The following is a 142,536-nucleotide window of genomic DNA, read 5'->3' as shown; positions in this document are numbered from 1 at the left end:
AATGGGGGGGAGGGGCTGGGCCAGTTCCTTTGCTATTCTGTGCCATGTTCTCCCAGCCCTTCCAGGGTTGGAGGGGTGAGAGGCGAGAGGTTCTGCTTTAACTTGGGGTTGATTTCTTCTAGATGGGGCAGATACCCAAATGCTAATTCTTTCTCTGGCTGAGAGCTTCTGGGGTTCCCTCAGCAACTGCGTACAGGGAACCTCTGGCTGCAGCCTCCTTACACTGGCAAACCTTCCTTAGTTAGCTGTGAAAGACCCTTCCTCTGCTCCTGATCTGAAAGTTCACTTTGCAAACACCCTGTTGGGTCTTGGCAACTCAAGGCCAGCCACCTCCCAGAGATCCAGGAGCCATGGGAAGCTCACCCATCTTGCTCGGCCACACTATAAATACAAGCCATTCCCAACATGTTGTTTTAGTTAAAGTGACTTTAAAATAAGATTTAACATCTGGTAGGTCAATTCCCCCTAACCATTTTATTTTAATAATTTCCTTGTATACTTTCTCTTTGCTAAAAACTTTTAAATCCTTTGTCGAGCTCCCGATCTTTCATCCCATCTCCTTCCCCCCATTCCTCCAAAGCCAAAATACATTAAGTTTATACTTTAACTTGGGGAAAATTATGTTTTTATGGTATTACATTTTCCCATCCAAGAATTTAAATTTTCTCTATTTGTTAAACATTTGAGACTTTCTATTCAATTTCATAGGTTTTTCTCACATAGGTTCTGGATTTTTCGTTTAAAAATTATTTCTCAGATTTTATAGTTATTGTGAATGCATTCCTCTTGTTTTTACGTCTAGCTGTTTTTGAGAAATTTCGAATTTATTCCGTCTTTATCGTATTTACAGCTGCCTTAAATCCTCTTATCAATCCTGGTAGTCTGTTTCCAAAAATGCCTTGGCTTCTCCGGATGTACAGTAATTTTATTTGCAGATAAAGATAATTCTGTCTTTTTTCCTAAATGTAATTATATTAAATGCCTTGTTACATTTATTGATACAGCCACATGATTTTTTCCCTTTATGTAACAGGTCTCTGATATTGAATAACTTTCCATTTTTGAAATAAGCCCTATTTTGTCACTATGTGTGTGTGTGTTTATATAAAATTATATATATAGATATATATAAATTGGTTTCAAATTTCTATCAACTTGCCGTAAACTAATTATAATCATAAAAATTAAGTAAAAAGAAAGTGGAAGTATAAATTTAATTCTCTTTATATACCATTGCCTTTGGGAGGCTATCCAGTGTAGTGGTTAGGAAGCAGATTCAGGAACCAGCCTCACTGAATTTAAATACCAGCTCCACTACCTAATGTGCCCAGATGAGAAGCTACATTTCCCGGCCACACCTGCAGATGGAGGTGGCCAATGAATTGTAGGTGGAAGTCTGTGTGGGCCTTTGAGAAAGCCTGCCCTTTCATAGTTCTGTTCCTTACCTTTCCTCCCCCTTCTTTCTATCTAGACACTGGGTGTAATGACTGGAGTCCCAGCAGCCATCTTGTGACCTTGAGGGTGAATGCTACATGCTGAGAATGGTGGAACAGGAAGGTGGAAGGAAGCTGGTCCTGGTGACACCATGGAGCCACCACCGCAACCGTGGGCTCCATAGGCCCAGACTGCTTGTACATGAGACAGAAATGTACTTCTGCCTTGTTTAAGCCACTGTCATTTCTTTTCTCAGCTGAGAGAAGTAACAAAGCAGCCAGCACACCTTACTGCAAGAATAGAAGAGGGCTTGTGGAACCTGAGAAGCATTAAGCCACCACACCCAACCCCTCCTGCCTGCTGCAGGCCAACCCTGAGGAAAGCAGGGTGGGGGGGAGGAGGGCTGTAGAGGAGTCCTGGGCCTGTGCTAACCAGCGATGTAGACCACATGAGAATGAATGAAGCATCACCCTGCTCTTCTGGGAGCCCCCAGCTGCCCAAGACACTTACTCATCTTTACACCATACACCCTGAACCTAGCCTTCTTGGGACGAAAAAGCCACGGATGTCTTCAAATCCATCAAGACCCAACTCTCTTGTGCTCATATCCCTGTTTTCTAGCCCCTCAGTCAAGACCAGGGGGCAACCTGCAAAGTTGGGCCTCATTTCAAAGAGGTTGTTATCTCCACCAGGGGCACAGTTACGCAGAGTGGGAGGTCCTGCCCTGAGGACACTTGGCTATCTGCAGTCAGAGCTGCTGAGCTCAGGAAGCTCAGCACATGTCAGAACAGGGACAGCTTCACGTGTGCCCTTCAAATTTCCAATGTCTAGTGTTTGGTGTTCAGAACCACTGGGCAGACACTTTTTCCCTAACGTCTGAGAGTCTGGGGGCTTCTATGTCCTTTTCCAACCCCAGATGCCTCACAGACACTTGACTGGGAGTTTGTCCCAATCTACACTCGCAGAGTGTACACTCTCACCAAAAAGGTGGCTTCTCCTCTGCCTGGTATTTTCCAGAAGCATGGGCCCTGCCCTCCACATCTAGAAAGAGCTTCTCGTCCATCCAGCTTCCTGCACACCCCACTTACCACCATGGCTCACATTTGCCTCCAGGTTGGGAGGGCAGGATTCTCTCAGGAAACCTTGGAATGCACATGGCATAAAATCATGTCAAACTGACTTAAATAGCAAAGGTGATGTAGTGGATCATGTACCTGTGAAGCCCCGGGGTGGACCTCAGGTGAGGCTAGTGGATCGTGTACCCATAAACCCATGAGTGGATCTCAGGTGAGGCTTGCTCTTGCCTTGCAGACATTATCATCAAGAACCCAACTCTTGGGGCACCTAGGTGGCTCAGCTGCTGGGTGTCTTCCCTTGGCTCATGTCATGATCCCAGACCTGAAGGATCTGCTCAGCAGAGAGCCTGCTTCTGCTGCTCCCCCTGCTTGTGCTCTCTCTCTGTCAAATGAATGGGTAAAATCTTTAAAAAAAAAAATAATAAAAGAACCCAAGTCTTTTATCTCTGCTCTTCCTTCCATGGTGATAGCATCCTCCAGTTGACCCCAGTTCCTCCAGACTCTCTCACATTAACAACACAGGGATGCCAGTTCTACACTCCTATCCTTGCCCCACTGATGTCTCTTCCAGAGTTCGCACAATAAAGAGAGGAAGGGTTGCACTCCAAGAAATCTCAGCAAACAGCTCACATTGCAATTGCCCTGGTAACTTGATGAAATAGTCTTGATAGCACCTTCCTTGGGGTGAAAGTCGTCCTGGCTTTCCTTCGCTGACCTTGCCAACAGAGAAGAGCAAGTGATCTGGGCACCGAGGTGCCCACTCCTGCTCTCTGGCCTCAGGCTGCAAAGGTGGGAAGGCCTTGGGGACTTGCAGCCCCATAGCATGGGTGGGTAGGACTGACACTGGAGGGGTGCAGTTCCCACTCATAAGCCTCATAAGCCTCTCCTGAAGGCTCCAACCTGTGGCCAAATTGGCCCAAAGGAGCCCTGGGCCAGGAGAGGAGGCTGCAGAAGGTGCTGTGAGGGGAGGACTTGTGGGCCCGATGGTCATGGACACGGAGGACATTCCAGAGGAGGCCTTGAAGGAGGGGTGAGGGATAGAGTTCCACACAGAGGGCATGTCCCAAAAAGGAGGGATGCAGGGACAGAGAAAAGCAGCAGAGACAAGGCTGCTGGGCCATCCAAGGGCCACATATGAAAGAAAAGATAGTGTCGCAGGGGAGGTGTGCACAGGGAAGGCCTCAGGGCACGGCCCCAGCGCCAGTGGACACATCTGGATCTTTCTCTGTGTCGGGAGGCAGTGTGCTGCACACGTGGCCCTTCCGGCATTATTTTCCTCCTTCCCAAGTGGTCTGTCTCCCCCACCCCACCCCCACCTTTGCCAGCCATAGTAGCTCCCACCGCCCTGCTTGGTCCTGCTGCTCAGCTGTGCACCAGGAAAGTCTGGAAGTCATTAGCGGAGAGCAGGGCCCTCTTGCTGTCTGCACCCAGCTGGGAAAGCAAACAGAGTTGGGGGCGGGAAGCATGAAAGGGTCCCCAGTCCCGGGCCAGGGTAGAGCAGGAGGGGGATACAGGATGACGTGCAGATTTGGGGGATGTGGCCATCCTTGTCTAAGAGAGAGACCTGAGCCAGTCTCTGCAAGGGTGGGCGGTAGGGCAGGCACTGACAAGGACACCCACAGGTCACGTGGCCACAGCTATGTGCAGTAGGCACTGCCACCCTCCTCTCACAGGGCAGGGCAAAGACTCAGACAGGTCAGGGGGCATCCCAGGGGGACCTGGGAACGGATGCAGCAGGCTCTGCTGGCCTTCCTGAAACCCTCCTCTGGCCATTTTGATGCCGAGGCACTAGGGGACGTGACCCACTGAGAGGATGCAGTAGAGAGGTCAGCAGGGGTGGGATGCAGAGGGCCAGGCCAGGAAGGGGCCTGGGGAGGGATGCTGAGGGCAGGTCCACAGGGGTGGGGGCAGGGGTACATCTCGGACCCTCTTCCCGCCCTGAGAAATAGCACTCCTTGAACTTTCTTTCTGCACAAGAAACGCAAATGTTCTGGTTGCCAAACAGAGCTCGTGTTTAAGAGAATACGCAGGGATGGGGCAGGAGGGAGGCTCTGACCTCGCTGCTAGAGGGCCAGCCTGGGCAGGTGCCCTGTACTCAGGACCTACTGAATTGTCAGCACCAGGTGGTGTACTGTTAGCCCATTTTTCAGACAGGAAATTGTGACTAGGAAACCAGGTCACCTGTGCAAGGTCACAATTTGGGGACTCCAGCGGCAGACCCCTGGGCCTCTGGCTCCCCAGTCCTGGCAATGAAGACAGGGGGAGCAGTGCAGGTGTGTTCCCACAGAGCCTCCCCTGAGAACCTGGCAGTGAGGACCCCAGCCTGCAGGGCCTCAGGTTGGACGTGTTTATCCCAGCATAGGAAGCCCCACTCCCTCCCACCTCCCGCCCCCCCCCCCCCCAGGTGCTGGCCAATTTCTCCAGCACATTCTTGGCAGCGTGTTATTCTAGTCCCCTAGAGGCAGACCTTTCCCAGTGCCTTCCTGTTCAAGTTCACGGGCACGGGATGCAAACTCACAGTTGAAAGGAGCAGGTGGGCGAACTTGGCTGAACAAAGTTCTTTTCTTCCTCTACAAGAAGAGTGAAGGTCGGACCTTGGGCTCCTCACCAGTGCAGGGAGGGGTTTGGCCCAGCCAAATTCTCAACAGGAAAAAAAAAAAAAAGAGCCCCTGCATTCCCAGAGGCTGGCCTCCATCTCAGGGACATGGAGTTCCAAGTTTCAAACTCTTCTCTGTGTTCATCTTAGAATTTTTGGCAAGGACTGGTGTCAGGTTTCCAGGACAGGAGGCCTCACACGTGTCACCAAGATGGCTCCAGGGTTCTCTGAGCTACTACCCTCGCTTGCAGAGATGGCCCTGAGGACAGAAACACAGGAAGCAGAAACACAGGCGTTCCTCTAAAAAAGAGCTTTTTAATGTACTTGGTGAATTTCTTCTTTATTGTATTGCTTTCCTTGATTGCAGTGAATCATGCTTTCATAAACATAAATGCAAAACAGTTATTTTAAAAGATAAGTCCCTGATTGGGTTATTTGGAGACTTGCCTAAGACGGAATATGGAGAAACAGTTTGGAAATATCTTCATGTCTAAACAGATTCTGCCCTTTTTTCCATTGTGAGAAAAATGAAAGAAGCAAGAGTCAATCCTTGAGAATTCTTCTGTCTACTGACAGAGAACCTATTCTAGACAGACACAGGGACAGGAGCCGTTAGACTTGGCAGCCGACCAGATTCTGAAGGGCCTGGGTTTGGGTTTCCACCCTTATCCAGGGGGGTTGGTCCTGGGAGCCACTGTCCTCACTCCATCCTCCAGCTCAACCCCACACGCTGCTCAGTCAACGTATTTATTGAGCAGCTGCTACACGTCAGACACTGTTCTAGAATCCGGGGTTGTGATACAGGAGACAAAACGGACAAAAATCCCCCTCCCCATGGAGCTGACATTCTCATGAGGGAGACGGACAAGGACCACATACTCAGGATGCTACCTGCCGACAAGAGCTCTGCTCTGAAGACAGCTTGAGCTGGGAAGAAGGGAGGGAGACCACGTCGGGACCTGAGCGGGGGCACGGCATCATTAAGCAGATGTTCAGGAGCAAGTTCATTGAGAAAGTGACAGGAAAGTAAAGATCTGAAGAAGTGAGAGAGGAGACCGCAGGATTCTGAGGGAGGAGGGCGCCAGGCAGAGAGAACAGAATGTTCCAGAAACATTCAGGGAAGTGGCGATTCTGTGTGGGGGCAGTGAAGTGATGGGGGTGGGGAATGGCAGGAAGTGGGGGGAGGGGGCTGAGAGCAGAGGAGGTGTAGGACCCACCTGGAACGGGTTCCCCTCCCAAAAAGGTATGTCCACGTCCCAGGACCTGTGCACGTGACCTTATTTGGAAGAAGAGCCTTTGCTGACGTGATGAACTGAGGATCTCAAGATGACATCATCCTGGATAGCCAGGTGGGCCCTCCATCCAATTGCAAGTGTCCTTATAACAGACACACTGAAGGGAGGTGTGAACACAGAGGCAGAGATGGGAGAAACCCAGCCACCAGCCAAGGTCATCAGAGCCACCAGGTGCTGGAAGAGGCGAGGAAGCATCCCACCCAAAGGCCTTCAGCAGAGAGCGTCGCCCTGCCAACTCTTTGATTCCGGCCCAGTGAAACTGACTGGAGACTTCTGACCTCCAGAACCCTGTGCTGTCACCCGTTCTGTGGTGATTCGTTATGGCAACTGCAGGAAACGCATGCAGCACTGCAGGGAGCCAGCATGGTAATGGGGAGACCAGTGTGGGGGGCAGTCCAAGACATAGCCACCCCCTGACTCCCAGGTCCATCAGGCCTGCCTATACCCAGAGTTTGCCGTGCTTACACACCACCTGGGTGTTCTTTCAATGTCTCTCCTTGTTTTAGTGTTGGTAAACTCATTTAAAAATGCAATATTAGATCACTAAATTAAACATAAAACTAAATCCGTAACCTGGATTGCCCACATCTGGACAGGCAAGGCCCTTGCTGGGGTGGGGGGTGGGGAGAATCATGGGGAGGAACACAGGAACCAGCCTGGGACCTGGGCCTGACCACAGAGGGGACCCCTGGGAATGAATGGTCTGAACTGATATGAGCTTCTCCCTTGGACAAGGGACAGGCCAGGATTGATCCCAGTTTGATTGGGTTTTTTAGCTGTCCAGGTATAGAGTGAGGTGCACCAATATTTAGTTACAGATTGATTTTGCTTGGCATGGTTTTTAAATCATGTGCACACATGAATCTGACTTGAATTTTTTAAGACACGGGGAGTACACAAAGGAATGGCCCCATGGGTACACTTGTCTCCCCAAGTTACCGGCGGCCTCTCCCGCTGGGGTGGGGTTGGTCTCTGCCTCTGACCCGGTGGTGGGGGAAAGGGTTTCAGTAATGGAATGGGGGGGCAGGGCAGCGAGTCCCTGGGGAGGTTGTAGGTTCAGAAAGTTGCCAGGTGCCAGTTGTAGGAGACCAGAATCTCCAGCCGTGAACTCAGAAGTGCAGGAATGAATACCAGTGACTTCAGTTTACCCCGAAGAGCTCCTCCGCGCCCTGTTTTATGCCCCAGGTGCCTAACCTGTAGGGTAAATCATAGACCACCAGGCCTTCCCCAGAGAGGAGCTCAAGATATTTCTTCCCAGGGTCCCCTCCCTGCAGGGTCATCTAGGGCTGGCTGTGTTCCTTTCCCCGAGGTCAGGCTCGTTCCTGATTCCTGGTTGGTGGCCCCTCCACAGAGCCCCTTCCTTCCCAGGTGTCTGATAATGGCCCTGCCGCTGCCACCAAAAGGCGGAGGGTGGTGGTAGCACCGGCTCTCCCGAGCTGGGGCACTGTACCGTCCCTCAAGGTTTTCCTACCCCCTTGCCACACCTCCACAGCGCTCCTTTATTAATGTGCTTCAGGAACCCTGTCCTCGGAGTGGTCTCTGGGATCCTCTTGTTCAGCTATGTGAGGAACACACAGATCACCCCCTCCTGGCCAGGAGAAAAGGGGACAGGGGATATCTGGCATGCAGGGGCGTCATGATTCCTCAAAGAGGAGCCAGTGGTGGTGTGTCCTAAGCACAGATGGAGGGCAAGGCATGGGAGCATCAAGTGGCTGTGACACCCAGTTGCTATAGCAACCACAACTCAGGGAACAGTACGGACCCTAGAGCATCATATGTCAATGTGGCCGGGTCCACGGACTGGTGCCATCCACGGACTGCTTGTTGCTGGTCAGAGATGAGAAAAGTTCAGGAATTTGGAAACCTTTGCAGCATTTTGGTCCAACTATGACATCCAAGTACATGCAAGTGTATGAGCGGTGTTCTTACTGCATGGGGCAGAAGGACCCGTCAGGGGCATTGTCAGAGTCACGCAGCGACATCCGTGCTGCGAGCACATCCTTGGCATGTCCAGCAGGACCGTGTCACCAGGTATGGGGTGTTACGATTATAGTCTTTGCTGTAACCTGAGAGTGTTTAAAATGTGGAATCCACTCCTTTCTTTGAAAGATAAGTTAAGTTCTGGGACGCCTGGGTGGCGCAGTCGTTAAGCGTCTGCCTTTGGCTCAGGGCGTGATCCCCGCGTTCCGGGATCGAGTCCCACATCGGGCTCCTCCGCTGGGAGCCTGCTTCTTCCTCTCCCACTCCCCTGCTGTGTTCCCTCTCTCACTGGCTGTCTCTCTGTCACATAAATAAAAATAAAATCTTAAAAAAAAAGAAAGATAAGTTAAGTTCTATAACCTATAGAATTAATTGTTGGGGCTACGACTAATGAGGAATTGGAGATACATTTTTAAAATTTTTTATTTAAATTCAATTTAGTTCACATGTAGTGTATTATTGGTTTCAGAGGCAGAGTTTGGTGGTCCATCAGTTGCAGATAACACCCAGTGCTCATCGCATCACGTGCCCTCCTTCATGTTCATCATCTAGTTACCCCATCCCCCACCCACATCCCTTCCAGCAGCCCTGTTTGTTTCCTGGAGTTAAGAGTCTCTTATGGTTTGTCTCCCTCTCTGGTTTCATCTTGTTTCATTTTCACTTCCCTTCCCCGAGGTTCTTCTGTTTTGTTTCTTTTTTTTTTTTTTTTAAGATTTTATTTATTTAATTGACACAGAGAGAGAGACAGCCAGCGAGAGAGGGAACACAAGCAGGGGGAGTGGGAGAGGAAGAAGCAGGCTCCTAGCTGAAGAGCCTGATGTGGGGCTCGATTCCATAACGCCGGGATCACGCCCTGAGCTGAAGGCAGACGCTTAACCGCTGTGCCACCCAGGCGCCCCTGTTTTGTTTCTTTAAAACCATCACTTGTTCCACTTTAGACAAGAGCTTAAAATGAATATCTTGAGACTCACTTTGAAATTTCTACACTTGTTTCTGTCAACATACCTCTGCATGAGACTAGTTTCTCTGCCATTAAAATTACTAAATTTAATAGCCCTGGTCAATTCAATTTATCTAACAAATTAACAAGCAAGAAGCCAGTCCATTAAAACTTCAAAAATGGGACTCATCCTTGGGCTTCTTTTTGTTTATTTACAGTTGCAGAATGATGAAAGGTTATTAATGTAATTATGATATTTTTAAGATTTTATTTATTCATGTGAGAGAGAGACAGAGACAGAGAGAGCACAAGCGGGGGCGGAGGGGGTGGCAGAGGAGAAACAGACTCCCTGCTGAGCTGAGAGCCTGATGTGGGGCTCGATCCCAGGACCTGGAGATCATGACCTGAGCCAAAGGCAGACGCTTAACCATATAAAGAATATAAAGTGATTCTTTATATTAATCATCTATATATACTTTCAGTGAAATACACAGTTTTTGTCATTGTAATGGTTTTTTTCCCATGCTGTTTGTTCTAATTATATTTACTGACAAGTAATTTTATGTGATTGAATCTAATACTTTGTATGTCTTGTTCTTTCAATTTCTTTTTTAAAGTAAATCATTTTTATTGTATTTTATGTAACTATCAGTGGATTGAAAACATTTTCGAATGACCTTTCCCCACAGACATTTTGAGAAGCACCATTTGAGAAAGCATCCCCAGGGCCAGGGAGAAGTTTTGAGCGAAGAATGGCCATCTGGGAATGCAGGGGGAGGTTCTGGAGGTCTTGGAGGTCTCTTCATCTCCCTAGAAGCAAGGCGGATGTGGCGGAAAGCCATACCCAGGGCATGACTATGTGGGTCCCAGAATTGCAGTGACAAAGACTTGGCCCTGCTGGGTTCAGTGACACACCATGAGGGCTTGGGGAGAGGGATCCCCTGACACATAAAACAGGGTCATCGGACAGACACAAATGGGACGGAACTCTGAATCCCCAAATGCCCCAAACTTCCCTTGATACCACAGGCAGCCCAACTTGGGAAGTAGACCCCTCTGCACAAAATCCTCTCTTTTTTCCTGGGCACACCTGTCTCCTTCAGGCCCTGTAGCCCTCAGGACCACAGGGCCTTTTGGGAGTCACAGCCCACCACAAATATTTAGAGAGGTGCAGGGTCCGAGGTTGGAGGAGAGAGCCGTACTGAGACACGTTACTGCCAGACGGTAGGAAACTCCATGACCCCCACATCAGCAAAGTTTCTAAGGGTCCAAAGTAGAGATAAGTTGCTACGCCTTACACCACCTGCCAGGACAAAGAGAAGCAAAACCGTTGGATTTTGGAGCCAATGTATAGCACCTCTGAGCTCCTATTCTGACCCGCTTCCTGAGTCGCCTTTGCTGTGAGCAGGGCCTGGAGTGGGAAGGAGTCTTCCCCAGCACACATGCCAGGGTCCTGGAGGAAAGCCATATGCTCTTCTGCCAACACAATTCTCCACTTGAAAACAAGTTCCTAACTTACAGCTGGGCCCTGGGAGAGCATGCCCACCTTGACCCTGGGGTTGCAAGTTGTACTGCATGACCCAAAAGGTCCATCAGGAACTGGGTGTTTTCTGCAAAAACAAATCACAAAATTGGATGTGCAGAACAGCCTTCCATCTTAAAATGGAAATGGTAAGCAAGCAGGTCTGGAAGGCACAGAGCGTAGGATGAAGCTAGGGTTCCTGCTACACCTGTCCCCACTGCCTCACTACATCTGCCCCAACCACTGTGGGCTCCTGGGAGATCTGTCTCGTGATTGGGTAACAGAGTTCAAGGCCCTGCTCCATGCGTGGGGTCCACAGTAAGCCAGCACCAGTACCAGAAGTGACTGGTAGCCTCCCCTCCCCCAGCTGACAGAGAAAGAACATGCTGAAGGAAAATCTTCCCCATGGGCAGACCTTCAGGGGACTCACCTGGTTATCTGCTCTCTGTGGAAGGAAGTACGGCAGAGGCACAAACACTCAGACTCCTGGGCAGCGAGCGGCTAACAGGTTGGCTGGCTGGAAAGAGCCCCAAAAGGAGGAGATTGGAAATTTGGGGGCCCAGTGGTCTGGGTCACTTGAGATGGACACAGTGTGATGACATCTGTGTCCTGTGTGAACACCTACCCAAGGGCATCCACAGTAGAGGCCGCGCTCAGTAATCCAATGGACAAGTTAACCCACCTGCAACTGTCAGCCAGCTTCTCTCCCACCACCCACATGTTTCTTCAAAGAGCTATGTGATGTGGCCATGGTGACAGGGATGGAGGCGGTGCATGGGCTCAACAGCACAGACTTTGCTGCTCCAAGGCCGATCCGGCTACTGCCACTCCTGAGTGGCCAACCTGCCAACAGCAGGAGCTGGTTCCAAGGCCCCAGGATGGCACTGTTCCTTGGGGGGATTGGCTGGCCATTTCTTGGCCAGTTCATTACGTTGGACCCCTGCCATTATGGAAGAATCGCTCTATCCTCTCTGGCATGATGCACACTCCAAATGCATCCTTGCCTTCCCTGCCTGTAGAGCTTCTAGCAACACCACCATTGATAGACTCAGAGACCACCTTATCTACTGCATGGTATCCCACACAACACAGCCTCCAACCAATGGATGCATTTAACACCGAAGGTGTGCCAGTGGGATCCCCCATGCCCCATCACCAAGAAGCAGCTAGCTTGTGGGAGAGGTGGAAGAGCCTGCCCAAAGGCTCCATTGGGACACCATCTGGGGGCCAATACCTTTTGAGGCTGGAGTGCTGGCCTACAAAGTGTGTATATGCATCAAACTGATGACCGAAGATCGTGTCATCTCCCCCTTGTGCAGAATTCACACGTCTGAGAACCAGCAGCAGAAATGGGAGTGTTGCCCTTTAACCATTTCACTGACATCGTCCGACAGAAATCTTGCATTCCCTCCCAGTTATCTAACACTCTGTGCAAGCTTACGGGTGCTGGCATTCAGGGAGGGATACATTTATGGTTTCTACTACTGGAAGCTGAGAGTGCCCCCTGCCACGTGGGCTCTCCATTCACTGAACCAACAGGCGGATAGAAGGGGTCATGGTACTGGGCAGGGGATGGACCCTGAAAGACAGAAAGAAATTGGGTTGTTGTGGGCAGTGGGAGCAAGAAGGACTCCGTGTGAACCCAGGGCATTCCCTAGAGTGCCTCCTTGTACCCCTGGCCTAATAGTACTAGTCAATGGAAAGCATACAACCAATAAAGTTGGGCTCACTACGAAAGGACTCAGATGCTGCAGGAGTAAAGATTTGGAAAAGAATCACCAGATAAAGAATGCTACCTGGTCGGGGCGCCTGGGTGGCACAGCGGTTAAGCGTCTGCCTTTGGCTCGGGGCGTGATCCCGGCATTCTGGGATCAAGCCCCACGTCAGGCTCCTCTGCTGGGAGCCTGCTTCTTCCTCTCCCACTCTCCCTGCTTGTGTTCCCTCTCTCACTGGCTGTCTTTCTCTGTCAAATAAATAAATAAAAAAAAAATCTTTAAAAAAAAAATGCTACCTGGTCAAGGTACTGGCAGAAGGTAAGGGGAATGCAGAACAAGCAGTGGAAAAACGAGCCCCGATGGTCAACACAGGTCTCCTGACCTGCACAAAGCAAGGCAGTCAGCTTTTTCTCCACTGTCCCAGCGCACACTTTTTTTCCTGTTATCACACATGAAAAACACTGGTGGTAGTAAGCATTTTAGGTTTCTGGTAGGACCAACCAAGGAACCAAATTCACCCCATAATAATGCTATAGCTGAGGGGTTGGCAAACTATGGCTCATGAACCAAATCCATAATGCCACCTGTTTTTGTAAATAACGTTCTGTTGGGGCACAGCCACACTCACTGTTTACGTATCGTCTATGGCTATTGCATCAAAGTCAAATACAATAAGAACAAGACGGCTCACGAAGCTTAAATATTCATTATCTGATTCTTTATTGAAAAAGTTGGGTTGGCAAGGAGGGGGAGAAAAAGGAACCCTCGTGCACTATTGGTGAGAATGTAAATTGGTGCAGCCAATTTGCAATTGGTGCAACATTATTGAAAACACTATGGAGGTTCCTCAAAACATTAAAAATAGAACTACTGTATGATCCAGCAATTCCACTTCTGGGTAATTATCCAAAGGAAATGAAAAACACTGACTCAAAAAGATGTGTACACCCCCATGTTCACTGCAGCATTGTTTGCAATAGACAAGATACAGAAGCAGCCTACGTGTCCATCAGTGGGTGAATGGATAACAATTTGGTCTATATACACGGAATATTATTCAGCTCTAAAGAAGAAGGATATCTTTCCATTTGCAACAATATGGATGGACATTGAGGGTGTTATGCTAAGTGAAATAAGTCAGAGAGAGAAAGACAAATATAGCATGAAGTCACCATATGTGGAATCTAAAAACAAAAATAAAAACAAAAAACCAAACTCATAGACACAGAGCACAGGTGGATGATTGCCAGAGGTGGGGGTGAGGTGGGAGAAATAGGTAAAGGAGGTCAAAAGGTAGAAACTTCCAGTTATAAAATAAATAAGTTCTGGGAATACAATGTACAGCATGGTGACTATAGTTAATAATACTCTATTGTACATTTGACAGTTGCTAAGAGAGTAGATCTTCAAAGTTTTCATCACGAGAAAAAAATCTGTAGCTACACATGGTGACTAGATTTATTGTGATGATTATTTCACAATATCGATATGCATTGAATATCATTATTTTGTACACCTGAAAATTATATAAAGTTATATGTCAATTATATCTCAGTTAAGAAAAGAAAGAAAAAGTTGGCCAATCCCTGCTATTACTACTGGGAATTTCTGGGCCCCCTGTGGAAACATAAAGTTTTCCTAGAATGAATAGATGCTGAGGCCAAAAAGGGTGGGATGTTTGAGATAGCCTCCATGTGCTCCTGCAGACCCACTCTCTGCTCACCTCCATCCCTATCCCGTATCTGTTCGGGCCAACTCAAGAGTTCCCTATTCCTCTGACTTCCAGCTGTGGGAGACATTCAGCAGGAGATTAGAGGCAGAGAGGAAAGTGAGATCCTTCCTGCAAGGTCAGCCTCCCACAGCCAAAGGTCACAGCTCCTCTTGGACGACCTTCTCCACATGGGCCTTCCAGTCTCAGAGTTCTAGAAGCTTCTCCCTCCCCTTAACCCTGCCAGGCCCAGGCACAGTAATGGGTCCCTGCTGTAATTAGCACCAGAGTCCTGCCGGCTGCTCCCCTCCACCCTGCCCATACCGCCACAAAGGATCCTTTTACAAAAATCTTCTCAAACTACCCAATTTGAAGATATCCTCTTATCCTGCAGGTACCCTGACTGTTACAAAACATAATTTGGCTTATTTTTTTCTCTAACTAAACTGAATTTAAATCCACCAGGTTTGGGTTCAATTTTAGTAGATTTCTGGTAACGTTCTCCATTAATTTAAGCTTTCACACTCACCTGCATCACAGACTCCCACCCCTGCTTTCCCTGGGGTTGTGTGGAAATAGAGTGACCCTATGATTGACTTGTAGGGCAGATAGTCCCGAGTCGACACCTGTTGTCTCAGCATCATTATTAATAGTGCCCCCTTCACTCCCAGAGTCCTGGTTTAGACAGTAAATGCTGTGATGACTCTGTATAAAAGGTGCTGGGTCTGCCTAGGGCACAATCTTATTCTTTGTCCAGACTCTTCAGCTGGCATCAGCCATACTCTGCCTTCTCCAGAGTGGCCCTGAGATTTCAATCCTTGCAGTTTCCAGTGGCATCCTCTTCCTCCCTCCTGACAGCAGAGCCTTCCCTGTTCTCTTTCTCTCCTCTTCTTCTGCCTCCTATTCTAGGCACTTGGGACTTATCAGTGAACAAAACAGGAAGGGAGACAAAAAGGCTCTGCTTGCAAGGATTTTTCTTCTTTCTCATATTCTAAACAATGATTTCAAGGCTATGAACTTTCCTCTGAATACCACTTTGTATGCACGCCCCAGGTTTTTGTGTGGATGTTCTTAAACAGCTTCCTAGTCTTCTGCTCTAGGGTTATATAGAAGGGTTTTGCTTTTTATTTTCAAGATTTTTTATTTTTTTTTACTATGCTTCTGTAGTACTGGTATTCCATGGGTGTTCCTGACACCTTCTCTTATTTAGTCCTTACAACAGCTCATCTAGCTAGGGTACCATTCCCATTTCACATATGTGAAAACAGAAGTCCGGAAAGGGCCAGCAGTTAAGGTCCGTAGGGGTAGAGTAGGGATTCAACCCTACCTCAACAGGCTGGAAGCAGCACCGTCTCCCCCACCCTGAGAAGAACCGGCTCTCCTCAGAAAGACACTGCTGGGCAGCTGTTCTCAGCCCTGTCCTGAGCTTTGCATCTTCTCAGTGGGTGACAGCAGAGGGACGAGGCTGTCCAGTTGGGGATGTGCAGTCTCTCACTCTCAGGCTGAGATCCACCCCTCAGATCCCAATAGCAGCCCAGGGCCTGCTAGACCCTCCCTCTGGTGCAGAAGAGGGACAAAGATGACAGCAGGGAGACTCTCTATGGCCTTGGTCAGTCTGCCCTGTTGTCCCAAAGGCAAGGTAGGGTGACCAAAGCCAGGGAGGACTGGGCAAGTAGCCACGGCCATTAGGTGGCCACTCTCAATATGGGCAGTGGGGAGAGGCGCTTTTCTGAGGGGTGACGTGAGCCAGTACTCTGTGGCAATTTGGGCCTGTGGGGAGGCTTCCAGGCTGAGGGAACAGCAAGGGCCTGGAAGAGGGGACAAGGGACTTCTTGTGCTCACTAGAGAACGGAGTCATACCCCTGAGCATGGCCCCCGAAGTCTTTCACACTATCTCCTGGCCTCCTACTTGCTGTTTGTTGACATAAATGTGCACACACACACACACACACACACACACACACACACACACACAATTGCCCAGAAAATGCTGGGCCCTTCAGATAACATCCTGAACCAACATGGGCCATGTGTAGTTTTGGGGGTTAATGGAGCATGAGCCAACCCTGGGAGGTCGCCCCACCTGAAGGTCCAGTATCAGCACCAGCTGGTGGTTGCTTGGGCAGCCCAGCCCCACCGGATGGTTGCATGATGCACTGGGCCTCTCTGGCCCCTCTCCCCATCTGTTCAATGGGCGGATTGGCCCAGAAGGCCCCAGAGTCCCCATAGCCCGCCGCAGTCTGACTCACTCTGCAAACAAGTAACACACAGCTCATTTTCTTCGTCTGCTGATGACAAGACGATCTCGAAAAATTCTGTTATGCTGGGAGGGGTGACAGAAAGGCCATCTGGGCAACACCCGTCCCTAAGGCCAGTGATCATTCACTTCCCAGCTGTGTTTTTAGGAGAAAATAATTAAGGTCTGAATGCTGCCAACAGGGTGTCTCTGCGGCTGTCCTTGGCGGTGACCCCATGGAAGAGTCCCCCACTGATGAACCCCTCTTGCCCCGGCTGGAGCCCCACCTGTCGGTCCCTGCCACAGCCACTTCACCTCAGCTAATGGGGCCCCAGCAGTCCCTCTCCGTGGATGGTCCCTGCCCCTCCCTGGGCTATGGTTCTCAGACCCTCTGTGGCCCCCCCTGCCTCCCCCACCTCCACTGTCCTCTGAGCACCTAGCCTGAGCTTTGCGGTTTGCAGAGGGCATCCGCTTCTGTTCTCAGAATTGCCTGGGAGCTAGGCTTTCTCAGCCCCATTTCACAGATGAGGCTCTGGGAGGCGAAAGGGCTTGAGGAGTCACAGGCCAGCAACAGGGGGCATGAAGACCGGGATTCCTCAGTATTTCCATTCCCCCTGCACCTCTTCAGACCCAGGTCCTCAGCTCTAAACCCTGCATCCAGCGCAGTCCCTCCCTGAGCTCCAGACTCACAACTGCTGTGGTGGGGGGGACATGTGAAGAGTCCACAGGCAGCTCAGATCCAACAGGGCCCAATCAGTCGTCCCCAACCCCCCAGCCTGCTGCCATCTTGTGTTCCAAAGACCAGCAAATGACTCTCCTGCTGTCCCCCGAGCTGGCTACTGAGGGCCGTGCCGTGGCTCCCTTCCTCCCCACTGCCCTTTCCTCACAGGTCCGGAATTCTGCCTATGGAACCACCCAGAGCTCTCTGCTGTTGCCAGGCCTGCATCCATGCCTACCCACCCAGCCTCCTCCTGCCTCAGAGATCTTTCTCGAGTGAAAAGCCCACCAGGTCACCTCTGCTTAAGGACAACCACTGTGCCTCCAACCACAGAACTTGGGTTCTAGCTGGGTGGGCTCCCCACATGCTTCTCTTCTGCCTGGTCCCTGTCCTACCCATGTGTGAGAGACAAAGGGTTTTACAGCCTATTAGCCATGCCTTTAGTCTGGCAACAGCAGCTCAGACTTTCCTGGGGGATCTCACCCCCACCCTCACAGTGGGTGTGGAACCCAGACTTTTGGTAACAGCTCAGGGATGCAAGATTCCTTGGACAATCTGAGGAAACCCCAGGACTTCTGCTGGAAATCTCTGGGGAAGGAACCCCCAGTGGAGCTGCTGAGTCAGTAAGATAGAAGCCTGGGGCCGCCAGGGGCCAGCAGGATAGGGAAGCAGACCTGAAGCCAAAGCAGAGCTGAGAGACGGAACGCAGGGTCTGAGCACCTGGACTCAGCTGCCCCCGGTACCTACCCCCGCAATCTGGAGTCATGGGAACCAGTAAAGTCCCTTTTTGACTTGCACCAGTTTAAAATTTTTTTCTCCCAGTTACACAGCATCCAGATCAGTTCTAGGAAGAGTGGGTGGCTGCCTCCACTTGTTCCCTTTAATCTGTTGTTCTCTGCAGCGCGGTGAGGAGTCACATCTGCTTCCCTGCCTCACCGTGAGCTGTCAACGGCATGGATGGAGCCTGACTCATCCCCGGCCCTCGGTGCCAGCGCCCGGTGGGTGCATGGCTGGCCCAGCAAGTGCCCGAGCGGTAAAGGAATGCTATCCCCCTGGTTGGAGAGGGGGGCATACAGGAGGTTTCCTGAGCGGATCCCCATCCTTGCCTTTGGTGTGGCAGCATTCCTTCTCGAACCTCTCAGGAAGGAGACAAGATTGCTCCCCTCTTGGGAAAGAGAAGAAAAGAGAAAGGAAGGTTCTCACTGCTTCTGCAGCCTCTCTCAGTCTGAGCCCACCCATGACACTCAGGCACTCAGTGAGTGTGATGGATGGATGGAGTCTTGGACCACCCGGCATCTTCTCTTTTTCCCATCTGAGGACCCGCCCTTCACCTCTCACTCCAGTGGTTCCAGGGTGAACCCCTGTCCTCAGCTTCCAGGACCGGTCCCCGTGACTAGGGAAGTGAGCTCACTTCTCTACCCTCCCTGGGGTGGTTCATTGTATAGACATGGCCACCAGACAGGGTGCCTGTCTAAGCCCCAAGACTACCGGGAGGTGGGGTGAGTGGGGGACAGCACGATGAGGATGCTGTTTGAGCCCCTGGATCTACTTTTGGGAACAGAACGTTTCCTTTCTTTTCTCGCTTAAGTTGATGTCTTAGCCCAGGCACCATAACAAAACAACCAGGTGAATCAAACAAGAGACATGTATTTCTCACACCTCTGGAGGCTTCGGTTCTTTGGGTTCTCGGTGAGGGTCCCCTTCCTGGCATATAGACCTTCTCGCTGTGTCTTCACATGGCCTTCCCTCGGCCTGCGTGTGCAGAGAGAGAAATCTCTCTTCCTCTTCTCCTAAGGACACAAATCCCAACAACAGCGTCCCACCCTCATGACCTCATCTAAATGTTATCACCTCCCAAAGGCCTCACCTCCAAATACAATGACACTGGGAGTTAGGGTTTTGACCCATGAATTTTGAGGGGATGCAAACATCAGTCAAACAGCCAGTTTGAAGTGTGTTCCTGTCCCGTGAACCGAGCAGCGGCCTGAGCCCAGAACCCTGTGGCCCTCCAGGGGACAGAAGGCAGACAGTGGGCCCTGCCAGAGTCCTGAGCCCAGTGGAGACCTTGGAAGTCCCATCACAGTGGGGCCATTGAGGCCCCCCGTCACAGGATTTCAGGGATATCTTTGACGGCCAATGAGAGAGCACAGCAATCCATCCGGGCTGATCTTCATTGTGCCGGCTGTGAGAGGTACCTGGCATACACAGAGTGGTCAGCATCCCTGAAACGGGCAGTCCCCATGACTTGCCTGTGTGTTTAGGGTTGGCGGGCGTCAAGACAGGGTTAGCATATCCCTTCCAGGAAAGGTTCTGTGTTTGGGAGTTATCAGTATCCCTGCCACGACCCCATCCATGCACATGGACACGCCAGGCTGGAGGGCTGAGAGTTTGGATGTTGGCCTATTTTCGGTTAGTTTTGCTCTCCGACATCTGCAGACCCGCGAGAATATCGAAAGTATTTCACTCCATAGACTGAGATTGCTCAGCTTCGTGACGTGGGACAATTTGCATCCCTAGAGGACACAGACTGCCTTGTTCTCCCTGCCCTGGCTTCTTGGCCAAGGAGCAGGCCAGCCAGGCAGGCTGTGCCAAGAGGCCAGCCCTGCATGTGCCCCCACAGCCCTTAGCCTCACGGGGCTGGCCGGGACCTGAGTCCCAGGCCTGCCACCAGTCACTTTGCACGCAGGACAGGAGGTCCTCCTTGCTCTCCCTGGGCGGGGGTGGGCCCCTCTGCTTCTCAGGATCATGAATGCCTTTTGGACAAGAAACCTTCCCTGCCAGGCTTGGAGGCTCTTGATTTCTATTTTTATGGGAAGTTGATGATCGAACTGGGATGCCTGGGTGGCTCAGTCAGTTAAACGTCTGCCTTTGGCTCAGGTCATGATCGCAGGGTCCTGGGATCGAGGCCTGCATCGGGATCCTTGCTCAGCAGGGAGTCTGCTTGTCCCTCTGCCCGCCTCCTGCTTGCGTTCTCTCTCTCTCTCTGATAAATAAACAAATAAATCATGAAAGAAAGAAGAAAGAAAGAAAGAAAGAAAGAAAGAAAGAAAGAAAGAAAGAAAGAAAGAAAGAAAGAAAATATCCTCGAACTGATTGTGGTGATAGCCTTACAACTCTGAGAATAGACTTAAAGCCGTTGACTTGTGCGCTGTAAATGGCTGAATTATATGGTATGTGGATTCTATCTCAACAAAGCTGTTGCATATAAAACCAAATGCAATGAGTAGACGCCACACGGCACCTTGGGAGCCCCTTTTTCCTACCAAATAACACAGCCTCTCACACCCTGTGCCTCCCCCAAGTCTCTGAGTGGCACGGAATTTTCTGGTGCGAATGTTTCGCGCTTCACGAAACCAGGCCCCTGTTGATACGTAACGCCACATTTGTCTCTGGAAGGTTGAACTCATTGATGCTTTCCCAGACACTAAATGATTGCCTGCTCTCCTCCTTTTTCTGGAAGAGGGGAGTGCGTTGCTCAAGGCCATATACCCCAAGGCTGCAGAAAGTCAGAGTGCAAACCCGACCAGCCCAGCCCTGGGCCAGAGGCCTGCTCTCAGGTCTCCACCCCTCCCGCCTGCTCCGGGCCCTGGGGCTGCTGCTTTACCAGCAGCACGTGGTCCGTACACAGCCTCCTGCCTGCACAGAGCCTTGCAGGGTGTAAAAACACTTGCTAATATCAGACCATCGCATGTGGAGGAGGGAGGTTGCCTATGTTTTGACGGATTCTAAATTTAAAAGTCTTAGAGACATACCAGCCAAAGGCAATGGGTAAACGCTGCCGGTATCCTGATTTAAACCCACAAGCCAAAAAATAAAAATAAAAAATAAACCGACGAGCTATAAAAAGACATTTTTGAGACAATCAAGGCATATTGAATATACTCCTGTGTAGATCAATAATTAAAGATGAGGTGAGTGTTAGAGAACATTAATATATTACTATTAATTTTGTTTGGTGTGATACGAGTATTACAGTCTTAAGAGCCTTACACATCATGCATTATTAAGGAATCGAATCATCTCAGGATTTATTCCAACAAAACAAAAGCTGGAGAGAGAGTTGAGACAAAATCAGTTACACGTGAATAATTGTTGACTCTGCGTAATGAGTACGTGGGGGTTTGTTTGACTATTTTTTGAAATTTTTCAAAACAAAACAAAAAGTGTGTGTGTGTGTGTGTGTGTGTTTACATACTTGCCAAGATCACAAAGATTTTCTAAAGATAATATTTCTAAGGAAGTTGAAAACTACACACTCTGGTTGCCATTGACAAGAAAAGAAAGATGGCTTTTGTGGACAGATCCAATTATTCCAGAAGATATGTAAGACCTTCACATGTCCCGCAGAATGGGGAAGCCCCGTCAGCTGTGGCTGTGAGACCTCCTACCTCCCCACACTCCCCCGGAAAGTCCAAGTTAGGGCAATGATCTGCTCTCAGGTCACAGACGTGGTGCTGCCTGCCTCCCAGGAGAAGTCACAGAGACCAGTGCTTGGAGGACCCTGTCCCAGGAAGGACCCACCTCCACAGGGCACTACACAGGAAGGTCATGACCTCCAGCTCAGGGACTGGGCAGGCCTCTTGGAAGTCCTCAACCACAGCCAAGATCAGAGAGGTGGGGGGGGGCGGGGGGGGCAAACAGTGCATCAGTCCCTGAGGGCAAGGGTCAACCTCACCAGGTAAGCCAGGGCCTCCACCCCAGCAAGGACAGAATGCGGAGAAGCTCAGGCCAGCATGCTTCAGGCAGGGCCGGAGCCAACGTGGATCTGCTTTCCTCTGGTTTATCTACACTCTTGAATTCTCCCCACTGCGGTCAAGCTGGCGCAAGCAACACCCCAGTCCTATATCCTAATTCCTAAGTGACTTCACTGGACAGAAAACTCCTTTTTTCCGATGGGTCCTGCAATCCTCCTCCAGGATGACACTCACTGGTTTCCATCGGTCCGATTTAGGTCCTTGGCCAGCACAGACCCAGCCCCTGTGTTCTAAGGATGGTGCCCTCATGGACTAGGCCTGGGCCAGGCGCCCGCCACAGCAGCCTGGAGAGAAGCCAGCCGCCCGGGACCCAGTAGGCTGAGAGGAGAGAAGAAGTGGTTCCACAGAGGAATTCAGGGTGTTGTCCCCAGAGGGGGACGAAAACAGGCCCAAATGTCCCCTCTGCCCATTGGTCACCCCAGAAGTCGTGGCCACCTGTGTGCCTAGTGAAGACCCAGGCAGGCCCTCCCAAAGCCTCCTTCCTGCCCCAGCAGGGTCCAGAAGGTTCTCAGGTCCCCACCGCCTCAACCAACATGAAAACCAGGCTGCACAGGAGGCAAGAATGGCTTCAGGTTTGCTCTCAGGACCAGACCCCTTGCTCTGGGACGGACCCTTGCATGGGATGCCCTCCACTGCCCTGTCTGCATGGGCCACCCAGAAGCACCCCTTCTGTCTGATGGAGGGGGACACCGGAAGAGTCCTGGACCCCAAACCTTCCTCCTCTGTTCCTGCCCTAGGCTCCAAGAATCATAGTCAAATGCCACTGCTAACCCGGACAACTTGGAGGGGACATGGGCCACCACACTCAGAAAGCCCCTCCTCCACCCAGCCCCAGAGCCTGTGGGACATCAGCGGTGGTGCAGTCGACTTAGCTGCCCACGGGGCCGGGCCAGCACGCAAGGCCACACCCAGCCTAGGAGGGAGGACAGGGAGGATGTGGAGGGCAAGCCCCCTCTGAGGACACAGCCACGCTCAGCCCCGGGCAATCAGAATTGTCAGAACTGCCGGCTCTTCTCATTGGTCAGAGCAGCTGGGGGCCCAGGACACAGACGGGGCCGTCTTAATCTCGTCTCAGCAGACAAGAGAGTGAGAAAGCAAGAACGCAGTAGCACAGTCTGCACCGAAGTCAGGGGCAGCCAGAGTGAGCAGCTGCCCCAGTTTGCCCAGGACCGAGGGGTTCCCAGGGATGTGGGAAGCTCAATCCTAAACCCGGGACAGGCCCAGTAAAAGTCAGACGGCTAGTCACCTTGGGTTACACCCTCAGACGGCATGACAGACAATTTCCTGAAGGGAGCGTGCAGGGGGGTTACGGCAACCAGCGGGGCCGGGCCAGCTGCAGGGGTGCTCAGCTGCAGCATGACCGCTCAGAGACCCAGACAGGGCAGGGTGGGAGAGGCCACCAGACCGAACCTGAGGCCCCAGGGAGGAGAGTTCTCTTCTGACCGCACCCCTTCCCTCCCCAGACCTCCTACCGGCCAGGGCCAACCAGAAGCCAGCGGGCCTGGGACCCCCCTGAAGGCCAGTCTCCCAGGGCACAGAGCCAGGGGAGGGGTAAAGAGGTGGTCTGGTGCCTTTCTGTCCCAGAGGAGACGCTTGCCTGAAATATTGGAGCCTGAAATAATACACTGCTTACCACCACCAGCACCTGCGTCTTGGCCAGAGAGCCCCCAGGATACCCCACTGCTCTCCACTCACCCATGTCCAACAGCCAATGCATGCAATCCCCAATTTCTGCTCACCCACACAGACCCCCACCCTCTCCTGGCTGGGCAGGGCCCAGCTGTTCCTGGGTGCCATGGCCCCAGAGGGGGACTGGCAGCCCTGGCATTCCTGGGCCAGATCTGGGCTTCACAGCACCATTTGAAATTCTTTCTTTCTTTCTTTCTTTCAAGATGTATTTATTGGGGCGCCTGGGTGGTGCAGTGGTTGGGCGTCTGCCTTCGGCTCAGGGCGTGATCCCAGCGTTCTGGGATCAAGCCCCACATCAGGCTCCTCCGCTAGGAGCCTGCTTCTTCCTCTCCCACTCCCCCTGCTTGTGTTCCCTCTCTCGCTGGCTGTCTCTATCTCTGTTGAATAAATAAATAAAATCTTTAAAAATAAAATAAAAAAGATGTATTTATTTATTTGAAAGAGAGAGCCAGCAAGAGAGCACAAGAAGGGGGAGGGGCAGAGGGAGAAGCAGGCTCCCGGGCTGGATCCCAGGACCCCGGAATCGTGACCTGAGCCAAATGAAGACGCTTAACCAACTGAGCCACCCAGGCACCCCGATTTGAAATTCTTTCTAATCAGAAATCAAACTTTGGCTAAAAAGCAGTATTTGTGGTACAACCACATTATTGTTTAAATAATGACCACCAGGGGCGCCTGGTGGCTCGGTCAGTTGAGCATCAGACTCTTGGTTCCAGCTCAGGTCATGATCCCAGGAGTCGTGGGATTGAGCCCCGAGTCAGGCACCATGCTCAGTGGAGAGTCTGCTTGAGATTCTCTCTCTTCCTCTCCCTCTGCCCCTCCCACTCATGCTTTCTCTCTAAAATAAGTAAATAAATACTTTTTTAAAAGAAAATAATGACTACCATTGCAAAGAATAATGTTTTGGGGTTTGTAAAAAGCTGACATGATTAACCCTTAAAAATGTTTTAATTATTTATTTCCTAAAATGAATATGTATCTCTTCCAGAAAAAAAAAGTTATAAAGATTTATAATTCGCCCTAGTTTTTTTTTTTTTTTATTAACTTACAGTCATGAAGAATACAAGAGTTGAGGCTTGTGGCAAACTCTTCCTTGGTCCCTGCAGGAGAGAGAAAGAAGGTACAACACATCCGTGGCTCCAAGGAACTCCTCAGGAAGGTCAGAGGGGATGGCGGGGGTGGGGGGCTCTCTTGCCCCAGTGCTGGGGTTGGGGGGTGGGAGTGGGGTGCAGCCATCTGGCAGCCAAAACTTTGCTGCACAACCCTCCCCCTCTCCCATGCCCCAGCCAAGCTCCTGAGGCCTTAATCCCTCCAGACCTTCACTCTGGGAGAATTCCTGCCTCAGTTTCCCATCCAGCTCTCCATTTCTGGCCGTTTTTGAACCCTGGTCCGAGGCCAGTCTCTCAGACCCTCCCAAGCCCTGTGCCTTTTGCAGACAACCCCACCTTCATCCCCAACCCCATAGAGGGGAGGAGGGAAGAGTGAGGGGAGGTGGCTTCCTGCCCCAAGCCCAGGTCTGGCCTGGTGCCTCATATGCTGCTTTGTGCTCCCACCACAGGTCTCAGCTGAGGACCAGCTACCCTGGGGCAAGGATCTCCACCCAGGTTGCCATACACAGGGGTTTCTGACCTGAGTTCCCTGAACCCTGTCTGCTGCCATGGGCACCACTCAAGTCCCCTTAGAATCTTGTGCTCCCCCCACGCCCCTGTTTGGAGTGATCCAACTTAGAACTCCAGCTGTAGGCTTCAGCCCCCTGCACCCCCAGCTCCCTGGACCCTCCACTGAAGCCTGGGAAACCATGCACGTCACAGCTCTGGGCTGGGCTGGGTCTCTCTGGGCTTGAGGAGCTGACACCGAGGTCTGCTGGCATTTCTGGAACAAGGAGGAACAAGAAGACCAGGAGGAACAGGTGACTACAGGTCACCCGGCGGCCACAGCCCAGCTGGGGTAAGTGGAGACTGGTGGTGAGGACCCTGATGACAACACGAGAGCTGTTGAAAGCCCAGCAGAGGCTGGAGTTCCCATGGGAGTTAGAGGGCAGCCCTCATCATACCATGCATCCCACAAGCCTCCCCAGGCCCCACTGGAAATGTTACAGAAAAAAGCCACTGAACAGGGCCAGTGGCCAAAGGATAGCAGGCACATTCCACGTCTACCAGGCCAGTCATGCGGTTTTAGTGGACTGCGTGGGAGGAGGAAGCAGATCTCCAGGGTGTTTGGGAGAAACCAGTCAATGAACAAATCCCCAACGATGTAAGTTGACTTAAGGTTTGAAAACACAGTGCAGGTGAAGGAGCCATGTCCGTGGCAGCTCTTTGCCATCCTAGCACGTGATCCTACTCCGTGGGCCAGAGGGGTTAAGGTCGCTCCTGGAAAGTGGGGCCAGGTCCATGCACGGGGATCAGCCAGGCCCTGTGGGCTTCGGCCCCAGCCACTCAGGCTCAGTGTCCCGGGAGCACAGGGACAGGACGAGGCGGGGGGAGGAGTCTCTGCCTGGTATCCCATCCTCCTTCCTCTGATGGGGGCTGAGTCTGGACCTCCTGTTCAGACCAGCCCCCTACTTCCGAGCTGGGTGACTTTGGGCAGATTGCTTAATCTTACCAAATCCCAGGGCCCTCCTGGGTTGCACCAGGCCAGGTCCCTGATAAGGCCCCGGGCTGGAAGGGGCTCTAACCAGCAGCTGGGGTCACCATGAACCTCAGATCACATTTCTCACAGGTGGAAGGATTCAGGAATTTATTCCGTTGCCAATGTCAGAAGTCACTTCAGAGTGCCTCAAGGGAAGATGGGAACTTACGAGCCTTGATACTGAGAATTCCAGGGATAAATCTGCCTTCAGCCCCAGCTGAATCCAGGGGCTCCAAAAAACGTGCATCCTTCTCCGTCCTAGAGATCTGTTTTGCTCTGGATTGCCTCACTCTCAGACATCCCTTCCCCACCCCACCCCAAAGTGGACAAGAGGGTCCCCAGCATCACCAGTCTACCCTCCAGCCAGCTGTGCCACCAGGCAGGGAAGAAGCTCCTATTTTCTGATGTCCCCCTGTCCCTGAACAGGTTGTCAAGAGCGCAGCATGGGCCACATGCTGATCCCTGCACCAATGCCAGGGTCAGGGGGATCTAATGGCTAGGTGGCTAGGCCCAGGCCACATCACTGGTCTCCAAAGCAGGGGGTATCATGTTAACCCAGATGCTGATACCTCCACAGGGGTCCTAGGATCCATGCCACTCCCCACTGGGGAGCTGTGAATGCCCAAGGAGGCTGGGAGGCAGATCTGGACCCTGGTAGGACCCCAGGGCTCCTGGGGTCTTGGTGCTGGGAGAGGGCCTGATGACACACTGCTCTTCTCACCTCAGTTACACAGGGCGGAGGTTGGTCTGGGGTAGAACTCTGGTCCTCAGCAGTGGGACCCTCGCACACGCCTGAACCTCCCTTCTCAAGTCTGCTAACTTCCTCTGGCCACCTGCCCTGGCTCTACACTGACCTGTACCAACTCCAGCCCCAGCCCAGGCCCAGGCAGAGCCTGGCATGCTCCCCATCAACCCACCCCACCCACCTTATGGTATCCAAACCCCATATGGAATTTTCTCGCTTTCTGTGTGACAGTGGACTACTGTCTGCCTCCCACCACTCCGTAAGGGCCACCTAAGGGCCCGGCGGGATTATGGGATTATTCTCACTGATCCTGAAGTCCCTTAAGTGTCAGGACAGGTGTGAACAGCTGCTTAGGAATGAGGGAGGGAGGAAGGAAGGGAGGGAGGGAGGGAGGGAGGGAGGGAGGAAGGAAGGAAGGAAGGAAGGAAGGAAGGAAGGAAGGAAGGAAGGAAGGAAGGAAGGAAGGAAGGACATGAAAGCAATCCTGCCCAGTGAAGGGTGAGAGGCAGATACAGCGGCTCCAGAACCGGCTGCACTCTTTCCCAGCAGGATGACTCAACCAAACCCCTTCCTTATTGTCTCTGAGCCTCAGTATCCTGAACGGGCAAATGGGTAAAGCAAACACCCCCTCCCCGTAAGACCTGCAGAGCCGCGGTGAAGCTAGAGATTACATCAGGGAAAATGCCCCAGACAAGACGCAAAAAGCTGCGTTTTGTTCTCTAACACGACTGGGAAGGATCTGTTTAGAATTTGAAGATTTTTTTTTCTAAGTAAAATAAAAAACACCAGATGGCTTCAAAGTACGCAAATGTTGGGCCAGTTCTCGTGACCTTCCTCGGGAGACCGAGGCCCGGAGCGCAGTGGGAGGGGAGGAGACAGCCAGGAACCAGGGCGGAGGAACGCGGGTCCCAGTGACTCACGGCGGGGCCGGATTCGGGCTCCGGGCCGGCGGGCGGGCGGGCGGAGAAGCCCCTGGCTGGAGCGGGCCAGGACGCTGAGGACAGGCGGGCCAGCGAGGCTCAGTGCGGGGGCCACTCCCCGGGTCGCCCCAGCTCCGCTCACGACCTGGGGAATCCCCGCCTTCGAGTCCCAGCTCTCCAATAAATCCTGGGTTCGAACTCTGCCACTGCCAGAGTTTGCCAGCTCTGGCCGCCGCGTTTGGGCAAAGCCCCTTTCCACCTCGGAGGGGCCCCAGTTTTGTCATTTATCCGTGAGGCTCTAGAGTTCCGTCCTCACAGGGAGGGGAGCAGGCTTGAAGGCCTCCCGTGCGCCCTTGGAGGATCCTGGCACACAGAGGGGCACGGGGGGGGGGGGAACGCGTGCACCGTGCCCGACGTTGTGCCCTGGGCCTCACGCTGTCTTAATCCTCACCCCCGGCCCGGGTAGGGAGCTTCCACTGTCATCCCATTTCACAGACGGGGGAACTGAAGCACCGAGCCACTCAGTGCCCCGCCCAAGGGCCCACGCCTTGACAGCGTTGAGTCTGGATCTGACCTCAGAAGGTCTACCGCCCCCAGGCCATCTCCTGGACTTGACGCCCGCGCGCCAGGGGAGCGGGGAGCCGCCCCTCACCCAGATCCCTGGCTCCTGGGGGCCCAGTCCCCGCCGTTGTCACGACAACCGGGGACCAATGGGGAGCGGGCAGGCGGGAGGAGGCCCCGCCCCGGCCCCGCCTCTGGCGGAGGGCTCCGAGCTAAAAGGGCCGGAGGCCGGGCGGCGGGAGCCGGGGCCCGCGGAGCGCCAGGCGCGCACGGAATTCCGAGTGTCCAGAGCGTGCAGAGTCCCTGAGCCGCGAAGGGCGAAAGCAGCAGCCACGATGTGCGGTGAGTGTGGTGGGCGCGCGTTCCGGGCCCCCAGCCTCTCGGCGCCTGGGCCCGAGAACGGGGCGCCGGGGACCCGGAGGTGGCGCGGGATGGGGCACCGATCTGCCCCCGTCCTAGAACTAGGGGCTTTCACCCGCCGGGCCTGCCTCATCGTGCCCCCCGTGCCCGAGGGGCTGTTCCAGGGAGGTGTGGGAGAGGAGGGTGCCCAACCCCGGTCTCGGACTTGGTGAGGGCGACCCACCCGGCCCCCCAACAGAGGAGACAGAATTGGTCCTGTCCCGGGCCTGGACCTTCACAATGCAGAAGTATCCGCACCCCCCCCCCCATGTCCAGTACAGAAAGCGCCCCCAAGTCGCCCACAAAGGCGGCCACGCGCAAGCTCACGCATCTCGGGTGCGGGGTGCCCAGCCCAGCTCTCAGCCCACCGCGCCCACCGCGGAGAGGCGACCCCACATGCACCCTCCCGGCAGCCCGCCGGGCTCGCCCCGGTGGCGTCGGGAGCAGCCCTCGTGCGCTCGGGAAGGGCCTGTGCGATCTCCTCGCGTTCCAAAATGAACCTCTTGTCCCTGGAAGGGTTGATTCTGTGTTGCCGCCTCTTTGCTGAAAGAGCTCTCGGCGACGCTTGGGGAAGAGGCAGCATCGACCGCCGAGCCTCGAGCCGAAGCTGGGAGAAGGAATCCGGGATGGGGAGCAGGGCTGGGCTCGGGCGTCCTGAATACCGCGGCGACTCGGTGCTGTCCGGGGAGGCTGCTGGGCCGTGGGGAGGGCGGCCGCGGCCCTGCGCGCACATCTGCAATTCCTTACTCTCCTGGCTGGGCTGCCTCCGCTGGCTGGGGAGAGGGCCGGGAACTTCTGCTGGGACAAAAGGTCACTGTGCCTTTTTTTTTCCTTGAGTAGGATTCAGTTACCCATTCCAGCCTCCTGTGGCTGGAGGACCTGGTGGAACTTTTGAAGCCATGAAAGGCCTCTGTCTGACTTCGCCGAGGGCTGTAGGGTGGGATGTGCCAGCGGCCAGCCCTGGGCCAAGATCTGTACAGGCCTTGTTTCTGAGGCCAGCCGCTCCTGAAAGTGAAAAAGAACGTCTGACCAAAGAGCCGCAGCCTGCTTTGGGATGCAGCCTCCCCCAGCCCAAGCAGGCATCAATTTAAATTCCTGAATCTTCAGCAAAAATCTCAGGGCCGCGAAGCATCATGAACAGTGTATAGGGCTGCCTGTGGGTATTTCTGGGCAGAGAGACGAGGCCAAGGTGGCAGTTTTGCCAGAAGCTCTTTGGGTTCTAAACCCCTCAGTGTGACATTCAAGGCCCTTGATGGGAGGCCTTAGAGCCAGACTAGTGGACGGACCAAGACCCTTGCTCTGGAAGGATCTGCCCCTCTGGCACTGGCAGCCTCCCTCCTTCCTCCTCTCAGGTGCCCCCACCCCGACACCCTAGCCTTCCTAACTGCTTCCTACCTGCATCCAGCTTTCTCTCTGGTGCCTGGAGCCTAGACTAAGCTCAGACTCTCCCAATGTGGGGTTTTGTTCTGCTGTCTTAAGGGGCCCCACGTGTTTTGTCCCCTAAAGAAAGGATGAGCTTTGGGCTGTAACTACCTATGTCCTCACATCAAGGCTCCCCACTGGTGGGTCCCACCCTGCAGGCCTCAGTGAAGGCAGGGAGCCGTGTGGAATTCCCACATGGGAAAGTTATTTCCTTTTCAAGTAGCCAGGAGAAAGTCTCAGCTGGGTGCTAATGTGTTTTTTACAGCTCTCCTATACTTGCCAGGCACCCCTTGCACAGAGGAAGCTGTCCCAAGCCCAAACCTCACAGCAGCAGCTGGCTAGAATTAAACACGTTGTTCTGGGGGGGGGGGGGGGTTCTGGATGATGGCCTGTATATGTATGGCAAGTGATACTGGTTTTCCTTTTATGGTTGTGTCCTTTTGTAGTGGGTTTATTTCGGCTTTCAAAAACTTAGTCAACTTTATAGAAAAATGTTAAGGAAATGATTGCATACTTGGTATAACGATACGTCAAAAATTGCAGAGATGTTCCTGGAATAAGCCACTTAGCCTCATCGCATTCCCTGTGGGGACACTGAGGCCCAAAGAGGTCTGTGCACCCCTGTGTCTAGGAGTTGTCTAAAACGACTATGGCCCCACTGCGATCTGCCACTTGGAAGCCTCCTCAGAGGTCATATCTCCAGGGCTGAGTTCCTATAGGGGTCAGCGGTTGCTAATAATGACCAGGTTCAGATTGGCTCTTGCTCCCCCTCGTCTTCGCTTTCCTCCTCTCCTTCCTTCTTCACTCACTAGTGATTGACTGCTCCTGGAGAGGGCCTGTGTTTTCCATGCCCTGGGGCCAGTAGTTAGAGAGGGGCACAGAAGTGGTCACCAGGCAGGGGTGAGATAACTCATTAGGTAAACGCTCCAGACGGGGTGGACCTTGGGACCTGTGCCAGGCCAGTGGGCACCTGTCTTTCTGTTCAGGGCTCAAACTATTTCTTACACCCACCAAATGACACAATTGGGAGATTTCCCATTAGTAAGGATTTTCGACTTCTCTTGAAAAAAATCGGAAGATGAGCAACCCCGAGTGTATCTATCTGAACAGTGCACCGTGGCCCCTAGGATGATCCCGTCCAGGGACCTCACTCACTAATATTACCCAATGGCCTACATGTAGTCTGAATCTGAGACCCCAGCGTAGCGGAGGTGGGGAGCCCTGACTTTGCCAGGAAGAGTGCCACAGGAGCCTGGCCTCAAGTAGGAGCCCCACAGAGAGAAGGGAGGGGACAGGTGCGCCAAGCTGAAGACACAGGATGTACAAGAGCATGGTAACAGGGACCACGCATGCGTGGGCACTGGGCAAAAAGGATTGCACTTCCGGTCCGTGAATTCTTAAAAGCTTCCCTATCCTTTACTACTGCATTTAGTAATTTATTGGGGTGGGGGAGATTGGCTATGGAGAATTATCGAATTCTTAGTTTTTGCTAGAAGCAAAAGCCCTCACTTTGAATTCATTATCTTTTGTCTTAGTTGGTGTATTAGTGTCTGTCGGCCCCTATAACAAATTGCGACAGACTTGCTGCCGTAATACAACACGAATTTATTTTCTCGAAGTTTTGGAGACCAGAAGTCCAAAAGTCAGTTCTACTGGGCCAAAATCAAGGTGTCAGAAGGGCCCCACTTTCTCTGGATGCTCTAGGGAGAATCTGTTCCTTCCCGTGGCTTGTGTCTCCTTACTCCAGTCTGTGCCTCTGTGGGCACATCACCTTCCCCTCTTCCATGTCAAATCTCCCTCTGCCTCCCTTTTATTACACTTGTGATGGCATCCAGGGCCCACCTGGATAATCCAGGAGAATCTCCCATCTCCAGATTTTTCATTTAATTGCATCTATAAAGACCTTTTTCCATATGAAGATTTTTACAGATTCTAGGGATTAGGACCTGATATCTTTGAGGGCTGTTATCTATCCTACTGCAGTTGGGTTCTTGCTTTTAGGCGCCTTCCCCAAGAACAGCCCAGTGTTGCTAATCCCGGATGTCCAAGACATGGCCATAAGGATATTGACCAGAAGGCTACCAGTATCCGCTCTATGCCCAACACACACACCCAAGTCCCCTGGTCCCAGAACTTGCAGACTGGACCCACCATAGTCAAGAAGGCGAATGTAGGCCTCAGTTAAAGACTTCATCCTTCACCGGCATGGTGTCACATACCCAGTTGGACCAAATAGTTTTCACAGTTTTTCTAAAAGTCAGGTCTTGCGTCATATAAATATGGCGCTCATTCCATTTGCTCTCCATGCGTATACATACCCTTCCTGCTCATCTCTTCCCTGCAAGAAGCAGGCAAGGTTTTATTCCCCCAGAATCAAAAGGGACCACCCCCACCCACACACACACAGTATATTTGCTTGCTTGGTGGTCTTCACGAGAGCTTGTTACGTGCTTAGGGGCTTGTCTGTCATTTCAGCTGAGTAAACAGCCATCCAGGAAGATTATATGACATGGAGGAGAACTCACCGTTTTGTCCCAGACTTCTTCCAGCTCTGGGAACCCCATCCTATCTGATACCCCTTTCCTCCCTGTTCAGTTCATTAATGGATGCCTCAGAAGGGGCTAAGCTGGAGTTGATGGGGCACAGACTCTGGGGTCAGGTCACTTGCCTTGCTACCTCTCCGAGCCACAGGATCCTTGCAAAACAGAGCCCCTGCTTGGGGATGTGCAGATAAGTGTTTGACAAGTGGCTCACCGTGGCTAATATGAGGTCATCCCTGTGAGGTCCCTGCGTGTGGAATTGAGAAGAGAGGCGTGTGGTTGGCTCTTGGGAGCCAGTCCTAGCAGTTCCCACACGCTGCTCACATCCTGCCTGCAGGACTCCCATGGGCACTCTCAGACAGAGGGCTTCGCGGAGACCAGCTGGAGAGGGGCTCAGCGCTGGAAGTGATCTCCCCTCTTCCCCCTCCTCCTCCCCATCATCACACCATTCCTCCCTCAGTCAGTCTTATTCATCGGGGCTTTCCCAAGTTCACAGGAATCTTCCGGAAATTTTGTGATGTGGCATTAGTAGACAGTGCTTTTAAGTTGAAGGATTATTTTTATATTTAGTGAAATCTGCTTATAAAGGAAGATGGACTTGAGGTAACAACACCCTAAGGAGAAAGTTCTGGAGATTAATTTGATGCAAAAATAAGCAATTTCCTCTGATCATCTGCCTCTTTCACTTTCAAAGGGAACCTTTCCCTGAAAAAAGTTTGACTTTTTTTTATAGCCAAATTTTAGCTATAAGACTTACACTTTCTTAAAAGTATGTTTTAGTGCAATTTAGAGTATGTTTGCTTCTCTCTTTGCTCTTCGTGCAATCCTAAAACGACAGGGACACGAAGAACTTTTTTATTAAAAATAGAAATGCCTTGCCCACGTTTACTGCAGGAGGCAGAGTCTTCTGTTATCGCAGAGATTCCAGTGGTGTGGTAACTTTAACCCATGGAGTCCCAGTGAGGCCAGAGCCAGGGAGAGGCTGTCCCGACCCCGAGCCAGGCCCTCGGTCCCTGTGTCTTGCCGTGGGATCTCTGCCTTTGCTCTCACTTCTGCGAGGAGGTGACAGTAATTGTCCCCACTTTATCTGTACCGTGTTGCCCAGAGAGGCCACAACCTCCTCTGTAGTCCTCCCTGTTGGCCCAGTGTCCTCCCCGACCTGGGGGCCTCATCCAGGAGAGTAGACCTGCCCCACCTTTCCTAGCACACCACATACACACACCCAACCCTCAAACCCACACTCACGCCCATACACACTCACACACACTCACACATACCCAACACTCAAACACAAACTCACACACATCCCATGCTCAAACACACATTCGCACTCATACACATTCACGCGCACCCCTGACGTTCAGACACTCACACACATACACACTCTCGCACACACACATACTCAGGAATTTTCTGAGGCGGAAGTCCAACTGGCATGCATGTTTTCTGTCTGGGTGGGGAGTGACCCAACTTGAGAAGTGGACTAGTATCTAATCTGTCCTAGGCTCGTGGACTAAGAAGGTCAACCCCTTCAATGCTGAGAAGCAGGGGATGGTGGTGGAAGGAGCGCCCTCCGTCTGGGGGAGGGGTGGTCCCAGCCTGGCTGGGTGGTGATGTGGACCCACAGAGCGAGCCCCTACCCTGGTGGGGCACAGGCTGGATCTCTACCCGGGACTATCCACCCCCACTCACACGGAGGGCAGGGCTTTCGTTGTGAAGCTGACGCTCGGAGAGAGGGAGAGAGTTTCCAAAACTCCAGCCACAGACAGATTCAGAATACAGATCCCAGCCTGCCCACAGTGAATTTGACCTCTTCCCTTGTCCTCTAGGCCTCAGACAGCCCCTGCTCCCCTCCACTGCTCCAGGCACCCCAAGGGTTATAAAGATTCCAAGATCTCAGTGCTCCTAGTTCTGGCTGTGTGTCCAGCGAATGCTGCCTCTCGAGCTGGTCATTGTCATTATCTGTCGCTTGGAGGTTGAGTGTCCCCTGCATGTGTGGAAGGACCTTGTCCTGGTAGCCTTTGGTCCTGAGTCACCCGTATGAGCTCTCAAGCCATTTGCAGAGGGAGTGCTAGAACCCCCAGACCCCCAAGATGAGCCAAGCAGAGGGGCCGCAGTCCCCTTTCAAAGGGCTAGTCTCCATCCTGCATCATGTCTAGAGCCTTTTCTGGGGTTTATCTCAGCTTTTCTCCCTCTAGAACATTTTCTCGCTCACTTTCCCTGTCAGATTTAAGAGTAGGGCCCTGAAAAGCTGTTTGGAAGCTCTGGATGCCAGGGTGGGGTGTGGGCACGGGGCATGTGCTGAGCTGGGGTGGTTAGGCCACAGCCGACTCTGTCCCAGGGCCAGACATTTCTCGAAGCCACCTTGGGAGGGTTTCACCATCCTGCCTGTGCAAGGCAGGGAGGGATAAGGGGGACCCAGAGTTGGCTGTCATTGCCACGGCCTGCAGTCAGAAGCCGCATAGTCTGGTGGGGGCCAAGAGGAGTCTCCTGATGTCGACACGGCCCTGGACCCCACCAGGGGAGCTCGGAGATCTTCCCACCAGGGGTGAGGTGGGCATCTGTCCATAGACGTGAGCTATCCCTCTCTATGTGAACTACTTCTCACCCCTCGGGGTAGGATTGTAAGATAGGGCTTATGCTGATTTTGGGGGGCAACAGGGAGACACCCTGCAATCACTCAGATAGACCTGGCTGTGACTTACTCAGGTCTTTGGCCTTGGAACCAGAAGTGCCCTTCTGTTCACTGCCTTGGCCCAGGACCTGGGGAGAATCCGACGAGATAAGTTTCTGAAAGGATTGGCTTCCTGGGTGCCCCACACATCTGCTGCTTGACATCTCACACTCCCCAGGGGCGGGAAGACCCTTGGGGGATACTGGGCCCGTCCTTTTAGTCACTGGAAGGTGTGCTCAGACAGAGCTTTCTCCTTGTGGCCCTTGTTCTTCTGGGTGAGTGGGACGGGGGAGCCATGGAAGAGTCAGTGAAGGCAGATTGTGCTGGCTGACAATCCCATGCCTACCAATATGGAATCCTACAGAAGCACATGGTAAGATGGTAAATGGGCACGTGGCGAAATAGTGTGACCGTACAAAGGGCACACGTGCAGTAGGAAGGGAGTTTCTGCCCTATATCCAATACCCTCCTCCGAGGCAACCACTGCATCCCCACCACTCCTGGGTCGTGGGTGCCCTTCCAGAAACACCGTATGTGTCTCCCCCAGCCCTCCCTGCATAATTTCATCACGTTCTGCGAGCTGCTTTTTCCCTTGACACATCTTGGAGATGTAGCTTGTTTTCCAAGAGGACACAGAGCCTCACCTTGTTCTCTGTGGAAGGCCACCTGCCCGTGGTCCCACGGTGGCCCCGCCACGTGGCTGCACTGCTGTCACTTACCTGGTCCCTGCCAAGCATCAGGCTGTCCCCCACCTTCAACAACCGATGTCTGCGGACAGCGCCGAGCGACCATCCTAGTGCGTGCACGGACGCCCCTCTGCAGATATCTGCTGGATCCGTGCCTAGCAACCGCTCTGGTCAACAGATGTGTACATTTTTAATTTTGAAAGATTGCCAAACTGCCTTCCAGAAAGGGTGCGCAAATTTACCCTCTCTCTTGATCGTCAAACTGCTTGATCTTCGCTGATCTCATAGGTAAAAAATGGAGTCTCCTGTGGCTTTTGTTATGTGGTGGGGATTCCAGAGGGAGTTCTGACCGTGAATGGCAAGAGAAATGCCTGGGAGAGCAGCTTTATTCCCTTTCTTTATTTTTCTAAAATAGTAAGAGCCTGGTGTCAATGCTGGGTGCTTTTTTTTTTTTTTTCACTTCATCTCGAGAGAGAGTGCGGGGAGAAGGCTGCCAAGAGAGCTGCAAGAGGAGAGGGATGGCGCTTAGTTAATGAAAGAGTTTACTGAGTAGATGTCCACATGCGGGAGATTGCATGTTGAAATTAGATTTATGCTTTCTTGCGCAAAGACCTTGGAAACCACTCCTTGGCAGCCCCCTCACCACAGGGTTCTCCCAAACTGTGCATGAGCGGCTGGGAGCCTCCTGGCTGGGTGTGGACACAGCTGGTGGTCCTGAGGACAAGGACGCTTTAAGCAGCTCTGCCGCCCCTCCTGGGGCTCTGACAGCAGCACCCCCACCTCCCCACCAAGGAGGCTATTCCGGAACTGAGAGCCAGAGGCACCTCCAAGAACGGACGTGCCTGTCAGAAGGACTTCAGAAGTGCGCTTGGGCCCAGAGGAAGGGGAATCTCACGGGAGAATCGGAGAGCAGAGCCCTAGAGCCCCCTCAGAAAGGCATTTCAGATTCCAAACCTTTCCAGAGTTGGTGTATGGGCCTTTGAGTCATCTGCAGAGTGTCCGCTCCCCTTCGTGAGGTGCAGCTGTAATTCTAGAAGGATTCCCCGGATGCCAGGGAAGACTCCAGAAATGATCTGCGAGTGGCTCCCCCCCTTCACATAATTGTCTGCCATGCCTACGTGGTCTTCACAGTGCCTGGACTTTGCCCACGTCCCCCCAGGGAACTGTCTGATACTTTGCGGAATAATGAACATTAGGAAAATTTCACCCCAACGTTAGATTGTAGTGGTGGCCGATCGACTCTGTGAACATAGAGTTGACCCTTGAACAATGGGGGTGTTAGGGGCGCCAGCACCCCACGCAGTTGAAAATCTGTGTGTAAGTCTGACTCCCCCCAAAACTTAGCTACCGTTGGCCGGAAGCCTCACCCAGAAGCATTAACACATATACTGTATGTTATATGGAGCACATACTGTATTCTCATATTAAGTAAGCTAGAGAAAAGCTAATGGTATTAAGAAAATCATAAGGAAGAGGGGCGCCTGGGTGGTTCAGTCAGTTAAACGTCTGCCTTCTGCTCAGGTGTCCTGGGATCGAGCCCCACATCAGGCCCCCTGCTCAGTGGGGAGCCTGCTTCTCCCTCTCCCTCTGTCTGCTGCTCCCCCTGCTTGTGCTCTCTCTCTGTCTGTCAAATAAAAAAAAAAAAAAACTTAAAAAAAATCCTAAGGAAGAGAAAATATATTTACAGTACAGTACTATAGTTATAAAAAAAAAAAAAGAAAGAAAAAAAAGTGGAATTGGGCAGTTCAATCCCGTGTTGTTCAAGGGGCAACTATTCTGAAAACCACTGAATTATACACTTTAAATGGGAGCATATTATGGTATGGGACTTATATCCCAATAGAGCTGCTCACAATTTTTTAATGTTTCCATTAGAAGGTAACTATTGGTTTTTGGGTTTTTTCTGTTTGTTTTGTTTTTTTAATGAGTAAGGGGACAAAAATACATCCTTTGCCCAGACGTGCTGAGGTTTGAAGGGCAGGGGACGGTGTGAGCTCCTGTGACCCACTCAGCGTCTTCGCCCAGGGGATACCTAAACTGCACGTGGGGCCTTAGCCTCAGCGTCTCTCACCTGACCTCGAGTCAGCCAGGAACGCAAAAATAGCTGACCGCCAAAATTACCCTCAGCCACGTTAAAAAGAAAGTGTCTGTCCCAGCTCAGAAAGCACGGGGTGTGTGTTTCTATATAGAAATTCTGTACTTTAATACTTGTGTGCAAATATATCCTGTGTACAGTAACATACAGGACCTAAGAATGCAAAATATCATTTTTAGCGCTGTTTAATTTTATCGCCTCGCTTTCGACTACAACTAGAATGAATTTTAGCAAGTTCAGTGTTCGTCTGCTGTGATCATATTCCCATCCCTTTAAGGCACGTCAGATCACTCATTCAGAGATACTATTTTGACTTGAATCTAATCTTTTTAATGACTGGAGATATTACAGGAGGTTTTGTGCTCAGCCCTCAGTTTCCCTTCGGAAGGTTGGCCTCTCTGAGTATCATCTCCGGCATGTTCCCCTAATGGACGTATAACATCGTATACGTTTTGGGTGTACTAAATGATTTGGTCTGTGTATATATCGTGAAATAATCACCACAATAAGATTACTGACCATCTAGGGGCGCCTGGGTGGCTCAGTTGTTAAGCGTCTGCCTTCGGCTCAGGGCGTGATCCCGGCGTTATGGGATCGAGCCCCACATCAGGCTCCTCTGCTGGGAGCCTGCTTCTTCCTCTCCCACTCCCCCTGCTTGTGTTCCCTCTCTCGCTGGCTGTCTCTCTCTCTGTGGAATAAAATAAAATAAAATCTTTAAAAAAAAAAGATTAGTGACCATCTAACCCTTCAGATAATTAACATTTTTCCCTGTGATGAGAACTTTTTAAAGTTCTAAGCTACTCTCCTAGTAACTTTCAGATATACAATAGAGTATTATTAGCTGTAGTTATCACGCTGTGCATTACATCCCCAGGACTTACTTATCCTATAACTGGAAGTTTGGTACCTTTTGACCGTCTTTACCTGGTTCCCCCATCTCCTCCTCCCCCACCTCTGCCAACAACCAATCTGATCTCTGTATCTATGAGTTTGGGGTTTTTTGGATTCCACATATGAGATCATACAGTCTTTGTCTTCCTCTGTCTGGCTTATTTGACTTAGCATAACGCCCTCACGTTCCATCCGTGTTGCTGCAAATGGCAGGCTTTCCTTCTTTTTTATGGCCGAGTAATACTCCATTGTAAATATATGCAGTAATCTTTTGATCCGTTCGTCTGTGGACGGAACACTTAGCTCGTTTCTGTGTCTTGGCTATTGTAAATACTGCTGCAGTGCAGGGGATGCGGGTATCTGGCAAATTTTTAATCCCGGCCAGACCTTTCTGTTATCCCAGGAAAACAAAAATTTAATTAGGAAAATTAAAAATTAAAATTAAATCATTAAAATCAGGGAAATAAACCTTTCAATCCCATTCATCCCTGCGGCAGCACTGCCCAGGGGTTAGGACCATTTTAAGTCCTGAGGTCAAGTCTCCTTGCTTCCCGGTCACAGCCTCCCAGAAAGTAAAGAGAGGTCACGACAGATCAAGCCTCTAAGGCTGATGGGAGCTCCGATTGACACCTGCGTGGGGACGCTTGGCCCAGTGCCTGGCACATAGCGGGTTCTCAGTAAGATGAGTTACTACAAGTATTCCTGAAGGCCAATATTGTTCACACTCCACACTCTTGCTTCCCTGAATAAAGTGGATTTACAGTCACTCTACTCCACGTACATTTACTGAATAAGGACGGTGTGCCAAGACATAGTGAGAAATATAAAGATAGAAGTGCCAGCCTGTGTCCTTATCAGGGATGTAGGTGTTCCAAGATGCACGAGCGCTGGGGTGGCCCAGAGCAGGGGAGCACATCTGGCAGGGGGCCTGGGAGGGGCAAGCCAGCCCTGGGACGTGGGGGGAGCTGAGCTTTGAGGAGGGCAGGTGTCCCCCAGATGGGGCAGGGAGGACAAAAGGACAGAGGGACGTCAGGATGGGGAACTCACAGGGCAGGACAGAGACAGACCAGGGGTCCATCGTCTCGAGCAGGGAGGGGGCAAAGGAGTTTAGGGAGAACCAACAGGACGACTGTTACTTCCTATTTGGGAAAATATTATTCTTTTTTTTTTTTTTTTTTTTTTTTTTAAAGATTTTATTTATTTATGTGACAGAGAGACAGCCAGCGAGAGAGGGAACACAGCAGGGGGAGTGGGAGAGGAAGAAGCAGGCTCATAGCGGAAGAGCCTGATGTGGGACTCGATCCCAGATCGCCAGGATCACGCCCTGAGCCGAAAATATTATTCTGAAATACCAATGCAGAAAATAGAGCCAAATAAAATCTTCTGGGCGTGCAGATCTCCCTTGAAGATAGGGATTCTCCGAGGGCCAAGAGATGGTTTTATTTTTGCCGTTGTAAAAGCAGCGTTTGATGATAAAGCTCCAGACAATAGGGCCAGGCAGAAAGGAGTCAAGGCCTTGGTCCCTGGGAGGACTCTTCCCAGGCCTGTTGCATGCAGATCAAGGAGGCCAAGTAGGTGAGGACTTCCCGATGTCCCTTAGTGGCCTGGTGGTTTTGCTGATCTTTGCTATTATAAATTATTTTTAAGATTTTATTTATTTATTTATTTGTCAGAGAGGGAGAGAGTGCACACAAGCAGGGGGAGTGGCAGGCAGAGGGAGAAGCAGACTCTCCGCTGAGCAGGGAGCCCAATGCGGAACTCGATCCCAGGACCCTGGGATCATGACCTGAGCCAAAGGCAGACGCTTGACCAACTGAGCCACCCAGGGCCCCCTGATCTTTGCTATTATAAGTCGCCTCAATGAAAGCCATACAGAAATTCTCTACAGTGTAATTGCCAAGTCAACCGGAGACTTTTTGTCATGGGCTGGGCTGTGGGTGACGTGGGTCCTGAAGCAGGAGGGGAGCACGGCTCTCGGTTATGCCAGGGGAAGTCCGCGCATGCGGCCCAGACACCGTCTGGCGATGCCACCCGCGCTGGCGTCCCCAGAGCTGGTTTCTTGCAAACACCGACCAAGTGATTGATGGACATGTGGTCCCCCCTCTTTTCCCAGGAATCTTCGCGTACATGAACTACAGAGTCCCCCGGACGAGGAAGGAGATTTTCGAGACCCTCATTAAGGGCCTTCAGAGGCTGGAGTACAGAGGCTATGACTCGGCAGGTGGGTCCTGCGGGGGGCCACAGCGTGCACGGAACCCTTGTCCATTTAACTCAAAAACTAGAGAACAGTAGAAAGAAGAAATAAGGGCAACAACAAAAAAATCTCCACCCAAAGCACTCCCATCCATCTCTTTGTGTCCCTGCTCTGGTCACTGCTGTGCCTGTGTTGGGGTGGTCTGGGGGGGCGGGGGGAGTTGTGCATAGGTATTTTTTATTTTTAACCTGATCGTCATTATAGAATTGCAATTTTATGTCCTGTTCTCATCTCTCTCTCTCGCATTTTCCGTTACCCCAGTCTCTTCCTGACCATCTTTCTCGGTGGCTGCACATTCCTCTGATGGATACTTAGATCGTGTCCCGTTTTCAATTAAGCAGCCTGGGGAGGAAGGGGGAGCTGGACAATTTTAGAGGCCTGTTAATTCATACCGGAGAGCAAGTCGGATGAAGGATTGCAGGATCGCTGATGCAGTGGGGATACCAGCAACAGCGGCAGAGTGCAGAGCACAGGGAGATGAAGGCCTTCCAGCGAGCCCACTGCCCTCCGCAGTGGGCCTGGAGGTGCCCCCCCGGCAGGCAGCCTTCCAGGGCTGCACCCTGGTTAGACGCCAGGCCGGCGGCCACAGCCCAGGTCCCAGGCGCGCGTGCATTCCCTGCTGGCTGTCAGACCTCTTCTTTCCGAGTCGGTGTCCTGAACACGGTCTAGCTCTCTTCCAGGCCACCAGCCTGGCAAACAAGAACGGGTAAACCCACAGTGCTGTGCAGCCCTCCCCCGGGGCCGAGCTCCGTAACAGAGTCTGGGAGACAAAACGTCTAATGCCAGTATGAAAAAAAAATCATGTGTCTACCACAGGTGTGGCCATCGATGGACATAATAATGAAGTCAAAGAGCGGCATATCCAGCTGGTCAAGAAGAGAGGGAATGTCAAGGCTCTTGACGAGGAACTTTACAGTGAGTGCAACACACACCCATTCAGGGCAGTATAGGCAGCGCGGCTCAGTTTAAAATCTTTATTCCAGCAGCACCTGAGACTGACACTGCGAATGGATGGAGTCACACGGTGGATGAATAGGAGGGTTCAGCCCACATTGTAAAACTGTGTTTCTCAGGGTGTGGGACGGGTTTTTTTAGGAGGTGGTGCACAAGCATTTTTTAAAAAATATTTAGTGCTTAAGTATTTATTTTAATTTTTCTGGCAAATGATACCGCTTCTTCATGTATAGTAGGGATCCATATATATACATACATATATATATATATATGTATATATATATATATTTTTTAAGTAAGCTCATTTCGGTTAGCGAGTGAGGTTACTGGGAAATACTGAGCAAACCACAGCAGGGATCTGGCAGACATCCCCAGGGTGGGGCCCTTGCGGTGGAAGGTGGGACGTGCTTTTGACGTAGCCGGGTGCGTCCGTGTAACGATGTCACCTCACCGTAACGGTACTGTGTCAATGCTTCTTTCTCTTTGATCTAGAACAAGACAGCATGGACTTAAAGGTGGAGTTTGAGACCCACTTTGGCATTGCCCACACGCGCTGGGCCACCCATGGGGTCCCCAATGCTGTCAACAGCCATCCTCAGCGCTCAGACAAAGGCAACGGTATGTCATAGGGGCTTGCCCCCACCCCCCGCGCCCGCCCCGCCCCCATCCTGAAGCTTCTGCCTGGCCCTGACCTGCGCCAGCATTGGTCCACACCCACCACCACTGGCTTGCTTCTCTCCCAGCCCTGTCTTCCGTGAGGATCCACACGGGGTGGCACCGGGCCCTAGACGGGAGGCACACTCAGCCTGGCTCCTGGTCGATGCCGACCCTCCAGGCCTCCCCAGGAAAACAGTGGCGCTTCCCATGACTGCCGCTGGCTCTTGAGACCCAGCCTGAGTGGGACTTGGCAGTGGGAGGGGTGGAAGAGTCTGGGCGCTGCTCTTCAACAAGGGACTGCAGTGTTCTTTTTTTTTTTTTTTCACTTTTGAGGCTATCTTATTTATTTATTTATTTTTTTAATGATTTTATTATATTACGTTAGTCACCATACAGTACATCCCCGGTTTCCGATGTAAGGCTCGATGATTCATTAGTTGCGTATAACACCCAGTGCACCATGCAATACGTGCCCTCCTTACTACCCATCACCGGTCTATCCCATTCCCCCACCCCCTCCCCTCTGAGGCCCTCAGTTTGTTTCTCATAGTCCATAGTCTCTCATGTTTCATTCCCCCTTCTGATTACCCCCCCTTTCTTTATCCCTTTCTTCCCCTACTGATCATCCTAGTTCTTATGTTCCATAGATGAGAGAAATCATATGATAGTTGTCTTTCTCAGGGACTGCAGTGTTCTGGAGAGCTGGGCGCCTCAGGGAGGGATGGGTTTCCTTCCACCGAGGAGAGTGGTCTTGAGGCAAGGAGGGTGGCAGTGCTGATTTTGGTTCATGTCTGAGGTGCCGGCTCCCATCCTGGGCCCTGCAGAGATGCCTCGGCTGCCAAAGCCTTGAGATCTGGAGAAGCAGAGGCTGCAAGGGGCAGCCCAGGGGCTCCCTCCAAGCACCAGAGCCCTCCACTTGGCTCGCTGCAAGTTTTTTAAACCTGAGAATGATCATACCTAGAAGTCTAGACTTCTGGCGTCCCTTGAAAAACTGAAAGGTATGGTAACTGCTCTCACGGTATCTTGGAGTTGCACTGACAAGCAGCAGTCCAGGGTCACAGAGTGGGGACGTGGAAACTGCTCAGGACAGTCACAGGGATACCAGGCCCTCTTTGGTGAGCTGCAGGCTCCCCAGTTCTCCCAGTCACCCCTTTGGGCCAGCCCCAGCTCACGGGTCCACATCCTACGCCTGGGCCCCCAGGAAAGTTCTCCATGCTATAGTTCTTAACGCCCCCTGGCCCTTCTCATGGAGGAGGCCTGGCGGGTCTGGAGATCTCAGTGGGTCTCCATTCTAGGTTAGACCTGGTCGTAACCCACACCTGGGCATCATGGGGGAGTGTATCCGCCGGAGAGAATGATGTCTGGCGTCAGCTGGGACCCCCACCCCAAGACGTCCCCTGGCATAGTGCAAGTTCTTACCAAGCCCCATATTAGCGTGAAAAGCAGATACATCAGAGTCTCTGAGGAGCGCTTATTGGCAGGCACTTAGCTATACACTTGGCAAGCCTCACTGCCATTAATCGTCATGGAAGTTGGGCCGCAGGAGAGACTGGCGCCTCCCTGCTCAGTGTCCTTTACCCCTGTGAACAGCGGCTCACCCTGCCCAATTTGGAAGGATGAGCCCCATGCCCCCTGCTTGGTCCTAAGGACCTAGAATGTGCATCCTGCCAAACCCCAAGCTGGATACAGAGGCTGATCCCTGGAGCAAACACTGTCCCCAAACTATGTACCCTGAGAGGTTGCCATCCCAGGTGATAAGGTGAACCCCCACTTCAGTGTGGACGAGGACTCTGAGTAGATCCCCCCCACACACCCAAATGCCTGCCCTGACTCAGGATAAATAATTGAAAACAACATGAGAAGTCAGCAAAGATTCGTAGAATTTCTTTAGCAACTCATCAGGGATAACCGAGGAGCATATTTTGAAGGAAGACTTACACCCAGCAACCGCATTACACAAGAAAATTACACAGAGTTCTCACAAAGAAAACACAGATTCTGGGAAACAAACTACCGATGAAAAGTTAAGACAATTGACTGAAATGAAAAAATGGGACAAGGTTAAGAAAATAATCTGAAGACACCATGTCAGAGTTGATATGAAAAATAAGAGGGGGATGGGTACGGAGATCCATCAGGTGAATTACGTCCCCAAGAAGAGAACGGAACAAATAAAACAGTAAAAAAACAAACAAGCAAAAAACCCCAAAACAACAAAAACAAAAACAAACACGTAAAGCTGTAATAGAGTTCCGTTGTGCCTAGCACATTTGCCAAAAAGGCTTTTCTATTCAAGCCCTCCCAGTTTTTGGGTTACCTCCCCAAAGTAAACAATAGGCTGTAAAAAAAAATGGTAGAGAGGAAATGATGATAAAAATAATGAAAAAGAGTAAAGAACTATCCTGTACTGAAAAAAAACTTGAATTGGAGAACCAAAGTTTCACTGAACAATAGTATCTAGACACATCCTGGTAGAATTACTGAATCCCAAGGCCGATTAAGGGTCTTTCTATCATCTGGGCTCAGAAAAAAAAACCCTCAAGCTGGTTTCAAACCTTCAAGTTATTCATCATCCATTGATTGAGAAAATGCAGGGGTGACTAAGCAGACCAGGGTTGGCCAGGGGTTCCCCCGCGCAGGGAGTAGTAGTGCAGTGAGACAGAGAAGCTGCAGCCCGCAGACCCTGCAGAGAGAAGTGCTCATGGCTACACAGGAATGTGGGGGAGCCCGGGGATGCCAGAATTCCTGGGGATTTTTCCTCCCCTGAAAAAATCAGGATTTTTTAATTAACTAATTTTATTTTATTTATTTAATTTATTTTTAATTTATTTTTTTATTTTAAGATTTTATTTATTTATCTGAGAGAGAAAGAGTGAGTGAGAGAGAGATTGAGCATGAGCAGGGGAGGAGTAGAGGGAAAGGGAAAAGCAGACTCCCCTCTGAGCAGGGAGCCCAACGTGGGGCTCGATCCCAGGACCCTGAGATCATGACCTGAGCTGAAGGCAGATGCTTAACCTACTGAGCCACCCAGGTGCCCCTAGAAAAATCAGGATTTTTAAGTGAAAATTCAAAATTTTTAAACTGAAATCTTTTCACAGTGCAGTGTGGGTCCACGCATGTGGACTGCTAGCTTGTGGCCTCATTGAGCCTAAAGCTGGTTCGGAATGCCTGGGCAAGTTTCTGGATGATGAAGGGTTCATCCTGCCCCATTTGACATGAATACCAAAGCATGTTTGACGATGCTGTGGGCCCCAAGTCAAAGCTCTGTGCACGGTCAGACTGGCTTTTTACCCGAAGAGAACTGTGTATTTCCTCGGGTGTAAGCTGTAGCCATAGTAGACGGTAGACGTCAGCTCTCATCAGCGTAAGTGATGTTTGCTAAACAGCAGACTCTGTGGGAGTACAGCGTGCAGAGCTCCAAGCTGTCAGATCACTGTCTTTCATTTCTGACTTGAACTTCACCTTCTCATAGCTTCTCTGTCTTCACCAAACTTCTGTTCCAGAATTCGTGGTCATCCATAACGGGATCATCACAAATTACAAAGACCTGAGGAAGTTTCTGGTAAGATCCTTCCCCTGGGTTGGCATGTAAGTCAAGTGGTTTTCCCCGGAAACTTTCCAACCAGCTGGTTTCCCGTGGGAGACAGAGGCGGGAGCTGAGTGAGACCCGCTCTCAGTCCCAACTCCGCATTGGATAAACGTCGCCCTGGCTCGGCCGAGCTCCCCACGTCTTGCTGGAGAAGACACCGGGGCATTGGCATGTACTGCAGTAGATTGACATAATCAAGAGAACACGACCTTCCTTTTATGAAGGTGTCTGCACTTTAATAAAGTGTTTACATAACACATCAACTCCTACACCAAATGGAATGTGTGGTGGGAAGGCAGACGGCGAGGGTCTAACGTAGGAAGCGGTTGCGGTGTTGGTTGGGATGTGGGTGGATTTGACTCAACATATTTGATCATGTTGACTGCTGTTATGTTGCAATGTCCAGATTAACGGCAAGGACAGGCTTCTGAGGCGGGATGATCTCAGGGACTACTGGAATGACTCAGCTATGTTGGGCGCTGGGCTTCTGGGAGACATTTCTGATCCCCGTTTTCCTTGTTCTTATCTTAAGTCGCTGCGAGGGCGGGTCATAAGGGAGGAGAAGGAGCTGGCCAGGCGACCGGCGTTGCGCAATGCCAGTTATCTGACACTCTGTCCCACGAAATATTCCAGGAAAGCAAAGGCTACGAGTTTGAGTCAGAAACAGATACCGAGACCATTGCCAAGCTGATTAAGTATGTGTTTGACAACAGAGAAACTGAGGACATTACGTTTTCAACATTGGTCGAAAGAGTCATCCAGCAGCTGGTGAGTTACCGGTCCCACCTGTGTAAATACATCAACCCTGCATTCCCTCACTCCTCGGGGCTCTGCCTGAAGCCTCTTCATTTTGGGGAGTTGGAGAGGCCCTTAGAGGCCTGGGGACGCTGACTCTGGGTCCTTCTGGCTATGTGACTGAGTTGGCAGACTGGCCAATGCACACTGGCCACACGGGGCCTTGGGTCTGCCCAGGATTCCAAAACATGGGGGATTTCACATGGAAATCCCGATGTGTAGCTGGTCATACCTAACCCAAGTCTACCAGGGTACAAGGAGGGACAGAATGTAGGAGACAATTTTGCACCAAGGATTTAAATAGAGCATCGGGAGTCTTGAGTTAGGAGAACTAGATCTGTGCTGGTTTGCACGACGTAGGAAACTAAAGCGCAGACGGCAAAGGACAGTCCTCGCTACAGAAATAATAAAATTAATAATAACCCACGCCTCTATCGAGTTTTCTGTATGGCAGCCACGGTTCTAAGCACTTCAAGTGCATGAACTCACAGCAGCCAAACAAGGTAGGACAATTCCCATCTCCGTTCACAGCCGGGCACAAATTGGGCAGTTGCTCAATGAAGGGGCGGAGCCAGGGTTTGAACCCAGGTGCTAGTGCGAGTCATGAATTTTCATTCTCAGAGTTGCTCCCTGAGTAGATGCCATCCCAGAGGCCCAGGGCAGGCCCTGGCTCCTGTTCTCATTTCCTGAGGCTCTAACTGCATCCGCCCGCCCAGATGGTCACGGAGCTGGGATTCTCTGCTTGTGGGCCTGGCTGGGGGGGAAGGGGGGGGGCGTCTGTTGAGCACCATGAAATGCACAAGTTCCGGGCTTTGGTTCTTCAGCGCGGTACTGGCTGTTTTCACTTTCTCCTCCTGCCATCACCCTGCACGAGCTGTCCTGCACTCGGCCCCCTGAGGGAGTGACCCCAGGACCCATCCCCTGGGAGGAGTGGCCCCTGTCTGGGGCAGTGGGCGAAGCTGGCCGGGCCAGAGCACGGCGTTCCTCACGCGTGTTTGCTGTGTTTGTAGGAAGGCGCGTTTGCGTTGGTTTTCAAGAGCATCCACTACCCGGGAGAAGCCGTTGCCACCAGGTGAGGCTCAACACATTGACATTTCAAGAATAAATCAATAAAATGCAGTCACTTAGCTTGCAGCCCAGGGGAGAAGTGGGGCGTCCGACAATCTGGAAGGTAGTCTCTAAGGGACAGCGGTGGCTGGGGTACCCCACCAGCTCTGTAACCACAGCTTCTGATTTTTAAAAGAGGAACCAGAAAGTTGGATTTTTAGTTGAAATCTCCATATTTTCAGACATTGACAACAAATTCAAATTAAAAATAGAATTGTATAGTGAGGGGCAGATACAGGTTGCAGGTCAGTTTCGGAGGTTCTCTTTAGGAAAAGCATGCAAAATTATGAGCATGAAACTGGGAACACTGATTTGAATCCAGTAGAGAAGAGGCCTTGCAGGCCCCGAGCTCAAGCTTCATCACCTTCACAGAACAGGTGTTCTAGGAATCAGCTGAGAGGGCCTGGGTCAGCCCACATGTCCCTCTGTTAGAGCCCCATGGCTCCCAGCGCTGTGTGGACTCATTCACGCGGGGCTGTGAGTGCCCTCCTGTTCTTTTACATTCAGATGACTTGACTGTCCCTCTCTTCATCCATCCATCTGTCCATCCACCATCAGTCTGACCATCCATGCACACATCTATTTGTCCCTCTGCCCATCCCTCCCTCCATTCATCCCACCAAAATTTTTGAGCACTTACTCCATACTGGGCCCTGGGGACCTAGTAACGCCCCACCCGGTCCTGCCCTTAGGGACTGGACATTTGTGCAGGAGGACAGAGTGGGGCAGAAGGTCTTGATACTCTCTGTTGGGGATTGGGGGGACAATGCCCTGGGGGCAGGTGTCAGCCTAGGGGAGTCAGGCAGAAGGACCAGTGTGAGCAAAAGCAAGGGGCCCGGAGTGAGCTCAGCCGTGCAGGGATCGGCAGGCAGGCCAGGAAGTTGGGAGGGGGGTGCTGGTGGGACTTCCTGCTCTTCCGGTGGGTACTCACTGACACCTGCTGTGTGCCAGGCGCGGGAGACCGCCCTGAGCCAGGTCGTGAGCACACTGCCCTGTGAACTTCAAGGCTGGTGGGGAGTGAGGATGTGGGCGGAGGCCCAGCTCTGCACGGCCCCAGGTGCACTGTGGGCTGCAGTCTTCGCTCGAAGGTTCTGAGAAGCCACTGAGAAGGCACCCGTGGCCCTCGGAGACGCACAGAGACGACGAGGCCGTCCCGCACAGACTGCCATAGCCTCTAGGCAGGAAATGATGTGAACATATCATGATTCAATTTTTTCTAGGCTAGGCACTAATGGGCTCTTCAACAGTTAACTCCTTCAATCGTAGAGTTGTAAAAGACCACTGGGTCCCTAACAAATTTAGAAACCCCTTTTAAAATCCGGTATTATCATGGTATTACATTTTAAATGAACAGAGAAGGCGGCACTGCGAAGAAGCAATAAAGCCTTATTTTATTAAGTTGTCTATAACTAGTGGCTCTGTAACCTTCAGAGCCATCTAGGGGACGCCTTGAGAGCGTTATTGGTGACAAGGTTGAGAACAACCACGGAGCTCAATCTGAAATTTAGGGGAGACATTTACCAAGAAAATTAGATAACCACAATATTTTCTCATTGTCAATATTATAAAGACTGTTTAAGCTGGATCCTTATTGGACCCAGACCCATGTCTCCTCTTTGCTTTAGATTTATTTACCTATTTTAAAGAGAGAGAGCGCACACATGTGGAAATGGGGGAAGGGGCAGAGAGAGAGAGAGAGAATCTCAAACAGACTCTGTGCTGAGTGCCGAGTCTGATGTGGGGCTCAATCTCATGACCCTGAGATCATGACCTGAGCCGAAAGCAAGAGTCAGAGGCTTAACCAACTGCTCCACCCTGGGGCCCCACCTCTTTGCTTTAGATACGATCAAAGATGGTCCAAAATATTCAAGGTGCTCACAGCACCTTCTTCGAAGCCACAGACTTTCCCCCTCACTAGGAGAAGCCGGAAGGGGGGCTGGGAAAGGAAACTCGAGTTCGAGGCGCTCACTCGGGGCAGCTGCAGGAATTCCCCGAGGCACTGTCCCCTTTGCAATGGAGTCCAGCTTGTGCAGGTCAGAGATTTGAAACTTCACCCCGTGAGGTGTCACTCGGGCCGACCAAACCACCCTTGAAAGCACATTAAGTGCCCCAGTAAGTTAAGCAGATCCAAAGCCAGTCATTATAATGCCCCCCAAAGCCGGAGAACAACTGAGCTAGGCAAAAGCATGGGGGGTCGGGGTGGGGAGAGAATCTTTGGGCAGATCCTGGGCCTCGAGGGATCCTGCTTTAGAGATGGCAGCAAACAGAGGCCAGCTGGAGGTGCCGAATATTCCTGCACGCTGTCAGGGCCTACTAATGTCTCAGCCTCTGTGACCTAACCCGGTGTGGATTCCCTGGGCACATGGGTGGCACCGTGGAAACAAGCTGGCATTCTCCTGCTAGCCTGTTGGTCCCCGCTCCAAGCCCTGGAGCATCTTCCAGGGGCCAAGGACTCTGTCCAGTGGCATCTCAACATGACACTTTCCCTTGGGGGGAGGGCTGGATGCACGGCCCCCTCCTCAGTGCTCAGAGGCCATCCAGCCCTTCCCCAGGCTGCTGAGGCAATGAGTAACTCTCCTCCCTCTTGTCTCTACAGGAGAGGCAGCCCCCTGCTCATTGGAGTGCGGAGCAAATACAAACTGTCCACAGAACAGATCCCCATCTTGTATAGGACGCGTAAGTGTTTCGAGAAGGACTTGGACAGGGCGATGGGGCTCTCTGGGGCAGGCCGACCCCCTCGGAGACAGGCTGTCTTCACTCTGCTGGGGCCAGCCTGCCCACAGCTCCAGGTCGGAGAGGTTTTCCTGCAGCTGAGACTTGGCTCCATTTTTTTGCAAAAGCTTTTTATTATGGATATTTTCAAATACACACACAAGTCCAGGGAACGGCACGCAGCCCCATTATGTAAAGGCGTCCGTGCTCGGGGATGAGTGTTGATTTGGTTCGGTTTTGTTTGCCGCTATTTAAATGCTCTTGCAGTGGTATGGTGCTATTTGGGGATCATTTGCACGATTTGGCTGACGCAGCCAAAGCTAAAAATTGCAAATTTCTCCCACACATATTCAAAGGGGAAGCTGGAGCCTCGCTTCATGTCATTCAAACAAAATAGTTTAATGGGACTTGCGTTCTTTTCCTTCACTCGCCAGGCAATTTTGAGAATGTGAAGAATATTTGCAAAACGAGGATGAAGAGGCTGGACAGCTCGACCTGCCTTCATGCTGTTGGCGATAAAGCCGTGGAATTCTTCTTTGCTTCAGATGCAAGGTAACAACCTTGTTTCTTTTCTTTCCTAGGATTATGTAACCAAACATGACTGGCTCAACATCACCGTTTCTAATACATCCCTCGTTTCAGCTGTTTTGTCATGGCAAGGGGGCAGGGGTGATGGCACATTTCAGATCTCTGCGACCCTTCCCTGAGAATTCTTCTGCAGAGCGCCTCGTGACCAAAGGCCAGCACAGAATACCTGAATTATTTGCCAACATTTTAAAAGTGGGCAATTTCACATAAATGTCTGGATTTCTAGCTTCTCTGGGAAATCAGCAGGTCTGAGCACGCTGGGCTGTGCTCCCTCTGGCCCAGCCTGTCTGGGGCCACTCAAAGGCTGCTCCCTTCAGGTGGGGCAGGTGTCCCCAGCCCTTCGGTCCTTCCCGTGCCCCACCTGCCTTTGCCTGCATCTGACCGCTCATAAAAAAGCCGAGACTTAAGGGTTTGGTGCAATTGATTTCAAAGTCCGTGTTCTCATGAGCAGACAAAGCAAATAGTTCTGAAATTTGAGCAAGTCAGCTTCGTACTCATCTTAGGACAAAAAGTTGATACACACACATGCACATATCCTCAGAAAAGACTGAGATACTTTCCTGGTCGTTGAAGTAGAAAAGTACCGTAAGTACCACCACTCCTTCCTCCATCCAAACCCTTCTCATGCCTCCCTCCCACCAGGAAGGAGTCTTCCCACACCGGGGAGAAAAGCACGGAGGACACCAGATAAAATCTCCTGGACACATGGAGTCATAGGAACCTAGAGCCCTTGGCTGTAAAGTCTGGTTCTGCCCACAGCCAGCATTGCACTCAATGCTGATAGGAAAGGGCAGCTGTTTCCCAAACTGTGTTCCTCAGAGCACCATTTCAATGACAAGCTAATACTATTTCGGTGATCCCGAGGCACACAATTATCTTACAGATTTTAGCATCTGTCCGTGGCATCTTGCAATTATAATTTGTTACAGTTTCTATGTCTTAAAAGTGTATCACACAATTGTGATCCCTAAGATCAGTGTTACCTTATATTCCATGAAATATAGTAAATGTTTCTTTAAAAAAAAAAGAAGGAAGAAAGAAAAAAGACATGAATATCTGCACGGAAATGAAATAATTACTTGTAGGCAATAGGATCCTATGCTTTTAAAATCCAACTGGAACCTGTTAGAACAAATCCTAGAGGCTGGTCAGAGAATGAAGGTGTGGAAATCTGACCTCCCAGCGGTAAGCCATCCGCTGGCCCAGGCGGTGGGACCACATCCACCCCGTTTCCTCCTGTGCCTGCTACTGTGACTGGCACAGTCGACTCTCAGCAGACCTTTCCTGAACAACAACAAAAAGGAATCTGTTTACCAGACCTGGAAAAGCCTTTTTAATCCCTTAAGATGAATTTTTTTTGGAAGCTTTTATTTATTTGACAGAGAGAAAGAAAGAGAGCACAAGCAGGGGGAACAGCAGGCAGAGGGAGAAGTAGGCTCCCCGCTGAGCAGGGAGCCTGATGCGGGACTCGATGCCAGGACCCTGAAATCATGACCTGAGCCGAAGGCAGATGCTTAATGACTGAGCCACCCAGCAACGCCCTCCCCCCCGTAAAATGAATTTTAACAAACAGAATCTGTTTGGAGAAGACTACAAACATTCACTATGAGAAACAAGAACAGATTTGAATAAAGGGAAGGAGTCCACCCTCCTTGGTAGGAAGCCTGAATATTATTTCTAAAAATTAATTGGCTTAACATTATTTTAATAACAAGAAATTATTTTGTAAAGATACTGACTTTCCTTAAATTAATCTGTAAATCTGATGGTATAATTAAAATCCTCAGGATTCCTTTGCTTTGTTTAGGTTTGGGGAACTCGAAGAGGTGTTTCTACAGTGCGTGGTGTGTAGACCAGAAAGCCAACATGTGTTGCAAAGTGAGGATGACAGGGGTGACCTTCCCAGATAGGAAGGCATCCTGTGGAGCCTTCGGGACAACAGTAGTCAGTGTGGGGGGCTTCGTCAGGGTGATCTCATTTAATAAACACAGCAAGCCTCTGGCGAAGGCACAGGGATCATCTCCCATTCTACAGATGAGGAATTTGATACCGGGGCTCAGAGGGGTCAGATCTGTGTTGCCCGAGGGCATAATGCCGGGAAGAGACAGAAATGAGGATTCCATGTCAGGTCTGTCTAGCTCCTGGGTCAATAGTCTTCTTTTCTTTTCTTAAATTTAATTATATATTTAAGTAGAATTTAATCCCAATTACAGAAGATTTGGGCTATGCAATATACCATATATGCGAGATTGTTCTCCAGGAAAAAAACTAGAAAAATAAACCAAAGGTGTATTAACATTATTGTTACGTGATAAAAAAATGTCATTATTCTAATTAAGGTCAGTAGTAACTTAGGATGATGATTTAGAATTTCATCCCATCGCATGTAATAACAACAACAAAAATACAGATGAAGTGGAGGCCAGCGTATTAATATAAAATATCATAAATAACATATTGTGGAAGAACACCCAAAACATAAAGGAAAACAGAAATATTAGACTTTTTAAAATACAAGAACTCTTTATATATTAAATAATACACATTTAAACAACATATAATTTCCCCAGACGCTAATATTTATAATACTAAAAAATGTGTGAAAATGTCCTAAATATCCACATTGGTAAAGACGTTAAATATATCACCGTATACCCACTTAGGAATGAGACCATTAAGGATTATGATTACACTAAAGTTAATTACATGGAAAATGTTGGTGAAAATACAGAATACCAAGACATCTATGCTCTGTGATCCGAGCTCTATAAAAATATGCATTAACAAACCAGATAATTATGTTAATCAACATTTTTACCCTTTGGCAAATATATCCATTTATTTTCTAATTTTTGCATTTTATTTAATGTATTTTCTATAATATATATTCTTTAATAGTACGAAAATCGGTAAAGAGAAATATAAAGATCTTTTTGGTCTCCCAGTTTGTCCTGGGCCAATAGTCTTAGGGAGGGATTATACTACCATGCATTTCAGAAATAAAAACAAGTATATTTCAACATATGGATGTCCGTGCACGCATAGATCCAAGCACGCCTCTATTAAGCACTGTGTGAAGGACAGTGCCATGTAACTGGTGTTTATCCCTTGGAGATGGGGTCAGGCCATTTTCTCCCTCTCATTATTCTGTGTTTTCTACTTTCCACACAATGAGTATATACCGTGTAAAGTATTTTTCTCCAGGGCAGTGGCTTTCCATCCTGCCTCGTCTTCCTTCCCGAGCATCTGTCTGGAGACACCTCTCTCGGGGCCATAGAACGTGATCGTTTCTCTCTTTTATTTTGCATCAGGAGATGTGAAGTGGCACTGGGTAGGATGCGGGTTTTTTCTTCTCATGGTCCTATAAGCACCACCTTTGTGGACTTTTTACCACTTGTACTGTTGATTACTTTTCTTTTTCACTTACCAACTTTTCTAACTTGGTTTATTTTCTTTAAAGATTTTATTTATTTGACAGAGAGACAGAGAGAGAACAGGGGGAGCAGCAAAGGGAGAGGGAGAAGCAGGCCCTCTGCTGAGCAGGGAGCCCGATGCAGGGTTCGATCCCAGGACCCTGGGATCATGACCTGAGCCTAAGGCAGACCCTTCACCAACTGAGCCACCGAGGCGCCCCTAACTCAATTTGTTTTTAAAAGAAACTTTGTGTTGCCCTTTTGCCATACAAAAATCATCATTACTTGCCATGCAGAGAAAGTTTTTATAAGAGAAAACACAGTGGCACCACATTTCATTGGTGGACATATTTGATACTTTGCTCCTAAACCACCCTTTTTTCCTTAAAGGGTGTGTGTGTGTGTGTGTGTGTGTGTGTGTGTGTGTGCATGTGTGCACACATGTGTGCCTATGTTATGAAATGGAGTCATTTGTCCTGATGAGTTTCCCCATGGGGATTTTGCTGAGTGAAGCCCCCATGGTGTCATTTCACACGTTCCCCTGCCCATCGTACTTTCTGTGCCCTGGCGTTCACAGGTATCTAGAAACTCGATCTCCTTTGGGTTTGAATTTTTTTGGTAAAACTGCTTCATCGGTGGTGGTGTGTCCTTCCATCTGGAGGCATACATGTATCATCGTCTGTCTTTTTGTGCTGTTAAGATTGATTGAGGGGTTCCAATGTCAGACAGCCTCACCCATCCATTATAAAGCTGCTCTCTGCTTTTCACCCCTCGGTTTCAGCTGCCATTGGCGGTCCTTGCTTAGAACTATTAATAATGAGAGTTCGGGGTCCTGGGTGGCTCAGTCGGTGAAGCGTCTGCCTTCGGCTCAGGTCATTATCTCAGGGTCCTGGGATTGAGTCCCATGTCGGGCTCCCTGCTCAGCGGTGAGTCTGCTTCTCCCTCTCCCTCTGCTGCTCCCCCTGCTCATGCTCTCTCTCTCTTTCTCAAATAATAAATAAAATCTTTACAAAAATAAAAATAAAATAATTAGGAGTTCACAAATTGACTATTCTAATGCCGTCATTCCTTATTAGCTATATTCCTTTTATAAAGAGAAACTTGCCTTCATGAACTATGTGCTTATTCTGAAAGCCAGATCATTTTGAAAGGCAAGATAGATGTTTCATTCTTTCCTGTTCTGATTCAGAATAATGTATTGGTTCCCGAGCGTTCTCCAAAGGTGACAATGTCTGGATCTTGATTTGAAAACAGCAATCATAAGAGGACATCTATGAGATTACTGGGGAAATTTGAACAGACTGGATATTTGATGAGATGAAGGAATAACTTATTAATTTTAGATGTGATCATGGTATCAGAGGTTAAAAAATGATCCTTCCCTTTTAAAGATATAAAGTAAAATGTTTACAGATGAAATGATAGGCTGTCTGGGGCTGGCTTCACAATGATTCTGGGGGGAGGGAAGGAGGTGTGAATTGATATTTATAGTGTGATGTCCCTGTCCCTCCTGAAATGCCATCCGACACTACTGATGTGAACCCAGACTTGGGAGGCAGGGACTGCCACCTTGTAACTGTCGAACGTGACGCCGGTGTTTCCCTTGCTCCAGTGCCATCATAGAACACACCAACCGCGTCATCTTCCTTGAGGATGACGACATCGCTGCAGTGGCTGATGGGAAACTCTCCATTCATCGGGTCAAGCGTTCTGCTAGTGACGACCCATCTCGAGCCATCCAGACCTTGCAGATGGAACTACAGCAAATCATGAAAGGCAGGTGTCCTCTGAGGGTCCGTGTGCAGTGGCCTTGGGTGGGGGGGGGCAGCAGGTGCTCTATGGGGGCGGTCCTGAGACTCCCTGTCCTACCTTGAATGGCAGCCCTCCTGCCTGCCGTGGCCATCGGGGAGCTCCTGACCAAAGCCAAGCACCAGGTCTCCCTGTTTGATTTGACCAGTGTATCCACTGTCTCCCTTTACTGACTCTCTGGGACACACTCTGACACCCAGACATCATTTCTTCTCTGCGTCAGAGGCCCACAATAACAGGGGTCTGTGGACTACTTCCTCCTCTCAAGGAGAGCTTGTCTCCCTACACCCCCTTCTCCACAGGGCAAACTGGGTAAACATTTAGGAATGTGAATCAGACACTCTTACACGGCTGCTTAAAGCCCTCTCTGATGGCTTCCCACTCTTCTTAGAATAAAGTCCATACTTCCTGCCACAGCCCACAATGCCTCACGCCCAGGCTGGCCCCACCTCTCACTACACTTTTCCCGCTATGCCCTGCCCGCCTCTCCGGCCACCTCTCGATGACTGAGGCTGGCCAAGTGCTTGCTCACCTGGAGGTCATTGCACTTGACTGGCTCCTTGTGATCACCGACCCCCAAACGTCAGCCCCTCAGAGAGCTCTTCCCTGACCCTCCTCACTTGTCTTCTTTGCTTCACTGTCCCCTTTGTGCAAGCCCTCAGCTGAAGGGGGCACACAGGACACACTGCCGTGTTTGGCATCACACGTGTGTGTCTCCCAGAGAACATTCCCACCCAGTCTGTGGACACCTCCAAAGCTTCAGGCACACACCTGTCAGGGGCCTTACTTAACCCGCTGTGGCCAGATCATCCCTTTGACGTCATCCAGTTTCATTCAGATCAGAGGCCTAGAAATGCATGTGTGGCAGAAAACGTTTCCTTAGGAGAGAGAGAGTGAGAGCACAAGCAGGGGGGAGCAGCAGGCAGAGGGAGAGGCAGACTCCCTGCTGAGCAGGGAGCCCAACAAAGGGCTCGATCCCGGGACTCCGGGATCATGAGCTGAGCCCAAGGCAGAGGCTCAACGGACTGAGCCACCCAGGCGCCCCCGAAAAGGTTTTTCTTTAATACAGAAGCTACAAGGGTATTTGTTCAAAAGATAATTGCCTCTTTCTCTGGGCTTAACTTCATTGGTACCTCCCTAAGTAGGTTGGTTTTTGGAAGTAAAGCGTTTTCCTTTCCTCTGGCCTTGCTAAGAGGAAAGCCACACATTTGCTGCTTATAGCCCTCGCTCCTTCAAGCTGCAGGGTCCGATATGTCAGCTAGAGGTAGTAATCTTATCTGACCTGCTTCCCTCTCACTTGTCACCGTGAGCATCAGGGGGGACAGTCCCCGGGGGCCCCCTGGGAATCTGCAGTGGCCTCCACATGTGTCTCTGTGACTAACCGCTTAATGGCTTTGCACCCTGAGTGCAGGTTAAGCAGTGGTAACGCAACTAGATTAAAATTGACCTGTTTTGTTGGTGTTTACTTGACCAGGTAACTTCAGTGCGTTTATGCAGAAGGAGATCTTCGAACAGCCAGAGTCCGTTTTCAACACCATGAGAGGTCGGGTGAATTTTGAGACCAACACAGGTAAGCCCTCGACTGTGCCCTGGGCCGACCGACGCACATCCCTGGGTGGGGTCAGCATTAACGCCCTGTGTGTGCCCCGCAGTGCTCCTGGGCGGCCTGAAAGACCACTTGAAGGAGATCCGGCGGTGCCGCCGGCTCATCGTGATTGGCTGTGGAACCAGCTACCACGCCGCCGTGGCCGTGAGTGCAACGCTCTGGGTCCTTGATGGCGCTGGGGAGGGAGCGGGGGCCAAGGACAAGATGCGTCTTAAACGCTAGGATGTGTCGGACCCAAATCTGGTGGCCGTGAGCCAACATGAGAGCTGGCCCTGAAGCCTTTCTCCCGCGGTGGGGCCCAGGCATGCCTGAACTTCCCTTACCACCTGGACCTGGAGCTGCCACTTCATAACCATCCCCAGAAGCCACCTGTGTCTCTGTAGCATCTGTGACTGACTTTGGTCCCCATTCCTGTTGGCTTCAGACACGGCAGGTTTTGGAGGAGCTGACGGAGCTCCCTGTGATGGTTGAACTTGCGAGCGATTTTCTGGACAGGAACACACCGGTGTTCAGGGATGACGTTTGCTTTTTCATCAGCCAGTCAGGTAAGGAAGACGGGTTTGCGTTAGTTCATCTAAGAGCTCTGTCCTCTTGGCAATGCGCCCTGTGTCTCCCGCCCTCCTTCAGGCCGTGAAGCTCTCTGCACACGGAGCTTGTGCCCAACTCTCCTGTGCCTACGGTCACTTAACCTCAGAGCCATCAGTTCCTGTCCCATGTTATGGGGAGGGGGCCGTGCAGCCAGGGCTTCTCCATCCTCCAGTCATTCCAAGTCCAGGACTTAAGGGACCACTCACCAAAGGGTATTCGTGGGTGCTGGGTGTATTTAGAGAGGAGAAAGTTCTTCCAAAATTCTGCAGGCTGAGAGTCACTTCAAGGACTATGCGCAGGCTTTGCAGTACCGCTGCTGCCCAGAAGGGGGACACCTAGAGAGCCAGCGCTCAGGTGTAGGGCTCACCACACCTTCAGGAAACACTAAGCTTGGGCATTTGTTCCAGTCGGGCTGGGCAGAGAGTCAGGGAGGTGATTCATAGCCATATGCTTGGACTCTCTATGACCTTTAGAAGGATTTTCAAAAACATTTTAATTATGGAAAATTCCAAATCTCTGTAATAGTTAGAGATTCACGTAAGGAGTTGCCTATCCTCAGCAACGATTAGCTCAACAGAGCTTGTGTCATCCAGAGACGCATTAACCTGTCCCCTCCACGGGGTTATTTTGAAGTCAATCCCAGACATTGTGTCGCTTCATAAATATCTCACAGTGTATCTCTAAATGGTAAAAGAAAAAAAAAAACATAACCATGATGTCATTATCACAATGAACACGCTAACAGCAGTGCCCTAATACGCATTGGGACTTTGAATCCTGCTTCCCAGTTAAATTTTTAAGACCATTTCCATTTCAATGACAAACTCAGAAAAACGAATATGGACACACCCACCGACTGGCTGCCTACCTGGAGCCACGCGCTGCCCTGTGACTTAAGATGCCAGTGTCACCTTTGGGATTGCGATCCCATCAGAGCCTCAGAATGTTTCATGAATTGGGTGGGAGCCATGAACCAAAGGAAAGAGGCGGATTTTATGTAAAAGTAATGAGTGGCAGCTTCTGGGCGTCTACACAGAAAGGATCTAGTTTCGTTTTGTCCAGCCCTTCTCATTCAGTTTTTTAAAAAAGCAACTGCGTCAAACACTGGGGAGTGGGGTTGATGAAGATAGAGCCATCCAGCTCCCTGCCTCCGAGCCCTGAGCCCCGTTGGCGCAGAGGAAGGGCTGTGCCCTAGACACATATCTGAAGAGAAAAAGGAGCTGGGGACACACTCGTACTGCAGAAAAGCCATGGCCACATGGACATCGATGGGTTTAACTTTATGATCGGATCATATTTCATTTAGTTGGAGGTTTCAGGACTTACAAAGACAGGGCTCTTGGGCACCTGGGTGGCTCAGACATGCCTCAGTGAAGCATCTGCCTTCAGCTCAGGTCATGATCCCAGAGTCCTGGGATTGAGTCCCACATCGAGCTCCCTGCTCCTTGGGGTGCCTGCTTCTCCTCTCCTTCTGCTGCTCCCCCTGCTTGTGCTCTCTCACTCTCTCTGTCAAATAAATAGGTAAAAGTCTTAAAAAAAAAATACAGGGCTCCTGGGCTGGCTTATTCATGAACCTATTTAACTAGCTTTATCATAAAAAATAATTTTGACTTGGCACTGGCAGGCTGTGAGAAGTGTTCTGCTTTGAAACAAGATCTATTTGCAAAATGGCCATTCAGGGGCATTCTTGCTTTTTAAACGTTAAATCTCAGCACGTTCTGAATAAGGCAGCTTGAAGTCCTAGCAAGGACGCTGGGAGCAAGGCATACCTGGGTTGGCTCCAGTCTGTCCCCCACAGTCGCGTGGCCCCGAGGAAGCAAGGCACCGGTTCCCTCTGTCTCTGAGGACCTCATCCGCAAGGGGAGAGGGGATGGTGGCCCCTGTGGGGCTGCCGTGAGAGTTCAGTGAAACAGTGATTGATGAGAATGTGCTTGCCGCGTAAAGAGTAGCCAAATCTTGAATCCAAGAATCAACTGGAAAAATTGTCCAGTAAGGATTTTCCTTTCTGAGAACATGCCAGCTGTGTCTGGGTCCTGATTGCTGTGTAAGAGTGAGAGTACGTGAGTTGGGGCGGGGGGGGGGGGGAGGCTCGTGCTGACAGAGCCATGCTCCTGTGACCACGTGGCTGAAAGGGGGGACCCATGTGGCAGGTGAGACCGCAGACACCCTGCTGGCGTTGCGCTACTGTAAGGACCGCCGGGCCCTGACTGTGGGTGTCACCAACACCGTGGGCAGCTCCATCTCCCGAGAGACCGACTGCGGTGTCCACATCAATGCGGGGCCGGAGATCGGCGTGGCCAGTACCAAGGTAGGCATCTCCCACCTGTGCCCCGGGGAGGGCCTCAGCTGGACGGGAGGACAGGGGCCCGTGGGGTGGGGGGCCCGGAGATGTGCCTATTCCTGCGTGGTCCACTAGGACACGCTCACCCCTGCTCTGCCAGAGTCACCATTTTATCCACAGGCTTACACCAGTCAGTTCATCTCCCTGGTGATGTTTGGTTTGATGATGTCCGAAGACCGAATTTCACTGCAAAACAGAAGGCGAGAGATCATCTGCGGTTTACAGTCTTTACCCGGTATGTTCCAGAACTAACGTTTCCTTATGGCTGTCTCCCATAAACAGTGCTTTTAATCACTTCCTCCTCCTCAAAATTTTTTGGTCACCACTAAATGCCTCCCGAAGCCCGCCCCCCCCCCCCCGCCCCGGCCAAGATTAAATTCCGCACTCCTCACCAGGCCTTAGAACCCTGCACACTGGGCCCCTGCTACCTCTGACCTCATCCCACTCCCTCCCTGTGCCAAGCTCTTTCCGCCACAGGGCCTTTGCACTGGCCCTTTCCTCTACATAAATCCTCTTCCTCCAGCTCTCCACACAGCTGATAGCTTCTCATCATTCGAGTCTGAGTTCAAATGTCACCTCCTGGGACCCTTCTTGGCCAGCCTAACTCATCCCCTGCCCCAGCTACGAAATGTTAGCCCACCTCTTTTCTTTATAGCCCATGCCATGATCTGAAGTTACCTGTTCTCCCGTGTACTGGCTTGTCTCCCAACTAACGTGTCAGCCCAACGAGCATACAACCCTATCTATCAGAATCATGGCTGGATGCCTGGTGTCCAGGCAGGGCAGGCATACAGTAGGTGCTCAGCAAATGTCTGAGAAGGAACACATGGCCTTGAGCCTTTACCTGTCGCAGACTGCTCCTTCAGTCTCACCAAACTCCTCACTTTCGCTGGGTCCCTTCTGTTGAGACGTCAGTGAGATGCCGTGTCTATGACACGAAATCACAAGCTCTTTGGGCGGACCATGGTTTCAGTCATTTGCCACACAGGGATCAGGCCCCAGTGGTGTTTCCTGCCCCATGTGCCATCCTGAGAGAGCCTTTCCTTCGGACACTTGCACTCCAGGGAAGCAGAGAGACCTACCTTGTTTTCTTTGCGTAGCTCTGAGAGCATGAAATGAAACAGACAGGGAGAACGTGCTGGGGCAGGATGGTCACTAGGCTGGGGGGCAGCCCCTCCCAGAGACAGGGAAGGACTGGGTCCTCCCTGGGAGCCAGGGGCAAACCCCAGACAGGGCAGTGAGGGAAAGTCAGCATCTAACCACACAAAGCCTAGAAAGCTGAATCCGGCCAACACAAGATGCCGAAAATGTATGGATGAGAAAACTATTCTTCACTTTAAGCCAGATACTAACGGTGCAAAAACTGTGCTCGACCCTGATGTCTAAGTCAGCCGTTCTCAAGATGTGGTCTGCAGGTCCTAGTACTGTCCTCACAGTAAACACGTTGTTTGTAATAAATGTCTTTGCCTTTTTCGCTGTGTGGACATTTGCAAAGGTGGTGGTCAGGCCGCCGCTGATGCCACCACACACCTAGCTTCGCTCAAAGACGCCCTTCACGATGCAGGAAAGTGCATTAATCTCCGTGAATTGCAAGATCTTTTATGTTCTGTTTGGCAAAATGGGAAGTGTGGGTAAAGCACGTGGAAGAGTGTGATGGTTGTTTCCAAGAAAAGCACCCTGGGATTGTTGGAGTAGCAAGCTGACTTGAGTACGCGATAGACATTTTCTCAAAAAAGTACAAAGTTAGCCTGACACTTCAAGAAGCAAAACCGACAGTATCTCTTGCCAGTGACAAACTTCAGGCTTTCATGTAAGATTTAGGATTCGGGAAAACTTGGAGCTGTGAGCGTGAGCTTGACCACTTCCCACCACTGAAAGACATCTCTGATCAGGCCACGGTGCTTTGAACACCTGTCATTTCTAAAAAAAAAACATTTTATGATGAAATGTGTCCATTTTTAGATTTGCAAAATTCAGTGAACCTGTATTTTCCAAAAGGCCAGTGCGTGATGTTACAAAATTACACGTGTAAAACCTCCATTTAAATAAATACAAGATAGACCGATAAATTTTAATGTAACAAGGTAGGAAAAGTTTATTGATATGATTTCAGAGTCTACATTTGCAACTACTCTTTTAAGAAATTACTATTTCTTGGGGCACCTGGCTGGCTCAGTCAGTAGAATATGTGACTCTTGATCTCGGGGTCATGAGTTCAAGCCCATGTTGGGTGCAGAGATTACTTAAATAAATTAATTTAAAAAAAAAGAAATGACCATTTCTTGAGTTTGATGTAATATCAGAGAAGAACATTCACAATTATTTGAAAAAGTTATTTAAATGTTCCTTCCTTCTCCAACTACAAATCTCTGTGAGGCTGATTTTCTTCCTATTCTTCAAGCAAAAGAACATATCACAACAGTTGAATGAGGAAACAGATGTGAGGATCTCAGTGTCTTTATTACAAGTCAGGCACTTAGAAAGATTTACAAAAATATAAAACAGCACCATTATTCTCACTAATTTTTAAAAATGTAGAATGGGTTTATTGCGACGAATGAATAAAAATATCTTCAATTTTCTCAGTTTCTAATCTGGTAAGTATTGATAAAACCAACAGAAACAAAGTGTCTTAAGGATTCACAATCATTTTTAAGAGTGCAAAGAAGACGTGAGACCAAATGGTTTGGGAAGCATTGGTCCAACTTACACTGGCATTGTCTCCAGACTTAGCACGTGGGCTGGATGGGGCGATGAGGCGTTGATTTGGGGTGTCAGCCCTGTGGCTGGCCAGCTGGTGATTTAGCCTCTCTGAGCCTCAGTTGCCTTGCCTGTGAAATGGAGCTAGAAATCACACTTCCCTGCTTACCTTACATGCTTAAGAAAGTATGAACGTAAACAAAATCCTGGCTAATCACCCAAGTTATTTCCCATAATCTGCATTTAAAATCCTTTGACACTAATGCGAGGAAGCCAAATGTATTAAGTGGTGTGAGTGCCCAAACTTTGTCTTAATGCACCATGATTTTTCTTTGTGAGTCTTGCTATAAAATCTAGTATGACCGACATCCCTCTGCTGTATTCATCGTCATTTAGGGCTGATCAAGGAAGTGCTGTCGCTGGATGAGAAGATTCATGACCTGGCCCTGGAGCTCTACACGCAGAGGTCGCTCCTGGTCATGGGACGGGGCTATAACTACGCCACGTGCCTGGAAGGAGCCCTGGTGAGCCTCCTCTGCCCAGCCCCCTCCGCATCAACCCCTCCATGGGGGCTCTCTGCAGAGTTTCCCTGTTAGCCCTCAAACTTCCAAGGGGAGCTGGAGATCCTGACGGAATGAGCTTTGAAGGCCAGCCTGCCTTTTTTTAAATTGGTAACTGGCTCTTTTATGGCCATAAAGATCCAAACCCGAGTACAAGAGCTGATGGAGTGTGGGCAGGTGCCAGGATCACAGGGCCAACAAGAGAGTGGGGCAGTGCTGTCCAGGGGCTGAGTCCAGTGCTAGCCCTGTAACTCACTGTCTGCTTGCTGCTTCTGGATGGGAATGCCCAACCAAAGTGATAAACGGGAGACAGTGTCACAGGTGGGGCAGCACTCGGGACCCAAGCAAGGGCATCACCCCTGACCCAGCTTGGCGCTCCTCCTCTTCCTCGGGAGCAAGTCCCTGCTCCTTCCCTGTCACCCCCATTTGAGAGAAACATTCAGAGAATTTTACAAGCGGTAGGGGTGAGTGGGGGAGGGGTGCACGAGCCAGAGTTGCCTGACTGGCAATGAGCTCCCAATTCCACAAGTTTCCTCTGCAAGCTCTGACTCCTGCCAAAGGAAATGAAGGGCTGGACACACTGCTGGGGGGGGGGGGGCACACTAGAAGCAAGGCCTGGATGGAGTCCACTTGTAGCTCCCCCATGCCTGTGCTGCCTGATGCAGGGGGTGGGGGGGCTCAGCTGCAGCGCCCCAGTGTGCTGGTGAAAGATGCATATTCAGCTGTGTCTCCAAGTCAGTCTTTGGGGGAAGAAAGAAGCTTTTAGGCCGCTGCTGGCATACATCAATGGCCCCTCTGTGGTCTCCTGGGGGCCTGCCCTCCAGCTGTCTGCCACATCCCTTCCCCACGGGGCAGCCATACTCCTGACAGTGTCCCCCCACCAAAATAAAGAGTTCTAGGGGAGCTGAGAAGTGTTTCATTTGACACTTGCCAGTTCAGTGAGGCAGGTTTAATGGTAACTGAATAGAAATGAATCTCCCTAAACATAGGGAAGAATTCCAGTAACAGCCCAATGTGTGTGATTTTTGCCTCATGAGTAAGTTGGAGGAACCCTTTGGAAGTTATTAATGGTCTAGAATTGGGGGGAAATGACCAATCAGAATGTTAAAGGAGGGTGTAACTAGACAGAATCCAATGCCAATCATTACAAATTATAACTGTGGGGGAGGACGTGGGGCCCGACCACAGACCACAGACTGGAAGGGGAGAGCTGGATCGGCGTTGACTTGTCCGTCCATCAGGGGTGGCGGCTGTGCTGGGGACTGGTCTGGGGACACAGGCTGCATGCTGGGTCTTGTGCCTGCTCTGGACAGCAGCCAGTCCTGGCCACTGGCCCTGGCCCTGGCCTTGCGAGCTGCCCTCAGTGCTGTTGACCACTTCATGCATTCATCTGCCCTGCAGCCCTCTCAGCTCCCTGCCTTCTGGATCCGTCCCTCCTCCAGCTCCCCTTCCTCCCCTCTGGCTGATCTGCTCCACCCCCCTGTCTGCCTGGTGTCACAAGACCCCACCTTGTGTCTCCCCAGAAAATTAAAGAGATAACCTACATGCATTCAGAAGGCATCCTGGCCGGGGAGCTGAAGCACGGACCCTTAGCGCTGATCGACAAGCAGATGCCCGTCATCATGGTCATCATGAAGGACCCTTGCTTTGCCAAATGCCAGAACGCCCTGCAGCAGGTCACAGCCCGCCAGGTGAGGGCTCTCAGTTGGGCTGGGGCTCCCTCTCTCCTGTCCTCTTCCACACTCCGGTTATGAGTGGTCCCATCCCCGAGTAGGCTTGACCCCACAGTCTCTCCTAGACCCCCTCGTGAGTGGTACACACATTCAGAAATGACTGGCCAGCCTGTGGCCTTGGGTACAACGGCTCCTCAGTGAGACCTTGTGACCCAGATTGGCCCAAGCTGTCCCTGATCCCCAGCGTGGAGCTACCCGGAGGTGGGAGCACAGAGCCCTCCACAGATCCGTCCTGGGAGGGCTCATGAACTTACAGGGGGGTGAGACCAAACAATGCCCTGCCCTTTCCAGGGAGGCTCAGCACAGTGGCCAGGGAGAAGTTATAAGACACAAATCGCTTTACTTCCTTGCTTAAAGCCTTCCGGTGGCTTCCCATAAAACTAGAGTGACCACAAGCCTGCATTATCTGGGCCCTTCCGTTTCCCGCTCATGCCAAGCTGATTTCTGCCTCTACGCCCTGGCGCTGGCTGTTCCTCACCAGCGTCTTCCAATCATATCCCCGTGTTTTGTTGCCTCCGTGGCACTTATCTGGAACTCATCATTAGTTATTGGTTGGCTGGTTTATATTTTTGTTTTCTACCCCTCAGTTGTGAGTCCCCTTAGAGTGAGGAATAGGTGTGTCCTGCACTTGACAAGGCACATTGCAGCCACTCAACAGATGGGTGCTGAATGGCTGGCGATCATCCTACCAGGGAAGGAGAGAAACTCACCAAACAGCAGCCAATACTTTGTCCGTCGCACCAGCCGCGCACATCACCTCCCCCATGATTGCAACCAAAGCAAGAGATCACTGTGATCATTGCAATCAGGTTGATCTCAGAAACCCTGTTGTAGGTGAGGGGTTGTTCTTTCAGAGATAACCTGCATGTTGTAATCCTCTTTCTCCACTGTAGGGTCGCCCGATTATACTGTGCTCGAGGGACGACACTGAGAGTTCCAAGTTCGCGTATAAGACAATCGAGCTGCCCCACACGGTGGACTGCCTCCAGGGGATCCTGAGTGTGATCCCGCTGCAGCTCCTGTCCTTTCACCTGGCTGTTCTCCGAGGCTATGACGTACGTCCCATACCGCGCCGAACCCCCCAAAGGGGAGAAACATAACCCCGGAGTTTGATTTTGTTCTTAAGTGCTTATTTGGTAAAGCTTCATAGGAGAATTTTTTTCACTTAAAATAACTCTCTTTTTAAAGTAACTTCTACCCCTTGAAAACAAGTTGCAAGATTATGAAGACCATATCGCTAGACCATAAACTCATCACCCAGAGGGGCAATGTGAATGAGCAAAATTAATCATTTATTCCAGTCTTTTCCTTGTGCATATGAATTTTTGAACATTTTTTTGAGATTTTATCGAGGATGATATTTTACATCTTCCCTTTAAATATATTTACAAGTATTTTCTTTTTTTTTTTTAAGATTTTATTTATTTATTTATTTGACAGAGATAGAGACAGCCAGTGAGGAGGGAACACAAGCAGGGGGAGTGGGAAAGGAAGAAGCAGGCTCATAGCGGAGGAACCTGATGTGGGGCTCGATCCCACAACTCCGGGATCACGCCCTGAGCCGAAGGCAGACACTTAACCGCTGTGCCACCCAGGCGCCCCTACAAGTATTTTCTTACATCTTGAACTTACCGTATGCAACATTGACGATATTCCAAATATAATAACTTGGACAAGCAACATGTACAATATTCCAACACAGTCTTGTGGCATGGATTGTAACAATGACTTAGCCAGTCTTCTGTTATTTAAACTGTTGCTAATTTGGGGGGAAATGGCTGCATAAATCACAACTGCAGTGACCATCTTTGCACATTGTATCTTCCTCCCACATTTAAGACTTGTCTTCAGTCTAGCAAATGATTCAACACTTTGAGACTCCTTACAGTGTCAATTTATGTTCCAGAAAAGAACCAATTTACGATCCCACCGGCAAAAAGTGTGTAAGAGCATACAACTCGCTGTGTAAAGAAATAGGAGTTTTATTACAATTTTATTTTGAGTTTTAAATATAGATAACCATACAAAAAAAACACAATGTAACAAATACCTAACAGTGCACATATCCAGAATTGCTATTGGCTAACATTTTGTCGTATTTGTTTCTTTCTTAAAAACATTATTGTAAGCAAGAGAAGACATTGTAGGTGAAATTGAAGCCTGCTCTATCAACCATCCCCAGTCCCTTTTTCTTCCTAACCCCCACCCTGGACTAACAAGTCTTATGAATTGAGTGTGTATCCTTCCAAGAAAAGTGAATATTTAACAGGACACACCAAGCTCACTGGTTTTAATAGCACGAATCAGATCCTTTTAATAGTGTTAACACATTACCACAGCATGGCAGGAGTCAGGTGCACACTAAGTGTTTATTGAATGAACTAAACATCATACTGTTGAGTGACATTTCTGGAATAAGGAACCACTTCCAAGATGCAGGTCTCCAGGAACCAGGTCATGGTCGAAGGGAACTGGAACACCCATCTCCTTGTCTTCAAGTACCCTGATAATGGGCTTTGTGACACGGCACGTTGCTGAGCTCTATGGGGTCCTGAGCGGCTACTTTCTCTCGTTTTAGGTTGACTTCCCCAGAAATCTGGCCAAGTCTGTGACCGTGGAATAGAGATCAAGAAAGAGCCTGAGGAGGCCATCGCCACCTGCCGTGTGCTTCGAGGCCCGTCCCAGGGACGCCCAAGTGGGAGGAACAGCGGGCATTCTGTGTGTTCCGAGTAGATCCCAGTAGACCTTGACAGCTTCCACGTGCCTTGTACCCAAGTGCTTTGCTTAGAGCAGATACTGTTTCTCTGTGTCCTGAAGTTGCCAGAGGAGAAGGGAATCATTGTTTACACATGGGGATCAGAGCGGACTTTTCCACTACTGTGCAATAGAGACACAGCTCTCTTCAGAGTAACTGTGAACCTTTTTTTTTAACCAATGCTAGTTAGTTTTAAAAGACAAAATATTTATAATGATGATTGTATAGCTTTTAAGTTATTTTTCTAGTATGTGGCTTTCGATAGCCAAGATAACTCCCAGACCATGTACTCCCCCAGCCTCCTGGCAGGGGGGGCATTCATCTCAGATTTGAGCACAAGGCATTGCCCCTCTGGACTCCTTTCTCCTTTCCTGTCCTCTCTGGGCTGCCCCTGAATCCCATCCCGTGACATCAGGGAAGCCTCCCCACCATCTTCCTGTGCCTCCTGTAAATCCCTTCAAGATCTCAATGTCCTTCCACGGTTTCTTCTATAAATCCGTCTGACTCTCCAACTTCTATTAAATCTGATCATGGTTCTTTTGAAGCCCAGGCAGCATTCTGGTCCCTGTTCCTACCTATAGTCAAACAGCTTGAAATATCCCATGCAAGAGAGTAGTTTCAAGTGGGCCCCTTTGCCCTCTCTTTAAAAGCATACACAATCAAAATACTATGCAATTTTAAGACAATAAAGACACGTACAATTCTTTTTTGGCTTGTGTGTGTGGATTTTTGGTAATCTCATTCTTTAAGTGTCCTCGCTTGTTGAGGGCTCCTCAGAACAGGAAATCAGCAGTGTCCGGTGGGAGTGAGCCCTGGTTCTTGGTAGCCAACGGCACTGTGCCCACACCTGTGACCCGCATGCTTCTGGTGGGAGAATGAGGACTAGTTATTTTACAGGATGGAACAAACTGTAGGATATTTGGGACTCTTGGTTGAGTCCACTGAACAGCTGTCGGAGAGGGTTGGACCACGTGATGCCGTGTAAGATGGTTGCCCAGGACCCAAAGGCAGCATGCAGGGGTGAAACTCTCAAATCCGTACTTTTTTTCAAAAAAAGATTTTATTTATTTGAGAGAGAGAGAGAGAGAGAGTGAGAGATAGAGGACCAGCAGGGGAGAGAGGCAGATGTGGTCTCCCCGCTGAGCAGGGAGCCCGATGCAGGACTCAATCTCAGGACACTGGGATCATGACCTGAGCCCAAGGCAGACACTTCACCGACTGAGCCACCCAGGCGCCCCTCAAATCCACACTTTTGATTTCCATGAGTCCATCACTGTCACCAGTTTTATTCATACAGTCAGGCAGGAAGGTATGAAGCCAGGGACAGAGTTGTGAAGGCTTGTGGGGTCAGAATTTAGGCTCCCAATGAAAGTAGCTATCCCAGATGGCTTGAATAGTGTCTTCATGACCACTACCCGGTGTGAGTGACTCTAATATACCATCAGACCTTTGTTCGGGATTACCTGTGGGCTACTCGGTAACTTGTCCATCCTTTTCTATGCCCTCCCCTCTGTCATGGGGCTCAGCAACCTGGGAATTACATTTCCAAGTTAAAATTCCACCAGTGAGAAGCAGCATGGAAGATCTGCAAGGTAGTTAAGAAATCATACTATTTATTGAGGAATCCCGTTACTTCTTTCTCCTCGGGCAGAAGCAGACAGAAGCATGGCTTCGGCAGAGAGGCGATCCTGCTATGGCCCTTAGCCCCAAAGCCCCCGCTGCAGCAAGGCTCCCTAGAACTCTCCCACCGTCCCGTACTCCGGGCAGGGGCAGCCGCCAGCAGAGTTTCCTGCAGCTCCTCTAGAATCCCACTTCTGAAGAGCTGGCAGGAGCCCAGGAACCCCGGTGGTATTCTCTGAGCCACGTCCTCCAGCCCTTCCCACAGATCCACCAGGGCGCAAGTCTTGCCGGAAACACCGGCACTCCTTTCTGTCTTTTTAACCAGACCGTGGTGGTCATTACGACTTCTGAGGTTAGGAGACCTTACAAACTAGCCAGAACATTTTTAGCTGGATGAGAACCAGAGGAATGCATCTCATTTCACAAGTGAGGCTTGGGCAACAGGGGGCTCTTCACACTTGGGCACTTAGCAAGACTGAGGTGTGGACCAGGCACTGGACGTGCGGCAGAAGGACGGTCAGAGGGAAGGGGCTGCCTCCTGCTCTCAGGGAAAAGCTGAGAACTTCTGTGAGGGACGCGCATGCCCTCAGCAGAGCGTCAGGGGAGAGACCCTTGGGAGCACATGGTGAAGACCGTCCTGGGCTTTTTGTCCTTGGTTTAAGAAGATGGGCCGATGGAAGTGGGGAGTCCTTATGATGGCCAGCTGTTTCTGGGGTCACACAGCTGCAGGATGGCTCAGCTCTGTCCACATCTGGTGCACAGCTGCCGTCCTGGGAGCGATCCGTCATCCTCCAAGGCATTCCCTTGTCATCCTGCTTCCCGTATCTCACGTCTTCCTTCTGAGTTTCCTTTGTCATTTTGGTGGAGTACATCCTTCTTGAGTAAAGGAGGCTGGGACTTAAACTCTTGAGACCTTGAGAAATAAATGACTTTATGCCTCACACAGGGCTGAGGGTTAGCTACATATAGAATTCTAGGTCACGAAAACATGTTTTCTTCAGAACTGTAAAGGTAATGCTCCCTGATCTTGTTCACAGCTTTGCAGTTGAGGGCTTCAAAATCACTTTGATGTAGGTAGACCTTTGTGTTTCCTTCTTTTTCTCCCCCTGTGTTCTCAAATGCCACAGAGAGGTGTCTTGGGTCTCTTCTCGTTTAGTGTTGATTTCAGGCTGGTACCTCCTGCCCCCTCAGTTCTGGGGGATTTTCTTGAATTACTTTTCTGTGGATTTCTTTCTGTTTTACGCCCCTCTAATTTTAGAGGCTGAAGCTTCTGGACTGGTTTCTCATTTCCTATCTTTTTTTAATTGAGTATCTTACCTTTTTGCTCTTCTAATGGGAGATTTGACGTATTCTCCCAATCTGTTTACTACTAAGAGTTTTCATTTCTGCCAATACGATTTAATTTCCAAGGGTTCTTTTTTTTCTCCGAATATATATATATATATATATAAATAATATTTTTAAAGTGAACTACAGCCCATAGTTTATTCACATTTCCTTAGTTTTTACCTAATGTCCTTTTCTGCCATCTTTTCCCTGACATCACATTACATATCTCCTTAGGCTCCTCTTAGCTGTGACCATTTCTCAGATTTCCTTTTTTTGAATGCTCTTGACATTTTTGAGGACCACTGGTGGGTATTTTCTAGAATGTTCCCCAACTGGGATCGTCTGATGCTTTCGCATGGTTAGACTGGGGTTATGTGTTTTGGGGAGGAAGACCCCAGAAGCAAAGTGCCATTATCATTGCTTCATATGCAGGGGGGTATATGCTGTCAACATGTCTTGTCACTATTATGTTAGCTTGGTCACCTGTGTGAGGTAGCGCTTGTCAGGTAGTCTGATTTCTCTCTTTCCATACTGACCTCTTTGGAAGGAAGTCACTATGCCCACCCCCACGGAGTGAGTGGAGAGTTATGCTTCACCTTCCTGAGAGGGGATTGTCTACATAAATTATTTGGAATTCAGTACAGACTCGCCTGTTCTTTCCCCATATACGTTTTCATTTATTAAATCGTTTAGTTCTATTAGTATGGACTCATGGATATTTATTTTATGCTGAGTTATAACCCAATATTGTTATTTATTTTATTGCTCGGATGGTCCCGGCTATGACCATTGAGAGCCCTTTCAGTTAACTCTTGTGTCCCTTTGACACACCCACTCTGTGTGTGCGTGTGTGTGTTATAAGCACTTCCTTATTTTCTTGCACTCTAGCCTCCTCTTGTGTATCTTCTGTTCCAGCCCTAGACTAAGCCATTGCTGATTTGGGACCCCTGGTTTCCTTCGTTGGAGAATGGTCAGTAGAAAACAACTCCTGGGCTCTGGGTGTGCTTTTCCTGCTGGGGTGTCGCCACTTCGAGGCCATCTCAGCTGAGAGAGCGAGGACATAGAGGTGGGCTAAATATCTTTTTAATGGCTTCAAGGATGCGAGACTTTCATTCTCTCTGAAGCTGGCAATATATTTTTTCTTTTAGAATTTCCTTTCTTTTTCACTATAGTCTCTGTTTCTTTCAAGATAGCTTTTTTGGTTGTTTTAGTTTTGTGGGGTTTTTTGTTTGGGGGTGTTTTATTTTGTTTTGTTTGGTTTTTGCCACATGACCTTAGTTGTCTGGTCAGATTCCAGGTGGGGGAAAGTCCTGAGCATATGGTGGGGCCCGTTGATGCTGACATTCACTGCTGGGTAATCTAGGGGAGTCTGCGGTGGCAGGGGTGGGGGCGCAGAGGTCAGGTCTTTGCTTTAGGTTTTCAGGCTGGTCTGACTTCCAGAGAAGAGTTTCCAGTCCCTTGCCTGACAGCAAGGGTCCAGTTGCTGGTGCTCAGGGGGATGCCTGCAAAAGGGGGGCTGAGGGCCACTGCATTCAGCACCCATGCCCTCTTTCTTATGATCAGAGAATAAGCCCCCAGCCTTCTGCCTTTCCCAACTGTTTCTGCCCTTTCTCCTGCCATGTCTTCACGAGTCTGACTGCCCAGCCCAGGGGTGGGAACCTCTGCCCAAGGAGCCCATCAGAGTCCTCCTCCTCCGGGGATTTTCAAACTTGATTTGGGACAGAGGGTCTGCCCCCCTTGGGTGGTGCAAGAGCAGAAGGTGACATGGGGAGAAGGAAGCTGACCCAGAGGAGAACAGGGTGTGATGAAGAGTTTGCCCATAGCTTCCAAGGCTCTGGCCAGGCTGCAGTCCCAGGGCCAGCTCCACCCATTCTCTCCCAGGTGTTACAATGCAAGAAGCTCCCAACAGGTGTCCCCATTGGGTTAAGTGCAGTTTGGCTTTCTCTAGCACACAACAGAAGCAGACTTGACTCGCATCCCCTGGTACATTGGATCCTGGTCAGGGTTGGGGAGAAGATGGGGAGGGCATGAGGGAGTGGAGGGGGAGCAGGCAAGGTGAGGGAGCAGAGGAGGCCAGCACGAGGACACTCATTGTTCCTGTGTGCACAGCCTATGCCCTGAACTCGGTACTTCTCTCCTTGAATTCTCACAGCATCCCCAGCAGGCAGGGGTCACCACCCATGCCCATTCCCCATGGAACTGAGGCTCAGGGAAACAAACCTCTTGCCCAAAAGAGCATAGCTCAGTGGAAAGCCCAACTGGAACCCAGTCAAGACAAGTCAAGAATGGACGATGAGACTGGAGCCATGGAAACCTGTCAGCACCGTAACCCCTGGACCAGCCTCCAGTGTCCCCGGGGAACCCCCAGGCCAAGGAGTGGAGCCTGAGCTCTTCTTCCTTCCCTCCTATGTGCTCTTCTCCCATGTGGGGCAGGGAAGTGGGCAATGTCTGCCAGGTGGGCAGTATCTGCCAGCTGTGCCATCAAGGAGCCAAGTCAAAGGCAGGGAAGGGAGGAGCAGTGAGGTCTCAGGAAGAACAGCCAACGGCCTTCATGTCAGAGGGTACACAGTCAGGGCTGCAGAGCTGAAGGGGACAGGAAAGGGGGAGGTGATAGAAGGCAGGTGGGCAGCCCAGATGCAGGTTCAATACAGCCTTCCTCTCAGCAGGCGGGTGAGCAGGCCAAGGCCAGAGGTCACCCCTCCAAAACTCACGCCAGGAACCATGGCATCCTCCTTGACTCCTTCTTCACTCTCCTCCTCCACCCCCGTCCACCCCACATCCCACCTCTAAGATTGACCATTCTACCTCTTAAACAGACTTCTTTTCTTTACATCAAATTTTTTAGTTTAATTTACATACGTTAAAAGTCGTCCTTTTTTAGGTGCCCAGTTCTGAAGTCGGATAAACATACAGTGATATGACCACCATCAGAATTAAAATATAGAGTATACCCATCATCCCCGCAAATTCCCTCCTGGCCCCTGGTGATCCTCCCTGCCCACTCCCCCTGCCCCCAACCTCGACCTTTGGCAACCACTGACCTACTCTTGCTTTTTCCAGAATGTCCCATAAACAGAATCATAGGGGACGTAGCCTTGTTTGGCTTCCTTCCCTTAGCATGATGTGCTGGGTGCTCTTCCATGTCGTGCAGCCGTCAGGTCAGCGTCTTTAATTGCCAGGTAGTATCCCACCGTGTGGCTGCTTCCACCCATTGGGCTACATACGGGCATGTGTTGTTTCTGGTTTTTGACTGTTGGGAATAAAGCCGCTACGTTTATGTCCAGCTCTTTGCGTGGACATGTTTTTATATCTCTCGGATACATGGCCGGGAACAGGACTGCTGGGTGGTATGAAAGGGGTATGTCTGATGTCACCAGAAATCACCAAACTGTTTTCCAAAGCGGGTGCACCATTCTGCTTTCCCACCAGCAGGGGATGAGAGTTCGAATTGCTCCACGTCGTCACCACCGGTGTTGTCTGTCTTTTTTATTACAGCCATCCTGGCAGCTGGGTAGTGGCGGCTCACTGTGACGTTTCATGTCCCTCAAGTATTGAAGCAGTTTTAAAATAGGTCCTTCCTCTTGACACCTGCCCCAGGCCAGGCCTCATCTTCTCTTACAAGGGCCTTTGCAATAGCTCCCTAACTGCTCTTGTGAACGTAAGCTCCTCATCCCCGAAACTTCATGGGCTCTAGTGATCTTTCTAAAATAAATACCTCAGCACGTCATTCACCTCCTTCCTTAACACCCCTCAACAGCTGCCCTTTCCCTCCACAGACGGGGCCCCTACCCCACAATACCCCAAGGGCCAGCAGGTAAGGGCTGATGAAGTCATGGCCAGACATGGGTCATAGGAGTGGTAGGGACTATGGTGATCTAGGGGTCTCCCCTCAAGGGGCAGCAGCCACTCAGTTCCAGGTGGCCACTGCCTTCTGGGAATGCGGGCCCCATGATGCCAGAGCTTTCAACTATTCAAGAGAAACCAGCAATTGAGATTTTTCAAGTGAAAGCCCAGTTTTCAAATGTTGGCAACTAAGTCAATTTAAAAACAAACAAACTGGGCTAAACAAAGTGTATCGGTGAACTGAAGTGAGCCCATGGGTCTCCAGTCTGCAGCGCCTGTCCGCCTCAAGGCCCTACTGACCCTCCAGTCCACCTCTCCCCACCTCCAGCAAGACCAGGTGACCCTGGATTTCCTGAACACAGCATGCAGGTGCTTACTTCTGAATCTTTGGGTCCCGGTGCCCTTTCTGTCTAAACCACTGCCCTAGCACCTTCCTGCTAGCTTTCCAGCCTCAGCTGGGGATTCCTCCTACCCCGGAGCCCTTCCTCAACTATTTCTCCCCGCCCTGCAGGCTAGGTCAGCTGCCAGCCATGCTCACCTGTGCAACACCCTCCCCGCCTCCCCACCCCTCACTTCACGTGGACTCTACCAAAATTCTGTGCATTCTTCCCAGCATGGACTAGACCCTTCCCCACCTCATCACCTCAGCTCTGTGCCTGTAAATACTCACTGTATTTCATAAACCAGAAAACGCAGAATCCTTTTAGAAAACTATAGGTGTGTGTGTATGTGCACAATGACTTTAGGGACTCACTTTTCATGGGGTGAGTGTTGTAAACTTGGCTGAAGTGTGTAGGAATGGGTGCCCCTTCCTAATCTAGGGGGAAGCGCCCATGCATGCTCCTTAGTGAAAGGACAGCTCTGACAGTGGGGCTCTACTATTCTCCCATAATCCTTGATGATAGCAATTTATGGCTCCCTGTTTCCTCTTGTGCACCTGGGGCAGGGGGCGGGTGAGGCTGATGTGAGGACCCGTGTGGGCAGGAACCCACCAGGTGGGCCCTCCTTCACTGAGATCACACGCAGGAGCTACCATTTCAAGCAAGGATGGGCCATACTCTGTTTTAGAAAACTCCCTCTGGTGGCCGAGGGAGGGGGTGGCCTAAGGGAGGACGCCCGTGGCTGTGGCTGGGTCCTCTACCCCACTCCTCCTTAGGCCCTGGTGCCCTCAGCCTGGCCCTGCATCACAGGCTTCCTCCCCAAACTCTGCCACCACCCTCCATGCCTCCCAGCCCCTTGACCTCCCGCTCTGCAGGGTCCTGCTTCCTCCTCCCCATTTGTCCCCTGCCCTGATCACCCAGCGGGCTCTGGCACGCTGTGAAGTCTACTTCTCCTCCACAGCCCCACATTCTCCCGGTCGCCAAAATGTGCACCGCCCCCCACCCTATCCATGACCTCTGATCCTTTTTCAGTGTGTCCAGCTTCCTTGCCTCACTTTCAGCTTTGCTTATTCAAACGCAAGTCTGGCAAAAGGCAATACCCTTGCCTCTCCCATCGTTTCACACGACCCAGGCCTGGGTCGACCGAGGGCCCAGAGGGTTGCAGGAGTTGGCTCAAAAGAAGGTAAGGGTCAACGGACCCCAAGCCCTAGGGGGACCTCAGCACTGCATTCCGTACCCCCCCCCCATTTAAAACCTTGCCTTTTTCTGAGTCAGAGGTTTGACCACCGGTCCCCTCCTCCATTCTGTCAGGGACCCGCGGGGACACCCGTCTGCACGCGGCCATCTCCTCGCACTCCGCTTCCCGACTTGTGGCCGCTCATAGCAAGCCGCAGGGTCCAAGACCCCTGCCTCTCCTCCTGCCTCTCCTCCCTCCCCACTCCCTCGCCGCCTGAGTCTCCACGTCCTTCCGGGGGCCACCCCACTCCGGGTTCCTGGACGCCGGACGCCAAGGCCCGGTCTCCCCCTCGTCCCCGCCCGGAGCTCTCCCCCGAACGGGCCGGCTCCGTTCCCCTACTGGCCGCCTCTCCGGGGCCACCCTGCACCTGCAGTCCAGAGGGTCCGGCTCTCGGTCCGCCGGTCAGCCCTCTCCGCCGCCTCCCGGCTCCGCTTCCGGCCGCTGCCCCGCGGGCCGGGTGCTGGGGATGGCGGACTCAGCACGCGTACGGAGCCGGGCCTGCGTCCCCAGGCCGCAGGGCGCCCCGCACAGGCCGGAGCAGCTGCGCTGCAGCTGGGCGCCGAGCCGCGCCGAACCCCGCACTGAGACTCCGGCTCCGCCCGACGCCCCGCCCGCGCCCCGCCCGCGCCTCCCGTCACGACCCGCCCCCCGGCGCGATTGGCCGCGCCTGCCCGGCTCTCCGCGCGCTGATTGGTGGGTGCGCGGGTCGGTCAGGCCGGGCGCCGCGGCGGCGGCGGCGGCGGCAGCGGCGGCGGAGGAGGAGAAGGGAGCCGGACCGGAAGGGTCGAAGCGCCCCGGCGCCCCTCACACCCACTGCGGCGGCGGCGGCGGGGCGGAGCGGAGCCGGGCGGGGAGGCCGGCCGAGCCCCGGGCAGCGGAGCCGCGAGCGACCAGTGCGCAGCGCCGCCAGTCCGCCCGCCCGCCCTCTCCCCCTGGCGCGGCGGCTGGGAGGCGAGGTGAGCAGGGCGGGCGGGCGAGGCCTGGCGGGGGCTGCTCGAGCGGGCCCCGCCGGGGAGGGGCGGCGGGAGGGCCGCGCGGCCGCGGTCTGCAGGGCTGGGGGGCGCGGGGCCGCGGGGCCAGGGGCTGCGGAGCGGGCCGGGCTCTGTGGGGGCTCAGGCGGCCCCGGCTGCCTCCCCTGCCCTCCGGGCTGCCGCAGTCGCCCCCTCCCGCCCGGCTGTCAGCAGCCAGGGGCTGCGGGCCCGCTCCCTGGCCTGGCTCAGGCAGACGTGCCGTGGGGTCTGTGGACGCCATTCCTCCAGATCGAGGGGCACGCAGTTGCACACCCGCGCCGGGATGCTCGGGATCCCGAGTCTGGTTCCCGCGACCTTGGCCAAGGCACTGACCCTCGCTGTTCCTCTGTTTTCCCCTAGGGAAAGTGGGGAAATGTCTACCCTTTTGGACAGGATTGTTGTCAGTCTGTGTGAATGTGTGTGAAAGCGCCTGGGCAGGAGCCCGGGCTCATATGTGGGAAATTGGGCGGGATCCTGCCCCATGCTGGTGTGAGTAGGACAGAAACCCCCTCCCCATCCGCCCAGAGACCCCCATCCCCGCGCTCCTCCAGTGCCTAGTCATTGCACATTCAGTGCCTAGCAGTGTCAGAGCGGGCCCTGCCCACCTCCCCTACCACTCCCACCACCCAGAGCTCTGCTCTCCAGTCCCACCCATCGTCTCTTCTGTCTCAAAGGTGCAGCCCCGTTTACCTCGGGACCTTTGCACTTCTGTTTCCAATGCTTGGAGCTGTCTCCGGTATCTGCACAGCTGGCTCCTTCTGGTCAGATGTCTCATTTTCCACGAGGCCTTCCTTGACCACTGTCTTTCTCCCCTTAGTCATCCTCTCTCATTATTTTGTTTAATTTTCTTTCTAGCATTCACTCTGGTTTGAAACGACTCTGTTGGTTTGTCTGTTGATTTTGTTTCCCCTACTAGGATGTAGCTTTTTGAAAACAGGTAGTTGTCTGATTTGTCCGCAGCGTTATCCCCAGTGCTTAAAAGGCACACAGTAAGTATTCAGTGGTATCAGTTCAGTGAACGAATGAATGACCCTGCCTGCTGTTGCTTCTGCTCTGTCAGTTTATTTAGTGACTTCTGACTAACTTGTGAAATATGTAAGCAGATGGAAGCTTGTTCTCATTTTGCAAAACATTTTAATGTCCTTGACCCCTTTATTTGATAACTGTCAGAACAAGCTGTGATATAAAATTTTACATTTTTGTAATATTTTAGCTCTAATTTCCTTCCACACATTCAGGAGGCAGTTACTGAATTCTGCGTTATCTAGGTCAGGCTTTCTGCTGGGCCCTGGGGACACAAAGGCAGTAGCAACAGGGTCCCTTCCTCCAGAGAGCCAGAGAGCCCAGTAGAGGCGGCAGACATGTGGACAGGTTAGTGCCAGGACAGTGTGATGCTTGCTGTACTGGAGGGGCTGCACTTTGGAAATGTGGAGGAGGTGACAGGTGGTGCTAGAGTTGGACCTTGAAGGGTGATGAGAAATTGGCCAGGCAGGGGAGAGGCACAGAAGGGGGAGAAAGGGCAGGGCGAAGGAAGGACATTCGGCCAGTGTGGGGTCAGAAATGAGCCTGCAGGGTGGTGGGGACCCTGGAAAACCAAACCTCACCCCACAATCTTAAAAAAGAAGTCAGAACTCTACATTGTATTTCTGTGCTCCTGATTCTCAAGTGTTGGCAGTAGCTAATTTTTGAACAATTTTAATGCTCTGAGCCATGCAAAATTCATTTAGCTTGGTTGCAGGACTGTCGGATCTCCAGGGCAGGGTATGTAGGAGGAAAGAGCAGTGATGAGCTGAAAAGGTAGCCCAAGGCCAGGGGAGCTGGGTCCTGTTTGTCCAGGTACTCTCACTTCATTGTCACTGGAGCCCCATGAGTAACAGCTGTGAAACCCATTTCCACAGAGAAGGACGTGGAGGCTCCCAGAGTTTCAGCAGTCGGCTTCATAGCAGGCAGCTTAGAAAGTGAAATTTGAACCCAGGTCTCCCCCCAGATAAGCATCCTTTCCTGGGTGCCTCAGCTCTGACTGTTCTCTTCTGGCTTTTAATTTGTTCTGAAAGAATAACATCCAGTCTAGATGTTTTCCTTCATTTAACGCCCCACCTTTTTTTTTCCCAAAAGGATCCTGCAGGGTTAAAAGTAGTCCTATTTTGGCATAGTCTTCTCTGGGGAGCTTTGATATTCCTGAGGATTAAATTTTTGGGATGCCAAGACAGACTAAAATGTGTTTAAAATAAGTGTTGGAGGGCATATTCAATTTGTCTGTTTAAAATAAAATGTTCTTAATTTTCTGGATAAAGAAAAGTGCCAAATGAATCAATTAACAGTGAGTAAAGCAGTTGTTTTCGTGATGCATAAGGTAAAACAGAAACCACATTTTCTTAGCACTTGATTTGGCACTAAGGCAGCTATCTGTGGTTTAAATATGTAGCTATACTTCTCCACGGATGAAGAAGGTGATTTTTTTTTACATCATTTGCTTGAAGAATAATTAAATTTGCATTTGGCCTTTTGTGATTGCCTGAACTAGTTTCAAGGTCAGTCCTTATTTTAACTGTTTATTACGAGAACTTTTAAACAGAGACAAAATTAAACGATAGTATCCAGCTTCCACGGTTATCAGCTCCTGGCCCATCTTGTTTCACCCCCAAATTATTTTCAAGCAAAACCTAAATATCATGTCATTTCATCCATGAATATTTCAGTATCTATTGCTAAAAGATAGGGACTCATTTAAACTTGGAAATGCAATAATTCCTTCATATACTCAAATAACCAGTCACTATTGAAATTTCCAGTTGCCCCATACATTTTATGGCTCTTTAACAGTTTGTTTACTGGAATCAGGATCCAGATAAGGTCCATACATTGCGATTGGTTGATACATCTCTTAAATTTCTTTTAATCTGTAGATTCCCCCTCTGTTTCTTTTTCTTTGTTTTCCTCGTAGTTTATTTGTTGAAGCAGTTGGTTATTCTGTAGCATTTCCGTGGTTGGGGTTTTACTGACTGCATCTCTGCAGTGTAATTTAACATGTTTCTCTGTATTTCCTGAAAATTCGTAATTAACTGTAGATGTGGCTTGGTCAGATTCAGGATGCCCTAGCCAGGGTGCTCGCTTCCATCTCGACCCAGGTAGGCCCATGCTGCTAACGTCACAGCGTTATGTTATGCTCAGTGCCCAGACCCATTGATTCACTAGGGGTTGTATTAATTGGGAGACAAGTTTATATATCTCTTGCACAACGAAAGTTCATTGTTTTAGATTTTATATTGGTCTTTGCATTGCCAGTTAAAATATTTTTAATCGATATCTCAAATCCTCTTTGGACAACGCTGGGGTATAAATTAATAGATAGAAAAATAATGAGCAAGTGTAGTCACCGTTTTAACATAGGACTTCCTTACAGCTAAAGAAGCTTACTAAACATTTGAAGGTGAAATTCAACAAATTTGATTTTATTTAATGTATTTGGGGTTTTTTTTGTTTTGTTTTTTGTGTGTTTTTGGTCCCATACAATACTCCATTCTCCCTCTCTGCCCCCAGCTAATTTTACTTTAGTATCTTTCTTAAGCAAAGACTGCACACTCTAAAACTTTTCAGAAATAGTAATACTGGATTACAAGGATACATGGATGACAAATGAGATAGTTACCTTTTTCTTAAAAATGAGGCATTAATAAATCCAGGTAATAAATCCACCAGCTCTGATTCTAAAATCAAAATCCATTTCACCAACTCTTAACTAGACTCTCAGAAACATAGCACCTCTTACGAAGCAGATGTCTTCAACAAATGTCCTGAAACGTCACCTGCCGGCCACAACCTCGGATGAAAATTCTGTGCCCTGCCTCCTGTCTGTTGTCTTGGACCGAGATGCTCACCCAGTAATGGCCGTGTCATCAGTTCTCCCCCTTACCAGATTTTAGTTCACACTTTCAGAATGCAAACGTTTGTTTGGGGAAGCAGTAAATAGCATGGGTGTGGTCAGCTGACTTAGAGACCTTGCCCTGTGCTGGGCACTGTGCTCTCTGTCCCCTGAGTCTGATTTTAGGCTCCTCCCTGTTTTACAGATGAGTGTAGTCCAAGATTGTCCAGCTAAGTGGCAGGCCCGTTGCCCTCTGACCCCAGAGTCCCAATCTGTTTTTTTTAAATAGGTATCTGTATTGTGCTATTATGTGTCACAATTATGTATCTAAAGAGAAAATCTAGAAATCCTAATCCAGACAGTGATTTTGACAATTCTTATAAGACATATTCACTCTAAATACTATGATTCAGAAGTAATACATGTTTTTTCTTTTTACTTTTTGGCCCCCTTCACCCATTTCTCCTACCCCAACCCCATCTCTGGCAACCACCAATCCGTTCTCTTTATTTATAAGGTTGGTGGTTTTCGTTTTGTTTTTTTTTTTTATATCCCTCATATAAGAGAGGTCATGCAGTATTTATCTTTTTTTTCAAGATTTTACATATTATTTGAGAGAGCAAGCAAGCATGTGCGCAGGAGCAGGGGGAGGGAGAAGCAGACTCCCCGCTGAGCAGGGAGCCTGATGCAACACGGGGCGCGATCCCAGGACCCTGGGATCATGATCAGAGCCGAAGGCAGACGCTTAACCAACTGAGCCACCCAGGTGCCCCAGTATTTGCCTTTCTCTGTCTGACTTCTTTCACTTCGCATAATACCCTTGAGGTCTGTCTATATTGTCATAAATGGCAAATTTCCTTCTTTTATGTAATATTCGATTGTGTAGGTAGGTAAACCACATCTTCTTGATCCACTCACCCATTGATGGACACTAGGTTGTTTCCACATCTTGGCTGTTGTAAGTAATGCTAGAGTGAACATGGGGGTGCAGATATCTCTTCAAGTTAGTGTTTTGTTTCTTTGGATAAATATCTCGAAGTGGAATTGCTGGATCAAATGGTAGCTCTATTTTTAATATTTCGAGGAACCTCCATACTGTTTTGCCTAGAAGCTGCCCCCGTTTACATTCCCACCAAGAGAGACAAGGGTTCCCTTTTCTCTACATCCTCACCGACACTTGTCATTTCTTGTCTTTTTGATATTATCCATTCCGTGGGCCTGAGGTGAAATGTCACTGTGGTTTTGATTTGCGTTTCCCTGATGATTAATGATGTTGAGCATCTTTTTATGTACCTGCTGGCCATCTGGATGTCTTCTTTGGAAAACTGTCTATTCAGATCTTCTGCACATTTTTTTAAGTCAGATTGTGGTTTTAAAAAAAGATTTTATTTATTTATTTGAGAGAGAGCCCATGAGCAAGGGTGGGAGGGAGGAGTGGAGAGAGAGAGAGAGGGAGAGAGGGAAAGAATCTCAAGCAGACTCCCTGCTGATCGCGGAGCCACATGCAGGGCTCGATCCCATGACCCTGAGATCAGGACCTGAGTCAAAACCAAGAGTTGGATGCTCAACCCACTGAGTCACCCAGGTGCCCTGGATTGTTTGTGTTTTTTTGCCATTGAGTAAATGCTTATATATTTTGGATATTAGCCCCTTATCAGATAGATGATTTGCAAATATTTTTCCCATTCTGTAGGTTGCCTTTTATTTTGTTGATGGTTTCCTTTGCTGTGCAGGGGCTTTCTAGTTTGATGTAGTCCAGCTTGTTTATATTTGGTTTTGTTGTTTGTTGCCAGGTTAAAAAAATCCATTGTCAAGACCAATGTCCAGGAGCTTACCGCCTGTTTCCTTCTAGGCATTTTATGGTTTCAAGATTTATGCTCAAGTCTTTAATCCATCTTAAGTTAATTTTTGTGTATACTGTAAGAGTGGTTGAGTTTTATTCTTTGGCATGTGGCTGTCCACTTTTCCCAGCACCATATACGGAAGAGACTGTCCTTTCCCCGTTGTATATCATCGGCTCCTTTGTCATAAATTAATCAACCCTATCTATGGGTTTATTTCTGGGCTTTCTATTCTTCCATTGATCTGTGTTGTCTGTTTTCATGCCCATACCATACTGTCTTAAATACTAGAGCTTTATAATACTTAATTACTATAGCTTTGAAATCAGGGAGCTTGATGCCTCCAGCTTTGTTCTTCTTTCTTAAAATCACTCTGGCTATTCAGAATCTTCTGTAGTTCCATACAAATTTTAGGATTATTGGGGCGCCTGGGTGGCATAGCGGTTAGGCGTCTGCCTTCGGCTCAGGGCGTGATCCCGGCGTTATGGGATCGAGCCCCACATCAGGCTCTTCTGCTATGAGCCTGCTTCTTCCTCTCCCACTCCCCCTGCTTGTGTTCCCTCTCTCGCTGGCTGTCTCTATCTCTGTCAAATAAATAAATAAAATCTTAAAAAAAAATTTTAGGATTATTGCTTCTATTTCTATGGAAACTGGAATTTTGATAGGAATTGTATTGAATCTTTCAATTGCCTTGGGTAGTATGGACATCTTAACAAGATTGATTTTTCCAATCCATGAACACAGAATATCTCTCCATTTATTTGTGTCTTTAATTTTTTCCATTAATGTTTCCTGGTTTTCAGTGTAGAGGTCTGTCACCTCCTTGTTTAAAGTTATTCTGTTCTTTTTGGTGCAGTTGTGAAAGCGTCATTTAATTTCTCTTTCTGAGGGTTCACCAGCGTATAGAGACACCAAAGATGTTTGTGCGTCGAACATGTATCGTGCATCTTTACAGAATGTGTTTTATTCTAACAGTTTTTTGGTGGAGTCTGCCCAGGAGCCTGCCCTCCGACTCCAGAGCCCTGACGCTAACTAACCACGGCACCCCACTGCCCCAGCATGTTTCTTCTCCCGCTTAGTTTTGCCTTTAACAGACATTTACTGGGCACCCCCTGTGTAATTAGTAGAGGATTAGGAAGCGAATCAGACACATTTTCTGCCCTTAAGGGGCTCACGGAGTACAAGTGGAGAGAGACGTGCGACGCAGTATCAAAGGGAGAGGTTGTGGTGCCAAACGTGGGGGCGTGCCCAGCACGTGTGTGCACTAGATTTGGAAGGAGCATGAAGGTTGGCCAGGAGAACAGAATGGGGAGGGGAGTCTCTTCAGGCAGATGAAACAGCTCAGGAAGAGGCCCGAAGGTGTGTGGGAAGCCGGCGCGTCAGCTGGGGTCTCAGGTGAGAGTGGGCCGCGGGTCCTGTGACCTCCTCTGCTGTGCTAAGGGTTAGAGCTTTATTCTGCAGGCGGTTGGTCACTATCAAAGCAATTGAAGCCAGAGAGCAGTATGACCACTGCGCATGTGCAACAAATCTCTCTCTCTCTCCCTCGCCCCCCCCTTAATTCCTTATTTTGAAATATAGGTTCATAAGAAATTGTAAAAATAATACAGAGCGTTCCCATGCATCCTTCACCCAGCTTCCCCCATTGGTTGTGTATTTACATAACCGCAGTACAACGTCAAAGCTAGGAACGTGACGTTGGTGCACTGTGTGTGCACAGTGCTGTGGCGTTTTATCACATCAGAGAGGTATAAACACCACCACACCGTCAGGATACAGAACCGTTTCGTCATCCCAGAGATCTCCCTTGTGCTACCCTTTACAGCCACACACACCCCCCCCCACTCCCCACCATTCGTAAGCCTGGCAACCACTGATCTGGTCCACAGCTCTGTAATTCTGTCATTTCAAGAATGTTGTGTAAATGGAATTATACTGTACGGACCTTTGGAGATTGGCTTTTTCTCTTAAGGATAATGCCCTTGAGATCCACCCAGGTTGTTGAGGGGATCAGTGGTTAGTTCATTTCTCTTGCTGACTGGTGTTCCATAGTACGGATGGACAGCACTTTGCTTAACCGTTCACCCACTGAAGGACACCTGGATTGTTTCCAGTGTTGAGCTGTTAAAAATGTAGGTTCTGGGGCGCCTGGGTGGCTCAGTCGTTGAGCGTCTGCCTTCGGCTCAGGTCATGATCCCAGGGTCCTGGGATCGAGCCCCACGTCGGGCTCTCTGCTCCGCTGGGAGCCTGCCTCTTCCTCTCCCACTCCCCCTGCTTGTGTTCCCTCTCTTGCTGGCTGTCTCTCTCTCTGTCAAAGAAATAAAATCTTTAGAAAAAAAATGTAGGTGTTATGAGCACCCATGTACAGTTTTGTTTTGTTTTTAAGATTTTATTTATTTGTTAGGGAGAGCATGAGGCAGGGGGCAGAAGGAGAAGCAGACTCCCTACTGAGTGGGGAGCCCAGTGTGGAGCTCAGTCCCAGGACCCCGGGATCATGACCTGAACTGAAGACAGACTCTTCACCAACTAAGCCACCCTGGTGCTCCCCCGTGTAGTTTTTTATGCAGGCAGATCTCCCTTTCTAAATAGCCTGTGTGCAGTGGTTTGGAGGTGGCAGGAATGGAGGCCGGGAAGGTACTTGGGCGGTTGCCATGTCGAGGGAGCACTGAGAATGCCCTACCCAGAGCACGGGGAGTTGGGGGTGAGGAGGGGGAACGGACAGGCCTTGGGTACCTTCAGGGGGCCTGTGGGGAGGAGTCCTCAGTGGACCCTTCCTTCGGATCCAACCATGGGTGCTGTGATCACCAAACATGAGTGGTCGTCCTTTATTGTAGTTTGTAGTGTGATTAATGAACTGATGTCCAGAAGGATGACTCTGACATGCTGTAAGGCTCTTGATCATCAAAGAAAGATGAAGTTGTTGTGCTGTGCCATTTTTGATAAGAATTAAGGAGGAAAAAAGAAAATTTGATTAAAAACTTCAGTAGCAAGTATTGAAACTAAGAGGGTGATTATGAAAATCCGCTTTTAATCACAGCAGTCAGTTAATTTAGACATTGCGTGTCCTGGGTATTCTGAACCATTCGTGTGGTCGAAGGTTGGCCTGAGTCTGTGGATGACTGACTCACCGTCGTCAGAAGAAAGTATCTTGGTGGAGTGAAGCCAGCAGGATGAGATGTAAAGACCTGTGTTTTTTCCTGGCCTGGTCCTGATCAGCCCTTGGCCACATTCCTTCACTTTCTAAATACAGTGAGAGATATTAATTAGAATGGTGTATTGGGAAGGCCATGAATAGTGTCGTCAGACACACCTAAATTGAGATGCGGGCCTTGCCACTCTCCATCTGGGGATCTGGGCAGCTCCCTCACTGTCTTCTAGCTCTTGTCCTCATCTGCGGAGTGGGGGCAGTGCTGCTCCCCTGACGGGCTGTGAGGGGGGCCTTTATAACCCTGCAGCTCAGAGCCTGGCCCACCCTCCTGCCTCCAGTCTTGGCTGTCCCAAACCTACCCTACATTTAGGTCTCAGCTTTTCATTTAAAAGGGTTTAATTTGTTGTGGTTTTTTTAAAATGTGAAATATGTGCATGACTAAAAAAAAACCAACAGAAAGTTACAATGGGAAGAGTGAAAGTCTCATTTCCCCGTGTCTTTGCACTTGCTAGCGTGTTGTGTGCGTGTGGACAGGGCCCTTCCCATAGACCGACATTTACCACATGCACTCTCAACTTGCTTTACTGCCTTTATATAGCTCAGACATCATTCCTTTTCAGTACCCAAAGTCCCTGCATTATTTTTAATGGCTTTATTATGCTTTTATGCCGTAATTTAGTCACTCATTCCAAGTGTACATTTTAGGTTATTTCTCAGTTTTTCGGTAGTTACAAGAAGTACCACAAACATTCTTGCACAAATATCTTTGAATATTTGTACATATATGTATTTGTCCGATACGTTTACAGACTGGTAGTTGCCGGGTTAGGAGTCACGTGCCCTTAAATTTTTCATTAGATATTACGTATTCTCCTCCCAAAAAATGTTTTGCCAATTTATGGTGCTTGCCAGCACGAATGAGAAGGCCTGTTCCCGCACACCTGGGTTGAGACTGTGAACAAACGTACACTCAGGTCTCGACTCCTCCTGGAAACCTTCCTCTATACCCATGTCTCACTCGCACACACCCTCCGTTTGTTCACTGGCTCCCCCCCGACACACCCCTCTGCCGGGCTCCTGCCCCTGGGCCCGCATCTACACCTAGGACACTTCCTAGGTGGTGTGGTGATTATGCTCTTGGCCCTTGGAGGCAAGGGACTATCTGGTTAGTGCCCTCTTGACAGCCTTTACCTTGTGCTTGGTGCCCAGGAGGCCCTCATGCAATGGCGGGAGGTCTCAGCGGATGGTAGCTGATGTCCTCACAGGATTCGGACAGTAATATTATATTTACAGTAGTTGAATTGTTTATATCTAGAAGAATACTAGAGTTAGGGAATTTTTTTAAAAAAGCATTACTTATTCCAGGCTCTAAACAAGTAGGAATGTTCCTCCTACCCAGCGTTTATCTGTAGAGTGGGTAGATTTTACTCCAGAATTCCTGGAGGGGATTCTACAAGAGTCTTCAGTCTTAGACAAATAGGGATTTTTAGATCAGAGTATTTCATTCAACAAGGATTCATTGAAGCAGCATGGTGAAGTGGGAGGGGCATGGACGTGAGCCAGACGCCTGTAGCAAAGGCTGGGCCGACTCCTTCCCCTGAGGTGTCCGCCCAGCACTCACAGATCTGAAGAACCCAGGGAGCAGGGTATGTCCCCTTGTGTCCCCCAAGGAGACATTGGACATTGCCTTAAATTTCTCAATGTGTGAGGGAAGGCAGACCCTCCCTGCTTTTGAGGTGCTCCTGGCCTGCGGAGGAGGGAGACACAGGCAGACCTGCAGAAACTGAGTGATGGCACAGAAGCAGGCTAGCGGGCACTGGGTCCCCCAGCGGGGAGCCCCGGGGAGGAACCAGCACCCACTGGTGAGGGAAGTGAAGGCAGTGACTGCACCTTCAGCGTGTTGATAACGTGGTTGTGTGAGGAATTCGTACACTTCCCAATTTCTGAACTGCCTTCTAAAACCCAGCTGACGTCCATTTTGTTGAAATATAATCTCTGCAGAGTTGGTTTCATTAATAGCTCAATTACCGGCTTCCTTGGGTGGCCCCGAGGCGCTTTCTCATGCTCACAAAGCCCAAGGTTGACGGAGACGGTGGCTTTGACAGCTTCTCTCTTAGGTGAATTTTTTTTTCCCTACTAAATGCAACGTCCTTTAATTTAAAAATTATTTTAAATCTTGAGATGAAAACCTATCAGTTCTCGAACCTGATGATGTAATGTTCTGCCCAGATCCACAAAAGCTAACCTCACAGTGTGGCAGGCAGAGTGCAGGTCCCTGCAGCTGTAGCGGAGACCTCAGGGTTGCCCCCCGAGGGTGCCCTCGGTTTGCATCAGCCTCCGTGCGTGCGGGTGGGCCATGGTGGGGGTGGCGCGGTGCCGCAAGGTCGTTCAGGACTCCGGCAGGTGGGCGGCACTGCCCTCTTCGGCACGTGACTTCCATCTCTGGGTCTGTGACAGCTGTTCCCCCAGCTAGCAGCGAGGGAGGAAGATACGTTGGACAGCAAGCTGCTTTCTTTTACAAAAAGAAAGAGAAGAGAACTGCTGTTGAAGTCACGTGCATGGCTCTGCTCACACCTCAGCTGCCCCAAGCTGGTCGTCCGGCCACACCTGGCTGCCGGGAATGCAGTCAGATGGCATCTCTAGTTGGGCAGCCATCTGTCCAGGTGGAGCGGGGAGGCTTCGGTTCTAAAGTGAAGGACAGAGGAGTGGGTCGTGGAGCTCGTCAGCGGCCTGTGGCCATCATGCTGCTCGTCCCCCAGGCAGGCAGATTCCCCTGTCCAAAGCCAGACTCTCAGACTGCGCGTGCGACCGGCCTCCCTCCAGCTGCTTCACCTGGTTTCCCCTCATCTTCTCCATGTTCCGTACATGCTTCCTCCAAACCAGGCATTCCCTTCTTGTCCACATCCGCCACGATGCTGTCCTGTTTTGCCAGGTCTCCCTGTCTTCAGTCCTGCCCGCCCCGAGCCATCCCTCTCTCAGGCTCCTGAATGACCGCTCTGAAAAGCAAGTCAGAGCGTATGCCTCTCTGCCTCGATGGCTCCGCAGCCCCCAGGCCCGGGCCCAGATGGCTCCCAGCGGCTTCAGGGCCCGTGGTGACCTGGCCTGCTTTTCTCAATCCAGCTTCTTTCCCCCACTGCCCAGCAGAACTACATCCGGTGACCAGTCATGCTCCACCTCTCTGCACATGCTTCCTCTCTTCCCCCCTCCCAGAGCCTTCTTTGTCCTCATGTTGTGGACATGAGGCTCTTCCTGAGCGTGCCCGCAGTGTCAGCTCACCGAGGGCAGGCACACTGGCTGCTCCAGCCCAGGACTTTGTCCACGGTGGTGGCAGGAGGTGTTTGGAATGACCAGAGTGCCGGTGTGCTGCAGTGGGCTGGCTCCCTGCCTTTTCACCCAGTCTGTCTCTGAGCCTTCACACTTGCACCCCAATAGCCAGTTGGATCAATTCACCAGGTCTGCACACAGTCAGCTCGAGCTCTGTACCTCTGCTGTCTGTCTCTGGCAGGAGTCCAGGGCAGATGCCACCTCCTCCACGAAGTTCTCCTGGTCCTCTGCACCCCCGCCAGTGCGCAGGACCTCTTTTGCCTTTTGACTTGGTTTCCTTCTTGCTTATGCCTTTATGTTATTGTGTTATAATATGGATAACAGACTTCTTCCCTCAACTAGTGAATTATATGTGGCTTTGAGATTAGCTGATTTTGGGGTGCTTGGGTGGCTTGGTCGGTTAAGCGTCCGACTCTGTTGTCCAGAGCCCTTTTGGGCTCTGTGCTTAGTGGGGAGTCTGCTTGAGATTCTCTCTCTCCCTCTGCCCCTCCCCACTCACTCACACTCTCTCTTCCCCTCTCGAAATAAATAAAATCTTTTAAAAAACAAAAAGACTAGCGGATCTTGCTCTATCACCTATGTTCCTTAACACTCCCTAGTACAAAGGCACCCCACAAGTGTTGAGTTGAATTGTCTCAGCCTCCTAAAAACTATAAAAAATTAATTTTTAGAAATGGATATTCCTTCAGATGTCAGTAAAATGAAGCAGCGTTGTGGGGAAATCATTAGAGACTGAATTACGGGTCAGAGCAGTGAAAGTTTATTGGATGCTTCTACTGTCACCCTTTCCCTGCAGTGTGAGATGCCTCAGGAAGTAAGACAGACCCGGCCCACCCTCCTGGAGCTTAGGGTCCCTTCCTCAGCACAGCATGGCATGGCCAGGTCCGTTAGCTCACAGGGTACCAGGGGCTGGTAATCCCGCTGTGGGTTGTCGTGAGCAGTGGGTCGATTCGTCTAGTGCAGTGCTGGCTTCCTGGAGGTACTCCACGGCCAGCGTGCCATGGGTCTCAGTCACAGTGGCTGTCCCTCCACCACTGCCCTGAGAATTGGTGTTAAAAAAAAAAAAAAAAAGGCTGGGAGGAAGGAGCGAAGGAGTGGTCAGCTGGAGAAACTATTCACTTTGATTTAAATTCTTTGTTTAGGCTTGGTATTAATCAACTTGTTTCCATGTTTAAGGGAAATTCTAGGCATTATCGTATGGAAATACAAATTATCACTTCAGAAAACTCAGCAGGTCACCATCAAATATGAAATGGTGGAACAAACTGGAATTTGCTGGAGCTGGGCCATAAAAGTGTAAATTCCCTGTTTTTAAACCGTATAGAATGTTTACCTCTAGGATTTGATTGTTGGTTTTTTATTTTTTTTTTTAAAGAGCAAAGTAAATAGCTTGCTGCCTTTTAAATAAATGTCTTTAGACAAGAGCCAGGGAACCCAATCAATGTCGCTGCCTGCTGGTTTCGGTTTGCTTGTTTTCTGTATAAAATCACACCAGTGGGGAATCTCAGCCTAGAGCCTAAACCACCAAAGGGCCACTTTGGGGCTGCCAGTTTGGACTAATTTATCATGAATAAATGTCAGAGCATCCATGTCATTGACTGTAGGTTACCATGGTTCTCCGTCTAGAGCTGTGTGTATTGAGCCCGCGAGGGATGTGGGGTTTGGGGAACTCGGGCCGGCTTCAGGACACGCACGGGCACACACACCCATGTCACCAGGCCCAGCACCCCGTTGTTCTATAACTTCCCCCATTTGCAGTCACTTTGGCCCTGGACTGGCTTTCTGCTTCATCACTTCACCTGCACTTGTGGACTTAGAAGAACACTGGCCCTTTTGCAGTTTTTTTGCAGGAATCTAGACAGGATCCCTTTGAAACCTCTCCTGAGTGCCTTCATCCCTGAGACAGCCCGGCATACACTGGTCCCACAGGAAGCGAGCCGAAGAGAGTCACACGGTGACGTAATCTTGTCCTGGCTGGCAAACTGTACGAATACAAGAAAGGCTGGTATTTTTCGTCCACTCCCTTAAAACGTGGTCATGCCGGGCCTCAGCTTTCCTTCCTTTCATGGTGGGCTCAGTACCTCTGAAATGTCGTTGCCTTTTTTTTTTTTTTTTTTTTGGCATATTGCCGAAGTTCAGAACTTGGTGCCGCCAAGCTCTTCGACCTACAGTCCCCTTGTCTCATACGCCAGTAAATTTGCAACACTTGAGTGAGCCACACACGTGTAATCTCAGAACGCATGTTCATTCTGTTTTTCTTTTAAGGCCCCTGACGACCGTACCAACTCTTTGGAATATTCTATGATACTACATCATGAGTGACAGTAAATGTGACAGTCAGTTTTACAGTGTACAAGTGGCAGACTCAACCTTCACGGTCCTCAAACGTTACCAGCAGTTGAAGCCAATCGGCTCCGGAGCCCAAGGAATAGTTTGGTAAGTAGGGTCTGTTTCAATAGCGTGGATCGAGTTTTTGTCATAATAAAAACTAAATTGTCAGAACTTAGAAACACGGATGATTAAAAAAAAAAAACTACTCTTTTCTTTGCAATAGGTTTTTGAACTAAATTGAGTCAACCTCTTGCTCTAGTTATATGTAGTTCTATTGTATGATACAAACTTAAATTCTTAGAATGCTGCATAAATGTAAATAGGTAGCAGTTTTTCTTTTTTTTTCCTTTGTTTTTCGTTTCTTATCTTTTTTTTTTTTCTTTTCCATTCCCCCCTGTCATTAGATGTTAGAGTAATAGGTATGACAGTGAGTTGTAACAGAAATTTGGAGTTTTATTCATTTCTTCATCCTGGCCACCTTTCCCCCTCCCCCTTTTACCCCCAATCACTCCTATTCATTTCTAGGCGCCGTCACTGCAGTGCCTTGCCCTTCATTGGCAGGACGAGGCCAGTCAGTGTCATTATCACCCCATGGATTAACCAGGAAGGGATGCTGTGTGAGGGGTTGGGCTGGCCGTCTCTTCCTTGGTGTCTCACTTCAGCCATGTGTGCAGCCCGTCAGAACCGTTGGTCTGACCCTGAGCCTTAGTCTCTTGCATGGTAAGACAGTCAGCTGCCGCGACTTCACTGGCCAGCTAAAGGTAAAGTCTTTCACGTGTTTTCTAGACTACAGTTATCAGCACTTCCGGAACTTTTTCTCCCGTAGTTTCCCGGGGCGAGACTTTTTTTTTTCTTTTTTCTCTTTTGGGTCAATAAAAACAAGATGATCTCTGCCTCCAAAAGAAACTGTGATAAAGCAAACTATCCCATGTTTACCACTTGTAGGCAGAGGGGATTCAAAATAAGAGAACTCTTCTGGCTGTTCTGGTAGGAGAGCTTATGTTTTCATTAGAGATTTTGAGTTTAGAGGCGCTGCACCAGTGGTTTGAAGTGATTCTTGGTTTTAGAGACCTGCAATCAGGGAGGTCAGGTGTTCCCTTCGGCCTCGGTGCTTGGAGGCCCCAGGAGCTAAGAGAAGATTGCAGTTCAGAGCTTCATAGAAAAACTAACGCAGGACAAAGGTCTTTGTGGAAGGAATGCAGGCGTGGGTCCAAAATAACAATGATCTCAATTTCCAAATGATAGCACGCTGTATCAGTACTTAAATCCAGCAAACCAAGAGAAGTTTGGATGGTCCGAATGAGGACACTTCGATACGTATAGCAAGTTCTAGACAATAAAACATTCTTTTGATTTGGAATTGGGTAGTCATTGGACACAGGTGATTTGGCAAGACTGTTACCAAGGACGTTTAGTGTAATAACCACAGTGAGAGGCTGACTGGAAGTTCGTAAGTCATCATAAAATGGAAGGTTTTATAAACAGTAGGCAGTTAAAATTAATGACTTCATTACAGCATGGTAAATAACAGTAAAATCACATACTACTTAATAAAATACTATTTTGCAGAGATTGGTTTTGACTTCTAGGTCGCATATGCTCCTTTTCATCTTTATTTTTTAAAGATGTGTGTAATAATGAAATTGCTCATTATGGATGTGTATTTTCCATTAAAAATTCTTTAGTTTTGAAACGAAAGTTCCTAATATGCCATTATAAGCTAGACTTCCTCTGGCAAAAGCAGTGGCAGACTTTTAGGATGGAAAATTCTGAATTAAAAAATTTAAAAACTTAGAGTCCAGAAATAAACCCATACAGTTGTGGCCCATTGATTTTGGAAAAGCAAGCCAAGGTTATTCAATGGGGAAAGAACAATCTCTTCGACAAATAGTCCTGGCACAACTGGATACCCCCATGCAGATGGATGAAGTTAGACCCTTACTTCCCATAATGTAAAAAATTAACTCAGAGTGGGTCACCGACCTAAATATAAGAGCTAAAAGCATGAAACTCTTAGAGGAAAACGGGGACGCTTCATGACTTCGGATTCTTAGAAATGACACCAAAAGCACGAGCAACAAAATTAAAAATTGGATTCCATCAAAATAACTTTGGTGCGTCAAAGGACACTGTCAAGAGAGTGAAAAAACAACCAACAAATGGGGAAATGTTCACAAATCATATATCTGGTAAGAGTCTAGTGTCCAGAATGTATAAAGAACTCTTAGAACTGTAAAAAGACAACCCAATTAAAAAAAAAAAAAAAAAACAGGCAAAGGATTTGAACAGACGTTTCCCCAGAGAAGATATGTAAATAGGTGACAAGCACACGGAAAGGTGCTTATCACTCGTCATTAGGGAAATGAAAGTCAAAACCACAATGAGCTACCGCTTCGTACCCGCCGGGATGGCCATAATCAGCACCACGGGACATAACTAATGTTGGAGAGGACGTGAAGAAATTAAAACCGCACACACTGCTGGTGAGAATGTAAGAGGTTTGCAGCTCCTTGTGGGAAACAGTTTGGCGGTTCCTCCACATAGAATTACCACGTGACCCAGGAAATACTCCTAGAATTAAAGACAGATGTTCAAACAGAGACTTGTACACAGATGTTCGTAGCAGCTCTATTCGCAATAGCCAAAAGATAGAAACAGCCCAGATGTCCACCTGCGGGTGAATAGATGCGCAAGTTGTGTTGTGTGCATACGCGGGATGTTTCAAAAGGGAATGGAGCACCGGCACGTGGCGCAATGTGGGCGATCCTCAGGAACATGCTACAGGAGAGAAGTCAGACGTTGGCGTGAAATATCCAAAATGGGTAAACCCACAGAGACGGAGGCAAGGGGAGGGGGAAGCAGCTGCTTGGTGCATATGGGGCTTCCCTTTGTGATAAGGAAAATCTTTTGGAACGATCTAGATACAGTGGTGGTGACTGCACAACATTGTGAATGTACCAAACGCCACCTTCAAATGGTTAATTTTATGTGTATGGGAATCTCACCTCAAAAACTTGTTTTAAAAAAGCAAACTGGAAGGTGCCTTAAACCAAGGATCTTTGTCATTCGTAATGGATATTTAACTCCTGATACTATAGTATCATATATAATGACGTTTTCATGCCATATTATGTATAAAATATATTGTCATTTTCCCATGGTAGCTTAATCTATATGTTCACAGAATCTTAACAGTAATATCACTTAATATTTTCCTTTACATGATTTTATGACAATTTTGATATTTGTAGGGACAGCTTTTATCTCATATGCAGAAAGGTAGGAAGAAAGAAGTATGTCATGGCTAAAAATTTATTTTAAAAGATTTCATATTTTTGAGAAAGAGCACAAGCAGGGGGAGCAGTAGAGGGAGAGGGAGAAGCAGACTTCCCGCTGAGCAGGGAGCCCGATGCAGGACTCGATCCCAGGACCCTGAGATCCTGAGATCATGACCTGAGCCGAAGGCAGTCACTTAACCAACTGAGCCACCCAGCCGTCCCTGTCATGGCTGAAATTTTAACGCCATTCTAAATCTCATCTCTTTGATTCTAAGGAAAGATCAAAGACTGGGTTTCTGTTCTTTTCTGCTCAAGAAAGAAGTCATTACTTAGAACTGATTAAGCTTAACTAATTAATTAAAACTTAATGAGCCCACGCACAGCCAACAGTTTATCTCACCGTCTTGGATGTCACTATTCACTTAACTTTGTGACCCAGCCAGTCGTTAACCAAATCAAAGCCTATTAGCTGGATTAACTTTACCGGATGCGTGGAAAGGGGGTTAGTTAACTCAGATTATTGATGTTTTCTTTTAGAAATGTTTGTATAATTATGAAAATCATTCTTAGACTTTTGGGATGTTTCATTTTTTGACCTTTAGATGAAGTGGGTATTTATTTATTTATTTATTTATTTATTATTTATTTATTTAGATGAAGTGGCCCCGAGAGTTGGGCCTACATGGCTGGAGACCCGGTTTCTGTGATTACTCCATTGCTCCTCTCTCCCAGAGCTGGTGCGACTCACTGTCAGCCAGGGGCTCCTCACCTTTCTGCGGGCTTGAGATTTTGTGGTCCCATTGATTCCTTTGAAGATCCCATTGGTGATCCTGAGATTGAGAGGAGAGTGCTAGCACTTCTCCCATGAGGCTTCCCCCATGTCTTCTGAGGACTTTTTCCTGGCGCTCTTTTGTATAGTGTCTTGGATATTGGCATTTTCCTTTAAGGTCCTCAGAGGAAAAGTGGGTCTTCCACCCCATTCCATTGTTTGACTAGAGCAAGAAACTACTAATGGTGCCAGTCAGACCACTTTCTTCCTGTCAGTGACAGAAGGGCCTGAGAATCCCCACCATCAAGCCCTAACTTCTAGGTAACCAGTTCTCTCCAGTGCTCCTTTCCCTGCAAACAGAGCAGGTTCCTCTCCATGGCCATCACTTTTGTCCCCACTGCATGTCCTGGTTGGATTATCCTCAAAAACCCACCAGTCTTTCAAGACACTGTATCTTTCAAGACTGATCTTGTCTATGAAACGTCCCCAGGTAATCACAGCTCACGTTTAGAATAGAGTCTCCTGGGTGGCTCAGTTGGTTAAGCATCTGCCTTCTGCTCAGGTCATGACCCCAGAGTCCTGGGATCGAGCCCCACATCGGGCTCCTTGCTCAGTGGGGAGTCTGCTTCTCCCTTTCCTTCTGCCCCTCCCCCTGCTTGTGCTCTCTCGCTCTCTCTCCCTCATTCTCAAGTTAATAACAATCTTTTAAAAAACATAGAATAGAGCCTCCTCTCTGATTGAACCAAATGCTTGATTGATGCGCACACATACACACACTCTCTCTCTCTCTCTCTCTGTCTCACTCCAGAACTGTAAGATAGTAAATCTGTGTTTTAAACTAGTAAGTTTGTGGTAATTTCTTATAATAGCAGTAGGAAACTAACACAGGGGGCGTGCATGTTTTTACATTTTGAGAAATAAAATGTCCTAGTAGCAATAGTGCATGGTTTTCAAAACTTGTTCGTTGTCTGTTTAAACTAGAGCTTTATGAAGGGACCTACAGTCTGGGGTGAGGCGCGCTAAGGTGCCAGTACTGGTAACGGGATTAAATGAAAGAGCTGGGATCAGAGGAATATTCTGGCTCTTCATAATTTTTAATTGTTTTTGCCATTGTCTCCGATTTGCTTCTGTGTTTTTTTGTTCATTACAGATGTTAGTAAAATAAATCCGGAAGTTTTAAAATGTTTATCACTTTGGATTATTCATAAGTATCAACTAAAATATTTCATAAAATTAAGTCATTGCAAGGTTTCAAAACTGTAGTGGGGAAATGTTGTGTATACTTCTTTCATATCTATTCATTTTTTTCTTTCTCCTTCTAAAATCTCAAGTTGCTCTACCAGGTATTGAAGATTATTTGCTTTATGGATTGTTGTATAGAGTGTCTAACTTAAAAAAATGTTTAATATTGGACCTGGCAGTCCCTAGAAGTGACCGTTGACGACCCGAACATGAAGTGGTTAGTCTAGCTCTTACTTCTTTTTCTCTCTCTAGTTCTGTGCCTCCGCGAATATCAGCCTGCTCTTACACCATTTTATCTCCTCTCTAGTGGTCTCACTAAGTAAACACATGATGTGTGTAACAGCATTTCTGAAATCAAGATCTGTAGCGTAAGCGCAGGAAGGCTGTGATTTGGGAGGACTGAGTTCCAAGGTCTGCTGTGACCCACATCTCAGGAATTCTCGGTGATCCTGGGCAAATCCTTGTGTCTTTGGGGGTCTTAATAATTTCACCTCTAAAATGAGTGGGTTAGAGCTTCCGGATTAAAGTGATGGATCAGATACCTAACAAAGAGAATAGGAGGGCAGTATTCAGTACAGGAGAGCTTTTAACAAGTTTCTCAAATGTAAAAAGTAATTGGAAACTAGATGCAGATAAACGGAGCAGAGGAAGTGAGAATAAGTAGAGGAGACATTTCCAACAAGGAAGAGAACATATCTATAGTGAAACCCCAAAGAGGCTGTGGGTATAGAGATAACAAATACAGAAAATGAAGATGACACAAGTGGCTAGAAATAGGGGTGTTAATTATGAAACAATTGTGCCAGTTGGCTCCCAGCATTCCCGCCCTCACCTCCGTGCTCAGCATTCACAGCTAGAGTGCAAGTAGGTGAGTGAAGAATTGCTAGGCCAGTATCCAGGGAAGGGCAGAAGCCTAGTGAAGAGAGCCCAGGGCTTGGGGCTCTTTCCCCTGAGGACATTTGACAGTTCTAGAGTGGGCAGCTGAGAGATTGAGTAATACTTTGGATTGCCTCAGGGGACTAACAGACAGGGATTGGAGCCCAGGGCCCTGTAGGGGGCCTGGTGAACTTCCCTCACTTTGAGCTGGGTCCGATAAAGGACCACATCCAAGAGGTGAGAATGAACCAGAAACAGACCCTTGCAGGCACTGCCACTCAGCTCTCAATCACCTCAATTTGCTGAACTTGAACTTGAAGTGAACCCAGATTTCTAGTGCCCTCCACCAGGTACCCAGCAGAAGTGCATTTAAATTCTCCTAGAGGAAGATAGCATCGTACTGGATATCAGAGTACTTCCAGGTAGCAAGGAGTCTTGCAAGTGCCAGGTCCCACGCATACTCACAAATCACTAGTCACACAGGAGATCAGACAACGCGCACACAATCCAGCTCAAACAGAGAAAAGAAACAGGTCCACAGGGGACATCAGTGTTCTTGGATCCAGACTTATAAATAGCTACGATGCTATGTTCAGGATGGTAAAAGGGAAGATGAAAAATGAGAACTTAAAAAAAAAAAAAGCTAAGTAGAAACTCTAGAACAGTAAGATATAGAAATCAAATTATGAAGTTAATGGATGGGTTTGACGACATATTAGTGACTGAAGAGAAATTTAGCCATCTGAAAGATGAGTCAGGAAAAAAAATCAGGATGAAGCCTGAAGAGACGAAAGTATAGAAAAATACAGGAGAGAGGATGTATTAGTTTTCTATTGCTGCGTAACAAATTACCACAGACTTAGTGTTAAAAAAAAAAAGACCCCCCTTTATAATTTCATAGTTCTGTAGGTCAGAAATCTGCACAGGGGGCGCCTGGGTAGCGCAGTCATTAAAGCGTCTGCCTTCGGCTCAGGGCGTGATCCCGGCGTACCGGGATCGAGTCCCACATCAGGCTCCTCTGCTGGGAGCCTGCTTCTTCCTCTCCCACTCCCCCTGCTGTGTTCCCTCTCTCGCTGGCTGTCTCTCTGTCACATAAATAAATAAAAATCTTAAAAAAAAAAAAAAAAAAGAAATCTGCACAGGCTTGCCCGGCTCTTGCTCAGCATCTCACAAAGCTGAAATCAAGATGGTGGCTGGACTGCGCTCTGCTCTGGAGGCTGTGGGAAAGAATGTGCTTCCAAGCAGTCGCAGGACCCAGTTCCTTGTGGCTGGAGGTCTGAGGTCCCCATCCCTTGCTCTCTGTCCGCCAAGGGCCACTGTGCTCCTGGAGGCTCCCACATCCCTTCTCACATGCCCCCCTCCATCCTAAAGGCCGCAGCAGCGTGTCGAATCCTTCTCAGGATAAAAATCTCTCGGACTTTCCCCGCTTCCCACCAGGTAGAACAGACGCTGCTTCTGAAGGGTTCTTGTGATTGAATTAGCCCCCCAGCTCCTGTTAATGAGTACGCTTCGCCCTGTTCTGGGACACGGGGCCAATATACATAAAAATCATATGCCTAGAAACTGGTAGAACAAACCACTTTGACCATGGTTTGGTGTTATCTGCTAAGATCAAACATGTGCAGTCCCACTCTGAGCTATCTACTTATCAGAAATGCAGGCATAGGGGACTCAGAGCCCCGAGTCAGAACATTTACTTTTTTTGTAATCGCTTGCAAACTGAAAACAACCAAAGTATCCCTCAGCATTGTCATATAGTCATGCAAATGAATATTAAAGCGATGACACAGAATGAATTATAGGTACACACAACAACAGATGAGTCCCACAAAGGTAATGTTGAGCGAGAGAAGTCAGACACAGCTAATTTCAAAAACCAGGCAAAAATAAGCCATGGGGCCTATGGGGAGGGAGCTTGACAATTCATGTTGTGCTGATAAAAACAAGGAAGTGGTTATCCTAAGAGTCAGAAGTAGTTATCGTCTTTGGGGGACAGGCGGGATAGTGCTTAGTAGGAGATGTTGGGGGGGTGCGGGGGATGCTAACAAAACGTGGCTCTTTGTGATAAATCATTGAGCTGAGAAACAGGAAGGGAAGTCAAGGAACGAATATCAGGTGTCGCCTTCTCACCAATACTCAATGTTGGAAATCCGTGGAGTTCTGAGAGTAAATTGAATTTGAAGTCAGAAGACAAACTATCAATCAAGGCTGAGGGCAGAATAAGATCATTTATCTTCCATGCACTTTTTCTGAGGAAATTCCTTGAGAATGTATTCCACCAAGAGAGTGAATACAAGAACGTCTATGACCAGACACATGGAGGCCAGTGAAAAGAAATCCCAGGGTGTAGCTGTGTACCAGGCCTTGAACTCCAAGAAAAAATATCATCAAAAAGAATGGAGTAGACTCCAAACAATAATGTGAGTGAGAAGGTAGGAGTCCTGGGGAGAGGCTGAAGAAAGGGGCATTTTTCTTCTCTTAAGAGAAATGCTTATTAGAAATTCGTGGTGGAGGGGCGCCTGGGTGGCACACCGGTTAAGCGTCTGCCTTCGGCTCAGGGCGTGATCCTGGCGTTATGGGATCGAGCCCCACATCAGGCTCCTCTGCTATGAGCCTGCTTCTTCCTCTCCCACTCCCCCTGCTTGTGTTCCCTCTCTCACTGGCTGTCTCTGTCGAATAAATAAATAAATAAATCTTTAAAAAAAAAAAAGAAATTTGTGGTGGAAAAGCTAGAAAACGTCATGGTCTAAGCGTCAAACAACTTTAAAAGGACGTGATGTTTGAGCAATTGATGGAATGTAAGAAAAGAAAATCCATTTGACTTCAATCGGGAAATAATCTCATTCTCTTGTGAGCGGCAACAAGGGTCATGTGATCCCTTAGAAAATGAAATAACATCCCAGCTCCGCAATTAGGAACGTTGACCTGTGCACGCATACGCACTCTCTGTGACTTGGTTTTCAACGTTTAGACACGTCTAGAAGAAGAAACGCGGAAGACTTCGTTGTAGAAACCAAACAGATATGTCCTCTGGCGTGACCATTTGAGACAGAGTTTGGAGGAAGGGAGAGTAGAGCGCTGGAGGCCAAAGAGATGGAATGTGATGGTCTCGTCTTACGCACTGTGGGTCCCGAGGTTCCCTTGAACGTTGATGGACCAAGCAGTTTAGGCACGTTATTTAAAGTTACTAAGGTAACCGAGGGAAAAGTTTAAAATAACACAAGAGCAAAAAACTGGGAGGAGTTGGGGCTTTTAAGTAAAGTGACTAAATCTTCAGTTTTGGGGCAGTTAGACAATTTCTGAAGTCGATAAATGAGGAAATGCTGATAAAAATATATTCTTTGGCGTTGAGAAGGGACCACAAGAATTAAAACCAGACATAATTAAAGGCGGTCGCTCCAAGGGTTGGAACTAGGAGTGGAAGTATGTGTCCGCTCAGAGGCTCCAGATTAAGTCCTTTTGGCTCATTTTGGACAAAAACTTTTGAGATCAAAAACGGTGTGTCTGCTTTCAAATTCTTAAGACTGAGAAATAAATGTGGGTACAAATAGACGTGTGTATATTTTTTGCACAGATTTATCTTAAACATTTTATGATTGCTGTGAATGGTGTGTTTGCATGTGGGCATGTGGATTTACATATGTGTATACGTGTACACGTAATGTGACCTGAATTAGAAATAATTACAAAGTAACATGGAGTTTCTAGCCTTCAATTTAAAACAGATCCAATTAGGTGAGAGTTGTTGGCAAGAAAAAAAAGAAAAATTAATAGCAGTGAATCAGTGGAGACAATGTTACAAACTGAATAAATACATGGAAGCAATATTTTAGACGGCGCTCCGGTTCTCACGTGGTCCTTAGCAGCTTTTAACCTCTGACAGTAGTGCCATTTGTACCAGTTTGTACAAAATGCACAATCAGGCTACTCAGTTTTTCCTGTCTATTTTCTGGAGGAAAAAAAGGAACCATGAATTTCAGCTGGGAACTTGAGATGCCAGAAATGCAGCCTCTGCAAGATTTTATTCTTACTATACTAGTACAAGGAGTTATTTCTAGTCGAATTTTATATATAGCCATTGCTTGCGTTAGGGGTTTTGTATCATGGGGATTTACCATGAGCTGAGAGCTTGGCTTCTGTTTTCTTTCTAGATTCTTTTGTCTGGGAAAAACACAATCAAAGCTTGTGTTTGTTATATCCCTCTCATGAGCTCAACCATTTCCTCCACTGTGATACGCCAGATTATACGTACATCGTAATCTGTGATAACCAGTGACTCTTTTTCAACCTGTTGGCATATTTAAACTGAAGACTTCACTTCTTGGCTGGTCTTACATGCTTTGTATTAAATTACTTGGTTCTGAATATAATAATCTCAGCTCATATAAGGAGAAGTCAGTGTGCCTCCTAACTGCACCTGCCATGTTTGTGCCTCTGCAAAGGAGTCCATTCGTCCGTCCCACACTTGCAGCCAGCTTACCTTGCTGAAACAAGCAGAAAGACATTTCCTTATTTGTTACTTATTTAAAAAGGGAATACACTGAATGGATATTGTGCATTGCAGTCTTTTCCAGGATTCATCCTAATGGGTGCCTTGTTGTATTTCCTGATTATAGTGCTGCTTTTGATACAGTTCTTGGGATAAATGTTGCAGTCAAGAAACTAAGCCGTCCTTTTCAGAATCAAACTCATGCAAAGAGAGCTTACCGTGAACTCGTCCTCTTAAAATGTGTCAATCATAAAAATGTAAGTTATGTTCCTGTTTCCTTTGTATAACGTGGTCCATGATGTGGTCCTCTTGTGGGTCTTTGGAAATACATTGAGTTCAGACCTCAGGTAAACTAGTCATAACAGGAACTATTTAAGTGGTTCTATTTTCTTGACAAAATTCTTTATCAGCATCGGGGAAATTGAAGTCTGCAAGAAGCATCATGGTCCAGTCTAGGTCTGACAGCAATATCCGTTAACCCTGTAATCATTTGATTTTCACTGTTTCTGTAAAATGGCAACCATATTGACCTAAGAAACTGAGGAACAACTAGATAATTTTTTAGAAAAACGTTGTTCTATAAAGTAGCTTCTTACCTTGTACAACGGACATCTCAGTTCTAAGTAAATGTGAGTGGGTGTTGTGATATTCAAGACGGCTGTGCTTGGCACCTCCACAGAAATCGAAGCACTGTCAATTTCAAAGAGAAATTGTATTTCTCCAGAAAATGAGGTACTCGGCCCATCGTATGTCCGCTGCTGGTCTCTGAGCATTATCATGAGCATGATTTTGATAACCTTGTCATGGTATAAAAAATCATAAAATGTTTTGTCTGCAAGGGGCTTTGGAGATGACCCCTTGTGACCTCTTTTTTGTTGCAGGGGAGGAGTATTTAAGGCTACGCTCAACTCTACGTGCCTCCCTTTGTTTTAGCATTTTGCTGGATCTTCCGGTGTGGGGACATTACATACAAAACTAAGATTTCTTCTTTTGAGTCCGTGGTTTGAGTTTGTTTTTTAATTTCTCCAACGCATGCTTTGTTTTACTTATATGTTTAACATTTTTTTTCAGGTTGCACAAAAGTATGGCTTTTATTTTTTTTTTTAATTCAAACAATATAAACAAGAAGACAAAGATCATTGACTCCCTCAGATCATTATCGTTAACATTTTGGTGAGCATTCTCACACGTGTACGTACGTACGTACGTACGTGAACACGATCAGCTATGTTATGGTGCATCCTGCCTTTTCCCTCGTGGAATGTTTCTGGGCCTCAAACACATTACGCAGTACACATGCACAATAATTTATTTACCCAGGCCCCTGTTAACTGGATATTTAGATTGCTTACAGTTTTTGCTGTTATAACCCGTGCTGCAACAAGCGTCCTTAGCGTGTACTGCACACTTCTGATTTTAATATGTGCTGACAAACTGACCTCAAGGAGGACTGTCAATTTTACATTTTCATTAAGATTATCTGAGGGGAAAAAAAAGAGTATCTAAGAATGTGTTTTATTTCAGAATTCCCCCCAGCACTAGGGACATATGGTTGATTTTTGTTCTTGTGGTACTTTGCCAATCTGAGAGATGACAAATGGTATCTCATTCTTACTTGTGAGATTCATTTCTTTCCATACTTTATTAGCCATTTATTTTTAAAAGATGTGTTTCCCATGGCCTTTGACCGTTTTTCTCTCGGGCTGCCGGTCTCTTTTATGCATTTATAGAGTATCTTTGTATATTAAAGCTGTCAACCCTCACTTCTTTTCCATTTGACCTCATTTACGTTGCTTTTACCATACTAGTTTTTTTTTTTTTCTTTCTTTCTCTTTTGGTTTGTTGGTCTTGGTTTGGCTTTAACATAACACATGTTCTAGGTTTCCTGTCATGCTTAGAAAAGGCTTTTATGCACCAGGATTACATAAATGTTTATCCACATTTTAATGTTTTGTGGTTTCATGGTTTACATTTAAATCTTTGTTCCACTTGGAGTTGATGTGCAGATTAAGTTTGGATCCGGTTTTATTTTGCAGTCGGTTAGCCAGGCACACCAATCCTGTATTCTCAGCCATTCATCTTTCCCTGGGTCATTTGAAATGATTGAGGATGTGTGTTTGATTCTCAAGTGGTGGGACTCAGTGTTTAACTGTTGGGGTGCCGGGGCCAAGGCCTTGCGGTAGAGGCCTTTCTAGAACCCCCTTCAAGTCCATAAGTAACATCATGAGGGGTTCCTCTTCATCATACTAGAAATACAGATTTCGCCTTCATATTTCAAAACTACAGAAATGTGTAGATCATATTTCAGTTTGCAGAGTTACATATTGCTTTGGTGTTTTTCTACCCATAATGTCTACCTTTTTATGTTCAGAGCCTGAAGGACATTATGTGTTAAAATTCTGTCATAATAAGTTACTAGAGACACATCAAATGTGATTTGATTAAAAGTATATCTTATTTCCAAGGTGAGGATCCTAATCATTTAACTTTTCTCAAATACCACGTAATAGGATGCTTTGGTAAAACTAATAACAATAATAAATACCGAGCTCTGCTATGATTTGTTTTTCAGTTTTAATGCATTTTAATGTCAAACTCAGTTTTTATAATTAAGTAGAGTTACCCGACATGCTGAGGAATAACAAATCTTCTCTTTTCAGATAATTAGTTTATTAAATGTGTTTACACCACAAAAGACTCTAGAAGAATTTCAAGATGTGTAAGTATCATTTTTACTCAGTAATGCACTATGTATCGAGGACTAAAAATTTAGAAAAGAAAGTAATTGCTCTTTTTACTTAGGAAATGTAGGTAGCAATGTATTTGGCCACTTTTTTTCTGTGGAGGAGAAATATTAAGGAAGATAGATAATAATATTCAACTGTTTGTGCCCAGATATTATCATCTCCATAACCGATAAAGGATGACTGGGAATAATTCTTCGGAGCAGACAGTGACCATTGCACGCTCCTGATTTGCTTTGCGGAACTATAAAATGTTTTTCTCCAGTCCCCCCGAAAGCCAGGATGATAAGGTTCAAGTGTTTGGAATTATTATTTGAAATCATTATGTCACTAAATGTTGTGCGATTCCAAAATCTAAAATAGAATTATCTTACAAACGATAAAATGTTAATTTATCATACTGAAATATAATGCCCAACTCATCCTAAATTGACTGGTGCCTTCATTCAACAAATATTTGATTGCTGCTCGTGTGCTAGGCACTCTCTTGGACTTGGCATGCTTTAGTGACCCAAACAGGCAAAACTCCCTTTTATGATTAAAAATTGCAGGCGGTCATACTCACTCTTAGAGCTTCGCGGAAGCCAGAGAAGATACGCAGTCAACGGAGGTCAGGAAGTGCCGCCATCATAAGGGTGTCGCAAGTGCTCTGGAAGAAGTGAGCTGGGGTCAGGTTGCATCCTAAGCATGGTGGTTGGAGAAAGACCTCACTGGACCGGGAGGCTCAGGGTTAGTCCTGCAGATCTTTGAGAGAAGATGGCATCAAGATAGAAGGAAAGGGAGTACAAAGAAGTGGAAGTGAGGCCCTGCCTGCTGTGCTCTGAGAGCTGCAAGTGGCCAGTGCGGCTGGAGCAACGGGGGCAGAGGAGAGAAGAGAGTGGGCTCGGAGAAGTGATGAGGCCAGACCCTCCTGGGCCTCGAGGCCTTTTACTCCAGGGCAATGCAGTAAGGCTCAGCAGAGGAGTGAGCTTCCCTGACTTACATTTCCACAGAATAACTCTAGTGTCTGTGTTGGGAACCCACCGTCAGGGGTGGGGACACAAGCCCTGCGAGGAGGCTGTCGCAGCAATGTAGGGGAGGGTTATGGTGGTTGCGTTCAGACCAGAGGGTACTAAGTAAAGGGGAGAGACTGGAGGCTGAAACTGTCCTGAAGGGGGAGCCACCTGTGAGGAGCGCTGCCCTCTGAGGAAGGAGGAGCTGAGGGCGACACCTGGTGCTGGCCTGAGCCCCTTGCAGGGGCTCCCGCTGAGATGATGAGGGCTCTAGGCCAAGCAGACTGGAGGGGGAGGGGGAATCGAACCGGGGGCTCAATTTTGGACGTGGGCCTCAAGATGCCTCCTGGATACCCAAGTAGGCCTGGGACGTGGGCAGTTAGATTCATGAGCCTGACGTTCAGGAGAGAGGTCTGGGCGGAAGATATGAACATGAGAGTTGACGGTCTGTGGATGGTGTTGAGACCAGAGACCAGAGGAGATCAGCAAGACTGTGAGAGTCAGAGAAGAGAAGGAGGCCAAGAACCGAGCATTGGCACCCCCAACAGTAAGAAGATGGGGAGAGGAGCAAGGCGTGGCCAGCCAGGACTGTAGGACAGGCCGTTGGACTTAGCAGCATGCGAGTAAGTCATCGGGGGCCTTGGCGAGGACAGTTTCAGCAGAGTGGTGGGGCACGAGCCCCATGGAAGTGGGCTTCAGAAAGAATGGGAGAGGAATTGGAGATGCCCAGTATAGATACCTCTTTGGGGAGTTTTGCTTGCAAAAAGAACAAGAATATGGGGCATAGCCGTGGGGGAGAAGGTCAAATGTTTTCTGAACGTGAGAGAAGTAACAGCAAGGTTTCTGTTACTGGTAAGTATGATCCAAGCAAGAAATAAATAAAGATTTGGCAGAATTTGAATATTTGAGATTCTATTTACTATGATATAAAATTTTTTTCAACTTGAAATACATGATGTTGACAGGTTGTTTTTTTTTAAACTACCAAATTCCATTGTATGTTTGGGTTTTTTTTACAAGATACCTTATAAATAATTAGAAAAAACAAGTTATCTTTTTTTTTTAATTTTAGCCAGTGAAGTAACTCAGTAGTAAGTAATAAATTATTACTGTTTCATATAAATATAGTTTAGTAACCATAAAGGAATTTTGGGTGATTTTTATGTGTACATGGCTGATCTTTTTCTCCCCCAGGTATTTGGTTATGGAATTAATGGATGCTAACTTATGTCAGGTTATTCACATGGAGTTGGACCATGAAAGAATGTCCTACCTTCTTTACCAGATGCTCTGTGGTATTAAACATCTGCATTCAGCTGGTATCATTCATAGAGTAAGTAGTGACACCATGTCGGCTTTATTTTTAAAATCACAGTCATTTTATTATCGTGATTCTCCCGGTACAGAAGAACTTGATATTTTTTAAAAAGTTGCCAGTGTCAAGAATCCAAAGAAACTATGGGACCGTGTTGAGTTCCCAAATACCACTGAGATTAGAAGACATTCGTGGGGCGCCTCGTTTGCCCGAGCCCACAAGAGCCACTCTTCATGCAGGTTGAGCTGCTGGGTTTGATGCTGCAGAAGAAAACGTACTTTTGTTTAACCTTTAATTTTGAAGTAACTTCAAATTTAAAAGTTACAAGAATAGAACAGAGAACTCCCAAATATTATTTACCCGGAATCATCTATCGTTAGTTGTTAATATATTTGCCGTATTTAAAATACCATTTTTAATGAGGCAGACATTTAGGTTTGGGGTGGGGGAAAGTTAGAGGCTAAGTAATAAATGATACCATTGCTTGAGAAATCATACATAAATTATGGCCCAAATATCCATTTCTTATAATCATAAAACTTTGCCACTCCAGCCTCCCAGCCCCCCGCGCCCCCCCCCCCCCCGGTGGGAACTTTTGGAATGGCGCTGGGTGGGCGTCTTGAGCTGCTAAACTGGGATTTGGATGACAGGGTTGCCTGTACTCTGTTAGGAAGTAACATTTAAAAACCAGTGAGATACAGTGTAATTCTCTAAGCTGGTTTTATGAGTTTTTGTTTATTTTTTGACTTGTATCACTGTGCAAGAACATCGCGATAGAATGTTCTCTGACAACTACAATGTTGAGTGAGACTACAGGCAGAGATAATAGAATTGTGTTGGAAACATTCTTAGCATTCCCTAAATTATTACCATACTAATTTTGTCGACAGACTGTCTTTAGATATTATATTCCAACATCAAGAAGTTGTCATTTCTCTGAACCGCAATCTGTGTGGGGAGAAAGATAGTGAGACCGGAACAATGAGGACTATTCATAGAGAAAAGAATGGAGAGATTTTCAATGGTGCCGTAGATCGGTTAGGTGCCAGGAAATGTTGGCCGCAAGGGCGCAGCCCGCCAATCCAGAGAAGACCCAGCTGCCCTGGTCCCCCCAGGGCCTGTCTGGGGCCTCGCACACTGGTAAGCACCAGGCTCCTGACCCTGTGCGGTTACTTAAAATACGGCCTTTGCTGCCACCAGGTGTTCATTTAAAATAATATAAATTCTGTTGACAAATCAGCTTTTAAAATAGTGCTGTTCATTTTTTTCTTTAGTTATTTAAATTCCAGTTAGTTAGCATACAGTGTAATATTAGTTTCAGGCATACAACATCGTGATTCATCACTTCCATACAACACCGAGTGCTCATCACAAGTGCCCTCCTTCCTCCCCGTCCCCTGTTTCCCGCATCCCCCTACCTTCCTGCCCTCTGGTGACCAGCAGGTTATTCTCTTCTAGTGAGGAGTCTGTTTTTTGGTTTGTCTCACTCTCTTTTTTTCCCGTTTTGCCCATTTGTTTCTTAAATTCACATATGAGTGAAATCATATGATATTTGTCTTTCTCTGACTGACTTCTTTCACTTAGCATGATATTACCCATTTTTTTTAATTAAAAATAAACATTTCCCAACATCCCATTCTATTTCTCTTCCTAAAATTTTCACAGCCCATTGTATACATGAAGACGCTCCTAGTAGCTCTCAAACACATTTTGTGTTACATTCACACTTTAGAGGAAGTTTCCAGCCTTATTATTACGAGGCCTTACTGTGTTAAGCCTTATCAATTTTGTAAAGGAAAACGGTTTGCCTTACTTGTTTCTCGCTTCTTGGGCCCAGAGATACGTGGGGAAGCAATACCCTCCCATTCCTGGAGACCTTTCCAGGGCTGCAGCACACATGCCTATGTTCGGAAATATTCAGTCCCTGAAGCTTGCTTGGTCCTTACTCCTGCTGACCAGAATGTCAAAGAGAGTCCAAAAGGGTGTCTGCTTTGCCCAGCACAGTGTCTAGAAACCCGAGAACACCGAGCAAATGATCCCGTGGACCCCTTCTCCATCCTGTCCACCACCCCACCGGGCCTTGCCACTGCCCCTTTTTGTCTTCTACCCGTTCACACATTCGTGGGCTTGCCAGGCTTTGTGCTTGCTCGTGGAAGGACCACATGCTGATTGTGGGAAAGGGAGATAGAGCGAATAGTGAGAGGCCCCCATTGGCCCACCCCACCCTCCTGGCCAGGACCTAAGAGGTGATGAGCTGCAAGAGCCTGTTAGTGGGTTGACGGTTGTCCGTGAGCCTTTCCAGTTCTTTCTCCCATATACAACACCGTGCACAAGATACACACTTTCAGTTTTGCTTATTAACATGCTTTCATACTAAACGTAAAATTTAATTATTTGAAAAATAAAACACCGATGGCCCCGCCACTTTCTACCTTATATGATTCAAAAACTTAAAAGAAGGGAAAGCCCCCCAGCTCTCTGCTGTTGCCTGGGGGTGGCCGGTGATAGCAGCTGGGTGTGTTTCCTCCCAAACTTTATAGCGACCATGCTACTACCAACATATCTGTATGTATCTATGTCCCTTCCAATGTACACTTTTCAAACAGGGGATCATCTTGTTTGTAACTGTTCTGCAACTCGCTGAACAAGTTGGTTGATTTGTTCCTTATTTTAATCAAGGATCAAAGAGTTCTACAAATATTTATTAAAAAAACAGAGTCCCCACATCCTCCTTCTGATTTCTCCCTCCCCAGAAGCAAACTCAGGTTTTTTTTTTTTTTTTTAGCTGTTATCTTGGTGTTTATCCCCATCCCTTGAAATAATATTAGATCTTTATCATTGGCCTTCTTTTCAGTTTGGGGCATAAGGTACCGATTTAGCTCCGTTTCCCCAATGCAGACCCTCCCCCCGCCACCTTTCCCGTTCCCTGACCTCCCGGGTATTTGCAGTGTCATAGGGTTTGGGCCAGTATGGACGGTGTGTTGTGTGTCATCGTGACCACCTAAATGCTCTCCCCTGCTCAGCCTTCTGTTTATCCTGTGGTAGAATGTCGTTTCCTTTCAACTTTTTGTCCCTGCAGTTAATGACACTTGTCTTTTGTTTGTTTGTATTTCGGTCTCTGTTGTTTTGTTTTTCAAGGAGCGAGTAGTTTTCTCTGCTCTCCTTGCTAAGTTAATGCGGAGCTTTCTGCCCGGTGTCGAGGTTTCCTCTCAGTGTGTCCAGGTGATGCGCTGTTTCGTCGTCAGTGGGATCCTGCTCTTGGAGCCTCAGCGCTTCTCCCAGCTGGACTGGCTGCCCCCGTACCTGATGCGGAGCGGTTATCCTGGCCCCGGCCCTGGCATTTCCCTGGGGCTTTCCCTAACCTGCTTCCTCACCTCTTTCCGTCTTTCTCAGTTTACTCCCTTGTTTTGGTGGAACGCATCCTCCAGCAGCTTCCCCAGAAGTGGTGCATGGGAGGAAAACTTTTTTGATGCCTGAAACTCTTTATTCTGCTCTACCTGTCATGTGATTCATAGTTTGGTTGGATATAGAATTCTTAGTTATGAATCAGTTGCCCTCCGAGTTGCAAATGCAGTACCCTGTTTTAGTGTGGTGTGGTTTGGCTTTTGAGCTTTCTAATACCATTTCTTAGTCCTGATTCTTTGCAAGTGCCCTGTTGTGTTTTTCTCTCTGGAATCTTCTAAAAATGTTTCTTTATTTCTTGCATTCTGAAATGTTATGATGATATGCCTTGATATGGAAATTTTTTCATTAATTGTGGTGGACACTTGATGGCCCTTCAGTCTCGAAGGCCATGCCATAGAGCTCTGTGAAATTTGTAATATTTCTTTCGGAATGCCCAGAATGCCTGGTGTCAGAGGCTGTATGGGGCGGGGTGGGGCGGGATGTGGACCTCTGCTACAGAACGCTGTCTTTAGGCTGGGTACCTCACCCATGCCCTCCCTGTGCCTCATACCAGCATATCTGTTGCTATTGTGCCTGAGGCCCGAGTCTGGAATCTTTATTTCAGTTTTTTCTAGATTATGGGCCCGTAGGAGTGAAGAAGGAGCCCAGCCAGGCCTCTCTTCCGGAGTGGAGCTGGGGAGTCTGGGAGGTCTGCCTTTACCTTTATGTGGACCAGACCTTCCTCAGTGTCCCATCCCTGCTTCACCCTGAGCCTTTCCTGGGCGTTGTGGTCCCCCTTGCCTTGCTCAGTTGGAATGTTCTGCACTCAGCCACATCATTCCCTGCCTCTCTGCCGTTCTTTGTCCCCAGAGAGTGTGTAGGGTTTTCCATGGACCACATTGGCTGCCAGGATGGGATTAGATATGCGAGTCTCGTACTGGGAGAAGGCCTGTGAGGAAGATCCAGGGGGTGAGCTGGAGGGGCGGAGAGGCCGGCAGAAGGCAGCACGGGTCTGAGCCCTTGGAGGGGCTGAGGACAGAGCCACAGGCTGCCGTATGGCTCTCAGAGAGCTCTGCCCACCGCGGAGTCCGTGAGCTGCGGCCCCATACCGTCACTGCCCAAGAGCCACACAGGCCAGGAGAAGCTCCCCGGTGCTCCCTGTGGACCTCTCTTCCTGAGGGGAAATGGAGAAGAGGTAGGCCACTGGGACACACTGTAGTTCCCATCACTGCTGTTGCTCCCTGGGCCACAACAGATGCTCATTCTCTCCCTTCTCCATCCTCCGTACCCTCGGCCGTCACCTTGGCCAGTCTCCATGGCCTGCCTGCAAGTGACCCAGACCTTCCTATCTGAGGGTCTGACTCTCATGGCTCAGAGTGGGCTACTGGGTCCACAGCCCACCCGGCAGTCATCTCCCAATCCTGAAAGTGTATGATTGGAACGGATTACACCTGGCAGGTGGAGGGACCCCTGCATTGGTTCCTTGGCCTGCGAGGTAAAAGGTATCATGACGGCGAAGGCCAAGTGGAAACACGAAACTATCCCCTCAAGATAAGTCAAAAACATTACTGATCTGCGGGGGTGGCAGGGATAATTAGATTAGTACCACCATTGAAACTCAAGGAATGCAAGGACGGCGGTCCATGTCATAGCTCAGTTTGAGTCCCTAGTCCAGCCCTGGAGGGAACTAGGTGGTCTTAGAGAATGTGGACCACTGAGGCATAAGCAGCTAGTAGTCCTGTTCGCAGCTGCTGTGCTGGCCACGGTAGAGTTGCTAGAACAGATGAGTAAGGCCTCAGTATGGCGTGAAGCCACTGACTGAGCAAGTGCATTCTTCCATACTGATTGGGAAGGAGGGTCAGAATCCGTTCACACTCAGGTGGGATGGACAGCAGTGTCCTTCCACAGTGTGCACAGGCCTGTGTCATCCCGTAACTGGAATGATGGTGCTTCGGGTCGTCAAGTTTCAGGGTCCGCTCAGAGCTTGTGTCCCACAGTCCTTCACATGACTGCTTAGCCTCCTGTCCCAGGGTTCAGTCACCCAGGTGAGTGGCTGCGGGTACCTGTAGGGAAGAACCGGGGACATGAAGGCAGCGACGCTTGTCACCATGTGCAGGGTCCTCCTTCCTAGGATGCTGCTTCAGTCAGTGGGTTCTGATCTGAGAACTGACTGGGAGGGGTGGTGCCTTATGGGGTGATGCCTCGCCCCCCTGCTCCTCTGCTCTGGCCCTTCTTTGGTGACAGATGTTTCACGCACTCTTGTTCTCTATCCCAGTGACGCTGCACTCTCGTAGCCATCCCCACACTCTGTGGGTCAAGCCCCAAGTTCGCGTGTCCTCTGTATTTTCATGTGTGTTTGTTTTCCTTGTTTGGGGTGGTTTTCAAGCTTTGAAGGGGCAGAACTGTCTTTCTTCGGCACCTTGAAGCCCTAAGTCCAGTTTGTCCTGGAAACCTGCCACTGGTTGTGTGTGGAGGCTGAGGAGAGTGCGCCATGGAAGTGAGGGGCCCTCAGGAGCCCCGGGACCTTTTCCAGCTCCTCCTGTGGGCAGGCATCCCGAGGCTGGCACCCCTCCCAAGCTCACCGGGACCTGTGGTCCACACTGCGGACAGCCGGCTTTGCATTTTGTTATCCTAGTTTTCCAGCAGATGGCAGTAAACCCACCAAATCCGTGCAGGAGAACTTTCTGACAGGTGGAAGGGGCTGGAGACTGGGCATGTTTTCTACCTTCCCTCTGCGGTTCACTGAGCAGGACAGCGGCAAGCTGCCTACTAACCCTTATCCCTGCCACTGTGCTTTAGATCAAGGCCACAGTGGATTTCAGGGGCTGCTGGGGGGCAAAGTAGAGACATGTCAAATTTTTAAGAAATGAGCTTCCTCAAAAGAAAGCACCTGTTGACATCCCAGGCAACAGCGTCAGGAAGGCTCTGTGTTGGCGTCTCCCGCCAGCGCTGGATGTTTTCATTCTTATCCTCATTGCCACATGGGAGACCAAAAATAGTTCCTTGTCATTTGGACATTTAAAAAATTTTTTTCTTCACGAAGTTGAGCATTATCTCACCTGTTAGCAATCTGTATTCTAACATGCCTATTCTTGCCACAGTCTTGGTTTAAAAAAAAAAAAAAAAGCTAGAAACAAATTGGTTCTTTGCCTTAGCTGCGTGACTGCCTCCTCACAGGGCAGGGTTGCTGGTTCATTGAGGAGTGGGGGTGCTCCCCCGGACTTCCCCACATCAGGACACACGTAGGGAGAGGGTGGTGGCCAGTGAGGCCAGGGCATCTACATGGGAATCGGTAGGAATTTTCATTGCATTTTTCAAACATTACATATTTCTACCGAATCCAGGAGGTTGAGAACATTCACCAGTAATGAAACATAATTTAAGCTGATGTAATCGTAACTGTCTCGAGGCACACCTGCGTGCACCCATCTGTGCACGTCCCTTGGAGAGCGCTAGTCAGGTGCTGGGCCTGACAGCTCACACCGAGTCTGCCCAGGTCCTCCCATGCTCGGCGTGACTTGGCAAGACGACAGACGGGGGTAGCCAAGAAGGCACAGTTTCTAGGGCGAGTGTGCAGGCTGCCATCCCAGGCGGAAGTCAGATCCCTGGGGCCTGAGGAAGGGTCCGGGGACGAGAGGGTCACCGTGAAGAAAGGCCCTGGGTTGTAGGGGAAGAACCTGTGCAACTTGTGTCCTTGTGTTCGTGTGTCCAGGGCGTGGGGTCGAGGGGAGAGTGACACGCGTGTTTTCCGAGCGTCTGCTGTATCAGGCTGGGCTCTCCGGTCACAGAACTGGCGCTGGCAGGGGGAGAAGAGGGTGCCTCCCGGGTGGTGTGTGTGGTGCGGTGGGCTTGCTGATCATGGGATTCCTTTTCTGAGAGAAGAAGGCGCCATTCAAAGATTGCAGAGTCAGAGAATCGTAGCCCTGTGCTGGGCAGGATGACGGCCACGAGCCACATAGGGCTGCCGAGCGCTCAGGGTGGCTGTCATTGTTAATACGCAGTGGATTTCAAAGACAGTACCAGAAAAAGAATGTGAACTATCTCATTAATAATTTCTGTATGTTGCTTCACATTTTAAAATAATGTTATGGATATATTGAGTTAAATAAGATATATTATTAAAATTCACTTTACCCGTCTGTATCCGTCCTTCCTAAGATGGCTGCTAGAAGATGGAACTTACCTGTGTGGCCTGCGTTGTATTTCTGTGGGACAGCTGGGGACTGAAGGATGAGCAGGTGTGGAGGAGGGACAGGTGGGTTCTGTGGGAGCTCCGAGGACATTTTAGGCAAAGGGATGTCGTGAAGTTTCCGACTTCTTGAAGCTGATCTGCGTTCGTTTCAGTTTGAGGGAGCTGGGTTTTCCAAAATCCCAGTGTTCGGTTCTAACCTCCCTTGACGTCCCAGGACTTGGTACTTCCGCAGCCCCTGGCCTCACAGATCCCCACCAGTGCGAGGTTGTCCATGTAGCACGCTCTGGTTCGTCGTGCTCATTTAAACCGCTTCTGCCCTAGGACTTGAAACCGAGCAACATCGTGGTAAAATCAGACTGCACGCTTAAGATCCTTGACTTTGGCCTGGCCCGGACAGCATGCACCAACTTCATGATGACGCCGTACGTGGTGACGCGCTATTACCGGGCGCCCGAAGTCATCCTCGGCATGGGCTACAAGGAGAACGGTGAGTGCAGGCGGCGCTCCCGCGTGGCCGCGGCTCACTGCTAGCCTTGTCCCCGGAGCCACAGGAAACACCATGTGGGGGGTCCGCAGGGCCCACAGACGCGAAATCATTAATCTCGCGTCTCCACTGGCAGAAGTCGCCCACTTCTACAAATTCACTTTCAAAATGAATATTTGTGACCATCCCTCCAAGTTTAACGTACTTAGTATAGAGAAGTGTGCAGACCCGCCACACCAGCAGTGCCCAAGACCTCCCCGGGCCGCCTCCAGGTCTCAGCCCCCAAAGGGAGCCATTATCCTGGTTTCCGGTGCCAAACCCTGGTTTTTACTTATTTTTGAACTCGGTATAAAGGAGTAATACACGTTCTCTTTTGTGTAAAACTGGGTTTTTAACATCAAAGCTTAACTGACTCTAACAATACCAGAGCCCTTTGTAACTTAGCCTTTGACAGATTGTCAAAAACTCAGGCACAGTTACTTGCTAAGAGTCTGAAAGTTCGCACAGATCATCTGGGTGGAGCTGTCCTCTAAGTTTATCGTAAGCAGTGGCCCCGCTCTGAGAGACGCGGCTCTGTGGCTTCCCGCTGGCCCCATTGGTTCTTCTCACCAGCGCTAAGTAGGGGCACTAAATAGCCCTCTGTCTGGCCATCAGGCCCCACGGAAGCCCAGAGCAACACACCTGCCCTGTGAGGTCCTGCCAGCACAGCAGCTTAGCACAGGATCGCTCAGCAAGCGTTGTGTCCACATTTCACAAAGGCTCCTGTTGGCAAGCTGGGTTTGTCTTTGTTGGGAGGGGGTTTGAGAAAGCTGCATGGGGGTCTCCGGCTGGTTTTAATCACCTGGTGTTTGGTAGTGGACATCTGGTCTGTCGGGTGCATCATGGCAGAAATGGTCCTCCATAAAGTCCTGTTCCCAGGAAGAGACTGTATCCTTCACAGGGAGAGCCCCAGCACTGGCCACGGGGGCGGGGGTGGGCACGCGGCCTGCACACAGCTTTGTGGGCACAGGCACCTCTTCTTTCAGGGGGTTGTTTGTTTCTCAAGCTGTAAAGTACCGGACCCTTTGGCACTAAAGCCCAGATTGCTGGACGCCGAAGGCCACCGCGGGGGCCAGCAATCATTCGCACTGTGGAAAGAGCTCACCCTTAGCTAGCAATTTATTTTTCCATATTTGTGTGTTTAGTACACTGTTAGAATTCCTTTTCCTCACCTTTGTTTTGTTCATGGCACTTCATAATTTTATCATTTCATTTTATTTTCAGTTGATATCTGGTCAGTGGGTTGCATCATGGGAGAGCTGGTGAAAGGTTGTGTGATTTTCCAAGGCACTGATCGTATCCTTCCCGGGACCTTCCCGGCCATGCTTTCCATAAATGCCAAAGGCAGCAGGAGCTCAAAAGGAAACTGTTGTGATTCTAGACTGTGTCCTAAGGGGGTCTTTATTATGTTTGTTAAATTAGTGTCGCAAAGCAAATGGTGCAGTTTTATGTTTTCTTTTTCACTTGACTACCTGTAACGACTTTATTGAGGCTTAGAGTTACGTTAAACCGATTATATTAGTTCTTAATTTTATCAAAAATAGCTTAGAAATTTATTTACTCTTTGTCAAATGTATTCTGATCTTTAAGTGAAAATGCTGTTTATTTAGTTCGTTCAGTTAATTTAACAAGGAAAGTTGCTGTAAATTTAATAGGCCAGTGTTGTGTCATCCAACTCATACACCATTTGGCTAGTTACCGGTATGGATCAAAATATTTTCCCACAAAGTAAAAACTGAAGCACGCTACATAAGACCGAAGTAAAATAAGATAAAAAGGAAAAGTTTGTGAGGAACAGTATGTGTTAATTTTCTTGCCTGTTACTCTGCCGACATTTTGTGGAAATTTTTAAAAGATCCATCTAGAAGGTTCTTTTGTGACACACCTGGAGAAGTGTATATAAACATAAAATGCAAAAGATGAACTTATGCTGTGGTCAGCAAATCACATTAATGACATAGAGCACAAACCAGAAGAGACAATGTAATAGTTAGAATAGCTTTCTTTCATTGTGGTCCTCATATTCTTCCATTTTTAATATTTTTCACTCTAACATATTCCCTTTTTCATTTGTGTTCTAACCACTTAGGATTTTCATTAGTCTTTGATTTTGTTTTTTCCTTATGAAAACTTAAAGTGGTCTCTGTCCGTTGGCAGATTGATGGTAATTTTTAAAGGAGATCGAGCTGTGTAGTCAGTGTTTTGTATGTATTTTATTAAAGTCATTTTAGTTTTTTATAATTTCATGAGGGTGATTTTCTTGTAATATAAATTCTTCACAACACAAACATGGAATGAAAAGATTTTGTTCCTATCATTTTATTTGCCTTCCTTGACATTTTTCACATCACAGATTTTATGTGAAGTTAAATACAGCATTTTATTTTGTTCTAATAAATTTTCTAGCAGTTTTCCATAGCCTTTCCTTTGATTCACTTGTTCCAAACTATAAATAAGGAGGTCTTTATTTTGCAAACAGACTCAGCTTAAAAGGGAAAAGTTGACAGATTCTAAAGATAAATAATTTAGAAGGATCTACTTAACATTTCATTTGTCTCAGTTCTTACTCATTTTGTGCCTTTCCTTTTTTGAATTAAGAAATGTTTTCTTCAGAAAGTACAAAAACTGTGATACTTTCTGGTGCATTATGAAGTTAAAGTTCCTACCTTACATATTAACATCTTGCAATGTCAGTAACTAATAGTTTTATATAGAAGGCCACCTGATGTCATTCTCGAAATATACGCACAGAGTTAACATTTCCCAAAGGCAATTTTTGCACACTCTTTCAAACATTAGATTAAAAATTGCTAGGATGGGAAAAGACTCTGGCAACCAGACTGCAGTTCTCTGAGTTGTGCTTTGGATCCATGACCTGGGGTGGAAGAGGACCTCCTGTGCCCACAGGAGCCCCTCAGAGACAGGCAGCTGCCGCCGGCCCTCCTCAGGCACAGAGGAGTCTGGGCCTCTGCGAGCCTTGATCCCCCTTCAGCATAACGAGAGGCCTGTGGGAGCCGAGGGAAAGGAGTGCATCCGCACACCCAGAAGGCCAGCCAGACTTGTTGGGGTTAACGTTCCCTTCCCATCCCCCATGAGTCTGCAGAAATGACCCTTTATCATGAACACACTAGATATTTACGGAGCACCCACCCGTTTGTAGGCTCCTATCCGACTTACGTTGGAAAAGGTCGTTCCAGCTGCTGAGCCAAAGACAGACTATCTGTCATGGGCAAAAGCAGAAGCAGGGAGACAAGGGGCTGTTCCGGATCATCAGTGGGAAGTGAAGGTGGTGCGAAGGGCTTGAAGGCTTCCCGATCCTGCTTCCTGCTTCGGCAGCTCGTAGGAACACAGGAGTGAGGGAGGAGAATATGCTAGGGACTCCAGGGGCCAGAACCCGTCTCCCGAGCCCATTCAGCTCCCTAGGTTCTTCCACAGTGATGCGATTGCATTTTTCTAAGACAAACCTCCATTAGGGTTTCTTGTTTTTTTTTAACTTTTGAAAACTGCTTTTAAACATTGCTGTTTACGTGATTTTTTTTTTCTGGCCTACATTCTCTGTTATAATTGTTTACAGTCTCAGAATCATTTTCCAGCTCATGGTGCCAGTTATTCCAAGCCCCCTGTGAACTAGGCAAAGCTGGTATTTTCTGCATTTTACAAACAAGTAAGTTGAGAGCCAAGGGACGTTGAGTGCCCGGCACCTGCCGCGTGGCTAGAGCTCAGTGGAGTCTGAAACCCAGGTCATGTACTTTGAAAGGAAATAAGATGCGCTCCAGGGTACTGCAGTGATGGTCAAGGTCAGTGCCAAGTGAAAGAGAATGGCCTCCCAAAGCTGTCAGTCTATGCCCAGTTCCAGGAAGGCCCATGGTCCTGTGGGAGAGGACAAGGCCTGGGCTCAGAGAGCCCCGAGCCCCGGCTCATGCACCACACCCCGCAGGGCCTCTGCTTCCCCAGCCGTGAAACTGGGACTCAGGTCTGTCTACTTCAGGGAGCTTTCACATCTAAGTAGCTTTGGTGTGAAAATTGATTTGTTTGCCTAAGTAATATTTATCTAATTTCATCTTTAATCACCTCTGTCATGGGTGTTCTTCAGTTACAGGATCACAGTCTTTTGATCTAGAAGGGGAAAGCCTACATCCCTCAGTGTGTTGGTCTAATAAGCCATGATCAGAGTTTAGAAAGGCGCAGAGGTTTTAAAACTAGTCTCAACTTTGGAAACCCAGGCCGTCTTTGCGTATTATTTCAAAACCCCCTGTGGGATGGCCTCGCTCATTACCTGTCAGTAGGTAGAAAGAGGACTTAGTGCTCCTTTGAATGATGCTACTCCGTGTAACATGACTGTAAGGCCCTTCAGTTGTATTTTCCTCAAGAGACTCCTTAGATATTGATCAGTGGAATAAAGTCATTGAGCAGCTGGGAACGCCGTCCGCGGATTTTATGAAGAAACTTCAGCCGACCGTGAGGAATTATGTAGAAAACAGACCGAAGTACCCCGGCATCAAATTTGAAGAGCTCTTCCCCGATTGGATATTCCCATCAGAATCCGAGCGAGACAAAATTAAAAGTAAGACGCCCTTTGTTTCCCTCATCCCTGTTTCCGCAGTCTGGGCGCCGCTCTCAGCCTCTTCAGGTTCGCGTTTCTGACACCTCTGGACGTGGGGAGATAAAATAGGGGAAACCCTCAAATAAAGTGAGGTACGGGCCAGCCTGAAGGCTCAGAGACCAAAAGTTCTGTCCTCGGCAGAACGGCCGCACTGGAGCCTTTGGCCGAAATGAAAAGGTTCGCGTCAGTCTGAATGACTCCTATGTTAATTACAGCAGTTGGAATTCACGCAGTTTTCAGGTACACGGAACACCTGAGTTAAGATTCTAGCCCATATTTCGATTAAAAAAAAAGCTCCTCCTCCCCTTCTCCTGCCTGTCACTAAACCTGTGACTTACGGAAAAGAATAGATTTCTCTCCACATCAGGGTAAACTGTGCCTCTGTCAGAAAGGCCCCATATCTTCTTTGCCTACCCATGTGAACTTTAACTGCCAAAACCTAGGTGAGTTCCTGAGCTTGTTGGGTTTTTTTCTAATGACTAATGTCTAGATTTTTTTTTAAGTGTATATTCCCAACAGTATGTATAGGTAGGCATAGCGGGGGCATCTGTGAAGTGTACGATAGTGTGCAAACATGAGATTATTGTATGGCTGAAGAAGTCTCTTCTAATTTTGTTTGGATGGGACATCAAGAGAAAAGCCTGCCCGTGCTCCATGCCTGCACTTTGGACAATGATGCCCTTAGCTCAGATCCTGTGCCCTCGCTGGTGGCAGCTCTCCCCGGGCACCATGTCAGCCTCCGGTTGGCCTGTGTCCGCCTGGTACCCTCTCCCCGGGCCCTGTCACTCCTCCTCCCCTCCCAGATCCAGAGGCAAGAAACCGAGGTTGAAACCTGATTGGTAGTGAAAGTGAAAGTAGCTCCCTGGCTTATTCTTAAAGAAAAAGCCTCGGTTGATCTGGAACCTATCAACAATGTCTCAAAGTTAATACCTCTCTGTTCTGTCTGCACTGTCACATTTTCTCTGTGATGCTCTATGTCTCCACATTAATTTATTCATCTAATATTTGTTTCCACCCTAGCAAGTCAAGCCAGAGATTTGTTATCGAAAATGTTAGTGATAGATCCCGACAAGCGAATCTCTGTAGACGAAGCTTTACGTCACCCTTATATTACCGTTTGGTATGACCCTGCTGAAGCCGAGGCGGTAAGCATCTCTTCTGGAAAGACTTGTATGTAAAGGCTGGGCGTACATTTCCTTGGATCTTCTGTCCATCAGTCCGGAATGGCTGCATAAAGATAGCAAGTTCTAGGGGCGCCTGGGTGGCACAGCGGTTAAGCGTCTGCCTTCGGCTCAGGGCATGATCCCGGTGTTTCGGGATCGAGCCGCACATCAGGCTCTTCTGCTATGAGCCTGCTTCTTCCTCTCCCACTCCCCCTGCTTGTGTTCCCTCTCTCGCTGGCTGTCTCTCTCTCTGTCGAATAAATAAATAAAATCTTTAAAAAAAAAACAAAAAAGATAGCAAGTTCTAGATTTCGGTTTTTTTAAGAGATTTTATTTATTCATCTGTCAGAGCAAGAGCACAAGCAGGGGGAGGGGCAGAGGGAGAAGCAGACTCCCCACTGAGCAGGGAGCCCAATGTGGGGCTCGATCCCAGGACCCTGAGATCATGACCTGAGCCAAAGTCAGATGCTTAACCGAATGAGCCACCCAGGTGCCCACAAGTTCTAGATTTCGGAGGACTCCTGAATATAAAGAGGCCAAGGGTTGTGTGAGGCCTGGGTCCCTACTGGGACCCTGCTCCTGGGGCTGTCGCTCAGTGTCCCTCGGCAGTGGACATGCCTCTGCTATGGTGACGCACTGTCTTCCTTTATGCAGGTGCCGATGTGTGGTCGTACCTGGCAGTGTGCCGTGTGCTTTGCTTAGAACACCTTGTTTAGGCCACCCCATCAGAGGGGCTAAGAAAACTTGCTGAAAATCCCAAGTTTATCTGTCCTTCCCCAGAGGTACCTGGGGAGTTCCCAGGGTGGTTCCACTTCCGAGTGCAGCGCTCACGTGCATTTTCCCTTAGCAACACTGGCATGGATGAGCTCTGGCTATCAGAAATAACCTCGTGGGGGCAGGCTCATTTTAGGACTGGCCTGTGGATTTAAGCACCACAATAAACATTATTTCATATAAAAGGAGCCCCATTTATAAACATGTGATTTTGAAGCAGATTTTGGGAACGGTCCGGTATGAGTGGGGGATGGGGGATGGGGGCTCTAACGTGAAGAACTACAAACGGGAGCCAGCACGGTCCTTGTCCAGGCCGGGTCTCTAGGAAGAGGCTCCTGATTACTGTTTTATAGTTACATTTGGGCAGATGCCCTGAGAGTGTTTTGAGATCATGTAATTATTAAGAGGACCCTAATAGCTCTTTTTTTTTTTTTTTTGGTTAATTTCTCCCTAATTGTTTTAATTTGGAAAGTGATGTAATATCACACTTAGGAAGAAACCTTTAAGAAGCCATGTATTGAATGAAAGCCACGTGATGAATAGATTAGAATCTCCCCAGCGATTTTACTGTCTTCATGCCTCGTTACGTTTTTAACTGTTGACTTCACATGTAATTTAACTTTCAGCCACCACCTCAGATTTACGATGCCCAGCTGGAAGAAAGAGAGCATGCAATTGAAGAGTGGAAAGGTAAAGATGGAGCTGATTTTGCCCCTCATTCGCAGCATGTCACTTAGCAGGAGCCTTTCTAGGGGACGGGCGAGAGACCCTGCAGCCCCTCTTAGCCTATGTCTTCCCACTCCCTCGTAGAGAAGGAACTTGCAGATAACAGAATTAGAGAGGAGCAGGTGTGAACTGCTTACTGTTTGCTTCTGAAGATCATAAGATTAACCAGACAGCCCACAGCAAACTAAGCCCATAATCAGGAGGCCGAAGAACCATTCTCTATTATAAAGCAGAATCAGTAGTAATTGAGAACCTCGGTCAGTGTAGGTCAAAGGTGGCAGCGTGCTCTCCCCAAGCAGATTATGTCTGCTCTCCCTGGGGCGTCCGTCCAGAGTGCCGGGACCTGCGTGAACACGCACACGGCAGGGCAACGCACGCAGCCACATTCCGTGGCCAAGGACAGGCTCAAAGCGTCCTCATCTTCGTTCACTAATGCCAAAATTGTAGGAACCCCTAATGCTTCCTCAGTAGGTCGTTAGCTCTATTTACAAATCAGAATCAAGGAAACTAAGGTTGAAGCCAAGAAATGACTGAAGCATTCGGATTTCTAGCCAGGCAGAGGGGTTTTCACCCACAGGTGGATACCGGCTCCATTTGGAGAATCCCGAGTAATGACAGAGAGAAACATGTGCAAACAGTGTGAACTCATCTAGTACTTTAAAATGCTCCGCGAGAGCCTCTTTGCTAGTCCCCCGCCCACTGTAAAACCCCCTTGTGGATTTAGAACTGCCCGTGTTTTTGGCTGCCTTCACAGTTGGGTTGAGAAGACGTAATGGGTCAAAACGTGGGTGTTTTGGTCTCGGTAGACGGTATTATTGAATTAACCATGTATCACGGTTAAAAAGAAGGCAACCCAGTGCCCTTGGAGTGGTCCAGATTGATTAGGAAGCAGGGTTCAGAGATGCAAAGAAACTGATGGGGCCTTTACCTTGTTTCTGTTTGAAGAGCTGATTTACAAAGAAGTGCTGGATTGGGAAGAACGAAGCAAGAACGGTGTGGTCAAAGATCAGCCTTCAGGTTAGTGATTGCTTTAATAGCTTGATTATAGTTTCCTTTGTCCCTGTCCAACTTTCCTGAATGGCAGCGGTGCGTGGAATGCCAGCTCGACCGGCACTGGGTCCGAAAGCCCCGGGTGTGAGATCGTCTCCCTGTTTGGGGAGTTGTGGTGGCGGCAGCTAACAGGTTACTGCTACGCCAGGGACTAAACTAACCGGGTTATAGCCATCCTTGCTCCGTGCGGGCCTCCGCTCCTCTCAGCTCCACGTACAGATGAGGGAGCTGAATTTAAAACGTTGCCAAGGTGCGTGACCCTCTTGGGACTGGCCCCACCCGGTCACAGAAGAAAACCAGTGCAAAGGAAATGGAATTTGGTTTTCTTTTGAGAAAGCCATTCATATAATTCTCCCATATTCGTACTTGGTCTCCTGGGGCGGGGGGGGGGGGGTCGATTGACCGTGTGACTGTTAGAGACGTCACACGTGTGGGTTCAGTGAGGTCTGGGATCCCACCTGCTGCCTGAGTGAAACCCTTCTGAGTTATATCTGTTTTCTCACCTCGCATCCCCCCAGAACCCGCACACACGCACGCGGAAGTGCAGACTGCACCGCGTACTTTCTCCTGAATTTGTATTCAGCGTGACGTACGTGTCAAGCATCTAGAGATTACGTAACTTCAGCAGAGATGTAGGTGCCTGTGGTTAACGAGGCACAAATTTAAGATCGCAAGCACTGGCCTCCGAGAGCTGAGATGTTTTATTTTTGCTCAAACCAGACTAAAATACGGTTGGTAGGAAATAGGATGGTCACATGTACCTGAAAAAACCAAATGTTAGTTTTCGGGATGTATGAAACAAAAATAAAATGAACAAGAGGCCACTAAATTTTTTCCTGTTTGTTTGTATACAGTCTTAATTTTAGCAGGGTTTTTTTGTTTAATTTAAATTCAGTTAGCCAATATATAGTACATCATGAGTTTCAGATGCAGTGTTCAGTGATTCATCAGTTGTGTGTAACACCCAGTGCTCGTCACATCACGTACCCTCCTTCATGCCCACCACCCAGTTACCCCGGCCCCCCACCCACCTTCCCTCCAGCAACCCTGTTTGTTTCCTAGCGTTGAGAGTCTCTCATGGTTTGTCTCCCTCTCTGGTTTTTTTCCATTCCATTTTTATTACAAAAGAATTCTTCGAACGTTGCTGCTCTCTTCCCTCGGACAAGTGTTGATGATTATGGCTGAAATGTCTGATGACCCTTGAACCCTGTTTGGGCTTCAGCCTTTTGTGACACCGATAGTTGTAGGATAAATTCAGCAATTTTCTATGAATATCCTTTTTAAAGAGGCGGGTGTTTTTCAACCTGATGATACACATGCACGGATACTATGTTTAGCCGCTGGGAAGAAAAGGAGAACGTTGTAGGGAAAGACCAGGAATGTTCGGGATCCCGGGCCTGGAGACAGAGTCCAGGAAAAGCTGGGCACGGGCAGCCGACTCACTGCTTTCACACTGGTCGTGAGGCCAGGGAGCTGCAGAAGCTCGGAGCTGAGAGACCGCGCTCTCCGTGCCCGAACCCGCAGCAATGTCGTGCCTCAGAGTTTATTCTGTTTGGTTTTCTTAGCACAGATGCAGCAGTAAGTAGCAACGCCACTCCTTCCCGGTCGTCGTCCATCAACGACATCTCGTCCATGTCCACTGAGCAGACGCTGGCCTCAGACACAGACAGCAGCCTCGACGCCTCGACGGGACCCCTCGAAGGTTGCCGATGATACGTCACGAGCAGCAAGCTCGTCCTCCGTGAAGGAACTCTCGCTTCCATGGGCCTGAAATGCTTGGGGGTTGATGGAACCAAATAGAAAAACTCCATGTTCTGCATGTAAGGAACACGATGCCTTGCCCCTGCTCAGTTCCAATAGGATTGCCTGCCTAGATTATACAGTGAAGCAGACTATGTCTGAAGAACACAAGTGCAAGCCACACTCGTAGAGATTTTGTGCAAGGTCATTTCAGGTGAGCAATTAGAATAGATGAGTTTATTCTTTTTTTTAAAGTTGTACGGTAATAGTAGTGACAATTTCTCATCCTCAGTAACTGTTGGGACTTATATGCATGTGACCACATGTGCTTGCTCAGGCTTGCCACCTAGCACTTTGGAAATCAGTATTTAAATGCCAAATAATCCTCCAGGTAGTGCTGCTTCTAGAATTATCTCTTAATCCTCTTACGTGATTTGGTGTCTGTCCAGGAAAAATAGATTTATGTGTATTAAGTGGCCACCATCATATTATCATATCTTACCTTCTTTTATGGTATGATTTATTCTATCTTTTGTATTTCAGAAGGAATATAATTAAATCTATTTAATAAATAAAAAAATCAACTTTTCTTAAATTTGTCATGTTTTGGGCTGAGAATTATCACTGCTAAAACCAAGACACCTATGTGGACACTTTGTTTCCTCTAAATTGTCTTAGTCTGGGATGACTGTACATTCAGCTTTATTGCATGATATTTTAAATTTTGTGCTGCTTACGACATAGATGCCTTTACAATCCTAACCTACCCTCGCTCCTTTCCCCTGGTCTCGTTAATTTAAAATGCCACCTAAAACTTCACGTTCTTTATTAGGCACCTAACACTCCACGTCAATAACATGATGGCAGATTGTCGAATCCATTAGCGGCGAGAGTAGAATTTGACAAAACGGTCACTGAAGATGACTGCAGTGACTTCCTGGGTGCTTGCTTCCCCTGAGACCGGTCGGGGTCATTCCCGGGGAGAGGCGCCATCTCCCAGGGCAGCGTTTCCGGTTTCCCACCTAACATTCTTACTCGATTTTCTTTCTTTGCTGAAAGAAACCACATAACCCGCCCCCCCCCCCCACTTGGATCTGCTTTAGGAAGCAGGGTGATTCAGAACGCCTCTCTGATGGTACCGGTTTCCACTTCGTGGAGCATTTCCTTTTCCTAAGGGAAACCCATGAATTTTCTGGGAAACCTCCTCACAGGGTTATGGAGGAAGCACCCGCAAGAGTAGTGATTAACTATTGAGTATTTTCTGATTTAAAACTGCTCACCTGAAATTGATGCTTGCAGACTTTCTGATGTGGAAATTATTCGGAGTTCACTAAGCTACCGAGTATTGAAGTGTCACTGCAGAAATCGAGTTCCAGTGGTCACATTTTGGCTCCCTGTGCTCATAACGTTCATCCCTCGAGCTTATTCTGTTACAAATTCATATCTTGTGTGTAACTGTTCTGGAAGCTATTGGGTCAACATTCTATAGAATGTGTTCTGATGAGGAACTTTGATAAGAAAGTTTATTATAAATATTATCTAAAATATATGATTCTCTCTGCACCACTTGTATCTTTTTTTTTTTAAGATTTTATTTATTTATTTGTCAGAGAGAGAGAGACAGAGAGAGAAACAGAGAGAGCACAAGCAGGGGGAGAGGCAGGCAGAGGGAGAAGCAGACTCCCCGCTGAGCAGGGAGCCCGATGCGGGACTCGATCCCGGGACCCTGAGATCATGACCTGAGCCAAAGGCAGATGCTTCACTGACTGAGCCACCCAGGCGCCCCACCAGTTGTCTCTTATTAGTTGGTCTTATCACTGGAAACTGGAACCCTTGATGAACAAAATTAGGATTGAAGTAATCGCTTTATATTGTGAGGTTTAGACACATTCCAGTGCAAGATGGGAATGCTAACTTGCACTGAAGCAGAAACACCTATGATACGGCTTAGGATGGTTTTGGTTTTGGACGCCTGCTGGTAGAGTGGAGGAAGTTACCATTATACACATATAAACATCTTAAAACGGTCTTCTCCCTAATATACATTCTTTAAAAAGACTTCACTAAATCTATCCTTAAAAAGAAAAACAAAGAGAAGAATTTTAAAAATGCATCATCTGCCCTAAGCTTATGTGAACACAGCACGGGGATGCTGAGGGCAGGTTAAGCTCCTGCTTCTGAGATGCCTTTTGTGAGTGGAGCCGGGTGCCCCCCGCAGACTTGCCTTCTACTCACTTGTTCCTCCGTGCATTCCCAGGGGGAGCCTGTGTCGGTGTGGCCGGGCTTCCTGCCATGCCCACCTTCCATCAGGGAGCAGGGAGCACACCTAGGACAGGCCTCAGGGCTGCAGACAGCAGAGCTCCCTAGGAATACCTCACCCGTGGCAGGGTCCTCCCTCCTGAGCCGAGATGTGCCGGGGTCCTAGTGCAGTGCAGGTGCTGTCAAACTGCTGTCCATAGATGAATGCTGACGTTGGAAAAAGAACTAAAACGTGCTCAACTTTTTCATCTTTTCTATTTTATTTTTGTAATTTATATTGTACACAACCCTGGAAGTAACTATTTTGGACACATATTTTTATAAACCAGGTAATTTATCATTAGCCTGGAATTTGGACTAGGTTTATTTTACTTGTTGGCTTTGTTTTCAGTCAGAAAGGAAATGACTGCCTCCCCCAGGTCGGGTCTTCGCCTCAAGTGCTGGTTTCGGAGAGCAGATAGGTTCTCTCAGAGCAGGAGAATGTTGTGGAAACGCAGACTGCTCAGTATTGATCAGTCGTGGTCGTGGAAACGGCGGCGGGGCTCAGTTCTCTCTGGGACACAAAACCCAGAGGCTCCGTGTTGGAAGGAGAAAACCCTTGGCAGGGCCCCCTGCCGACACGCAGAGCCTCTGGTTGACCTGCTGGATGGGCTGTCGGTTTAATCCAGATCTGATGCCGTGTGAGTCATGGTGACGATGTAAGAGTTCGTCCGGTTGATTTCTGACGTCCTTCTGTGGTGTTCCATGCTGGTAGCAAATAACAGGCGTGACCTTCAGACTGCAGATCTCGAAAGTAACATTGCCTAATGTTTTATAATAAAATATATTCTGTGTGTTTTGATTGGTGAAAATAATACAGATACATTTTAAAAGAGAAGTGTATAGCACGTCCAGTTCTTGTGTGTTTTTCAGTGACGCTTGGCTGTATTTGCACATCACCGTCTCCACAGATTTAATGTGAACACGGGGCATTGTCGGAGTGTCGTCCTTTCCATCAATATTAGCAAATGTTTTTAAACATTTCTTTTACGTCTCTGACTGAAAACGTTCTGCAAATTTCTGAGTCTCAGTTTTCAAAAATATGCAAGGACACAAAACGGAATATTCCGAGCGTTTTTCTCACAAGGCGCGGCCGATGGGTCTTTCCTCATCTTAGAATCATTAACAGTGCTTGTGTGCTTGTGGTTTTGTGGACGGGATGAGCCACTTGGACTTCGCTTCTGGTTTTGAGGCCCTTTAAGATATTTGCCGCTCCGGGGCGCCTGGGTGGTTCAGTCGGTCCGGCGTCCGTCCGACTCTTGATCTCAGCTCAGGGCTTGATCTCAGGGTCGTGAGCTCCAGCCCCAAGTTAGGCTCCATGCTGGGTGTGGAGCCTGCTTAAAAAAAGATGTTCTACTTAAAACCACAGGACTAGAAGGGCCCTCAAGGGCTCACTTTCTCTTCTCTGCTTAAAAGGGCTAGAATCATTCCAGATAGGTGAGTATCAGTCTGATTTGTAAAGTCCTCTAGAGAAGGAAAACCTTTCTCTTGATACGGGTCTGGGTCCCATTTCTCTATCTTACCCCCTTCAGACTTTCAATGCAGACAGCCCTAAAATGCTTTTTATTTATTGACTGAAATGGTAAATGTAGTGGGGTGGGGGCTTTGGGGTAGGGGGAAGGGTAATCTTTCAAAATAACCTAGTGTTGTCCTGACGCTCCTGTTCATATGAATGCAAGCATAAGATTCCCTCAGCAATAAAGCAGTTATTCAGTATTTTGTTTTTGATCAGGAAAATGGGTAACAAACTGAGGGTGGCCAGTCATGTCTCGTGGAGACCATCTCTGACCAGGATTTAGGAAGGATGTGCCTGTCACGGCCATGGGGAACTTGTTCACTGCTTTCTCAAGGCCCTTGGCCACACGCTCCTTCGTGGTTTGAAAGAGCAAGGCTTTGGGGGGCCCAGGGTCCTTGTGAGCACCCTGTCTCTGCTGGTGCTTGGAAGTTGGAAGGGAAGTTCGGAGTGAGTTCTCTAACACAGCCCCAGGCCTGCAGAACACCGGCGTTCAGGGAGGAGGGAGTGCGGGCTTGCGTCCTTCACGCACTGCCTCGTGTTCCTGCAGGCGCACGACTCACTCTTGTTTTAGTCATAAGCCCCGTTGGGGGGGGGGGTGTCCTGAGGCAAATGGTGCCCCTCTCCCAAGAAAAAATGCCATGAACACAAAATATTGCCCCACTTTCCAAGGAGTCCTGGCCCCTGGTGGATACGGTGTGAAGAGCCCCATTCTAGAAGCAGTTTCTAGATGCTTTGCGTGCGTGGAGGGAAGCAGACCCTGCAGAAGAAGCCTCTTCCGCTCTCACCAGCTGGGACACTTGCACACAGATGTTGGGGGTGTCTTTGCCGCGAGCCCCAGCACTAGTCGATAGTCTCAAAAAGAAAACATAGGGGTTCCGGTCCAGCGAAATGGACCATTAATATTATTCCTTCCATGTGGAATTTAAGTGCAAGACTGAAAGGAGCTCTGGGCTGCTAACACAGACTTCATGGAGACACGGACAAAATTAAATCCATCTCTTCATTTTAAAGAAGCAGTTCATGCCGCACTTTGAAATGAACTCGGAACTTGCCCCGAAATCCCTATTTTAAACTGTTGATTCTCCAGTAATAGTTTCTGCCCTTCTCCCAAAACTTCCCTGACTTTCTTAGAATTTCTATAAGCATGCTTTCCACGTAATTTCATTTACTCACTTCGCTTTCATAAAGCCCAACAGTGGATGGAGAGACCCTCTGGTCAGCACCTCGTTCAGGGCAAGAATCCGGCCACCCAGCCTCCGCTCAGATGGCTTCAGTGAAGGCAAGGCCCTCCCCGCGGAGTTCTGTGTAGTTCCGACCGTCAGGAAGTTCTTCCTTAAACAGAACTGCAGTCTCCCACAGCTTCCTCGCCTGGACCCCAGGCCTTTCCCTCTGGTGAACTAGGGGGTGTCTGATCCATCTTGTGAGACAGGCTTTCCTCCATTGGTCGAACAGGTAAGCTCCAAGTCTTCCTCTCTCTAGCTTCAACTCAAAGCTCCTCCAAGCCTCTCCCACATGAGAAAGCCCCCAGAGCCTCACCACCTTGGTGCAGCGTACAAACGCGGGCCCCAAAGTGAGTGGAATACTCCAGATACAGTCCAAGCAGCGTGCTCTGCAAGCAAGGCCTCCCCAGCCAATTAACACAATCGCAGGGGGCCTGCGCGTTCCCAGCCCCGTCACCCCCGCAGCCCGCGGTCCGTCAGAGCCCCTGGATTCGGGGCTGTTGCGGTTAATCCTGACCGTGTCAGCCTTCACGAGCGTTCTGTCTGCCAGCTTGTGACATCTGTCAGTTTTGGGAGCATGGGTGTGCCTTCTGAAAATTCATCCAAGGGGTGATTAACAGCCTTGAGTGGCAGGACAGAGCCTCAAGGCAGACCCCAGCAGTCACAGAGAGGGACCCATGTGGCTGGCCCGTCGTCCCCTCCTCAGCGGGGGCCCCTCCGCTCAGCGGCACCGTCGTTCGGCCCGCGCGGCCTGATATCTTGCCAACGAGGTCAGGAAGAAGCATCTTGTTGGGACGCCACACAGAGACCGTGAAAGCACTTTGGCACCATTCTCTCAGCTACTTCTTGCCACATCTCAGCAAGAAAAAGGAGTCTGTCACCACACAGGGATGCTCCGCGTTCACGCTTTTGTTCTCTCTTGGGAGGAGCAGGTGGGGAGCGCCGGCCTCCCCCTCCAGATCCTCCCCTTCCGGATCTACGGTCTTGATAGCCTGTGGCCACTTAGAAGACATGGCCAGCAGCTCAGGGAAACGGTGCCCCTCGGCTCAGGGAGCGGGTAGGGGTGCGGGGTGGAAACACGGTGGCCTTAGTCTGTTTCCGTGTCCGGCCCCGACCCCGAGCTGCTGTCCCTTGGCCCGTCCACGACAGAGCCTGGCTCGAGCTGCACACGACGTCAGAGGCTTGTCGCCCTGAGTAGGCCTGCCTTTTCCGAGGCTTCCTTCGTTTTCTTTTCAAGGAATAACCATCATGCTGCCATCAAGAGGCCGTAAGAAATAAACACCGGAGCAGCAACACTCAACTGTCCATGCTTATTCTCACGTCCCCTCATCGGTGGCTCCTCACCAACGTGCTGAGGGCCCACGCGGCCTCCCTCCTTGCCTGCACCTGTGCCCGCGCCCAGCCTCTGCCGGAGCCCGGCTCCCGCGGGAGCTCACTGCCCTGTGCTCTCTCCGTCCCTCCGCTCTGTTCCCCACCTCTAGCTCACCCATGTCGAGAGAGTGAGCTCATGACCCGACATCACCCTCGGATCGCTCCCCTATGCAACAGAAACCAAGAGCAGTCTATATTCACTTTCTCCACCTCCTCGCCTCCCATCTGCTCCCTATTTTAAAAAATGCAAAATCTATATATTCTCTCTCTCCCTATATATATATGTATGTGAGAAAGTATAATCAAGAATGAGAAACTAAACGTACCGTATTCCCCATTCAGAGATGACCGCTGTTAATAACCTAATTGTGTCTCTTTCAGATGGTTTTCTGTGGACATACGCACATCGAGATGGGGTTGTTTTTTGTGTTTTTGTTTTTGGTTTGGGGTTTTTTTTGTTTTTGACCAAATGAAGTCATACCATACGTGCTTTTTATAACCTGCCTGCTTCATTTGCCAATCTCCAGCTGTCCATGTCTGCAAGTTCTCATCCGGCCTAAGACCTAGGCCTTGGGAATTCCCCAGTGTCCCCAAAGCCTTTTTCGTGTGTATCCCGCCCTTGCATTCCTGGTGCCCAGTTTCTGCTTGTCATGTCCTTAAGAAACTTCTAATCCCCCATGACACTGGCCCATGGTACCCAGCATGCTGTCCCGCGGATATGGGCCCCCTCTAGAGCCGTGTGGCTACTTCCACGGGGGTTCACTGACCGTGCTCCCCATCTCCGGCATTTTCTGGATCTGCAGTCTTTCTCTAAAGGTTTAATAGATACACGTACGTCTTTCAGTTATAATACATTTGAGTGATACTGTGTCCTTTGTCTGAACTCCCACCAGAAGATTTTTATTCTTTTTAACCCACTGTTAGTGATGCTAAAATTGTCCTCTGGGTTCGGGGGGTGTCCGGCCCAGTCCTGCATCATTACAACCACATCCAGTCACAAAGTCGGGCGTGTGGGCTTACTTTCGGGGTGCCCCATCCACCACATACCATGTGCCGCTACCCTAGGTGATAATCGTTGCCATGATCAGGGATCTCATGAGAGCTTAGGGAAGAGGGTCATTGATTCTGCCACCCCCCTGACTCTATTTCTGGGACTCTACTGTCGGAGGAGACTCGTGGCATCAGCCGGGGCTGTGGGGTGGCCCCCAGGTGAGGCCTGGCTGAAGGGCGGGCTCCACGCTTCTTCCTTCTCTTCAGCCACCAGTTTTCAGAGTGGGATGTGGCTTTAATCACTGCCTTGAGTGGAATCACAGGAGGGTTTGTTTTCTTTTCTCGTTGAGTATTCCAACCATTCTTTTTGAGACTTAAATTGTGGCCAGGGAACCCCTCAATTCCTGATTCCCACCAGTCCTCTGACCTCATGAAGCTTTTAACTTTTTATTTTGACGTAGTTTCAGAGTGGGTGGCGCCTGGCTGGCTCAGTCAGTACAGCGTGTGGCTCTTGACCTCAGGGTCGCGAGTTCAAGCCCCATGTTGGGCCTGGAGCCTACTGAAAATAAAAAAATAGTAATAATGCAATAGTTTCAGAGTGACAGAAAAGTCACAAACATAGCTCAAAGGATTACCGTATACCTTTCCTCACCCACGTTCCCCGGATATGAACATTTTACCACATTCACATTAGCTTTCTCTGTATTCGTCCAGAGTACATACGCATGTACGTACGTACGTACATTTATGCTGATATATGTAGTCACAAATCTCTCCCCCTGATTTTTACATACGAGCAAACAGACTTTTTAATGTCTACGAACTCATGCAGAGTGCCTTGTGGACCAAGGCACAGGGACGCACAGACACGTATGCACATACACACCTAATATCAGAAGTGGACGTGTTCACAGTGTTTATAATAATAAGCACTCATGGGGTAAATGTGTCCACATGACTTGAAGAAAACAAAGAATTGTGTGTGTGTGTGTGTGTGTGTGTGTGTGTGTGTGTGTGTAAAATGACTGGCAGTACCCCAGAGAGAAATAAGAAGTATTGTTGGAATGCACTCCTCTCAGAAACTGACAGGACAAGCAGTTGAAAAATGAGCAAAGATCTAGAAGATTGGAATGCCACAGTTATTTAACTCGGGCTCATACGGAATATTATACCCAACAGGCAAATTCCCTTTCATCACGCATAGAACTTAAAGGAAAACTGACTATGTACCAGGCCACAGAGGGCACCTCAGTAAATCCCAAAGTTCGTAATGCACAACGGTTTTTCTATGATAATGCAATAAAACTCAAAATGAATTTGAAAAGATCTCTCACATCTGGGGACGAAACAGTACACTATAAGCAATCACATGAAAGAGGAAATTATAAGGAAAAATTGAGAAATGCCGAAAATTGCATGGCCTCTAAAAAACACGGCATACCAAATTTGGTAGCCCCCAGCTAAGGCCTAAATACATTTATGAAAAACATGACAAATTGTTAAAATTGAGTTGAGTATTCAACGTGGGGGACTGACAAAAGAGCAACAAGAAACAAAAACAAAAAAGGAAGAAGAATAAAAGTTAAGGACAAGAAACTAGAAAATCAAAATGAGAGGAAAAAATCAGCAAAACCAAAAAATTAATAAGGCAGACAAACCTCTGGCAATACTGGTCACGGAAAAAAAGAATATACAAGTAACAGCAAAGAGAAAAAGGAAGTAATCATAGATGTGCTATTTACGATGTTCGAATGCCCATGATAATCTGCAAGAAGCAGATCAATTTTAATAGAAATAAAAAGGACCGAAATTGTCTGGAGTGATGATACTAAGTACATCGTACATGTGAATTTATCTAATCTCAACAGTTCCCGTGAGCTCAGCATGATTTTCGCCATCGTGAAGTTGGGGGGACAGAGGCAGGGAAGACAACATGAGCTCCCCCAGCCGGTGTGTGTGCAGACAGGGTCTGGGGCTGGACAGGCTGGTCACGGCCCCATGCGTGTTGCTACTGTGTGTTCTGGACGGCTTCTGGAAAACTCCACTGGACCATGGCCATCAGAGAAAGGGAAGTGCCAACCAAAGGCCACCCCTACCCCCCAAAATCTCTTCAGGACAAATCAGTCTTACGGGTCAGTTTTTACTAAACTTCCACACAACAGAAAAACCCTCTCTTATCTAAGATTTTCAAACCAACCAACTCCGTTTGGAAGGTTGGTATAATCTTAATTCCGAAATTGGAAAAAAATCAAGATCAGTTGCCCTTTTCATAGATGCTAACTGAATCCAACATTGTATGGTTTCCAGAATGCAAGGGTGACTCCACACAACTGTTTCAATAAATAACCTATTATTGTTTTTAAAAAGAAATGCTGAGAAAACTCTGAATAGAAAAGATTTTCCTTTGGGGAGTGGCAGGGCTTATTCAGGGAAGAGCAGGAGAAAGCAGAAAATGTCACGGAAGCCACGGCCTGAAGCCACCTCCTGATGGAGACTGGAGCACGTGTGCGCGTACGCATGCGCACGCGTGCACGCAGGCTATCAGAAATGTACGGTGCACCAGAGGGGCGCCTGGCACCCGACCGGGAGAAAGGGGCAGTGGCTGCACCCACCGAGAGGACATAGACCAGGCCTAGCCCGGCCCAAGCTTGGTGCCTGGGTCCCGTTAGCCTGCCAGTCCCCCGCCCCGGTCTAGAAAGAGCCAGCCCGATCCCCAGGGAAATCCTGCCGCCTGGGTGCAAATCCAAATGGACCGCGAGCAGACTCCTCACCGCGGCCGTCCTGCTTCCCTGGCTCCCCTTCCATGTCCCCTCCCGTCCCCTCCACTCCTCACCCAGCCACAGGCCATTCCTTCCTTCGTTCCCACAAACGCTCTCCGAGCATCTCGTAAGTAACCGCACCGTAAATCAGACACCCAGCCCGGAGACTTCACTCGGTGGCTGCAAACAGCTAATGCAGGTGAGCTGACGACTACAGTCCAGGAGAAGCTGCCGGGCTGAAGGAGACCCTAACCCCTCGCCTCCATCGCCAAAAGACAGCTCTGCCCCCTGGTCCCCATCTCTACCACCGCCCAATGGCAAACCTGTCCTTAAGCACGGGGACAGCGGCTGGAGTGGCCAAAGAATCTCCCGGCTGCCGCTCTTGTCCAGCTACCCCCGTCCTTCACCCGACCCTGGAGTGAGCCTCCCGGGGTGCAGCTGTGACCGCCGTGTCACTGCCTCCATGGCTGCCTCCGCGGGTCCCAGCTGACCACGCGGCCTTCTTCATACTCACGCTCCCGCCACCGCGCTGCTCCCTACACTTTGTGCATTGTCACAGTTGCCGGCATCACGTTTGGGACAGACGGATGTGCTAAATCCACATTGTGTGCTTTTTCCGCTGGTCCACTGTGAACCCCTGAAGCCCGTATAAACCATCTTGGCGCTGTGATGATGGTACCGTTGCTGCAAGACGCAGATTCCTGGGCCCATCCTGGCCGAGTGTCTGGTCTTGGCAGGGTCTGGGGTACCTGTGTCCTAAACGAGCTCCCAGGGCAAGCCGAGCACACGTCCAGTCTGCCCAGCCATGCACGGGCCCTGGGGAGGGCAGTTCCCTGTCTCTGCCACGCTGCCTCCCCCACCCCACACAGAGCAGCCAGGGGAAAGCAGGGAGGGCCTGGGCACTGGCTCTGCTGTGCCACCCACACAGGCCGCCTGCCCTCTCTGAGCCTCTTTTGTAGACTGGTGTCTTAGTGTCCTATTGCTGCTGTCTCAAAGTACCACAAACTGCATAAGTGTATTATCACAAGTGTATTATCTTAAAATTCAGAAGGTCAGAAGTCCCACCCGGGTCTCAGGAGGCTTAAAGCAAGCTGTCCACAGGGTCATTTCCAGCTGGAGCCTTGGGGGGGGGGTGGAGATTTGTTCCTTGCCCTTTCCAGCTTCCAGAAGCTGGCCACACTCCTTGGCTCATGGCCCCTTTCCTCTATCTTCAAAGCCAGCAGCGGGCATCTCTCTGACCCTACTTCCATCCTCACATCTCTTTGCTCTTCTTCTGCCCATCTCCTTTTTTAAGCACCCATGTGATGACACTGGGCTCACCCAGATCACCCAGGGTAGTGTCCCCATCTCAAAGTCCTAACTGAATCACACCTGCACAGTCCCTTCTGCTGCGAAAGGTCACATATTCCCAGGTTCCACGGATCAGGACGTGGACATCTCTGGGGGTGGGGGGGTGTTATTCTGCCTCCCACAGACGGGGGTGATCACGTTATGTTATACCCCTTTCAGTCAGCATTTCTCGGAGCGTGCCCCATCTCCTGCTTGCATCTGCATCACCTGGGGCCTGGCGGGGGCCACTCAGACACCCAAACCGGAGTCTCGATGGGGGTCTTGGGGTGCCACCTGTCCTCAGGTTCCGGGTGGCGCCTAATGCCTGGCGACATTGGACAGCCTGGAAAAGTGAGGTCTCTGGTGTGGCAGGTGCTGGGAGCGCTCAGAAGGGACAGGAGGTTCATGCCATCAGTCCCTGCAAGAACCCAGCAAGCCCATCACAGTGCACCGTTGCCCCAAGCTTGGAGACTGAGGGCCCTTGGGAGATGTTTCCCAGGCTGCAGATTTAGGCTGTGCTGGGCGCTGGTCCCAGGACCCAGTAAGGGCTCTGAACCTCAGTCTATGCCTCCAGGACAGCAGGTGCCCCCAGTGGCCACCTAGGCGGGTGGTAGGGCTGCCTGCAGGGGAGGAGACTCGGGGGGCTGGCAGAGGAGGGCGGGCAACCCTGTGACCTTAATGTGGGACCCGAGGGAATCTGAGCGTTCCAAGGGGGGGCAGTGTGGCAGGCGAGCTTTGCACCCTGTGCCGAGTCCCACCCGCCTCAGAGCTGGGTGGATGGCTCCATGCACGTGTCGGGAGTGGCCCACCGCACGCTCTGCTTTTCCGCCTCGGGAATTTTGCTTGTGTTGCCGAGCCCGCTCAGCCTTCATGCAGGAGCCAGCTGGAAGTATAGGGGACAGAAATAAGCTCTCTGCCCAGTGGTAGAAGCTGAGACACTTCCCGCACAGCTCCCCAAAGTCTGAGCCCATGTTGGCCATGATGGTACCCATCCTCATAACGCACGCTCTGTGGACTGTCCCCCCTTCTGTCTTTCAGTCTCTCTGGCCTCCCTGGCTCCCTGGGATCCCCACCCACACACACCACCTGAGCCAGCAACTCAGGCTCTGCTTCCGGGGGCCTCCGCCTGCGATGCCTGTCTCTGTCCTCAGACCAGTCCTGCTTGGAACCTTGTGCTGGGGGACCCAGACGGGGATCAAATCCACGCTCGCCACCCCCCACGTGCATACATGACAAACACACTCACATACTACACACACACACACACACACACACACGTGCCACACACATACACCATGCCCCTACACGGAGCATACATGCATCCGTGCACACTCCAATCCTCACCCAGCGGGAATTGGTGGGTAGTCAGCGCCCTGATCTATAAACAAGACTCGAATGGCCATCCAATCAGGCCACCATAGCAAAGCCCCACAGACCGGGTGGCTCGTAGACCACAGAAACTTCTCTTTCACAGTCTTGGAGGCTGGGGGTCCAAGATCAGGGTGCCGGCATCACAGTTCTGCTGGGGGCCCAGTCCTGGTTCAAAGACGGACACCTTCTCGCCCTGTGTCCTCACATAGCAAAAGGGGCAAGGGAGCTCTCTGGGGTCTCTTTTATAAGGGCACTGATCCCATTCATGAGGGTTCGCCTGTTTGACCTAGTCAGTCGCCCCCGCTAAGTCCTGCGTCTTAATACCATCACCTGGGGCTGAGGATTTCCACCTGTGAATGGAGGGGGGACACGTTCAGTCCATAACCATGACCCCCCCCCCCCCCCCCAGTGGCTGGCTCTCTGACGACTTTCTCCTGGAGCTTTGCCCTTAGAGTTAAGCTCGGAGAGTTTTCACCAGACCCGAGAACAGATGAGTTCTGAGCTGCACTAATAAAATGCCCTGGCCAGAGCCCAAAGTTCTGTCCTCACCATTCTCTGATGTTACTGGTGACACTGTGCGGCAGTCCCGCATGGTGTCAGCTTCCTTCCTGAGTCCCGGCTCTGGCTGGGCCAAGAGTTGGGACAGACGTGCTGCCAGGTCTCGCAGGCTCCAGGTGCCAAGCGTCTGCAGCGACTGGAACCCCAGTGTCTCCTTCCTTCGCCCCTGACGGCCCACACCAGGCTCTGCAGCCCTAAGTCCAGGCGTCCTCCAAATATCCCCCTGGCCCCACAGTCTCAGCAGGTCCCCTGTCTGCTCTGGCCAGGCCCTCTCACACATCCATCTCATCTTTCCATCACCCAGTGGCTTCGCCCCCAGCAGTGACCCTGGGGGCTGCCCTGCTCCCCATCCCCTGCCCACCACCCCCTCCCTCCCATCCACCCTGAGTGCAGCAGTCCCAGGGGCGCCTCCTCAGGGGACAAGGACCCCAGTCCTGCTGTCCCAGTGCTGGGCTGCTGGAGCAAACTCAGGCGGCCTCGGAGTCGCTTGTGTGGGGGAGGTACCGTCTGGGCCATAGGCAACCAGGACAGGGGCCAGGGGTGCTGGGAAAGGGCTCATGGGTGCCAAGAGCACATCCACCTCCCTGGGCCGCACCCGGAGGACAGAGTCCCAGCTCTTCATGCACGAGGAGGCCCCGACCTGGCCTTGCCGCCTTCCACCTGGGCTCCTGCTCTGTCCACCACCCTCTCCTCCTCTCCAGGCACCCGGCCGCCTCCCTTCCTCACAAAGGTGTGAAGCCCATGCTGTCCACAGGGCCTTTGCTTCTGCTGTCCCCTCTGCCCAGGACGCTCTTCCCACTGATCTCTCAGGGCTGGCTCTTCATTCAGGTCCCAACCCAAACCCCACGTGTGCTGGGGAGGGGGTGCTTTCCCGGGGCTCCCATCCACAGTAGCCCCAGTCATGCACCAGCACCTCACCCATGTTGGTTCATTTATGGCACTTAAGCGCTCTCTGAAAAGATTGCTTTTATTATTCCTTGGTTTGTATGGTTAGTTTTCAGTGTCTCCTCCTAAATCATGGGCCCTGAGGGGGCAGGAGCCCCGTGTCCTGACGGCACGTGCGTCAGCACCCGGCGTGGTTCGCGGCACACACAGGCCCTCAGGAAGTACCCACTACATATCTCGGGGTGGGCGGAGGAGGGGGCCAGGCTAGGCAGAGCTTTCAGCTCCCAGGATGCTCACCCCCCATCCTGGGCCCCACACGCTGGGGAGGAGGCCCAGGGATGGGGGTGGGGAGGGAGGTGGGGCAGGACAGGCTGAGGGCCCTTGCCGGACAGTGTGCTCTAGGGTGGGCTGGGGAGGGGGCTGGGGAAACTGGTACGGACGCTGCGCTGGACCTCCCCCAGGGCCACGATATAGCACAGCAGCCTGCCTCCCCCCGCCCCCGGACTGCCCAGAGCAGACCGACCCCCGGGCTGGCCTCAGGACTCAGCTCCTGGGGCTGCTGGGCCATGCTGCAGCCTCAGCACCGACCTGACCTCCCGTGCAGTGGGCGAGGACCCAGCAGACCTCAGGGGACACAGCCATCTCCTCCTGTCAAGGGCACAGCCCTGCCTACTCACCCGCTTGGAACATGAACTGTGGCCACAGGCAAGTTTGCCCTCAGGTTTCAGCTGCTCCCCTAAGCACTGCCCCAGGCCCAGCTCCCTACCCTTCACTCAGCATGACAATCATGCCTTAGTGGCCCCCAGGCTTTTGTCCTAAGAGGGGGGGCAGGGTGGGGAGACACTGCCCTGCTTCTCTGAGCTACATTCGGTGGGGAGCTCCCGCATGGCTGCTCTGACCCCTCAGGTCACAGGTGAGCAGGCCAGCTCTTACAGGTTCCATCCTGCCACCTTCTCTCCCTAGAACCAGCACACCTCTGGGTAATGCACTGGGCCTAACCTGAGGGCCAAGGGTGTGGGGTGGGAATTGGAGAAAGCACAGAAGCCTGAGGATGGCCCCAGCACCTGCCCTC

At 49.3% G+C, this 142,536-nt stretch overlaps 2 protein-coding genes across 6 annotated transcripts; both read left to right on the top strand.

The window, feature by feature from the left end:
* The first annotated feature begins 28,730 nt into the window (after positions 1–28,730).
* On the top strand, positions 28,731–70,091 carry GFPT2 (glutamine--fructose-6-phosphate transaminase 2). The gene is made up of 19 exons (XM_045795008.2): positions 28,731–28,859; positions 41,338–41,445; positions 42,295–42,393; positions 42,925–43,050; positions 46,593–46,651; positions 47,312–47,446; positions 48,484–48,545; positions 51,177–51,256; positions 51,727–51,844; positions 56,906–57,069; positions 58,577–58,672; positions 58,755–58,852; positions 59,133–59,253; positions 61,447–61,604; positions 61,758–61,872; positions 64,734–64,861; positions 66,421–66,588; positions 67,524–67,685; positions 69,209–70,091. The coding sequence occupies exons 1-19, from the start codon at positions 28,853–28,855 to the stop codon at positions 69,251–69,253; spliced, it is 2,049 nt and encodes a 682-aa protein (XP_045650964.1). The 5' UTR covers positions 28,731–28,852; the 3' UTR covers positions 69,254–70,091.
* Positions 70,092–78,523: 8,432 nt separating this feature from the next.
* On the top strand, positions 78,524–128,730 carry MAPK9 (mitogen-activated protein kinase 9). Of its 5 annotated transcripts, none has more exons than XM_045795003.2 (12): positions 78,524–78,750; positions 93,242–93,412; positions 104,089–104,218; positions 106,622–106,680; positions 108,892–109,030; positions 116,910–117,075; positions 117,928–117,999; positions 121,493–121,675; positions 122,735–122,859; positions 124,278–124,341; positions 125,323–125,394; positions 126,998–128,730. In XM_045795003.2, exons 2-12 carry the CDS (start codon positions 93,291–93,293, stop codon positions 127,138–127,140), a joined length of 1,275 nt encoding a protein of 424 aa, XP_045650959.1. In that variant the 5' UTR covers positions 78,524–78,750; positions 93,242–93,290; the 3' UTR covers positions 127,141–128,730. The 5 variants fall into 5 exon arrangements, with proteins under 5 accessions (XP_045650959.1, XP_045650960.1, XP_045650958.1 ...); XM_045795004.2 differs by lacking the exon at positions 117,928–117,999 and adding an exon at positions 118,336–118,407 and having other exon boundaries at positions 78,526–78,750; positions 126,993–128,730; XM_045795002.2 differs by lacking the exon at positions 117,928–117,999 and adding an exon at positions 118,336–118,407 and having other exon boundaries at positions 78,527–78,750.
* Positions 128,731–142,536: the final 13,806 nt, after the last annotated feature.

Source organism: Ursus americanus, chromosome 5 (assembly GCF_024610735.1).
Source record: "Ursus americanus isolate L20-20 chromosome 5, mUrsAme1.1.p, whole genome shotgun sequence".
NCBI lineage: Eukaryota > Metazoa > Chordata > Mammalia > Carnivora > Ursidae > Ursus > Ursus americanus.
This window is presented reverse-complemented; position numbering and strand designations above follow the sequence as displayed.

Coding starts and splice junctions, on each gene's coding strand:
- MAPK9 (XM_045795003.2), top strand. CDS start 93,291: ATGAGTGACAGTAAATGTGACAGTCAGTTTTACAGTGTACAAGTGGCA. Junction 117,076..117,927: donor CATGGGCTACAAGGAGAACG/GTGAGTGCAGGC, acceptor GGTGTTTGGTAG/TGGACATCTGGTCTGTCGGG. Junction 124,342..125,322: donor TGCAATTGAAGAGTGGAAAG/GTAAAGATGGAG, acceptor TTCTGTTTGAAG/AGCTGATTTACAAAGAAGTG.
- GFPT2 (XM_045795008.2), top strand. Junction 58,673..58,754: donor GAATTTTGAGACCAACACAG/GTAAGCCCTCGA, acceptor TGTGCCCCGCAG/TGCTCCTGGGCGGCCTGAAA. Junction 59,254..61,446: donor CTTTTTCATCAGCCAGTCAG/GTAAGGAAGACG, acceptor CCCATGTGGCAG/GTGAGACCGCAGACACCCTG.